Raw genomic sequence first — 144,179 nt, 5'->3', positions numbered from 1 at the left:
GTGGTTAGAGGCCTGGATTAATGGTCAAGAGAACTGGGCTTTGTTCCCAGCTATGCCTTCTGGATGACCACAGGCATCTCAGGGCACCTCTCAGTGCTACGCTTTCCTCATCCATGAAATAGCTTGTTTTCCTTTGAAAAGTCATTTGGGATGCTGCTGAAAAACAGTCACAAGAACAGATGAGCTCATTTATATTTATATTTTTTTTAATAGTAAGACTCAATATAAGAAAGAAAACGAAACATTTTTGAGACCCAGCAGGGAAGGGTACGCTGGATGGCTGCGATTTAGCTCAGAGGTTAGGGACATGATTCAGTTTCCCAACAGAAGTGCCCGGTGCCATATGTGAGGCTCTACTGTACCTCCCAACCTCCATCTGCCACTCCAAAAGGGAATAGGTTCCCTGAAAGTCTTATGTCTTATCTTAACATGCTTATTTTAAAACCATCTCTAAAAACACAAACTGGTCTGTGGTTTAGGGGTTGTGATTGACGTGGAATAAAGTTTCTACTCTGCTATGGGCATCCCTTAGGAGACCAGGCCAACCAAGTGACCTTAGTGGGTCTTGCCTTGAAAGCTTGATTTTAAGAGATGGGTTCTCCTGCGTCAGGTAACCCGGGCACCGATTTCTGTAATCAATCCTTCTTGCCACCAAGCTCCACTTTAGAAGAAACTAGGTTTCTGCTTTTCTGAACTAAGAAGGCTGAGTTTAGGTAGATCTTCTTGTAGGTTTTGAGACAAGTTGCTTCATCTCACTGTGCCTCAGAACGGGATGGCAATACTTCACTCCTTCCACCTCTTGTCTACAAAGAGGTAAAACTCCTTGATAAGAGGAACTATCTCTCAGGTAGATGATTTTTTCTGTATTTAGCATAGCTTTCTTGTATACCCTGAAGTCACCTCTGCTTGTACACATAGGACAACCTTGCTGTTACCAGAAAGGTATATTTTTAACAGCTTTGTTTATTTTTGTCCTGGGAGAAGGGACTGTCTCTTGCAATATTTGCAGGCGGCCCTTGCTAAAAGGAGATCTGATCTCAGGCACGGTCTCCAACCAGGACTGTAATTCCACTGGTGATAACAATAATAAACATGGCAATAACCATGCCCAAATATAGCACTTGGCACTGTTTTTCCTGTTCAAATATCAGTTCCTGTGACTGTCATTCTTTGCACGCTTCCAAATGCTGGCATTTGGAAATGGCAGTCGCTTCCAACAGTGCCTTTTGTCCAGAAGAGATTATTTCCAGTAGACTGCACTGCAAACTGCGATGCTGCACTTCGTCCCTCCAAGGTAGAGACGGGGACAGCGTGTGACTCATGTCTCTCATATGATCCTGAAAAGAGAATGCATAGTTGGTGCAGGCTTCAGCTGTGCGCACTGATTTTGCCTTATACTTTCTCCTTTTGTACAAAGAGAAATCCACTCTCATGGTTTCCTCTTTTGGCTTTAGAAGCTCTCCAAAGATCTTTCCCCATTTTTCTTGCAGTCCTTTCCTCAAGTACCTGTCTGCTCCATCTCTTGCACCCACCAGGACAGGAGCCAGACTCCGAAAAACCTGGGCATGGGGAAAATGCGTTTCTCATGAAAGATGTGGCTTGCTCCATTCCCAGAAGGTGTGGAGACTGCTGGATGCGGGGCTGCGTTACAGCTAGTCGAAACAAGAACTGTGGGCCCAGAGGAATGCCATTGTTTTCTTCCCAAATAAGTCAAAATCAGACTGAAATATTAGCATTTTCCAGAATAGCTATCCCTCCCCTAAAACATGCCTCTGTAAAGACCTCATATTGGCATTTCTAGTCCAAAGGAAATATTTTTAAATTCCTGAATTTAATAATTTTTCTGTAGGGGGTTGTGTTTCTTTTTTTTGGGGGGGTGAGGGGGTGGGAGAGGCGGGCATGTTTTTCCACAAGAGTTAACCTGAATCTTTATGAGCTGTCAAAGGCAGCCTGTGTTTGAGTTTAATTCTATCAGGCTCCTATCTCCCCCTGGCCAGGCACTGCACTCACTTCTCTCACTGGATGAACACAGGGATGATAGGAATCAAGGTCCAGGATGTAGGATGGAAAATTTTGTCCATACTGCGAGGTTACCTTACAGCTGAAGAAAAAGGTCCAAGATGCTGGAAAGCACTTTTATGAAGTCCCTGTGTAATGAAAATAGGCGGAGCACGAGGTCAGCATGACCCAAGCAAAATGCTTCCTTACTGCCTAACAAAACAAAACAAATGGATTCAAGTCAATTTAAGCAGAAATTAAGATTGTTTGTTTTCATTTTTTCCCAAGGGAAAAATGTTAAACTCTGCGTATGTGTGGGCATGCAAATTCATAGGCAAATTAAAGAAACCTTCGGTTACACAGAAACTGCATTTTCCATGAAGATAATGCACAGGAATGGATAGACAATCCTCAGGCTGATGGAGCGATGGGATTGCTCAGACATGCTAGATTTCGTGAGTGTTCAAGAGAAATTAATGAATATTACAGAGAAATTTCAGGAAAGCCTCTTTTTCCAGCAAGAAGAGCAGATTCTCAACTTCACTGGCAACCTGGAAGGCAATAAGGAGAAATAAACCAACAACATCAAAGACCTCCTAGATGGACAGGAAGGTGGGGGGCTGAGAACAGCAGTGAAGAGGGAGAGGAGAGTCTAAAAGAAGAGGTGGAAGGAAGAAATGGGAGGGGATTAACCCAAAGGCAGCACTTCTCTCACTGAATTGGTTCAGATAGAATTTACTGGAGAGATAAGGAGGACTAGACAATGCTTAGGGTGCTTTCACCTCTTCTCCCACTCCATGCTATGACTGTCTCATGCTGACAGCATGGTGTGATCACACAAACCCTGGAGATACACAGCAACTACCCTCTTCAGCCCTGGGACAGCCATCCACCTGCACCATCCAAGCCTGGTGCCTGAAGTCTCTCACCTGCCCAGATGTTCTCAGCAGCTGTCTGCTGGGAAGCATCCTGTCAGGATTTAGTCCTGGGCATGCTGCTGTTGAGGGAAGCCCAGAGCTCAAGCTAGACCCATGACCCTATACCCAAGACAGACCCAAGACAGGAGCTGCCTTGGCCAGACTTGAAGAAGCACCCAGAAGATGTTGTGCCTGGAGAAGCCCTGCACAGCCTGAAGTCACCTGTTCTGGGCTGGATGGAGGTGACCCATGTCCTCCCAGGAGTCACAGTCATGAGTTCTGCTTGGTGTTACAGTACTGGATTGCCTTGACCTTGCTGCAAGGCAAAAGGAAAGATCGATACTTTATCGGCCACATCCAATACACTTGTGACTGCCGGGATTTATAGACTCCCTTATCAATCAGAGCATTTCTCAGCACGTAAAACCAATGGGCAGGTTCTGGGCACAATGCTGTGATAACAATCACCCTGTCTTGCACTTAGTTCAAGGAAAGGCAGTATTTGGGGTTTTTTCGTTATTGTTGTAACTGCTATCCTGGATGACAGGCGGAACAGGTCAAGCTCGGACATGTCTTTGCACATCATCACTGAAAGTCAGACCCGTCAATTGACAAATAACAGTCAAAGGCATGTACCTGCTGGTCCCCTTTAGAGTGCTGTGTTTTAAATAATCACAGACAGCTTTGCAGGCCAGAGAGGAGCATCGTGATAATCTAGTCTGGCCTTCACGCCTATCAGAAGCCAAATGATTTCACCCTGTTTTTTTGCTACCGCAGCAAGGTCTTTGGGTCAGCTCTCCCTGGGCTTGCAGTTGAACCTATGCCCTAGAAGAGGAAAGCTCTTCTTTTTTTCCCAGGTGCAGAGGGATCAGGGAAGAGATTTGAAGTTATTCCCTGGCCCCTAACTTGTTATGTTCCCCTTCCCAGGAGGGGAGAAGGCTTTCTGGGCTATAAAAACTGCTTTGAAAAAGGATGCAAAGGGACAGAGCTTTGCTTTTCCTTCTCTAGTAATCCCACTGCATCCAAGGGGTTGTCCTTACCCATGACAAGGGATCTCCGCTGAAAAGCCAATGCTGACCACACCTGCCCTGTGGGTTGCACTCACGTGGGAAGGCTGTTTCCCTACGTGCTGTCCTTGATGAGGGAGGATGAGGGATGGTGGGGAGTTGCCTGGAGGCAAGGACAAACTGGACCTGCCTTCCAAAATCCGCAGAGCTGTGGGAATCCAACAGGTCAGTGTTTGACACCCAGCCATTCAGCTCCCAGCCTGTGTTTCCTTTCAGCTGTCCAGTGTCCCCAGCAAACACTTGACCCTCCTGCAATCCCCAGGAAACAGACACTTCTGGGAAATGGCATGTGAAACTGGGGGGACAGCATTTAGGTGACTTCTCTTCCTTAGACGACAGTGTTTAGACAGCTAAATTGCTCTCTTGATGTTTACTGTTCAGACGTCACCTCGGAGGTGACCACTGACAGTTCTCCTCTTAATCCCTGGAAAATATCAGGCACTTGAAAGTGTGATTCATTTTCTCTATTTAGGTTAAACAACCCACAATCTGGACATGGCTGTTTCTCTGCATTGACAACGGAAACAACTAGGTCGGATGCTGATAGAGCCGTCTGTGTTTGATCCGCTGCATCCCATCCCTACACCTTAAATCAAGGCAGATGTTTTCCTATAGAGTGGTCCAGCTCAATCAGAAAGCAGGACTGAGTCACAAGCAGGCTGATGAGATGGTCGCGATGACCCCCCTCGGGCTCCAACCTTTGAGCCTGCAAACAATCTCTGCTGAGAGGCAAAACCACGGTCCTAATGAGATTCAGGGCGGTTTGCTTGTCTCAGATCCCAAAGGCCAGCTGTCATCGTGCATTACATCCACCCTGAGTTGAAGTTAGACTTCGTAGTTGCCAAGCTGAGCAATACACACCAACGGCGGCAAGATCTCCTCCTCGTTTGTACCTGCCACGTCAGAGAGTGACTGTACATATTTGTACAGGGAGGGGGGGGAAACTTTGAATTCTAAGATTTTTACCTTGGCTTTTTTGCATGTGTATATAATGTTATTTTACTCCTGCTGTCAGCTTTTCTACATTGAGAAATCACTTTAAAAAGCCTCTTCTTGTTGTCTTAGATGTGCTGCGGGGTGTTCAATGATGCTGGCTGTGTCCATAATCATCGTCAGTGCAGGCTCCAGCAAAGACTGCTGGATTTATCTGCCCCTTGCATGATATCCCAGTTATGTCAGTTCCTGGTATTATTTACTTTAGCATATGATCAAATAAAAATCTGTCATCTCCTTTTCCCACTTATCCCTTTCTGTCCCCTTTCCTTGGCCACTCCAGGTGTGTTCAGGTCCCACATGCTGCCACAGGTGTGACTCTGTGCAAGCAGGTCAACTGTGTTGCCTTTCATTGCCCCTGTAAAATACAATAATTTAAATTATCCCAGCTCAAAACTTGTTTATCACCACCGCAGGCACGTTTCCAGTTACCACAGGGTACGATTTCCACTGTTTGTTGTATATATTTTTTCCCACAGCAACCTTATGAAGTGGGAATGATTATTCCTCCGCATAAGAAACAAGTGTCAGGAAGAACAAAATCTGAAAGCTCAAGAGGTATTCATGTGAATTGCTTCCCTCGATTTTAGCCAGGAAACCTGGAAGCTCTTCCTGGTAGCTGGAAGTGCTGGATGACTGGTTTGCAGATACTCAAAAAAAATCTCTGTTAGAGCAAGATGGGGAGCTGTTACAATGACAGGAGAGATGACAATGATAGAAAAAATGATATTTGAAGAGGCAGAAAAGAGAAGCAAGTTTATTTCGCACTAATTTTATTTTTCCAGGCGCTAAATCTCTGCTTTAAATTAAGTTTAACCTTTCCTTTCAGAGGCAGCTGAGGAAATACGTTTTCAGTTGAAAAACAGGAGGTTGCTCTCTGAGACAGACTTCCCCTTTGGGGCTGCCAAATCTCAATGCAGCTCTCAGCACTGTCCTCACTTAACCTCTCCCAGAGCCAAAAAATATCCAAATAAGTGACTGCTTCATGCACTGGCCATTAACTTGGCTAACACCGGTCAGGCAAATTAATTCCACTGAATTCAAATGAAACTCTCCTGCGGCTGTCAGGCAGCTGGTTAAGTCTTCCATTTTACTGGAAAGAAAGTGGAAAAGGTAAATAAGTCAAATCAAAAGTCCTCTCCAGGTGTGTGAGTGCAGCTGTCCTGGTAGTATTCCACAGCGTGGAGGTCTCACAAGCAGGAGGGATCTTGTTGCCCTTGAGGAACACACCCCAGAAGTATGTTCCCACCACGCTGACCGTGCCAGTGCCAAGATGTCACAGGACACACTTGGATTTCTGTGCTATGCCCGGGAGCTCTCTCCTGAGTGCCTTAGCCAAGCACCAGTGAAATAGCACAGTGAGGAAGGCCTTTTCTCCTCATCACGTCAAGGATGGCAAGGGAAGGAGCTGTAGATGTACTCCTCATGTAAGGTGGCTCCTTCTGGAGAAGAGCAGGCCAGGCTCTTCCATGGCATTTTAACAGAAATCTTAAATATCTCTTTGGGAACAGGAACTTGTGAAAGCAAATATAGCAGCTGCTTCAGGCCAGTTGATGGGGAAAGGCTCTGTCTTGTAGCGGGAGACTCAGTGTCTGGTGGTTCATTGGCTTTGAAGGCACAGTATGAAAGGCAGGGAGCTTGTCATCTTGTCCCCACACTGTGATCCCGATATCAGGCAGAAACAGGTTGGCTCCCTGATTTCAAGTACACTGATTGCAGATGTGCTTCTTCACATCCCTTCATCCTAAAAAAGGGGATAAGAGGATGACCTTCCTTGGAAGCACTTTCCAACCTGCTGAGGAATAGGGCTGTGCATAAGCTGAGCTAAGTCTTCTTATCATTGCAAATATCAATGCTAACATATGTGCGATCATGACGTGAGGTTTTCAGAAAGCTGCTTATCAGCACGTGGCATCTCTTTGGTAGATACAAGTGCTAAAAACCATTTTTATTGTACCTACATGTTGCGCAGGGAGTGGGAAGATAAATGCAGGCATCCTCCGAATCCCTTGCTTATAGGCAAGCACTAAGGCAGCGAATCCCAGTTAACCCTCATCTGCTTGATATAAATAATAAAACCTCCTGAAAAACACATAGGGGTACATGGACACATCCATATCCTTTTTTTTATATATATATATATATAAATTTATATATATACACACACAGACATCCCACATATATATGTATGAATATATAGATGATCGTGTAAGGGTAATATTTACCCATATTAATGGGCAATATATTTAACTTTTAAACTCTCTATAAGTTCAGATTCATCTTTTAAACCCTGGTACAGTAGATTTAGCTTCAGGGCACTGGATTCCTAATGAAACTCACATGTTGGGTAAATGCCTCCTGCAGACTGATGTCTGGTGTGACTCCAGGCAGCATCCAACACACACATCTCCTCAAGTGCCTTTTTAAGTAAGAGGAGGCACTGGACTGAGACTTAAAATGAGGACCTGCTGCAGAGAAACATCAGTTCTACATTTTTCAGCAGATGCTGCAACATAGACAGCTTCCTCAGTAGTGGACAGACAATGAGTACAGGATGGCATGTGTATGCTCTTAGTGGTCCCGTGGCAGAAAAAGATATTTTAGACATAATAAAATGGGAGAGATAAGCTATAACCAACACAGATATGGTGGAAGGACATTCCCAGACCTTTGGCACTGCTCCACGGAAATCCACGTGCAATTTAGGTTTGGGATCCTTCACAAGGACTGCGGTTATTACCGCAGCTGAGTAAAACAGGCGCTGTTGTCACCGACGAGCAAGGATATGTTGTTGCTGGTGGTCCAGCTCCTCCAACACCTCACCTCAAGCTGTGATTGTAGTGGCCAACTCCAGCACACTTCGCCCTTGGTTCTGCTTGGTTTGCTGTCTGCTTGGAGGTCACCACCTGCCCCTGGGGGCAAAAGCTCTGGCAGGGTTGGGCAAGATGCTGCACCAATCCAACATCCCTTAGTGAAATGACGCTGTGAAAAGGCATGGTGCCATCTGCAACAGATGGGCACAAACACATTATCGCTCCTACTGCAGGTCCACCTCCCTCCCAGGGATGCTCTATGGGAGTGTCAGGCTTTGTTTGGGATGTACCCTTCTGTCCATCCATCTGCTGGTCTAGCATTGACTGAGCTACCCCATCTTAGAATAAACTGTGGTGTGCTTTGTCCTCTTGAGAGCCAACATTTGCACCCATAGCACTGTGGTAGAAGTTAAAGCTCCAAGAAGATGGTCTTCAAGGCTAAAGGTAGCTCTGCCTCTTCCCTCAGTTCTGCTCTGATTTAATTTCCTACTGTCTTCTCCAATACTTCTGACTCACTGATGCCTACAACAGGAGCCACCCTGGCTCACAGTTTCGGGAGCTACCATGGCTCGGAGAGAAGAAGCAACACCGGATCTTATTCCCTGTGTTCTCCAATTTGCTGTATGCCCTGGGTAAGCCATAAGACCTCAGAGCCAAGGACATGTGCTAATCACCAGAGGGCCGGGAGTTCTGGGACAGCTTCTCGACAAGCTCAGGGAGTGGAGGAATTTCCCACTGCACGTACCAGCTTTTAATAGCGTGATATATAAACTTAAGGTGAGAACTGGATTATGGGGTGACTGTGGAATGGACCCTGGAAGTCCCCTTTCTAGCCCCATGTTTCTGTATTCATTCAATTTAGGGGTTTAACTGAGCGGCGGCAGGAGCTGAGTGGGTGTAAATTGGGAAAACGTGTTGTTTGGGAATGCTGGGGCCGGACTGCAGCCTGAACGGGTTAAATTTGTCCAACAGGAACTGGCGCTTACTGGATGTCTTTGCTTCTGTTTCCCAGCTGCTTTCATAAAGGGTTTGTTGCTGTCTGAGCCTGCCCCAGCCCGACTGTCTGCAGCAAAGTCAACAGTCCCAAGCGAGCTCCGGCCGGAGCGTCTCCGCGTAGAGGAGCGACAGGCTCTGCGATACCTGCCCTGGGCAACGCGGGATGAAATCCTCTTCTGCCTTCACACTCCAGCTCTGGACTCTGGCAAGTAACCCAGAGTGGCTGTCACATAGCTGTGCTAAAATCCCCTGACAGGGTCAGGCTGCAATGATAAATGTTTTAATGAATGAGGGTGCTTTGAATGATCCTACGGTGTTTGGTTCATTTTATTCCCCTTCTTGCTGGCTGTTAATACACACAGAAAAAAGGATGAATTGTGCATTGTTGCCTAATTCTGAATAAAACCATTGCAAATTTCACAAGATGTACATAACATAATCAGACTCAAGGGCTCCTTTCTAGCAGATGCCTGCAGCCAAAAGCAGATAAAAATTTTCAGCAGGGTCTGATTTATGGTCTGGCTTGACAAATATTCATACGGGTGTGAAAAGCTTCTGAAGATGCGCCACGGAGCATTGCATCCCCTGTCATCTTCCTCACTGCTTGCTCCCTCTCAAATTAGATTTGGTATTTCAAGTGGTTTCAGCTTCAGGCTGATTTTTCTTGCTTCAGTTCAATCTCAGGTCTCAAGCTGAAGATGTTTCACACATGGCAGATTGGCACCTGTTATCTAAGGGTCCAGCAACACTGACAGTGACTGAGTTTGGACCAAACTGTACGCTGGAATAAATCAGCATGATCGATTGAAAGGATTGCTGCTGGGCAGTTTTACACCAGACCAGTTTTACTCACAGCAGGATTAATAACAGGCAATTTTTTAATGAGCCCATAAAGTTCTGCCTTGGTGTAATATGAGATCTTTGCCCTTTGCTTCCTTTAAAACCTGCAGTACGTTTCTGTGGCGCCAAATGTCAGGGGCGACAGAAGACAATCTCACTTAGTTTTTATTGCCTAATGTGCATGAAGAAGCCATGCAGGAGGCTGGATGCAGAGCACAGGCATCCGAGGACAGGGGAAGAGGAAAAGGCAAAGGAGACGTACGCTTATACAGCAATAGGGAAGAAAGAAATGCAAAAGCAAACATTTTCATGCACACACAAAGCATCTTTGCTGCCGCACGTAACATCCAAAAGGATGTCAATTATTTCTGAGTATTTTCTGGAGTGGTTTGTTGTTTTGTTTTTGTTTGTTTTTTCTTTTTTTCTTTTTCCTGAAACAACAAGCATTGCACTATTTTTGAAAAAAATATGGAACAAGGCAGCACTCACAGTCTTTCACGCACTCATGTACTCCTATGTTTCTCTAGCAGTAGCAATAGCGGCTGAAAATGTTTGCCTAAGAGAAGGACACGAAACTTGGGTAGCAGGTGGAGGTAAAAGAAAAAGCGAAACTCTTGCCTGACAGCTTGTTTTCCTCATGTGACTAACACCGTGTCTGTGCAGAGACTGTTTTCCTGTAGTGCTGGGGGAATGACTTAAAGACAAATGCTGTCTTTGCAAGACCCGCTCCCTTGTTTGTGTAGGTAAATAATAATGCTGCCAAGGTTTTATTCAGCGTTTTCAGCCCTTGATCTCAAAGATCTTGACAAAGCAAGGGACCAAGGTGAGGAACCAGATTCTCATTTTGCAGATGGGGAAACAGATTAATAGAAGTAAAATGTCTTCTCAAATTCACCATGAAGTTCTCTGGCAGCTGATGAAACCTCAGTCTTGCTCCCGTGCTACCTGCTCTGCCTGTGCTGCTTCTAGCAAAGACATATTTTTGCAAAGCACTTGAAGACTACAAGAAAGATATGGACGTGCTGGAACGTGTCCAGAGAAGGGCCACGAGGATGATCAGAGGGCTGGAGCACCTCTCCTATGAGGACAGGCTGAGAGAGTTGGGGTTGTTCAGTCTGGAGAAAAGAAGGCTCCAAGGAGACCTTATAGTGGCCTACCAGTACCTTAAGGGGGCCTACAAGAAAGCTGGGGAGGGACTTTTTAGGATGTCGGGTAATGGTAGGACTAGAGGAAATGGATTAAAACTAGAGATGGGATGATTCAGACTGGATGTTAGGAAGAAGTTCTTCACCATGAGGGTGGTGAGACACTGGAACAGTGGGAGGTGTCCCTGCCCATGGCAGGGGGGTTGGAACTAGATGATCTTGAAGGTCCCTTGCAACTCTAACAATTCTATGATTCTATGATAGTGAGTTATTCAAATGCCTTTGACCTCACTGAAGTCCTGGTGTTTTGAATCTCACTTCCAGCCTAAATATCTGAGTTTGTTTAGGGGAGAAGAAATTTTATCCCTATTCTAGGCAGGTGTGGCTGAAGGAGCACTGAAAGATATAGACTCATTTGAAAGTTTCATCTTAATTCACACATTTTACCAGAAATGTCTGATGAAGATTTTTAGATGGACAATAGCCGTGAGCTTGTGATGGCTCACACAGTTGTTTTTGGAAACTAACACAAGCGACAAGCCAAGATGGACAGTCTGCAAGAGGGAAAGCCAAGAGTGGGTCACTGGGACGCCGGGTACTAGAGCTGTAGCACAAAATGGGTCAATGAATGACATCTCAGGACTTGGAGAAGGAGTGTGTAGATAAAACCTCTGTTTTCAGCCACTACTTTCCATGTCCTACCAGGGAAGACTGAGAGAAACAAAGAAACAAGCAAAAAACCCTCTGAGCACACAAACCTTCACAGAAGCTATTGCCACCTATTTTTGTCTCTGTTTAGTTGTATTATGACATGGCCTGAATTTCCTGAGGAATACTGGCTTTCTTTGAGTTTGTCTCCAGGCAAAGTAACCAATCCCCTTTGTGGTTTGGGATAGGAAGTGCTTAAAATGGACAAGGTGAAGTCTCTGTGGAGCATCCACTGGCTTTGGAAATCTGACTTCCTCAAACACACCTGTTTGGTGCAGGAAACAAGGAAATGAGAAAGAAAAAGAGAAGTAAGAGAAATAAGGGGCAGAAGCACAGCCAGAATACGCATTGTGCGGTTTCCCCCTGTTGATATTTGCTCCTGTGCCTGCTGAATCAGCATTTATCTTCTGCCAGCGTATAAAGAAGAGACTAAAGAGGTTGGTGACATTGGCCAAATAAGCCCATTCCACTCTCCTGGAACTCCTTGGATCAAGTAGAAAGTCTTTGTCCATCTTCGGGCACAAAGCCCAGACAGTCCTCCTGGAGTGCCTAGCTATTGGAAAAATGCTTTTCAAGCATGCAGAGCTAAGCCCTCTGAGTCCCCCAAGAAGGAGAGTCAAGCCAGAATTTCAACAGAAGCCACCATCCTCAGCTGTCATAGCCATCATGGCAGTAAAGATTGTATCTCAATACAAAAGAGAAAAGAACAGGCGAAAGAGAAAACGGTGTTTCTAGGCAAAAGAAGGTCTCGGAGGAAAAGTTGCTTCTAACTTGACCCCGAAGTAAAATGTACCAACTTGCAGAGCTGAGATTTCTTGGTCCTCTGCCACTGAGGGCTGAAAACAGCTTGTCTTCTCTGAATTCAGATGCTAAGTAGACCTGGACCTGCTCAATGCTTGCACATGAAGACACCGCAAGCATAACTGAAGAAGTCAGTGTCAGGCATTAGACTCCAGAAAATGCTGAGCTGAAAAAAAACCCAACCACCCAACAACAACAACAACATCTTTTCAGCAGCTTTGGGCTGGCAGAGGGGAAATGAGGAGAACTTTGCTGTGCTGACTCACGAGGAACAGACTGTCAGACTGTGTGTCGTTGACTTTCCTCTCTGTTAGCAGGGATTTCCCTTCTATCAGTGAAGGAGCAGCTGGGCCTTAGCAAAAAGGAGAAACAGATATTTTTGTCACATGCCAGTGGTAAAGAGAGGCTTCACAATGAGCTATTTTCTTCTTGCATTGAACAAGGAACTTCAGTCACAGAGAGAAAACAGTATCATCTGAAAAACTCTGTTTCCTCGGCTGGCAGAGGCTATCAAGGGTCAGGCTGGCTGGGAGATGTCTGCACAGAATTAAGAATTACTTGCAACTCTAAAATTTCAGATCAAATGTTCCTAGACCGTGGTGACCACAAGGTGCTGGAGGATGAAAAGCGATGTGGATTTATTATAACCTCTGTGTGACATACAATCTTGCCGTATACCACTAAATTCCCAGAGGTTTTCAAAGTGCATGGCACCGATTCTCATGCCTCAGGGCAGAGGCAAAACTTGCCAGACCAATGTTGCTCAGCTGGGACACAAGAAATGATGGTCATCTTTCTATTTTGGGGGTGAGAAAAGTCATTTCAGGAGACAGGCTGGCTGTGTGATCTCTGCGCCAAGGGCTCCTGGAAAAACTGACTTTCTGCAAAAAATATGACCAGCCTCAGGCACACAAGGAGGGAAGCTGCTCTCCACTGTCTTGCCCCGCCATGGGATCAGGGAGCCAAGTGGGCCCCAACGCAGCTTCACTGGCTCCTTCGTAACTCGCAGGATGGGTATGAAGTGGCGCCTGCTCATGGAGCCTTTCCATGGGTACATCATCAGGACTGTACATTAGCCAAAGCTTCTTCCCTTGTAAAATTTGCCCCTGTTTAATTGATGACACATCATTAGCAGAATCTGTTTAGGTCTCTATATGTTTCTGCAAAACTGGTAACACTAAGAAGGGCTTAGCATTCCCAGTAAGAGGCCAAATCCCTCTCCCTGCCTGGCTACTTCTGGAGCAGGGAATATATCCATGTGTGTATAAAAAGCAGCTCATGACAGATTTGCAGAGCCTATTCAGCCCATCGCTCGGGCTCCAGGGCTGATGTGTTTGGCAGCCTCTTGAACTTCCTCTTTCACCAAGAGGGCACGTGGGATATGTTGGGGTCACGACAAGCTTTCACACACTCTGGTCCCTCCAGGCTCCATGAAAGCAGCTCTGCGTTCAGTCAGAGCCAATTTGTGGGACATGTTGTCAAGAGGCAGACAGCAGAGAGCACCCCTCAGGCTGTTTCTAGGGATGGTTTTGAAGAGCTGAGATCTCAAGAGAAGTGGGCAGACGCTTTTTTATAGTCTGAGAGATAATCGCCTGGCTGGCAGTATCGAGCAAAACAATCTTTTGGAGCAGATCTCAAGAGCAAAGCTCTGTGGCTCAGTAATGATCTCACGTGGTAGTCACATGGGGTCTCCTACTGAAGTTCCTGATGTTCATGGTCTAGCCTAAGCCCCCAAAAGCCATAACGCAGTCAAGTCTTGTCCCAGTGGAGAGACTGTGAATACCCTGATATCTCGGTCATGGATGCATGCATGGCTGCACTCTGATGAACTTGCTGGAGGGCTGACAGATCCATTTCCCTGGAGAGGCCTGGGCCATGCCAAGGGGCAGAGGTCAGCGATGTGTCACCTCCTGGTGTTCACGCTCCTGGGGTCCAGCTGGGGCCCTATGGACGTGTGTGCTCGTGCCCCCATCTAGTGGCTGTCCCCAAGCCTGCAACATGTCCCCTCCTCTTCCTCAGGTGCCATTCAGCTCAGTGGGGAACACTGTGACTCTGCTGTTGATGTTCTTGGGGTGCTACCTGGCTTGGGACTGTACCCTTTTGCAAATGGATTTTCTGGCATATTCCCTCGTGGTAAATTACTTGTGCCCAAAATTCCTGTGGGACAGAGAATCAAAATCTGATAGCAGTCATGCAAGTGCGACAGGACTGTGTCTCTTACTCCTGTCCAGGTTCCCAACACATGATCTGGCACTGAGGAATGTGTCCCTGCATGGAACCCATCACGTCGGCTAAAGCTGCAAAGAGGAAGAAGAACATTTTGGTAATGATAAATCATGTTTTTTCTCACCCTCATGCTTATGGATTGGTTTTGTGCAAGCAAAATTTGTTTTGCAATACGATTTAAAAAAAAATAAAAATGTCCCCCAAAACCAGCACCAGCAACAACAAAAAAGGATGATGGGTTCAGATATGAGCTGTTCCCCAGGCACGAGATGAGTTTTCAGGCAAAGATGACATTGTCTGAAGGCAAAGTGGAAGCTGTGTATAAACATTTGGCTGCTCTGTCAAAGGCTGGGAAATGAGATGATGTGATTTTGGTGTGGCGTGTAACTGGAATACCCCGGTGAACCTGAGACACTCCAACAATCATCTGCCTTTTAGACAAGCATGCATTACTCATCAACTCCAATGGTAATATAAAGGGCTCTCTATTTTCTGTAGGTGTTTTTATAGCTCCTGTTACAGCATTATCTCGACCCTTTACAACCTTTGTTGTATTTTCCCCACAACTCTTGAGGCAAGATGTCAGAGTTATTCCTGTTCAACCACTGGGAAAACTGAAGTGCATAGAGAGACGTACTGAAGATCCCAGAAGAAATAACCAGCAAAGAAAGTAGGGAATTGAATTTAGATCTCTGCTTATCACTGAGTTGCCTCATCTTAGATAAATCCTAATCAAAAGCCACAGTACCTCTTGAATTCAACAAGACATAAATGTCACTGCAGGACTCCAAGAAGCATCTCCAGCACCGCTCAGATGCTTCCTTGAGGCTGGGGGTAACTATGAGAGCAAAGCACTGTGACTGCACCACTCACTTGGCACTTCAAAGATACCTGTTGCACTGGCTGGAAATCACCTCCCCAAAACATGGTGGTAGCTACTGGGAAGAGAGAGCAGAAAGTCCCCTCTGAGCATTACCCGAACTGAGCTGCTCCAGGCAGATTTCCTCAAGCAGTTGCAGAAATGGCTTCTGATAGTGACTTAAACCTGCTTCAGGGTGACATAAATGAAAAGAAAAATATGAGTTTGCCCTCTGCCCTTTTCTCCTTTGGTCACCAGCCCAATCTGGCTGAGCTGGACTTCCCATGCTATAGCAAGAGCAAGTTCCTAAAGATCTTAATTTTGCTTAGTGAATAGATGTCCTTTAGGTACATCCCTAGGGCTTTCTGGTTGCTTTTGCATAGCATGCCTTGGCTATTCTTGCAGGCATAAAATGATTTTTGACAGAAAAACTATTATTTTTCTGCTATAAGCCTGCTTGTATTAACAAGTGTAATCCCTTGTGAAAAAAGACCACTTGTCAGGACACACTGATATGAGAGTACCAGCTCTGTCAGTCAAATATGGCGGGAGGGCCAAGGCTCAGGAGCTGAAGATGGCATTGATGATCCCCCTGAATTTTGGTCTAACAGCTGGTGGCAAAGCAAGCTATCAGTGATCACCTGTGCTTTCCCAAAGCACTGCTTTTAGCAACCTGATGTGTTCTTTTGGGCTGGTTTGAAAAAATCTGCTGGGTTTTTCCAGGAATTTCTCCGATAGCTCCTCTGCTTTCTCTGTGTAGAAGTTGGTGGACTTTCTGTATCGAGATTGCTCCATGCAATGCCTAACACACATCACATCATACTACAGAAGTGACTATGGTATGGAGGGCCAAAGGGCTGTCTGGTACCCCATCCTTTCTCCGTTAATAACAGGGCTGGAGCACCAGTGATCAGTCACTCCCTATTCACCTCTTTCAGGCCACTCATGATCTTCCTGACATCTTACTCCACTTGTAACACCCCATTTCTAGCGGAAACGCTTAATTTCTTGACATGCAGGGTCAGATGTCTCAGCCCTCCTTACTGCTCTTCCAGTTTTGCTTGTCTTTTTTGGAGAACAAGAGAATTGTGCTTCATATTCAAGATGTGGAGAAGGGCCCGGGTGTCTATGGTACTCTGGCCTTTCTGGTTACATGCTGACTTTCATTCCTGTTCTTCCAACATCCTTCTTCACCACCCACCTTGAGTTCTCCCCAGGTTGGTCCCCTGTCTCTTCAGGCTCTCACATGGGGAAATGGAGAGGTGGGTGATTTCTGGTAACCACCCTTCTTGGGCCTTTTTCTCACAGAAAGAGCAGCAGCATTGGGTAAAGTCTCCCAGAGTTAAGTCATCCAGGCAACACCTTTCTGTGGGCACGGTGGGGAGCAGCATGATGCCATGAATCTCTTTCACTGTTCTCTCAACCGAAGGTCACAGGCTGGGGAGCTGTCTTGGCAAAAACTGTCCATTTAAAAGATTAATAAACAAGCACTCTTGGATTACAGTTGGGCTGGAAGAGAGAAGAAGAAAGATTGCTTTCCAAGCCCTGCAGCAATCCCAGATTTGATAAACCCAGTCTTTTCCTTTCCTCTCCTTCCCTCACCTCCCAGGGGTAGGACTAAGTATTTATGAATGCAAATACTTCTTGGGTCAAAAGCAGGTCAGAAAATGCTGTGCAGGCAGGATAACACGTCCTCTGTTCCACCAGGGCACATACTGCCACACAAAAAAATGCTGCCCATGCCCCTTAAGTGCTCTGTTCTCACCCTCCCTCCTCCTCTGACTTCAGCCCTGTCCCGCCCTGCGGAGAGTTTGGCTTTCTGAAGTCATGAGGGTTGAAATGATCAATGTCAGACTAATCTGCTGAGCAGCCCTTGGTCTGCGTTTCTAAAAATGGATGGTGTTATATAACTTTTTTTTTTGGGGGGGAGTAAAGGATGGAAAAACACCATCGAAAACTAAGGCTGTGCTCATTGGCTGTGGCTCGCAGCGAAGGCAAAGAGGTTTCTCAGGAAATACACAAACTTGAGACCTCTGTGATAACATGCACTTGGTGCCAATGGCTTTTGGAAGAGAAAACATGATCCTTGGCTTCCAAAGACACAGTGCCTCATGCAGACTGTGGGCCAGGCTGAGACCTTGCTTTGCCTCCTTGTTCACCTGACTAAAACCCTCTTGAAACCACTGAGGATTGTTTTGACCTTTATTCCCTGCCTTTGTCAACGGAGTATAGATCACAAAGGTCTGTAGCTCCTTGGCAGGGAGCAGCCTGAGCCTCCCCTTTCTGTCCCCCTTGGTTGCCGCAGTAGTCCCGGTGATTAAATGAGGTCCCTTTGCTGTGTGAATGCACTGTGGGCTCTAGAAGACACGCTGGCTTGGCTTTTGTTGAAGTGTGAACCCAGAGAAAAGTCCTCCAGATCCATGCCAGCATCCCTGCCTTCCCAGCACAGCTCGAGCGCATCCCTGCATCGTTTCATGTTTCTGCCTGCCTGGGGGATGACGGTATCTTATGAACTAATCGGTCCTCATGACAGTCCTGTGCTGTTCCACGTCAGGGGGACGGAAAAGCCGATTTCCATCATCACCCAGGGAGTCAGTGGTGAATGGGGAGCGCAGATCCACCCTCCTCAGCTGGTAGGCATCCAGCCCTCTCCTGGCTGTCCCTGGTGCCTTCAGAGATCTCCTGATGCTGGTGACAAGGTCATTTATGAATGCTCGTTATGCTCAACCCTCTGCACAGATTCTCCAGGAAATACAAGCAGACTATGAGCATGATCGTAGTATATTTATACATTAGTTATTCTTTTAACCTTGGTCACCAGCAGTCTCCTGATCTGTAAGCACTGATCCTATTTATACACTGGCCCTCATGCTAATCGGTGCTGTACTGACCCAGCTGCCCTCCTTACTGGAGATAATGATTAGATAATCTAACTTGTCATCTTGCTTCCTGCTTTTAAGACTCAGAAAAGTATTTAAACACTGGCAGCTGGAAGGGCAGGCATAGTTGTCACCCTCACTGATGCTTTAAGAACCAGTTTTCTAGGAAACCCAAGAAATCCAAATCATTTCTTCCCTATTTGTTTTCTGCTGAGCAATAGCTGACATGGATTACGCTCAGTGGAGAAGAAAGGTAACTCCTGAGACTGTAAAGTCACCTCTGGACCAAATTCAATTCTTGATGTCCATGGAAAAACATTTCCAGCCTGGACTGCACATGACCCTGCCCTGCACTAAAGTGACCCATGTGTAAAGGAGCCTGGGATTGCACTGGTTGCTTAGAAAAAGCTGATATGGAAATAATATAGAAAACCTTGTGGAACTGATTGAAATCATCCTCTTTGGAGGTAAGGCTATCTTCCCTGCTAGGGAAAAATTATCTTCCATAACAAGTAGTTACTCCTGTCATTTTTTGCACCATTCACAGTTCTCCTTCCTTCCCCAGCAAAACATTGACCCACCCTTGAAGAGTAGCTCATCCTGTGCATGGAGAAGGAAGAGGTTCTGAGGCAAAAAGAAGCGGAAGACCTAGTCCTGGTGTTTGAGGAAGCCAAATTACAGCTCCCCAAACATCAGTCATCTGTCAGTTTCCAACACTTTGCCATCACAGCCTGAAAGTTCACTTATCTGATGGAAAACATAAGAATGTAATCTGTACCTAGCTGCGTAGGCACAGATTAATTTAGAGCACACATGGCCTTTATAAAGAAAAGGATAGCCAAATGCAATTCAGTGGATGTATTTCTATTAAAACTCATGTGCCTGCAACTGTCTGGGTTAGAACATGCACAGGCTGACTGTCATTCCACTCCAAATGAGGTCATTTGAAATGGTACAACAAACATTACTAATGCTGCTGCATCATGCTGGGCTGTCAGACAGATCCCAGGGCTTTAATGCAACGCTATATATATATTTATACAGTTGCCCATGCTTCTTTAATTAAGAGATGCAAATGCTAGTCAGAGACAAAGCAGAAAATGCCAACACAGGCAGATCATGCTTCTGTTCACATTGAGGCGTTCACTGCTGACAAGATACAGCTGCATCAGCTGTTTCTTTCGGGGTTGTGTTTGGCTCTGTTAAATCCGATTGATTAACAGTAAATTGTCTGGAGTGATGTCATTTTCCAGGGGAGACAGAGGGGTAAGGTTGTAGGCTTGGGGCTATACCTGTGCTGCTGGACCTGGGTGGGGGGCTGTACTTAAGGCATGAATCCACTGCCTGGACTGGAAAAACTCACCATCACAGACAGAGGTTTGGAAAAGCCGCCTGGCATGGGACAGTCTGGAGGCAGCTGTCCCTGCTTGGGTCAAAAATTCCTGGCCCTGCAGCTGGGGGGAGATGAGGGTATGAGGGGCGTGAATGTAATATCCTTTCCAAAGCACAGCGTGGACATGCAGGATGGGGATACAACAAGCAGCCTGGATGAAACATGCTTCAGAGTGGCTGACCCTGATCTCCCTGCCTTCTCTTGGCTGGGTATGCGTGGTCATCTGCAGCATGTAGCAATGGGAAATGTCCAAGTTTTGGATGGCAAGGGGCTCGTATTTTCACTGCATGCTGTGAAAATGGGAAATAAAGGAAGAACTGAACTGCAACACCTTGGCAGGACATCCAGAAGCCTACCTGCAGGAAGGCTCGACCCTGATGCTGATGCTGAGCATCTCTGAGCCTGAAGAGGATTGGGAGCCACCATAGCTCTCTGGAAAAATCCCTGTTTCAGAGGCAATTAGGCTAGCAGTGCTTGTGTTGGCCCCGTTCAGATCATTGTAAAGAGGTGGCAGAATTACCTCAGCAACTAAAAAACCTTTGTCAGCGTACGCTGCCTCTACAGGTCTGCGTTTCCTGGGAGGGTGGAAGGTGAGGGTGGGGTAATGGGTGGTCAGCAGCCCTCGCTCCCGCCCCTCCACTGCAGAGTGGCCATCTGGGTCCCTCTCTGCAGCCCCTCGCTGTGGCTCAGACCATGGCACACCGTGTCCCTGTCCACAGCAGGTCATATCTCTCCCAGTCTGTGCTGGGAGGCATTGCTCTCCCAGCAATGGCAGTGTCCTCTGGTGTAGGCAGATCCTGCAGGTGCGCTGCCCCGATGTGCAGCAGTGGCTTGATGGACAAGTTGGAGGTTGATGTAAGATGACCTGGTTAACCTTTAGGAGATTCCCAGTGCTCCCATTTACTAGAACTTTCCCCAGAAAAATGCCTTCATGCCATTAGGAGCAGAATCACTGAGGAGCAGAGTGGCCAAGGGCAGCGACCGATTGCAAGACTGTGCACATACTTCACAGTACAGAAGTACATCATAGGGAAAAAAAACCCCACATGTAAACAACCTGAAAGCTCAGAGGAGTCTACTTTAATCCTCGACAAAAAATAAAACTATTGCCTATCACAATCCTCCTTTGGCTCTGAAGTAGGATCTGGAGTGAGACCTTCACTATTAAAAACACCATCCCCCCATCCCTTGGCCTAGAAGGTTCACCTCTCTCACCGCTGCAGGATGCTCATATTCTTCTGTATGACACAGTTTAAAACCGAAAGACTAAATAGTCATGCTTCTACTTTCTCAGGGCCGTGTCTTTGTGGTAGTTAAAATAAATGTTGCTGATTACCTACAGAAGCGCTTCTTCTACCAAAACCACAGTGCAAGAGAATGGTGTTTTAACCAGAAGTCTAGTGTAGACAAGCCCTCGGTGTGAAGGCTTAAACCAGGATTCAACCCTGGTTGAATTTCCAGCCAGACTGAGATTTTTCACTCCTTTATTTTTCTTGTCAAATGTGTAAACCCTGGAGTTAATAAGCTTGCTTCTCCAGTCTCAGAGAACTCAGTGTTATCCTCTTGAAAGAGTCAAATCCTGAAGTGTTCATTTGTACTAAAACCCCTGTCAGTTTTACTTTGAAGCAATAGCGCTGGGATAACATTTGGTACCCAGGAGAAGACTAGGAGAAGAGACATTCTTCTGCCAAATTTAAAGTTTATCAGAATTGCTACGATACAGATTTAGAACAGAATGAAACTTTTTGGAAGATTCTGATATATTTAGCTTTGGCAAACAGTGCTGTTTTGAGCTGCCTGTTATTCCCCAAAGAATCCTGAAAGTAAAAGAGAAAATTGTTTCCAAATAAGAATAATTATAGCTTGCATAACACAGTCTTGCATTCAGTTACAAAGTCAAAGAAACCAATCAGGGCATCTCACTTGTACAAACAAGGTCTTAAATTGCAGAGAGGAATGTTTCACGATACCCCGAGTTTCACAAAATACCCGGCTTCATTTTGTTCTAAGTTTGAAAGTTCAAAAGATTCACAAAACCTAAACAATTCTTATACTTTTCCCCAGTCCCTTTTGCCAAAGCTCTGCCTGAAAGTGAATTGTGAAAGTTTTGGATAGAGAAAATACAGGTAAAATCATCAGAGTTTTGTCCTTGCATTTATCTGTGTTTACTACAAAGTCTTTAATAAGTAAATAGTTTTGTACTTTTTCTGCACTTGTTTCTTTCCTCTCTTTATTTATCTCATCTTTTTTTAGGCTCCACATGCTTTGGGGCATGGGTGCCCATGCTCTAAGCTTTTTTTTTCCTGAATAGCATCTGGTGAGATGGGGATCTCCGATTCTCTTGGTGCAACTGCAACACCCTGAATAAACAATAAAATAATAACCAATTCAGCAGTAGTTAGCTCTTTAGGGCAGGACACTAGAATACAGCCCATCCTAAATAACTCTGTCTAGACATGTTTTGTGAATAGGGCCTAATATGATAATTCTGGGGAATTTTCTTTCTCAAAGCAAAGGCTTGCGGAGCAATGCCCTCCTACTCTAAAGCGTATCTGCCAACACCCTGGGACGCTGTACTGCAGTGGCAATTATTGAAAAGACAGAATAGACTTGCAGTAGAGCCAGCAAATTCCATCCTGTTGAGAAGGAGGAGTGGCAGTCTTGGTAAGAGCCGGATCCAGATAAGCAGAACGGTTGCTTTTCAATAGCTGGCACCCGTGGACTGGTGCACTGTTACTCTACACTGGCACATATTAAACCCCAGCTGCCTGCAAAGGTTTTTCTAATGATGGCGATCAAAGACGTCCTTGCCTGAAGTTTTGCAGTCAGGCCGGCCAGGAGCCCGGGGCAGTGTGTGCGGTTAGGGGTGAAATGCATTGCAGGTCCTTCTTCTGCAGATCTGAGGTATGGTGTGATGTGACGACAGATCTGACAGCAGTTTCTGTGCTTATCCACACTCTGGGATACCTGGAGGATCTGCCTATTTAGAAACCAATTCACCATTTTTAGGTAACTGAACATCCCTGGGGAAAAACGTAGTTTCACCTCTCCAGACCTCACCTCCAGTTATTTTCAAGTAGGAGAATATCAAGATAGTTTCTCAGGTGCTGCCATTTCAAGGAAGGAGAAACGTTGGGTTCTTGCATAGTCTTGTTGGAATCCTGTAACGCAACCTACCATAAAGATAATCTGATCTCGTTTAAAAACAACTTCTATTTTTGCAGTGGTGATGAACCCACCTGTTGTGTCCACGGAACAAGGACTGAGTGACCTGCAAATCCCAGAGTCATTTGCAAGGCAGGAGAAATTTCCATTTACCTTTTTTTCTTCCTTTCTGCAAAGGTCAGAGACCGCAAGGGGTCACGACCATGCTATTCCTTCCACATTGGAAAGCCAACATAGGGATCAGATTCATCTTACTGATGCAGATACCCAGCATAGGTGTCTGGACAGAGGTGTCTCCACGTGATTTGGGAGCCCAATGGAGATTTAGTTAAAATAGCTAACAGAATCTAGGCAGGGATCCAGCTAGTCATATGTAGGTGCCTGATATAGAGTGAGTTGTGTCACTTTCCAGACTACTGACCACGTTGACTAGATGTTTGATACAGATATCTAAATACAGATGTGTAGCGGATAAATTGCGTGCTAGAAGTGTTGGCTTCACTGGCTGTGGAAGGAACCTAACCCTGGTGTTTTTTATGCAGAAGACATGTAGGGGTGGTTGGTTTGATGAGCTCCATCACAGTGAGAAGGGTGACAGCTCAGTCTCTATAGAGCAAGCAGCCACTACTGCATTATTTTGACAAACATACAGAAGGACAGACAGAGAGATGTTTGTCCCTCTCTTCAGATTATGATAGCAAGAGGTTAATCTTCATTCTGAGTCATTCTCTGCCAGCCTTGTGTTTCTGTGTGCAACTTAGATAATTAGGGATAAATACCTCAGTTTTCTTGCCTATTCCCTCTTCCTCCAAATGCAAGAAAAAAAATGCGTTTTGAACATCCCCATGGAATGTTTTCAAGAGACAAAGTGAGTTTGGGCAGGGAACTCTTCACTGCCAGTGTTGTCATTTTCTGATAGTTTTATGAATTCCTGCAGTTTGCGTTTATTTCTGGAGGAAGGTGTTAAGGCACTGATCTGTTCCAACATGAGTAAGACCCAGGCCCTGTAGACACAGGTGACACAGTGTGCAGTACTCTTCATGATTTTCCCTGAAGCTCTGGTCACCACCAACACATCTCTGCTGCCTGCTGGGACGTGGGGGTCCCATGCATCCACGCAGCTTCAGTGTGACACCAACAGCATGAGACCATGGCCCGGGCAACTGAAGGACCAGGACTGTGGAGCATACAGCACCTCCCTACAGGATCTTAAACCATCCACAGTCCTTCCCAGACAGAAGGAGCTTTCTGGGCACAAGCTGAATAGGTGGGGAAACCCAAAAGAGAGGAGGACCCCTTGGAAGCGAATGCCTTGCTGTCCCACTGGCCACATTTTTGGCTTTTGTATTTACAAGCTGTCTTAAAACTGAAAGCAAAACAACAGTGTGAACCCTACAGAAAACCCTCCTAACAGGGAGTGTATTGGTGAAGACCACTTAAAGGCAGAATCACAGAATCTTCATGGTTGGAAAGGACCTTTAATATCATCGAGTCCAACCAAACAACCTACAACTAGGCCTTGGCTACAGCCAGGAGTGCCAATAAGGAATAATGTGAGACAAGCCCTAGGCAATCATTTTCCATTACCATTTTCTGCCCTGGAAGCATTTTACACTAAAAGTTTCCTTAATTGCAATGTACTCTGTGTTTGGAGCTGAAAACGGGAATTTATTTTGTTTGGGGGCCATGGCTCAGTTTGAGAATAAATTGCCTTTGAGTGGACACAGGAAAGGAGCAGGGTACATCGTATCCTTCTGAGTTACCCCTCGGCTTCCAGGCCAGACTCAGGCAAGAACAATAAACAAGACCAAGCCCTGGTGCCCCTCCTGCACAAATTCCCATGGCATGTGATGCTCTCACGCGGTTCCTACCTGAGACCGGAGAGCTTCGGAGTGAGTTACAATGGCTTTAGTCAGTGCCTCCCTTCTGCCCTGCGCTGCTTGATCTTATCTGACTACACGAACGATGACGAAAAATCTTTTCTTGCAGAGGGGAAAGCATCAGAGATGTTAGGAAATGTGTTCCTGGCACTTCCGCCACTCCGTGGTGGGTGGAATGATTTAAAAACACAAGTGCTTTCCCTCTCTTACCTGGCTCCTCTCTTCACAAGGAACATAAACCTTGCTGGAGGGGATCAAAAAGTCTCTCAGCTGGAAATGCCTGAGTGTTTTGCAGACTCGTGGTTCCTTCGAAATTGTCTCCATGCTTGGGCCCTGGCCCTACTCATCTGTCAGCAGGACAAAACACATGTCTGCCGGCTTTTCCCACAAGTGCAGTGAAGGTCGCTTCCCTCTCCCTGGCCTCAACTTGTTTCGGGTCAGATGAAAAGCTACTTAAGCTTGATGCTGCCTTTTTAATGCATAGGTGTGGGTTGGTTCCCAGGGAGCAATCACTTTGCCTCTGCGTTCTTGGCAGGGGATAAGGAAAGAGAGGGAGGCACACACTGGAGAGGGGCAACCAGCTCTGCAGGCATCTCTCTATTTACAAATTAGGAACATCTCAGCTAGGCAGGGTGAATCAGAGACTAAGGCAAGAGCTGCAATTATTTCACAGTAAATCTAACTTTCTCTTGGACTTTGTAAGGCCCGTGACACAGACACATTAATGGAAACAGCCTCATTTTTGAAGCATGCCAAAATCCCAGGTTTTGCCAGCTCCATCTCCAGTTTCTGTCTGTCAGGATGCTGGACGGCTGAGGTGAATCCTTCCATCCCAATGGCTTTGGGATGCTGCAGACTGTTTAAACTAAACTTGGCAGGGAGGTAAAGGCTGCAAAAGTACTAAACCCAAGGATTTTAATGAAAATAGGTAGCCAGAACGAAGACAGAGAACCTAATAATGTTCCCATTGAGGGAAGACCTGTGCCGTGAACTCAGTCCTTACAAGGCACTAAAGAATTTAAATTAAAACCTGAGGTAGAGGAAAAGCCGTACTAGAGCTCACAGACACTGAAAGTCCAACCACCAGCTTAAAATCAACAAATCCAGGCAGGTTCTGTCATCCAGGAAGAGCTTGTTTAGTCCTGATTAGAAAAAAAGGGATTTAGAAATAATAAATAAACTTTCTGTTCTTACCCCACCCATCTTAGGATCTACTAGAGGCTGAGATGTTCTTGTGTTTTCATAGATGCCTTTCACAATAACCTAAAGGCTTTGGGCTGCAGCTGCTCAGTCTTGCGGAAACATTGCTGGCGCATTTGTGATGATAAACACGGTATTATTAAAATGACTTTCTGTGGTTTGCCTACCCATAAATAATAAGAAGGTGTTGTGCTTACACAATGATTAATTTTTAGACCCCTTCGAGGAAGAAATATGCAACCTTATGGCTTCTACAAGTTTGGGGAAATGAAGAAGTCTGTATCTGTTCTTCTTTTGGAGAGAATGCATGAAAACTTGCTAGAAACACGTCTGGAAGAGTATGCTGAAGGAATTTATGGAGTCCTGAAGATGAAGCAAGATCACTTTACAGAGGAGGTTTTAGCCCATCTAAACTAAAAAGATCTGCAGGACTTCACCAGTGGATGGAAAGGAGAAGAAGCAAAACAGCACAGGGACCATGGTAGGAGAAAAGGTGGTCTTCTAGATCTAGACACTGAAGCTGCAGGCTAGTAAAGTCATTTAACAGGCAGTTTTACAAGGCATATCTGGGATTTAATGAAGAGCCTCAGCTTTCCCATCGAAAAGGAGAAAGTAAAACAACTTTTGGAGAAGACTGGTGGTCTTAGGGCTGGATGCAACAATGCTATGGAAAGGTGCAAACATTTCTATGTTCAACTATGTTACATCATGCGGTGTGAAAGGGGATTACAGCTCCCTTGGTAAATGTCTGGTAAATGAAGTCTTTGGAGAAGTGGGCAATGCTCCCAGTCCTGGCATTTATTTCATTCTTTCCACCCCTGCTGATTCATCTCCTTTGTCCACCTAGCAGTCCCCTTCTGGTGAGGCTGCTGTGAGAAGGGACCAGCACAACGATCAAACCTCTTCTCTGGGCCCGCCTGTCTGGAAGGGGACATTGCTGAGGGTGTAGCTCCATCTACTGCCATAAAGGGAAATGTCAGTCCTCCACTACCATCTGTTTTGGGCCTTTCTGCTGATGTGTTAACTAAACAAATTGAATTCAGCATTGAAATGACTCGTTCACCTTTTTTTTCTTAAAAAAAAAAATATAAAAAAAATCAAAAAACAACAACAACAAAAAAAAACCACACCAAAAATAATACTGAGCCAATTATCATTTCTGGACATTCAAAATGCCAGTGAAAAGGTTTCTGGGAAAGAAGAAAATAACCATACACAAACTCTTTTTGGTGCCCACATCTCCAACTCACCCTAGAAAAGCCATTTTACCTGTCGTATTTATCCAAAAATTGAAGAAAGTTCTGGAAAATCTGGCCCAAAGCACTGTAGCCTAACCTTACAGAAGAAATTTAAGATGGTTTGGTCATGGTCAGTGGGATGGGTTAGCTTTCAGTGGGTTAGTTTTCACCTGGTTTCTATCACTGAAAAGGTAAGGACTTAGTATAAAATACCATTTTGGTTCTTCTTGTAGACAGTATGGAGAAGATGACAACTCCAGAGGGCATTTTGTCCTCCTACTCTTGGATGCCTGGCTTAGGGTTTCATGGCTGTCCCTCTCTCCAAAGAGACATAGTGGTGGAAGCAGGAGCAAGAGATATCCAGAGATGGAAACAAGACCTTTTCTTTTTAACTGTGATAGTGGAAACAACTCACGAAGGACAATGCCATTGGAAAGCAAATATGGATTGGGTCTCTTCCCCTTAGACACAGTCTTTTGGACCCGGGTGTGAGAAAAGAGCTCTTGGGTTACCCAAGTAGAGCTGTGAGGGTCTGGAGAAGGGCAAAAGCTACAGGCAGTGGGTCATGAGCAATGGGGCAGTGCTGGCGGGCAGAGTGTGCTGGATATAGATTGTCACAGCATTAATCTTGCCAAGAAAGCCAGCTGCATCTCTAAAGGCCCAAAACCCCCTATGACATGTCCCTGGTAGCATGATGCTGCCCTACATCTTGGTGCAAGTTCTCCATCATTTGACGTACTCCAGGAAGGGATCAGCAGAGATGGATCAGTTGCAGGGTGAAGTTCTTTGACTTGTTTTTTGGTTTGTTTTTTTTTTGGTTGTTTCCTTTTCTTTATTTTCTTTTCAAATCTGAGAATCATTCTAATCTTTATCAAGGGCTAATTAATATCAGAGCTGTTATTAGTGACGCAAAGCCAGTGAGAGCAGGGGAGCTTCCAACAGTCCAGGAGAAAAATCTTGCCCAAGGATGTAACGCGGGGGATTTTGCTTCTAACACTGAAACAGGTTCTTGTCTGATTAAAAAAAACCTAGCTGGTATTTATTTGGCTGGCCCCTCATTTTCCAGCTCCTTTTTGCACTAGAAAAGGTGTTGCTGTACCCCAATAGTGGTTTCATATCGCACCTGGAGCAACTTCCAGGAGATGCAAGCAAGCTTTGAAAAAGGATTATTCAGAGGTAGGACAAGGAGCATGTGATCCAGGTGTGGCTGTAAGAAGTTCTTCTGAGGGTAAAATACTAAAGACCTGATGGAAATCTAAGCCTTTATCCTGCATCCTCTAAAATATGTGGAAAAAGAAGACCACAGATTTCAGCATCACTGGGACTCCTGAGGGACACATGCTATGGTCCCATTTGGATTCAGCGGTGGTCACTGGTAATACTTGTATTGATTACAACAAAAGCAGAAGCCAGTCTAATTTTGCAGAATCCAGGGACAGTCCATTGGTCACCAGAGACAATGACAGCCTTTCTGTTGACTTCACTGGGCTCAGGGTATGGCTATGAAAGCTGGTCTTGTGTTGCACAGAAAGGGAAGGGCTTTGGGACTGCATAGCTCCAGGGATTAGTAATAAACAAAGAGCCTTTAACTTCTAGGTCATTGCTCTGAACCCCTGCCAAGCTGCTGGTGAGTGAATGCTATTACCTTTTGTACAGCAGCAGCTGATGAATGAGTTGGTCAGTTCTCGGTGTGGTCCTGGACAGAAAATATCCGTATCATTGCAGAGTCAGTCTTCTGTGCCTTCCTTTAAGAATCAAGAGGACTTGTGAGATAGACCATTTTGCTGCTGGCAGTATTCCCAGATGTACGGTATCTGCTGACAGGGAACACAGCAGTGCTTGACCTTTGAGGAAAGATGCCTCAACTTATTTGGCTGGCCGTTGATGTGGCTGGGACAACATATTCTTGCTTAGCAACCGGCCCACAGGTTTCAATTGGTGATAAAGCAGATTAAATGAGCAGCTGTAAGGACCTGAATTTCTGATCAATCCGTGCTGACAGCCGTGTCTCCTCCTGGATGATCCCTGTTGCTCTCTGTCTCTACACCAGCAAGTCTTGATCAACCAGAGCTGTGTGTCCGTCCTTGCAGGGCTAGGTGAGTCCTGGCTCCGTAGGACGCTAGGGAGAAGGCCAGCTCTATAGCTGATGGCCTTTGGGCTGGTAGTCATTTTTCCCTGCTCAGAGACATTGTGTACCTCCATGCTTTAGCCCTGTTTCATAGGATCATCAGATAATTCCTTCTGGCTTGTAGCCCAGTCATTGGATAATTCAGGCTTGTAGCCCACTCAGCCTCTTCACTGGGAAGGATTGGACATAGTGGTAGGACATGAAGTGCAATCATGCTATCGAGATGAATCACAGCCAGGCAGTTAGGCTGCTAATGAATTACTTTTTGGCAAGTGGAAGTTCAAATGTGTGCTTTTGCCACCTCTTTTCTACTGGTTTCAATCCCATCGAGGGTTTGCCCTTGCTAGTATCATCTGATCTGTGGCACTAATAGGTGAGCAAGATGGGGCACGCATAGAAAGGAGGCATGACCATCACAACTTGGGACTCAAACACCCAGTGCCTTATCTGCAGCACTATATGGCTTGAGGGTCTCACCCTTCAGCATCAGCTTTCCTGTAACGCCAGGACCTGACCCAAATGCCATGATATGGGAGACTTCCAAGCGTATTACGATCCTCCCCATCTGTCTCTGACAAGCTAAAGTGGTACAAGTAGGTAACCCAGAAAAGCAGATGCTCTCTCAGACACCAGAAGTTCTCAGATTTGGTGTGATTTGTACCCCAACAGCTTTCCTTGGCCTACTTTTTCCTTTCTAAAAGCCGGTCTCCTGCTTAACAATTTAAAAAAAAATCCAGAGCTTAGGACAAGTGAGCTGTGTGGGTCTCCCTGTGAAGGGCTTTTCTCACCACATCCCCACTCATGCTATATTGATTTTAAAAGTGTGGGATGTCACAGAAATAGGCACAGAAAGGAGGATGCTTGTGTGACAGTGGAAAAGTATCAAGTAATTGCAAGCAGCCTTTTCAGGAGGGGAAGGTCTCTCCAAACAAGCGACCATGAAGACAAACCAGCATAAAGAAGTAGACTGGCTATTACCAAAAGTCAAGGTAATTGCAGGGAAGGTGTAGCTAAGTAGAGGTATAAAGAAGGATGAGGATTAGACCATAGTATTCAAGGTCCATGCACTGAATTGGTGGACATCTAAGCCAAACTGCAATTTTCTGCTGCTTGGTTTATTCAGCTCCAAGCCCTGTTGGGGGTGACTTGATACACTGTCAAATTGCAAGCGATTCTCAGAGCCTAGCCTAAAATTATAGGCAATTCCAGAGAAGAACGGACTTTAGTAATGTGAGTCTGTGCCTTATAGGAGAAGACCCGGAGTGGAGACTTCCAGGAATGACATCAAGCCAGCTTGCGGGGACTGAGAGGAGAAGACTGGTTTGGTTCATGTTGCTGTGCAAATATCAATAACAGCTTGACAGTCTTCCCAGCATCACTGACACCTACCTGGACTGGAATTCAGATGCTACCAGGATGGCAACTAGAGGCACCTCTACTGACTCAATGGCATGGCCGTGTGAGAGGGAAAACATTCAGGTTTTAAAAGGCAAAAAACCCAACGCCTGAGAAAACATCAAAGCCACATGTCTGCAAGCAGCTCCCAGTCCTGCCACAGCAAAGCTCCCATGAGGGTGGGAAAGACGCAGATGTGAATGATCTACTCTGCACTGGGAAGACAAGAAATTCAAAGTGGGAAAGGCCTAATGCAGTGCTAGTCACTGCGACCCTCAGAGTCCAAAAACACAGATCAACCCTCTCCCTCCTGGTGAAAAGAGCATTTGCCTTACGCTTTTTAAATGTGTCCCCCAACGAGGAGAGAAATCTCCCCTTAGCCTCATTTTCTTCGGAAAGACGCTTACGCAATGCTGCACGTCCCACGAAGCACCATTGAACCATTTGGCTGTTTTTAATCGTACTCAGCAGAGAGGGAGACATCTCCTAGGAACTTACATTCCCATGGATTTTGCAAGCAAGTGGCTGGGTAGAAAGAAGAATCTCTAAGGGCTTGTAAGAGCCTATAATGAGGGGAAGGCAAAGTCACCAGACAGAAAGAAGCCCCGTGCAAGAGCAATGGACACAGTTCTGTGGTTCCGAAATCTCTCAGTCAGGAGCCCACGGGGTTTAGACACAGAAGTCAGGCAAGGAAGGTTTTCGAGTCTATGAGGAATCAGATTCCTGTATTTTCACTAAATTTTTTTAGTCTGGCACATCTTTTTCCTAGTCACTCTCACATAATCCCATGACTCTGGGAGCAGCAAGTGGCCTGCTCCATCTCCCTGGCAGGTCATATCTCCTTTCCCTGTGCTCTTTTTGATGTTGGTTCAGCTTTGTCCAGTGGCTCAAGTCTCACATACATCAGCCATTAGATTTTCCTTAGAGAGGGGCAAAGAGCTGGCCTGGGAATTTACCTGGGAATTTGCATTGCACCCACGGTGAATTGAGAAGACTTTCCCAGATGCTGACCGCTGTGGGAACACTGCAGACACAGCAGATCTGAATTTGGTTACAGTATAATCCCGGGCAGTGCATTTTTTGTTGCTAGTTTTTGCTCAGCTCATATTGCATTTGCCATCTGGCACTTTCTGCATGGACTAATGAGGACTTTGCTGGGCATCATGGCATTAACCCAGCTCATCTAGGCAAGGAATGGTAGGCATCGTTTCCTACGGAGGCTTATCACAGGAGATAACCGCAGCGGTCATTGTCCCCTGAGGAATTTTCTCCCCTGGATGAGATTAAAGACGAATCCTTGATAAATAAATCATGGCATTTTTGCTCACAGCTCTCATGCAACGTGGGTTTAATCCTGCTCATTTGAGCCAGGCTACCAGAAATACATCTTAACTTGTCCTTCTCAGTAACCCAGAGACTTCTTGGCAAGCTTCATCAAGACAGAATCCAAAGTGGGCTTGTTTTGAACACCCTAAGTAGGAACAGTGTAAGGCTACATGCAAGGCTGGCTATCGGTGGATGGCAGCACCATCTTGTGTTCATTTCTGGAGAAGGTACAGAGACTGTTTTCATCACTGAACAGACTACAGATTCTCAATCTCCTTGGCAGCTCTCTTGGGAAAAATGATAACTATTGGCAAACCCTGGACGGACACAAGGCAGAGGCATAAAGCCTAGGCCAGGCTCCAAGCCTCCATCACGCCCAGGGGCTCCAGCCAGCACTTTTCTTTTATTTGCACATCAGAATTGATTAAAGGTGTGTGCCGATCATATTCTGAGGGGTGCTTCAGTTTCATTCTCGTTCCTACCACATATGCTCTGGCAAGTCACTAGAACCACCCTTTAAAATCAGGTGTATGAGAATTTTTCCCACTTTGTAAAGTTCCAGTGCATAGAAACTTTGCATTATCTAGTCTGATGGGCTATAGCTGGACTTGATCATTACATGTTATTAAATCTAACCAGTAATTCCCTCCCAGAAACAGCTCTTGGAACAATAACAGACAGTTTCAGCCTGTTTTAAAAGGGACTTTGTACAAAAAAGCTTTTACTCCAGCCCACTGATATGGTACAATGGGGTTAATTAATGACTCCTAATATTTCACATTTCCATATTTGAATAGATCTCCCAAGCCTCTTCCCCCAAGTTTGTAACCTTTGTGTGTCTCCTGCCTCCAGGTTCCCCATAGGTAGGATCAAGTCTCGCTCATTTGCAGAACAGGACCAAGATGCATCACTTTTGCTGCACCAAATCGCATTGTAGGTATCTCTATATGATGATGGATTGGTGACAGAGAAACGGAGGGACTGAGATGTGTGCAGGAAAACAGGAGAACACAAGGAGGGAGCAGAGACCGAGCACCTCCTTGGTGTGTGAGATTTCACCTATCTATCTGGTCAAAGAGGTTCCCAATATCACCTAAGCGTTTTGATCACCAGGCTGTCAGAGAAAAGGACTTAGGAGAAATGGTAGTAGGAAAGATGAATTCACCTGAATCATGGAGAAAGAGTGCATCATTTTCTAGGTGCCTGGAAAAAGTCTGCAAGAGAGCAGTTTGCAAGGCTCTTTTGGGTATGTCCATGTAACACACTGTCTGCTGGTGTGAAGCGATGGGATCATGGCACAGCTCTACACCAGCTGGGCAGGGCTCACTACAAGGTCCTGAGCCTTTAGGCCCTGCTCAAAGGCACCTTCCCAGGTTCAGCCTAGCGCTGGGACTCTGTTTCCCCATCCCCTGGCCTCACAGACCAGTATCTTTTGCGTTGGAAAAGCACCTCCATGAGAAAGCCAAGGATGTACCAGCTGGTCAGAAATGTGGGGCACTGCCAGATAAAATCTTCTTCAGTGAACCTATATGTATGAAAAAATTACTCCTAGCAACTTTTGTACATGCTATGTAATTTGTGTACATTCTACATCATTCTACATAATTTCTACCATGCTGATGCCTGGGTTTGGACCTAGACCTGCACTAGACATTTACAAGAGAAACCAGGTGACGTTTGGCCAGATTTGAAGCAGTGACAGATTTTCTGCTGATTACAAAATACGTATGTCATAACTGTTGTTTGTGAAAACTGCAAGATTAGAGACCATGTTTTGAAACAGTGATAAGATTGACCACGTACTCTTATTTTGTTTGTTATGTGATCTGTTTTGAGGCATAACTAGGAATTCCCCCAGTGGACCAGGTTCGTCTGGACATACCTACACCAGTATATACGCTCCATGTATACCTATGTAGATAGAAACTGGTCAAGTGCGCTGGGAACGCTGCTGGATACTGTCCATGTTTGTGAAATGTTAGAACGTCCCCTGGCACAGATTTGGCCTTTTTCTACTAAGAGTGGCCCCCAAACCATTCCCACATTTGACAATTAGTCCAGTCCGGGGACCTTTCCCAGCTCGCAGTTTGCTCACAGCCTTGTTTTGGCGGCTGGCAGGTCAGTTACACGGAGCCAAGCCACGACATGTAGGGTGGTCCTCGTCCTCACGAGCATCCCCTGGCATACTTAGATCATTAGTGCGGATGGTTTTAACCCCAGTGCACTGGAAAGATGGGAAGTTTTACAATCCAGATGGAAAACAGGAGAGGATACATTGATGCAGGAACAGGGAAAATGCAAAAAGTAGCAGCCCTGTTTTGGGAGTGACCTTGTATCCACTCTCATTTCTTTGCATAATTTCAGACTTTCTAAACCGCCTCATTCGTTGTCCAGAAATATTATCCTATGAGAAACCTGTGATTCCTAATCAACCTTTTCTAATGCAATCTCATTTCACCACCGCATCTGTACAAGTGAAGTGTATGTATATAACAGACTCGGCCACCTTTAGTACTCAGGAATCATGATTCCAGGCATAAAAATACCCCAGATTTACTACATCATAGCAATTACTGTCAAATAAGTACTGTGAATATTCACTCTAATTTCCAGACACACTCACAACTGATATTCTTTTGTGTTTACCTGCCATGCATATTTTAGCAAATGAGCTTGCTGGCAGAAAATTCCACTCAAACAGGTAATTAAAACAAGTCATTAGGAAAGCAGGTTTCAAATTTGCAAGCCCAAAATACAGCTTGCTGGAAGTATGCTCTAAGTGTTAACAGTCACCCAGGTGAGCACAATAAAGAATGCTGTGACCTACCTCAATTGGGCTCACAGTCTCACAAGGATGGCCAGCCAGCAATCACAAATCACCAAGCTTGGTCACCCAGAGCAACTAAATATCCCCTTAACTTCCTTGTTTTCTCAGCAAAACACTTTGCTAAAAAGCTTTCGCAGAAGGTCACAAAATTAGAGCTATTTCCAACCAAATGGTACCAGATCACAATTCATGTGATCTACACCTACAGTCAGCCTGAGGTTGTGACAGCTGGGAAGTGTTCCTTGTGGAAGAACTACAAATGATTGAAGGGAATTAGGCCATAAATGACCACCAGCTGGGATTCAAGTTTGAAGAAAATTGCCCATCTGCTGATTCCAAGAACACAAAAGCAGGTAAAGAAACCATTTGAGAAGACCATTGGTCACAAGTTCTCTGTCCACATTAGAGCAATTTGGTAAGGACCAGCTTCTTTCACAAAAGCTCTCCTCTTCCCTTTTCAGTATTCTGTGAACCTTTGAGGCTCTCATTGGACAAAGGCAGGGATATGGAGTAATGTGGCAATAAAAATGTGCTTACCGACTTGGCAGCCCATATTTGCTAACCGTCCAGCTGGTTGCTGCAAAGCAAAACTTGGAATAGCTGAGCTCTTACTGACTTTATCATGAGTGGGCATGTTTTGGTGCGCTGTGTCCATACTAAGAAATTAAACTGCAAAAAACCTTCCTGGGCACTGGACTGCAATGGTTTGTTTACTAGAAAGATTTTTTTTTTTTTAGAATTTTTTAAACCCTTGCTGGCTGGTTTTCCTCCAGACAACTTCCATCATCCAAAACTTAACATGGGGCAAAGGACAATTCCAAAGTCAGTTTTGATGGAACCTTTCTTGAGGGTGGATGGGCTGAGCTTGATGAAGGTGGCCAGATTGTTGCATGGGAACTCAGGACCAAAGGAAGGGCCCTGATCATGGTGACTTTCCTTTTCCTTCTGTCTATTAATTTTGTTTTAAATAGCCCCAGAAGTTGAATAGAGCACAAAGAAAATTATAAGGTGAGAAGAAATTAGAAAACAGGATTGTACACCTTATTAAGCTAGAAAAGGAGGAGGAAAATGAAGACTGAAATCCTTCCTCTGCTCCAATTAGTTTCAATATGATATCTGGGGTTATCATATCTGGGGTTATGATATCAAGGGTATTCCCTTGTCTGTGCAGTCTGTCAGACTTGTGTTTTAGGTGGCCTTAATCACTTATCAGTGCTTTCACACTGGAGGTATAGTAGTCGTGTTGATAGAATTAGATCACAGTGTTTGACTTTAGGAGGTGTGTAATTACCCAAGTGAATGAAGTTAGGCTTGGGATCAGAGTGCTGTCCTGAACTGGAGTCATAGTCCCTGCAAGTCATCACGGCTTTAAGTCACGTGTCTAACTGGGATTTTCTTATTTCTCTCTGCCTTGCATGGGAGCTGCTACGGGTTGTGCTAGAAGGAGAGACAAAAAGCAATAAGTTGTTGAAGCTTCATCTTGCAGTTTTATTCTGATAAAGAAGAAAAATAGTTCTAGGAATAAACTGAAAAAAAAAAAATACTCCCTCCCCCTTGTGAATCAGAGAGAAACAGCCTTGAGGGAAAGGACATGACTTGTTTCCTTGGGGAGGTGCGACAGGAGCACAAGTGAAAGATGAGTCAAGACATGCTGGTTTCCTGTGGGTGCCTCCCTTGAACCACCAGGGTCTGCTGGACTTGGCCTGTCTCCTCACATCATTTTAAGCACACGTATTGCCTTCTCATCAAAGGACTCTATCTGGACATCCCAACCTTATGTGTCAGTTGTAACCACATCAATGACCAAGGAGCTCCTTCTTCCCCAAATAGATGGTTTTGTGAAACCCTCTGGGATAGGAAAAGTGCGATCACAATAGTGTTATACTGGAATTAGGCTAATTTGACATCACAGGCAAAGATCACTCCCCACCCCTGTCCCTGACACTATCTGTCGGCCCCTTCTTTCCTTTGTCAGGAAAGCACTGACACAGCAGTGTTTTGAGGAGATGAAGATGACTGTAGATGGGTATTTTCTATGCAAAGGGATTAAAGAAACAGCTATTTAGAGCCAGTGCAGCAGCACCAAATACGGTTGAGATTAAATTAGTGTCCTTGAAGGCTTTCTCTGAAATTGTGCTGGAAATGGATTGATTATGAGTCAGCTCTGTCTTGGAGAGCGTTCTTTCATGCCATTGTTTCATTTTGAACTTGTCTGTTCTTTTTGAGTCTGACTCAGCTATACACAAGGGTGATCTACTTGCAATGTGTTTTGTGTTTTTCTGTTTCAGAGAAAAAGTATCTCCATACTATAAAAAAAAAAAAAAAGGCTGGTGCCATTGCCATGTGAATAAGTAGTTGTAGTTACAAGGAAGAGGAGTTCTGAGAGGAGAGGACATTTCTCTGGCACACAAGAATTAGAAAGTTTGTAAGAAGTTTTGTGCAAGACCAGACTTCAGAGCTGCAGGAACCTTCCGCTGCCTACAAGCTCAGAGTGACAATGACAAATTCTCTGCAATTTTAGCTTGTTTAATACTTCTTTTGATTTCATTCTGGTCTCAATCTGAGGAGAACAACTTCAGGAGAAACAAAATCCATAGACAAAAGTACACCTGTACCAAGTCTCAAACCACCATCCACCAGAACACTATGGGGAAGCCTAAAGTGGACATGGACATGAGTCTTGGATTTAGGTTTACCTCTGTGCTCAGGCAGGGCTGTAAATAAAACAAAGTTTTTAATAGCTGAACCCTGGGAATTCATTATATGAAGATATAGCGCATCCACTACATCTAACTTTCACTTAAAGGAATACAAACATCTCAATATCCTAAAAAATCAAGGCCATGAGATACAGTCTGATACCTAAATTCTACCTAATTCCATGAAACTCATCTTTCTGACTGGATAGCATCTCTGAAGACTTTAAAACACCACTGTGAAACACTAGCCACATGGGCTGAGGAGGATTTTAAGCTAATTCTGGCTTGAGTGACTTTGATCCTGTTTTTACCTGGGAGCCTGGGTATTTAAATGATTCAGTGATGGGATTTTGTGGGTCACAGGCTCTTCCATTGTCTAAGCACTGCTGGAAACACAACTGCAACAAGCCAGCCATGCATGTGGAAGGCAAGAGACACATGAGAAGGAACGTGGTTCACAAGAAGTCAGATGGCAGTTTGAGCCCTCATTACATTTCCTTGATTGGGTTAAAATCTGGCTGTGCTCTTTTGTACATCCATAACGGGTCTGTCCTCTTGCTTTTCCATCACTGCACATGGCTTTTGCTGGTCTTTGATTTTCTCTGCATCTCCAGAATTTGTTTACAGACATCCACATTTAATGAGATTAATAGAAAATACTGAATAATTCATTTGAACAAATAATTGAACTGCAATGACCTTTATGTTAATAAAAGTGCCCCTTTCCTCTGTGCAAACACTTTAGCCTTCGCAAAGCAGGGAATTCACTGCATCTGTTGAATTCACAAGTGGTTTTTTTTTGTTTCTGTTTGCTTTGTTTTAAATAACTGCCCAATAGCTGGAACCAGCATTGTGTTCCTCCTGCTGACTCACTGGTTTCCAAAAGCTCTGCAACGAGTGTGACATCTTTAAACACCACAGAATATACTGTTTTATACTGTTTTCTTTCAACTGGACATAATCTGCAATGATTCAACTTACGCGAAAGAACCATGTGGATAGAAGTATCCCAACTGAACACGCCATCCTCCACACCTCCAGCCTCTGTGCCTTGCACCTGATGCACTGTGCCATTAAAATACTATTTACTATGGCAACCCATAAAAAGACTTTGTCTTTGTTTCAAAAATCATGTAAGGAATGCAGAATTTGTCTGAGGCAAAATAGTCCATGATCACTGAAGTGAGAAATTCCAATTCTTGACTCTACTAGGATATAAACCATATTGATACTAACTATAAAGTACTTATATAGGATACCCTGTACAGAATAGCACGTTGCTTGGAGTTATAAAGAGAGTAAGGCCAAAAATCCATACATTAAAAAGTTCCTAAATCACTGCTAGGTAAAAGGTATCGAGATCTGAACCTTGTGGAAGGATGGGAATTCAGAGAAAGTAGAGGTTAATTGTGTGATTCTGCCATTTACTCTCTAATTTAGGGCAAGCCTCTCCGTTGTGGTCAACATCAGTTCCTCGTCTGTAAAATGAGGACAGTATCATGTCATTTTTTTTATGCACTTAGACCAAGCTCTTCAGGAAAGAGGTAATTTTTCATCCATGCATCTAAAGAGTTGAACACAAGAGGGCTTTTCTTCTGGGTGAGATTTCTAGATAGTGCTGCAAAATAAATAATCTGTGAGTGTTGTGTTTATGTGCAAAACCTTTTTATTTGCTTTTTTGAGACTGTTTGAGTGTTTGCTTGTAAGAGTGTCTGCGGAAAGTTAAGTTGTCAGGAGAATTGTTGAGAATAAATATTCATGAGAATACTCTCACTGCAAACGCTTTTGTGGCCATCTGTAAAAGCTTTTTTATTATTCAAACAATGCTGAGCTTTTTGCAGATAATTTGCCAACAAAAAAAAAAGTAAAGGTTTTTTTTTTCTCCTTTTTTTTTTTTCTAAGAGACAGCTGATGCTGCAGTGGCACAGTCATCATCGCTGGTGTGTGATTTAATATCCAATATGTGGCACAAATAGCCAGGAAGGAATAATGAAAACACTACTGTCCTGCTATCAGAGAGACAAAAATATGTTTACACCAACTATTTTGAATAAAGAACAAATTAGTAAAACTACCACCTGTTTGCGAATAATTAAGGCAAACAAACAAACAAAAGATTCTCGGTTTATCAAATAACTTGTTTATAGTAGCAATTCCCTTTAATGTTGATGTGATGCCTTAATGATATTACACAGCATCCTTCTGCTCAAAAGGAAAATTTTTCGTTGTGGGGATTTCCTTCTTTTTTTTTTTTTGATGTGAATCAGGAGTAACATGACTTAAACAACTTTTCTTTTATTAGTCTTCTTTTCATCTAATATTTGCGGTTTTAATCCCCATATTTGCAGAGCTTGTCCAAAGTGCTATGACTCTATACTTACCACACCTCCTTTTTAAAAAAGGCTTGACATCTCTTTTTTTACAGGAAAGTAAGCGTGCAGAGGTAATATTTGCCCTTTGCTAAGATCACCCTGGAAATCTCTGGCAAATATGGGATGGGGAATTTTACCTAAATCCCTCCCATATTGTTATTGTCACAAACCCATCTTTTCTGTTATCATTATCTTCCTTCTTTAGAATCATAGAATCATAGAATCTTCATGGTTGGAAAGGACCTTTGAGATCATCGAGTCCAACCATACACACACAGGCAAAAAAACCAAAAAACAAAAAACAAAAAAAACAACCTACAACCTCTGTCACTAGAGCATGCCCTGAAGTGAGAAATCTAGACGTTTCTTAAATACCTCTAGGGATGGTGACTCAACCCCCTCCCTGGGCAGTCTGTTCCGGTGCCTGACCAGTAAAGTATTTCTTTACTGGTTTTTTTTACTTTACTAAATTTCAGTAAAGTAATTCTTCCTAGTACCTAATCTAAACCTCCTACTTTATGCTTGGAGCTGAAAGGGAGGAAAAATTGGGAGAATCCCTCTGTTCTTAGACTGTTTCCCTGCACAAGGACTTCTCACCATGGTTGGAGAGATGTTTGTGCATCATGAGGACTATCAAACTGACCCAGCTATGAGTTTTCTTATTTTATTTTTCCCTATCCCACAAGTTAAAAAAATGACTAAAACATTTGGTGTGCTGTTGAAGTCCATACTATCCTTCAGCAGTGAGTTCCACAAGTTAGTTATTCATTGCATGCAAAGTAATTTCAGAAAATGTAATTGTTTTTATCTTTTTTTCTTTTTTCTTTTTTTTTTTTTTTTGCTTATGAGAGCGTGTAGGAATTTTTGCTTCACTGCCCTGATCTGTATTCCAGCCTGTCCATATCTCACATTCCTAGGTTGTGGCTTCTTCTGAAAGTCCTGGTGTCAGATATTTACCTCTGCATTATAAATCTGCTTGAAAAGATAGTCTTTGGGATCTCTTACTTTTTCTTTCAATGGGGATTTTTCCAGAGCACCTTGAATCTGTAAGAAATTTCGGCTGAAAACATCTCAGCAGAATCTGTTTATGGTATTTCAGCTTCTTTGAAAGCAGTTGTTGAAAACTTTCAAAATGTCAGAGGAGAAAAAAGGGATTTTCCTCCCAGCTCATCGCATCAAGGTGGGAAGAAAACAGGGAGCTACCTCGTGGCGCCCAACCCCACATCGTGGATGAAAAGCAAGGCTCAGCACAAATGGCTCAGATAGATAGTTCACTAATTAGGGGAGTCCGGTACGCTTTGAATCCCTGCTCTGGTCAGGCAGTTGTCTCTGGGGTGATGAAGGCAGCATGATCCCAATGTATTTCCTTCTGCAGCAGCTGTGATGAACACTTGAGGGAAGCAATGTCCTTCTGGAGGTGGCATTTCCAGCATTTCAGGGGAAAGGGCCAGTCCTGCCTCAGTGTGGGTGCCCGGGTGCGTCTGCATGGGTGCGTGTCCTTGTCCACCTGCTTGAGAGTCTGTGGACGTGGCTGTGCTGATGAACCGACTCTTGGTTGTGGGTTGAGGTGGAGCTAAAACAGGTTAATGTGGAAACAACAGGGAATTGATCCCCAGGAAAACTTTGCCTTCTCCCACATGAATAGTTTGCAAGACGCCCTTTTAGTAAAAAGACCCTGTTCTCCAGCTTGAGCTATCCTTATAATTTTGAACACTCCTCACGGACTTACTCTGTCTCTGCTGCAGACCTTGTCCGGCTTCTGATTGATCGGCACAGACGTAAATCAGGAAAGCATTGCATTTACACCAGTGGTAATAGCCCAAACTCAATATAATTTTTCTTTCTCCAAATCTCCTCTTTGTTGCCTAACCTTAAAATTTTAATCTATCTTTTTACCTATCACGATCATTCAGAGTCATGACCATTTGGAGTAGCCAGGTACTGTGTGGTTAGTAGATGGAGGGACAGATGGGTTTTGAGCATGGACTTCACAATACTCTCAGTTCAGAAGGACTTTGTACGTCTCAAACCTGAGCCAAAATCAATAAGGGTACATTTCATCCATGGCTTTATACCATGCCCTGCTTTAGACCCCAATTTGAACGTCACACACAACAGAACGAGTTTGGGCCCAGGCTCTGAATTTATGACAAAAAATAAATTTCCCTCTCTACTCGGAACAAATCTGGCTTGCACTCTGCAGCTCCTGTCCTCCTGCTCACTCCCCCTCATCAATTCTCTTTTCCCTTTCACACATCATCTGCAAACATCTCATTTGGCTGGGATGTTGAAGGCAGGCTCATCTCTAGCAGTTCCAGACTGTTAATTCAATCAGCTCTTATATCAGCACTAACATAAGTAAGTGAAAAAGGCTTTTGAATTTCATCACCTTGTTAAAAACTCGGATAGATTTCTGGGAAGGATTATTTGATTTGCTTCACTAGGTTTTATAAAGGTTTGTACACAGCGTTTAAACTATTATTATTTACTTTTAACAAGCTATTTATGCCCTACTCTCAACTGCATAATCAATACTGCTCTCCCATCTGTTCAGAGATCCTGACATCAGCAAATTTCAATTCTCCGCTGACTGAGTAAAAAGGAAGGAATAATTTAAACACGGTGAGTGAATGAAAGAAAAAGAGCATGAGAGAGACCAATATGAACTAAATCTCCATGTCCAAAGATGGCCAGGCATTCAGGAATTGTGGATCCAACTCTTACACTTGCTGAGGACATTGCTGAGAGCATTGAAGGAAGATGCTGTGCCTTGGAATAGGTTAAAGTGACTTCTATACCTGACAAGAATAATATTTTGATAGCCATTAAAGCTGCTTGAATGAGTTTTCTTTCAAATTAATTTATTGAGACTTCTGGAGGTTTTTTGGCTTTTCCCTTGAGCAGTCCAAGGGGCTTCACCCGGGCATTTCCAGCTGCATGGCTGGCACAAAAGTAACTTCTGAAATCGTTTTGGCTAAATGAAGACACCCCTCTGTATGATGAAAGGTGAGAGGAGCATGAACACCTTCATGTGCAGAGGGATGCAGAAGCACAGATGGGTGATACAAAGGGAAGGGTCACAGTCCATTGCTGTCCCGCCATTGTCAAGGCCTCAGGAGATACCCAAAATGATGGGCACCAAAAGATTCTGGCTTAATTTAAAGTGGTGTAAATACAGAATAACAACACTGAGGTTTTCGGAGGAGGTCACTTGAGGATGGGCTGATTTCTCATTATTCAGAGATTGCAGGCCTAAGAAGCGAGAGATTGGGGTGATATCTTCAGCCTGTTGGCGTTATCACCAAAAACATAACCAGAGGTAGCACAGACATCACAGCAGCTGGGTTTACTTCACAGCATTTTCAGTGCTTGCTATCTAGCTAATAAATACTTAGCACTCCAGGGGGAGACTCAGTCAACCCACATAAGAAGGATGCGGACCCATTGGAGAAAGTCCAGAGGAGGCCATGAAGATAATCAGAGGGCTGGAGCACCTCTGCTATGAAGGCAGGCTGAGAGAGTTGGGGTTGTTCAGCTGGGAGAAGAGAAGGCTCCGGGGAGACCTTAGAGCCCCTTCCAGTACCTAAAGGGGGCTACAGGAAGGATGGGGAGGGACTCTTTATCAGGGAGTGGAGCAATAGGACGAGGCGTAATGGTTTTAAACTGAAAGAGGGGAGATTTAGATTAGATATTAGGAAGAAATTCTTTACTGTGAGGATGGTGAGACACCAAAATAGGTTGTCCGGAGAAGCTGTGGCTGCCCCATCCCTGGAGGTGTTCAAGGCCAGGCTTGATGGGGCTTTGAGCAACCTGGTCTAGTGGGAGGTGTCCCTGCCCATGGCAGGGAGGTTGGAACTAGATGATCTTTAAGGTTGCTTCCAACCTAAACCGTTCTGATTCTATGGACAGTAAAGTCCATGCAGACACTCTGCTGCCTCTACAGCTTACAGTTTCATTAGTGCAGGTTGTGATCTTCATGTTCTGATCTCACCTGGGAGGGGATTCTTCTCTCCTAACTCAGAGTAACTTGACTTTAGATGCTTACATGGGAGACAGCTCTCCTGGCCCTGTGATAGTCAATGGAGACCTCGTCAAAACAGCTGATGAGGTTTAGGGTACTAATTATGCGTGTATCTACTTAAAGATGAATTAACTTGTGTTATAAGTTTCTCTGAGAGTAATAATTAGTCCTTAGTGACTATGGAGGGAGCAGAGGTTGTACTTATTCAGGTACAAACATCATATATACTCTCTCATCTATATGCTCTTGTACATGTATAAATCACAAGTTTGATTTCTATGACACTTATTTTCATGTTACCTGGACTGCAAGCGTGTCACAGGCACAGACAGTATTGTTTGAGTCTTGGTGTTTGAAAGTTTTTTAGCATCTGTTAGTCTTGCAGGCATCTGGAGAGTGTTTTGTTCAACTTGTTTGTTAATCCCCCACTTGGGATGGGATGAACTTCCCTCTGCATTTGCCTCCACTTGCTAGACTAGACCCCAGCATTCCAATAACTTAAATCAGATGAGTCAGATGAGAGAAATATGGCTTGTGCTATCATGGAAAATAGATTCCAAGGACCTAACATTAAACTCAGGTCTACAGACCCGGAAGAAAAGGGATCTTCACCATATTAAGCAAGGTTTGCATTGCCTGCAGTCACGCTCAAATAAAACCTCTTTCCAGACGGCTCTTCCACCATTCTGTTTTGGTGTCTTGCCAAGGGCACTCAATATCAGCAGTCTCAATTGAAGAAGCACAAAATTAAGCCAAATCTCTAATAAAAGGAAGTGGCAGATGTTTGGGTCTGATTCCCCAGTGTAAATTGGACATCATACTATGGACACTAAGAGTTATACCCGTGGTAAGGCATGGTAGAAAGCTGCCTCCATCTGAATGCTTAGTTAGTTCTTCCAATACTGAAGAACTTGATCATAGTTTCACAGCTATTCAGAGTCAGTGTTTGGTTGAGCACTGACGGCAAAGAAGAAATGTATATTTCAGAGAGCTACACTATAGCAATCAGAATTTATTATTTCTTTATAGCAAGAACAAATGCATAATTTCTCTTTGCAGTCTCAGCCTGCATCTTGAACTTTCCTAGTCACCTCCTCAGCTATGTCTAGACCCAGATTTTTTGCAGACTTTGGGTGCAGGATTTCTTGTTCTCCCATGTGCTCTTGTGCTGTTAAAGAACCACGTCATAGTTCCCAAGGGGTCCATCAAAGACCCTCCATTTGGAATATGGAAGGTGCTTCAAGGTGGTTGCTGCTGCCAAAAATAGTGGCATGAGTTGATACAGCTGTCGCCCTTTAGTGGTTAGTCCACATAAGCCTGTGAAAGCGTTGCTGCTTTTCAGCTAAGGCATATAATTGAAATCTTAAGGCAAAGGCTCATATTAGCAAGTTAAAGCCCTGCTTTTGGCCCAAAGATGGCTGGTTTCCAGCCAAATCTGCTGTGGTCTTTTGTGGAGCCTTCCTATTTATTCCTTTCTTTTCAGTCCACCCAAAGAAGGAGAAGCAAGTGTATGACTTCGTGTGGAGACAGCCCAGCACAAAGAAACAGCTAACGTTCTTCTTCCCATCTGAATTCCAGTGTCACCGGATCTCCTGAAGAACTAAAATGCATTATTAAGTCTCAACACCATCTTTCCAAGCAAGGTCACTTTGTGTCACTGCTGACTGCTACCTCACTGTCTCAAAAATGCCACTGTGGTCTGGGAGTTATTATCCTTATGATAACAGCATGCTCCATTTTCCCCATTTATCAGGTTTTTTTACTCTTTTCATTGTGCCTAGTATGACCATAGGTGAGTTGATTTGCTAGGTGTATTATTGTTTCTTTTGAATGCAGGTTGCTATTTTGTCCCTTTTTCTCCACTAGTTTGGCCCCACGACATTTTTGGGGAAGGAGGGAGGCAATGAGTGGTTATATCTCGAAGAATTTCACCCTAGTGGAAAATACCAGTGATTTAAAATAAATATACTCTCTGAGATATCACATTACCCTGCCGAGCTCATGTACAGCAGAGATAAAATGAGGTTTTTTTTTCTTTCCCCACCAGCTGAATGGAATATCAAAGTACACAATTTAAAGTAACTGTTAGAAAAAAGGTTATACACAATCCTATCAACAGAAAGGAGCTGAAAATTAAATGGAAATGATTACTGGAGAACTCATTTCCTTTGCTACTGGGAGGCTAACAATAATAACAAAAAAGTATTCAGAAGTGAAAGCTGAGATTCTTCCTTTGATGTCTGAATATCTTCTGTTTATGTTCCTTTAAAATAAAGGGCCACATCATAAATTAAATGTGATGCTTAATTTTTATTTTCTCTCCACTCAAACAGCATGCTTTCCTCCAGGTGATTATTAAAATAATGATTCACCTCTCCAGCTGCTGTATACTGGCAGGTTTTTGTCCAGGCAGTGGATTAGCATGTGTTGAGTGATAGCTGGGTCCCAGACAGACAGAATCCAGTTGCCTCTTGGAACAGAGATTAAGGGGTTTTTAATTTAACATGTGAAAATGTAGAATGAGAAAGAGTCTGTGCCCTTAAGCATTCCTGTAGGATCGTCTTAACTGAGCATCTCCTGTGATACTCAACTTATGTAGCCAAGCTTTCAACCCGCTTGAGCTTTGGAGGCAACATCATTGCTTTGATGAGAAATCTCAGCCTAAGTGATTGACCATACTCCGGGGTGCTACATATCAGTTACAGTGGGGCTCTGGATGGCTTTAATGACCAGTGCATCACTCTACCCACCACCCTTGGGTACAGTTGCAGGTTGAGTTGCACTGAAGCTGGAGAGCCCAAGCACACCCACCATGTTAGGATGGACCCAGGCTCTGTTCTGGGAAGCCACATATGGGCAGAGCCTTGCTAGATCCCAACCCACCAGTGGCTGTCCCAGGACCTTACCAAATACTCCTAAAAGGTCTTCAGCTTCTTTACGGCAACAGACTGTGGGAAATGTCTGTGGTTTAGTAGCTGGGGCTTTCTAAGCTAAGCTGCAGGCAGACTACAACCGGGCTATATCCAGCCACACAGACAGATAGGCAGGAGCTTTTTGTTTTTGAAGTTATTAAGACCTATACCATGAGCCTGGTCTTCAACTGGAGTGCAGAATAGAAAAAAGCAAATGTCACCCGTATTTTCAAGGAGGGCAAGAAGGAGGCTAAGGGGTCTACAGGCTGGTAAGCCTCACCTCCATCCCTGAGAAGCTGATGGAGAAAATCCTCTGGGAAGCAATTTCCAAACTTGTTATGGGTAAGAAGGTGATTAGGAGTAGTCAGCACGGATTTATGGAGGGGTTATCACATCTGACCAACTTGCATAAAAGAGTTCTACAAAGAAATTATTAGCTCGGTGAAAGAAGGGAGAGCAGCTGATGCTGTTTATCTTGAGTTTAGCAAAGCTTTCAACATAGTCCATAATAGTCTTATAGACAAAGTGATGAAGTCTAGACTAGCTAGGTAGACAGTGAGGTGGACTGACCCCTTGACCGTTCCTAGCTCTAGTTACCAAGCCAGGATGCCACAACAGAGACCCAAGTACTGTGACACTCACAGCATAGTCATGCAGCACCAGTCCTGGGAGAACCAAGCCTCATTCACAGCCGGCTGAGGCAATTTTTACATTCTCCTTATTTATACAATGGCACTACTATATCTACATGAGAGTAAGGGCCCACGGAACCCCAAAGTGATGCACAAGGTGAGGCACAAACACACACAGGGCAGCACTTGCCTACTTTTCTAGAAAGTGGAGGGAGAGAAAGTTCAGTGGACAGCTCTGATTATGTGTCTTAGAATGGGATGAATCACTCTTAGACCCTTTCCACTGATAATAGAGGAAATATAGATGATCGCTTTGGATGCAGCTAGTTCAATTTTTATGAACTTTAAAGATTACATACTTTTAGACAATACTGGTTACTTGAGCTTGAATTCCATCCCATGAGCCTCTGTTCTGAACAACTTAGAGCAAAAGAGTATGAACTACATCCATTCACAGGAAGAAAAGTCAAAGCCTAGCAAGATAGCTTGCACCAGGCCACAGGAGGTATGTACAGTAGAACTTGGAAATGAATCTAGGTCAAAAAAGACTCAGTAGCACCTTAACCACAGGATCATCTTTCCCATAAGACATGTCTCTCTGCAAAGTTGTGTTGAATATTTATAGTTCAACCCCACTGAGAGATCAGCTCAGCCAGGCCTTGTTGACCATCTCAAAAGAAGTTAAGGGTTTGCAATGATCTTCTGCACCATTTTCATGGAGGTAGACAAAGATTTCTGGCAGAGCTTTGCTTTGGATTTTTGACTCACCAGATCCTCAGATTCAAAATTAAACTGAATGTCCTTGTGGAGACTGAGAGCAAAGACAGTTGTCAAAAGATGATAAATACTGTGCTTTGTGCCTCTCTGGTTATTGCTGCTTTAGTATGGGAGAATGAAAGATGCTTTTTCTTTGTTTCACTTTCCTTTTATTTTTCAATTATATCATATCCCTGTGTATATAAACATTAAGCTAATATAAAGGACAAAGGACTCCATCGCGCCTTTTACCAAACAGTAGAATAGACCCCATGATGTCAGGTACAGTCACCAGTGCCAGTTACAGAAGTGCCAGAAATACATTAATTCCTGCATTTCACCAGCTCGGCATGTGCTGTCTTGGCTGCTGTGATACAGCAAAGACAACAATTCTTAGTAAGGAAGGTAGAAAAGCTTCCTGTGGTCTGCGCTGAGACCTCTGCTGGCTTCAAAACACCGCAAGGCACGCTTTGGGGCACATATTGATTATGATCTTAGCTGCTGTAGGTGATACACTAGGCTAAGCTGCCATATCTTGGAGTGAGAGAGCAGTTTAGGTCCCGGCTGTGATCTCTTGCTTGGGTTTTAAGTGTCTAAGGTACAGATCCAATAGCAAAGGCAGGAGCAGACCTACTTGGAGGACACGCTATTTGGAACTGTACTGGCAGACAGGGATTTTTGGTGATACCTTTCCACTGCAAGACGTGCCTGGTAACCACTGGGCAAAGTTGCCTTTCCTTTCTGCATGGGCGGCAAAGACAATGTAGGGGTGCAGGATGGAGCTTGGTTTTCCCTGTGGGAGAGGGACTGGAACACCTCTCTTATGAAGCAAGACTGAGGGATTTGGGTCTCTTCAGTCTGGAAAAAAGACGGCTGAGGGGGGATCTTATCAACACTTATAAATACTTAAAGGGTGGGTGTCAGGAGGATGGGGCCAGGCTCTTTTCAGTGGTGCCCGGGGACAGGACAAGGGGTAACGGGCACAAACTTGAACATAGGAAGTTCCACCTAAACACGAGGAGGAACTTCTTTACCCTGAGGATGGCAGAGCATCAGCACAGGCTGCCCAGAGAGGTGGTGGAGTCTCTGTCTCTGGAGACATTCCAAACCCTCCTGGACGCGTTCCTGTGCAACCTGCTGTGGGTGACGCTGCTTTGGCAGAGGGGTTGGACTAGATGATCTCCAGAGGTCCCTTCCAACCCCTACCATTCCATGATTCTGTGATTCTGTGTTTCTGTGAGGCAACCATAACCCTGGGCTGCAGGCTGAGGAGCTGTGAGACCAACCAACCTCCTCTGGAAAGCAACTTGGGATGTTTTTGCAGGAGGGCTGAAATCAGGGCTGTCATTCACTGGTGACTCCCACTCATAAAATCATAGAATCATTTAGGTTGGAAAAGACCCTTGGGGTCATCGAGTCCAACCATCAACTCCACTCTACGAAGTTCCCCCTTACACCATATCCCTTAACACCACATCTAAACGAGTCTTAAACACATCCAGGGATGGTGACTCCACCACCTCCCTGGGCAGCCTATTCCAGTGTCTAACCACTCTTTCCGTGAAGAATTTTTTCCTAATGTCCAGCCTAAACCTACCCTGCTGCAGCTTGAAGCCATTCCCTCTTGTCCTATCACTAATTACCTGTGAGAAGAGACCAGCACCAACCTCTCTACAATGGCCTTTCAAGTAGTTGTAGAGAGTGATGAGGTCTCCCCTCAGCCTCCTCTTCCTCAAACTAAACAGTCCCAGCTCCTTCAATCGCTCCTCATAAGATTTATTCTCCAGGCCCTTCACCAGCTTCGTTGCCCTCCTCTGCGCTCGCTCCAGCACCTCGATATCTCTCTATCAAGGTTTGGTTTGGTGAATGCCAACGAGTAGGAATTTGTGCATTTGTTGAGTGAAGCAGCCAGACTGGAGAAAGAGCAGTTGGGTGGTGAGGACTCCCAAAACCTGAGCTGAAGCAGGTGGTGCTGCAGGTCAGACCCTGATGCTTGCAGATGCCATGCTCCTACAGCAGTGCTGTGATCCCACAGGGCTCCAGAACAGGATTGGGCCATCAGCGAATGAATAACCAAACCTGGCAAGCCCCATCTACTATGTCATAAAATGAACATTTTGTGGAGGAGGGTAAAAAAAGATGGGTATGGAGGCACCAGGTTTAGTCAAGGCAAATGGGCATCTCTGAGTACCTGGGCTGGTGCTCATTTCCGTGCGGGTGTTTGGCTTTCAGCCCTCACCAACTCCTATCTCTCAATCGCTGCCACCACAGGAAAACGTTTGCTGCTTACCACGTCACTCTTCACACACCACAGGCACAGCTGGGAGGGTTTTCAGGCTGTGGCATTCGTGAGACACACGGCGCACACGTTCATGGTGGCTCGTACCCACCTCTCCCTGGCTCCCTCCCCCCATCCTCAATGGGTTTCTTTGTTTTTTAAGCCGAAGATACCTTGCAGTGAGAAGCAGGCAATTCTTGTGGTTTGCATCAAAAGCCCAACAGTAAGCCTAACACCATCTCTGCTTTAGCAGTTACTCTTCCATTTGGCTGCTTTAGCTATACGGGACCACAACTGGAGTGCAGAGGGCCCTGCCTCTGGTCAGAGAGATGTTAAACCCTGTTGCTCTTCAGTTACTTAACCACAAGAGGTGATTCAGCACCCGACTTCCTTAGTCTACACTCTTCTTGTGTCCCTGCATTGGTGTCAAACACAAACCACTGTGCCGTTGCAAAGAAAACACCCCTTAACAGTCATTTAGAGTGGGATAATGCCAATCTTCAAATGATTAGAAATGCAGTCTCCAGTCTGGATGAGGCCATCCAGGCTCCATCCATAGCATGTGGAGAGTCGGGCCCTCCCAGGACTCATCTGCTCCAGCCCCATTCAGGTGTCAAAGGAAGGTGACCTCAATCGCCTTCTAATAGTAACGACCTCTGCACATCTGTCTCTGTTACCCCTTTGAGATAACAGACCCCATTTACAGCCATGTCAGCTCCTGGTGGTGAAAAGGAACATTTTACTTTCTTGGATACCTTTGCATAGCACCAAATCCTTTTCTTTAGATACTGGTCTGTGGAGTAGTTAGTTGTGCAAATGCTTGCTGATCCTGTGTATTTATGGGTTGAAATTCGCATGGGGAACATCCCCTAGAAAGCGCAAAGCCATTTTAATGGCTTTTTCTAAGCACCTCTGTTCTGTGCCCCCATTTAATCACTTCAATGCCCATTTTCCCATTGTACACAACATTTTATTAAACTGTACAAACAGCACTGGCATTTAAAAAAATTCATGCTAACCACTCCAATTAAACATGATGAGCAGCTGCACAAACTGTGAGCACAGATGCCCCCTGCGTTTCATACAGCACAAACAAGGATTTCATGAGAGTCACTGGACTGAAAACTTTTTCAGGGCGCTCCGCTTTTCTCATCGACATTAGGCACTTCTGCTCTTGGTCCTGCAGGATTCGGTGCCTGCAGTAACGGCCAGCGTTATCCCAGCACTGCATGCAAGGCTGCGCTCGTTCTGTTGGGAGGTCCCAGTTGACAACCTGGTCCAGCAGAGCCAGAAAGGCACCTCTGAAGGCAATCTAATTTTGGGATGACTCACCTTCTAGAGCTTCTTTTCTCTGGGGACTGGAGGGGTTGATGCAATGAAGCTCCAAATGTATACACTTCAATTAGAGCCTAACACCAACTTGGGTGACTGCCTAAGTCTAAGCTATTCCAGAATCCCCTATTTGGGCTTTGACTTAATTTTGAGCCAGCATTTAACTGGCATCTCAGTGACAAGCAGTAACCAGGAGGTTGTATCTCAGTAACAAGCAGTAACCAGGAGGTTGTACTTCTCTCCAACCTCGGAAAACAGTGCATCTTTATTTAAAATGATCTCACCACGAAAGGATCACAGAGAAGACTTTTTTTTAACCCATCTACATTTCCACAGACTGCAAAGGGATAGAACACACAGCAAAATGTCACGAGGTGAAGGAGACCTCACCTGATGTGCTGTCCTGCCCTGTGACTGTTGCGTGCAGCCTGTTGACCTATGTCCACCATGCATGCCAAAGAAAGTATATCAGCTTTTGCAAGGACTGATTACAACCTTTCAAGTAAAATATGACAATGCTGTGACTGGAAGGCCAGTTTTATGATGCTTAAACAATGGCTGGAGTAAACCTCTTCCACCTTTCTCGTGCAGTTTTAGGATAAAACTCCAGAGTTTCCTCTGAGCCTGGCGTGTGCGAGGACAGTTAAAGCTTTAGAACAGGGGTTCTTGAGGCTTTCTGCTGGTCTGCAACTTCCCATCCTTCCTGCTCAAGTGCTAAGTGTAAACCACTGGTTTTCTGTATTGATCTTGACACCGTGGCAACGATCCTCCTTCGGGTTTGAGTCCTTAGCTCCAGTGCCTGTGTTTGAGATGTACGAACACTGGAATGGGCACCTGCAAAGTCTCTTTGTCCCAGTTCCAAAATTGAATCCTACCTCCTGTGAACATTATTTTTAAAGTGTGTAGGGAGTTAAATTGCTTCTTCAAAACTCCTGAGCACACATGCGCAATTCTGCACATGAACGAGTGGAGGTCACCTAAGCATCCAGCCTGAAGTCTTCCCAGATGTCCCCAGGCCTTGAGCAAACCACTTGTCCTTCAGAAGGAGGTGGGCTAGGTGAAAATTGCAGAAATGGGCACTAACGTCACCAGAAGCTCAAATATACTTCTGTTTTTTCTTACATAGAAACCAGAGGCACGGTACAAACTTTCATCGAGGTGTTTTTCTGGAAGGTTCTTGATAACAATAACCATACATAGTCTTCAGTTGGCAAAGTGTTACTCAAACCATTACAGAGAATTCCTTCAGTAAGGCAGACCTCAGGAAAATATCTTCTCCATTTTAGGGTTCACGAAAGAAAAGTTGCTGAACATATTTTGGTCCATGCTGTTAATCAGTGCTCTGTCGGCACAGGACAGTCTAGGTTTTTCATTTAGAAATTCCTTGTCGAAGTTGCTACAGTCACTTGGAGATTTCTTCAAGAAAAGGAAAATAAATACATCAAACCACTAATAAATGCACTTAAATAAAACTTGTGAAGGACTGTAAAATGGAAGTATGATGCACTTACCAAATTAAATTATATTATTGTTATTAATAGGACTTTAATCATTTAATAGGACTGTTAGTAACAGTCAGGACTATCCTGACTTAGCCAACCACCCGGTTACCTGAACTGCTTGTCCTTCCTTATCTTCTGCAGTGCAATGAGAGATAATCACTACAGAATGGGTTGCACTTACGTGGTTAAGGGAATGTGTTTTAAGTTCCATCCAGACCCCTGCTATGGTAACTGGGAAAGTGATGAGTAATTTATGGTTTCTCAGGTGTGGGTATGCCAGACCTGGGCTTATAGCCATCAGAAAAGAGTAGTCATGATGACCAAGCCAGGCAGCCCAACTGATAGAGGTGCATAGTTCACAATTATCTTTACAATGACTGGATGCTGAGACAGATCCAGACTGTAGATGGTTCCAGCTGCTTGTATCTGGTGTACACAACATACCAAAGAGCCCGTGAACAATTTAATCTGCATTTGGACATTTAAGTAAGAGTAAACACTTTCCATTCTGACTGCCCAACACCAAAGTCCTCCATCTACTTTCAGACAGAGAAGTTGCATGTGCTGAGCAACTCCAGAAGATAACCCTAAAAGTTTGAGGCTGTTATGAAATCCTTAACTTGGTGCCTAAAACTGTTAGTTCCAACATGAAGTAGACGTTTATCCACCTTTAAAGTGCTGACTCTGTGAATCTAAACAGGCTTTGAGGTCTCTGACATTAAAGACCCATGTCTGAAGATTTTGGACAGTGCCCCTAAATAAATGGGTTTACAGCATTACTGTGGGTCCTGGCTTTGATTTATTGATAGCTGAAGGGTTTAAATAATTAGGGAATGAATGATTCAGGAACAGAAAGACATGAGATGGGTGGAAATGAAAGAAGATGCATCCTTACCACCCTTGGTTTGAAAGGAGGCTCCATCCTTCTTTCTTCTAAAGCCTCCCAGTTTATTTCTCTGAAAAAGGCATGCTGGCGGATGTTCCCTCTTGCTCCCAGTCTTCTTTCAGGTTCTCTCACAAAAAGCTAGAACGTTGAAGAAAGATAAATGCCTTAGTCTTTTATCAATAACAGCATATTCATTAGGTCAGTCCTGCCAGATATGGTCTCAGACTTCAAACTCAAGCGTGGTTGGTGAGAGTGTGAAGACTCTTCTAAATTACAACACTTCTGATTGGGGAACCAGTTTGCATTCTTAGCCTAATAGGCCAAAACTGAGAGACCTTGACCATGTTTTTCCTTTGCAGGACAGAGAGGACAAATTGATACAGCAGCAACACCATACGTGTCTGAGCATGCGAATATGCAACTACACGGGTGAAATATTTGGATCACACTTGGAAGCTTTTGTCTGGACAATTTCTTGTTACCAGGAGTTTTTTTACCATTGAAATATAAGCATAATTTATGAAAATACTAGCCTAGCCTATGAGGAGTTGCATTCGTCTCCTATACCTTTGGACAACTGCAGTGTCTGTATTTGACCCTTTGTAATTCATAGAATAATAGAATCATAGAATCATAGAATGGTTTGGGTTGGAAGGGACCTTAAAGATCATCTAGTTCCAATCCCTATGCCATGGGCAGGGACACCTCCCACTAGACCAGGTCGCTCAAAGCCTCATCCAGCCTGGTCTAATTAATAGATAAAAACAGACATCTTAGGTGCAAAGGCATAAAGATGATTACTATCTCTAATCCTGACAGAAGTACAGGCTGTTTGTGCAGAAAGATGGCAGCATATGTCCCAGAAATAGACATTCAAAATCTGTTTGTTATAGTATGTCTTCCCGAACAACTGCTTTTGATTGTTTTCATTATTATCATTTTATCATGATACCTAAATATCTGAGCACTGTTGCGCACAGCACACGTGCTAAAATAATCTCCTGTTCTCCATTGTTTTTGCAGAGGAATGCTGTATGCTGTCCTGTCGTTTTGTAAATGCAAAAGTCAAGGTAGGGACTGTCAGTCAAATATGACCAAAATCCTGTGATGAACAAGTTATGTTACATCAGCCTCTGTACGTGCTCCCTGACCATGCTTCATCTCGAGTTAACATGCTTAGTTCATGTTCAACATCAGTCCACAGCCCAACTAAGGGGAGGCAACTTGTCAGACTGGTTGTGACTTCATTGCATTTTTATCTTGCAATTCCAGAATAATTTGCATCCCAAACCAGAAATGCTACAATGCTAAATGACATGGGGCTGAGAAGGAGGCAATGATAAACTTGGTGTATTGATGGAAGGGAACCTAAAAGACAAGGAGGATGTCCATTAGAGGGAAACAGAAGAGTGCTCCACTCACAAAGGACACTGTGTAGGAGATTAAAAGGGCCAAAAAATCCAGATGATATGGTGTTACTGGTTTCAGTGGGCTCTGCCACTTCAGGACACAGCTCAGCCTTTGTTAACCTGCTCTTTAGCTTAGTGCAAAGATGTAAAATATACTCTCATGAAAATCAAGCTGAACACCAAAGCAGTCTACCTGATGTCCTCATACCTCGGAGGCACCAGAACTGCTTCAAACCCACAATTTCCAAGGAAGTCACTGTAACCCTTAGTTTGAAGCCTGGCAGAATATCTTTTTCAGGAGTTAACATGCCTTACACCTAAAAGACTGCTCTGCAAATAAACTGATCTCTGCTGGTATCTGATATCCTGTGATCCTATTTACTAGATGTGAGGAGCCATCATCGAAGCTCAGGAGAAAGAAGACACAAAGATGGCCTTATGACTTAGGTCAGGTGTTCTTTGGGGTCCACAGACAAGAAAGTGACTCTTTCTGGTCCTAACAGACTACATTTGTTTCTCTGAACAACATCTGAAATGTACAAATCAAAGATAACAGTTCTGGCAAAGAGACTTTCGTTTGATGCGTGGTAATTCTTACCTTCACCAAAATGTCCTTTGCATCCTTGTCAAGCCAGCGAGGGTAGAACGGGTTATCCATACGGATAGACTGGAAAAGCTCCTCTTCATCTTGGCCATGGAAAGGCGATTGGCCAATAAGCATCTCATACAGGAGGACACCAAAGGACCACCAGTCAACAGAGGTGTTGTACTTCTGCCCCAGCAATATCTGCCCAAAGGGAGGAGTGACAAAGACAGATGCAAAATGTCTGACGTGAGTATTTCAACTTCAGAAGGGTGGCCAGACCCTGACCTTTCAACTGCTGCTTTGCACTGAGAGGGATAGCAGAGGTGCTTGCCAAGGGCTCCAAGTCACAGCCACACCTGGATGCCCAAACAGCCCTTCACACTACAGCTAACAGGTTGCAAGTAACCCTTCAGTTATTTGAACAAATCTGTGGCTACCAGAGAGATCTCAAACATAAAAAGGGAGGCAAGTCATCTTTTGCCTCTTCTCCAAGTTATCCCAAGGGTTCAAATCAGGCTTGTGAAGTCCAGGAAGACAAATGGTTAAGCATTAGCATTTGGGGACTGATTTAACTCACACAAGCTGGATTTTAAAATTACAGGTGTTGCAGTGTAAGGGTACTTTAGGACTATCAGTCCATAGAAATTGTGTGAATGTCTCCCAGCAACATGAGAGAAGTGATTGCTGATCTGTCCTCTTGAGACCAACTGAGTTATAGACAGAGGAACAGGAATTTGTCTTGTGCCTTTCTGTGTCAACTATAAAGTGAAGGCTACATCCAATGTGTGGGGGCCAGGGCGGGGTGGCTGGTGTGACGACCTCCCCTAAGAAAGGATGTGGCCTTTTCTTCCCCTACAAACTTGGCCAGACACTATCAAGTTCTCACACATCCCCTCTGGGGAAGAAAAATTAATCTCCCTTGCCTTTAGATATCTGTCATAGAGATACCTAGAGCTGAACCAGTTATTGTTAGCTCCTTTTATAGTCAAGGAAGAGAAATAGTCCAATTTTAGACATCCAGCTAAATATCTACTTGCTGTAAAATACAACCTCCTATTTTTCTCCTTTGGTTATCAAGAAGCATAGACAACTTGCTCACATACAAATATTTACATTGCAGATGGTACATGTGATGACTATGATGTCTAGGATACTTATCAGGATTTTAGAGCTGGAGAGGGGAATCGTTCATTTTAAGGCACAATCTTTACTCTTGAGCCCACAGCTTGGTTGCAACATGATACCCTATACTATAGGTATGGTGTAGGTATCAATGACAAGCCCTGGAGAAAACAACTCCAGAAAAAGGGAAAACAACTATCCAGATCAGTACATGTGAAACTGCCAATAGTTGAAAAATTATGATTTAGAGAGGTGATCTTTACCACTGGCTCAGAGGTACAGTGGAAGTGGGTGAGTAATTTCTTGACTGTTTTCATACATTGTCTTCATTGCTTGGGCCCAGATTCATCTTATTGCCTAAAAGTTATGTGTCTTATTAATTTAGTTATCCAGAGTCTCTCTATAGTCAATGGATGGAAAACACTAATTTAACTGATTTAGATAGGAAGGGATGACTTATCTTCTGGAATGCTTGTCCTTCTACAACACTATAAAATGCCATCTAATGCTTCATTTTTAGGTTAATTTTCTCACATTAGGTGCGAAGTATCTCCCTCTGATGTACCTGTACCATCGAGCAACACAGAACCTTAATATCAGAAGTCTAAACCCAAGCTGATGTAGAGTCCTCATGACTAACACAGCTGTCTCCAAAATCATCGAAAGAGGAGACTCAAAAATTACAAAAAAAGCTATTTGAATATAAGATGCAATATATACAATGTGTTTCACTCAGAACAACAAAAAAAAAAAGAATCAGCAATGTCTTCTGGATCACTTATAAACAAAATCATCCCAACCTTTCCTCCTGAAAAGACACATTATTTTTACAAGGCTTTACCTTTTAAAGTATGAAATGCCTGGAAATTGAAATTAAATGTTTTGTGGCAGTCAAAGAAAAGATTTATTAGCTTTGCAATTCTCTGGAAAAAAATAAATAAACTCAGCAATTTCATTTCAGGTTAAGTCCTTTTTTTTTTTGGCAAATATTTTCTGAAATTAAAAAATTGCTTGTCTACTGACCCCAAGCCCCGTTATTTGCACGGTTGTAGCCAAGGTGCTGGGTCTGTAACAAATTACAGTGCTACCAGCTGCATTGAAATACTGACAAAAAGTCCAGTGCTTCTGCCTCTGGCGGGAGAGATGATCCATAAACTCTAGCAGTGCTTTCAATTTAGAGGTAAAATGTTTTATATGCACTCATTGAATCTCTAAAATAAATGACGGTGCAGAAATAAAACTCTGAGCTATTTCAGCCTTTCTCTTTTCTATGAAGTAAAATCACAGATAATGGATTATCACTTGGGTCTCTTTTTTTTTTAGGATCAGAAAATATCTTTTTTCGTTTTTGTTAAAATAAAAGCATATTGAAATGGAATAAAAGACAATTACAGCTTGATTGCAGAGCACACTTACACCTGCTCTTAGGCAATACAAATCCAACTGATTTGAAGAGACCAGCCTTTGTGTCAGCAGTGGTGTAACAGAGATCAGAATCGGGCCCTCGGTGCACAGTAAAAGATCAATGAATTATAGTGGAGGGGCAAAAACCAAAAGCTTTAAAAGCTATTTGGAAAGTACCAATATCCATCATGAAAACACTAAAATCAGGAAATGGGATCCTGAAAGGCAAATCAATGGATTTCAGAGTGATGTTGGACATGATGCATGGATGACTCGTAGTCTCTGCTCTGAGCTGTAAAATGTTTTCTTTGTCCCCAATTTGCCACCTAATTAGTCAAAATCTCTCCATAGTAAGATCTATCATTGCGTGAAGTCACCAGATTAAAGGAGCTTTCTCTTTTCTGGAGGGATCTAGTCCAAAATATCTAAATTTAGTAGAAAAAAAAAAGAAAAAAGGAAAAAGTTTCTGTCTGGAAAAAAAACCGTAAGAAATAAGGGGAAGGGCAAAAGCTCTTGCTATGGGCAAGCTGGAGTCTGGTGTCTGTGACCACCCAGTTTTATTGCATGGGTTCATGGAGGCCAGGTTCAGCTTTTCTCCATCAAGTATCAGTAGATATCGACTGCAGAAGGAGAAGAGGAACTGTTGGTATATTTTTGCATGGAGCTTGGAGACTATCTCCATGCATGCCCCAGCCTTCCTCAGTCAAGGGGACAGAACAGGACCTTAACATGAGCTATAAGCTCTGCTTTGCCCTTGTTAACTCAAGCACAGCCTCCCCCTATACAACTCCATCATCTCTAATTTCAAAGCCTCTCTCACCAGGAGGCAACTTGTGGAGGCATGTCCTCCAGGGATGGGTTCATGCAGTGACATGAGGTGCTCTCGCACTGTACACAGCCAAAGCAGAGAAGCAGGTTGTCCAGAGCCCACAGTTAGCAGGTCGGCTCCCAGTGGTCCTGCAGACAGCAACACCTCTCCTCTGACTGCTGGCATTTAGAGGGGAAAAATCGGGATGCATGACCACTCTCATGTTTATGTCTCCCAGCATCTCCATCCCTTTCACAAGCAGCTATTTGTTGTTTTTTACATCTAGACAGACCTTCATGCCTGTGCTCAGTTTTCAGGTTATGCCTCTGATGGCAGAGCCTTTTCAGAGCATATAGTGCCTTATACAGCTCTGGGAGGACGCTCGTGATGCAGGCTGCGTTTGCAGCCTGCTAAGAATCTATATGAGTAAGAGAGAAGTCAAAACTTATGGGTACCATCCCTATTCAAGCATCAGAGGACATCCCAAAGGGAAAGTGAACTCAAATTTCTGCTGTATTGTGGACCCAGCCTCTCTTCTCTATATAAAAGTCATCAATGAGGAGGGAGAATCAGCTCCACGTGGGCATTTGTCCCACCTGTCTCTGTTTTGTCTCTTAGGTTGTGTTGAACACCGTCCCTTAAAAGTGGCCATAGCTCCCCACTAGCTATTAAGGAGATCATTCAGACATGGAAGCCTACTTGTAATTATCTAGGGAACACGCTTCCCATTCCTCGTACTGTTTCTGTCCCTGAATTGCAGGACCTACCTCTCGGAGCTTCTTCTGACATGACTCAAACTGGATTAATGGTAAGCATTCTGTTTCTTGGTTAAGCCAAGCACCACTTGCGTCCCAGGCCCATTTGCACAAAAAATTAATTAGCCACAAAAATATGCAATGCCCAAATTAATTAGCCACAAAAATATGCAATGCCAGACAGGAACGTAGACTCCGAGTCAAACTGAAATCCAGTTTCTAGGCTGGAACTGCTCAAAGCAGGTTATTACTCTTTGCACCCTCCACCACTGACCAACAGTTATGTCTTAAGACATGTTCTCTGTCCCACAGCAGCTTGTTGTTCTCCCTGGATGCCACACCTACCTCAGGAGCAATATAGTCAGGAGTCCCACAGAAAGTGCTTGTCTTTGCATCTCCAAACATGTTTTCCTTGCACATCCCAAAGTCAGCAATTTTGATGTGCCCCTCATTGTCCAAGAGGACGTTGTCTAGCTTCAAGTCTCTGCGGAGGAAGAGAAGGAAACCCCTCCTTTAAAGTGTTACAGAGCCACACATGTTATTTTAACAGGTCATGCTTATTAACTTGCTATTTGCATCTATGCAGTGCCTACATGTGCCTACAAAGAAAGGCTGCGGGCTGAATGAGGAGCTGCTCTCTTGGACTTCAATATCGCTCTTCTTCATTCCTCCTGGTGCAGCACAGATTCATTTGCTGGAGAAGACTACGGAAGACATCTTCTAAAAGCTGCCTCCTTTGAGGCTGCAGAGTAGTGAAGCTAAAAAGGGCATTGTGCCAGCTGGTGCTTCTGCCCTAACACAGCTTGGAGAAGGTGAGCAAGACGGGACCAGCTAATGCTCACTTTCTCCTTCCCTGGGAGTCTCTGTACTTTCTCTGAAGCTGCTGCCAGATCTCCCTCCCAGTGCAGGTTCTACAAATGTTGGAAGAGGTAAGGACCCGCAAGCCCTGAATGGCTTGCAGAGGGTCAGAATAATCCCAGACATCAGCAGAACATCCACCACCTTCCACTGTTGGGCTGCGCTACCTGAGCCCTGGGGATTTACAAAGCCCTTCGCACACAGCTGCCAAGCTGTTGTCAGAGGTTTCAGGCTCTGAGATACTGTGGGATGAAAAAAAAGCCCGGAGAGAAAAAAAGAAAGAAATGCAGAGAGAAGGAAATAAAAGCGAGTGAGCTGGTGAATCACGGCCATTGACAGAGAACAAAGAGGTCGTCACGTGGGAACAACCTTTGAAAGAGGAGAAAAGCATGTAAAAAAAGAAAAAAAAGGCAGAAAGGAAGGAAAGCTGGCATGGCTTCTACGTTAATTTTTTTATATCTTACCTAAAAGTTTGGCTTTTCATTGAAATAATGACTCAAAGAGATGTTTGGAACAGTGATGTTACACTTCACCTGGGATGGAGGTAGAATTTGGGTTACCTGGTCTCAGAGCACCCACGTTCCTGCACGGCCTGTCCCGTGCTATCAACCCAGATGCAACATTTACTTGTGCCTACAGCTGAGGTTACAACTGGTCCTTTCCAGCCTCTGCTGATTCGCAGCCTACACACATTTTCCACATCTTAAGCAAGAGTCCTAACCAAGAGGCTGCTACAGAGCTACTGTCCCGGTGAGAACTGCTTTACAATGTGGGTTTTTTTTTTTTCAGAAATGGCTTTTGACTCCCTCAAAGAAGATAATTTCTAATGAGTGATGCTCCTGAGATGATCACCTACAATCGCAGGGAAGATGGCTGTTCAGCCTCCCTCTCTGTACAAAGCTCCTCATCTTTCTTCAGCCGGGTCCCAGTCAGGGTGGGAGACATCGTAGTGGCTACACAGAAAATTGTTGTCACGGGGCAACTGTTCATTGCTGCTAGAATATGGCCCAAGAAAAAGTGGGAGTCATCAATCAAAAAGAAATGTAGAGACAACCGAGACATTTGCCTTCCAAGCGGCAGACACTCATGTTGTCACAATTTCCAGCTGGAATGACTTATTTTAGTTACACCATTGAGATCAATCTCTGGCTGCCAACACTGCTTTTATTCATCTGGTAGATCGAAGCAAAACAAAAAACCCATCACCTACAGTTCACTTTCATTATTTTGATGAGTCTCAAACTCATTGGCTCCAGGAATTGGAGTTTCTGCCAAAAAAACGCCTCGGCTCATTCATTAGAATTTAAGCCAACATTTCCAAATGTGGCTGCATGAGACAGAACAGCTGGATTCATTATTCTTACGACATCGCAAGTGATGTAGTTTCAAAAATGATTCCTATTCACTTTCCTAAGTGCTTAGTTAGCTCTGACTGCAATACTGATGGCCGTGAGTTCTCAACTGACCTCGTTGTCATTGTCTCCAATGAAAAAAGGAAGAAGGAGTAGGACTGGTTAAATCTCTTCTCTCAAAACTTGATACCCAAAGCAATGCCACACTGATTCCTGGGAATGAGCTATTTTTCCCTATCACCATGCTACCCAGTGTCTAGTTATCCCACTATGCCCATGTTTCCCAAGGCTCCAGACTCCAAACACCTCTCTCCTTTCATGACGAAACAGGTCCCAAGCCCTGACATATCACTGGTGTAGCAATTCCAAATAAAAATGTGAATTATAAACAAAATGTCAGCATTAACAGTCTTGCCACAAACTCACGATGTCCTGCAGATATTTTTAATCAACTCTTCTGAGAAGCCTGAGTAAAAATGACAGACGTGGCTAAGTGCTTTGGGCACTTCAGAAAATGTTTCCTTTCAGTCATCCAGAACAATAATTAGAGCCAGAAACTTGCTGAGAGCCCAGAGATCATCTTAGCTTAATGCCGTTGATATTGATCTCATGTTTATGCAAACACCATCATTGGTCAATAAAGACTATAAATGGCTCCCACATGAGTACTGATAATGAATAATAAGGCGAGTTTATATGAATCAAAGCTTGAGTTTTAATGGGAGAGTGGATTGCAAACAAGCCATTCACTTTTAGCATTTGTTCTAATGTTCATACTACATGACAAACATTGAAATAAGCTCATTTTGGTTTCCGCAAACATCATTGCTTTAGTGAGCGTTCTCATTTGTTTGTGATAAGCTATTTGCTTCCTGCTTTTACAGAAGGCTGCAATGTAGTAACTCACTTCTGACATAAAGAGGAGCTGGACTAAAGTTCCTCAGAAATTCAGTTCCTCCTTTTGGCCATGGGAAAGCAGAATGTGGCGTGATTTTTGCAGCCCTTCTTGCTCCCAACTTGTTTCTGTCCTTTCATATAGGTCTGAAGCACATCACTTGTGCATTAGATCAAAGCATCCATGTATAACTTTGAAGCTCCTAGGGAAGTGAAGAGGAAGCTGCAGTGGGCAATTTTGCAGCAGAGGACTTCTCCTCAGGATTTCATAGATTGATGCATTGTGGACTAAGTAACTTTGGGAGAGGAGTCTTCTGTCTGAGTGCAGCTGCCTGCAGTGTCCCACCTATTCACCACCAGCTCCCTGTGGAGCCCACTGGTAGAAACGGGCACTTCTCATACACACTCTAACACAGGTTTGATGAATGTTAAAAAGCCCACTCCTCTCTACTTACTACAAGAAAATCTTGGGTGGCTAGCTCAGACTCATGGTGGTATGTGAGATGAATCACAGAATCATGAATGGTAGGGTTTAGAAGGGACCTTCGGAGATCATCTCGTCCAACCCCCCTGACGAAGCAGGGTCACCTGGAGAAGGTTGGACAGGAACGCGTCCCGGTGGGTTTTGAATGTCTCCAGAGATGGAGACTCGACAACTCTCTGGGCAGCCTGTGCCAGTGCTCTGGCACCCTCAATGTAAAGAAGTTTTTCCTTATGTTCAGATAGAATTTCCCTTTTTCCAGTTTGTGCCTGTTGCCCCTTGTCCTGTCACTGGCTACCACTGAAAAGAGTCTGGCCCCATCCTCTTCACACCCACCCTTTGATGAATCCCATCTAACCACACAGCTGTGCACAGCAGACCTGTTAATAACCCCAAAAATAAGGTATATCACTGTCTCCCTCCTGTTGTTTCTTGAGCTGAGCTTGTCACCACTGTCCCAGGGTAACCAGCACAGCAGATATACCAAATTTCTCATGGCTAGCTTGACCTTATACATGACAAGGAAAGCTTAAACTGGGTGCCTAAGCTGGGTGCTATATGAGTGACCCAGTGTAAATGCATCAACGGGCTTGTTTTAATGTTAACTGAAATAGTACTGGATTCTCAAAAAAGGCTCAAAACTGCCTTTTCTACACTATCTCTTTGAAATAAACCAGCCAGACTCTGTAAAAAGGAAATCTGCATAGAAATGTAATACCAGTAAGTACATCCAAGCAACAGTCTCTCAGTTACCGTCAATGCTTGCAGGGAAAGCAGAAAAGGTTTGGCATATTAGACATTAAAGAGTAAAATTACCTGTATATTATGCCCTTTGAATGGAGGAACTGGAGCCCACATATGATTTCAGCAGCGTAAAACCTGAGTGACAGAAAGCACAAGTTAGAACGGATGCTTCCCAACAGGCGCTTTCAACTAGATCCAAAACAATGGAAACTTTGTCTCCACAGGAGCCAAAATTTCATTAAGCTCCCAGAAGGCTTGGAGTGTCTCCAGGAGGCTTGGGGTAACAGGGTTTTACAGGTAACTGATGGATGATGTGAGATCCTCGAAAGCATGCCACGTGGCTAACAGCCCAACTCCCACTGAAACCACTTTGTGAAAACAGTAGGGATTTGGAGTCTAGTCATCTTCAGGGATTTAGAAGCCACACTGCGTGGCTAGCTGCCTTTTTTTTTATACATAACTGACTCTGAGGACATGTCCTTCAGTGCCTAAGGATGTCTCCAGATCAGCTGTGGAGCAAAAAAAACACCACCCAGCTCCTACTGCCTACCCTGCCTTACCTCAAGATATGGTCCCTGTTGCAAAGAAGGCAGACGGGGCGGTATCTATCCCTTATTTAGATATTTAAAGTAAATCAATGATTTAGAGTGATGAACGAGACTGCAAACTGCAAATTACTGCAAAAGAGCAGCTATAATTTGCCATGTTAATGTTAATGACAAGACCAGAGGAAATGGTCTGAAGTTGTGGCAGGGGAGGTTTAGATTAGATATTAGGAAGAATTACTTTACTGAAAGAGTGGTCAGGCACTGGAACAGCCTGCCCAGGGAGGTGGTTGAGACACCATCCCTAGAGGTTTTTAAGAAACGTCTAGATGTGGCACTTCAGGGCATGCTCTAGTGGCAGAGATTGTAGGGGTTTGGGTTTTTTTGGTTGGGTTTTTTTGGGGTTTTTTTTGTTTGTTTGTTTGTTGGGTTTTTTTTGGGTTTTTTGGGGTGTATGGTTGGACGCGATGATCTCAAAGGTCCTTTCCAACCATGAATATTCTATGATTCTATGTTCAGTAGCTGCTGCACACATGGTGGAGCGGTCCCAGCAATGGCACAGGCAGGTGGGCATCTGGGTTTGGGGAACACGGCCTGTCTCCTTGGCTTGTCAAACAGACCTCTTCACTGCTCACATTTATGACTTGCTTTTGAAAGACGTGAACTAGCTAGCGGCTGGAGTCTTTTCGAGTTTGAGATCTTTGTTCTCAACACAGCTGTGCCTAAAGGACACCTTCACCCTGCTGCAATGAAGCAGCATAAGGCTGAAGCCATTGCACGATGATAGTGCCCTCCCAGAAGGGAATGTAAGTATTGTACAGCTCTGCTGCCTCAGTCCTCAATGCGTTGCCCCTTAATTCTGAACATCCAAAGGCTTTTGAAAAAATCATCAAATTAAACACTGATTTAAAAGTGGGTTTGTTGTTTTTTTTTTATTTTTAAATTATTAAATAGAAATTAATTCCTATAGTGGCTTCAATATTGACTTTTAAATACCTTTTGCTTGCAGAAGGATTAAAAGCACCTTTCATTTATTCTAATTCTTCTATTTACTTTAATCAAAGCTTAAAATAATTTTTTAATTTTCTGTTGGTGTATTAATTTTTTGTTTAAATTTACATTTTTTACTTTTCATAGGTTTTAGCTCTTTTTTCCCCACCTTGAACCTTAAAGGGGAAAATCCCATTACTTCTAACAAACAACAGCTTCACCTTTGATCACTGGATTGGGAACCTCAGCTCAAGCAGGTCCTGCAGCTTGGCTACAGGCCACCCAGTGCTGTAAAGAACAAGATATTTGGTTTCACAGATGGCTGAAAATGCATCTATGGGATTTCTTTGATGGTGGTTAATCTGGGGTGGATGGGTTGGGTCCACAATGTCATTATTGATGCCTTCAATTATGGGCTGAGCAAGAACCCAATAGGTACAACAAAGAGAAACCCCAGGGCTGCTGTAATTCACAGCACACACCTATAGGTTGCTTTAAAAATGACCCTTATCCATGGGCCAGGTAAATAAGGTCTTAGGCATGCTTGGGGGTCTTGGATCTCAGGTGGATTGGATGGTCCTTCTGAAGCCCCTCTCTGTTTGAGGGTTTGCAGTCCTGGGAAAGGGACTGATAAAGCGAGCGGGGCAGCCTAAGGGACAGCTTCTACCTAGCTCAACTCTTGGCTCTGAACAAATGTTGGAGGGACTATGCTGAGTTCAGTGCAAAATACAGGAGCCAGGTCACAGGCTAGAAGGAGGTCCCCGGTTTGCAGGCTACAGGAAAAGCCTGCAAGCAGATGCAACGCTGCACAGGGTGTAGCAGCATCTGTAACACTTCCAGACAGAAATAACTTCCCTGGTTGACCAAGAATACAAAGCAAGGTCACGTCGGACTGAAATCAGATGTGTGGATGGGCTCTAAAAAGCCTTCTGTGAGACGGGAAAGAGGACAGGTAGAGGAAGTGACTTGCTCCAAGTCCATCATTGAGTCAGGGTGACGACCTGCCTGTTTTGTTCAGTTTGGAGAGAGCTGGGATAGAGAGTGATTCTGCTTCCAGCACAAGCACTATCCCCACTTTGCAGCTGGGTAAGCTGCAGACAGGTCAAATGATTTGCCCAAGGTTTCCTCTACAGGACAGTAGCAGAACTGGGAATAAAATCAGGACCCTTGGTGTCTACAGCTGCTGCTTTTGCTTTGACCATGTGTGCATCCTGCAAGCCAAAAGGTAATAGTAACTTCTTACGTTGCTCTGGGAAGGTCGAACTTATGACAACTCTGGATATGGAACATGAGGTCTCCTCCATTGAGGTATTCCATCACAAAAAAGAGGTTCTCCTAGAGAATGAGACAAGATGACAATAAGGGGTGGGTAAGGGTGAGATAAAAGTGAAAAAACCCAAAACCAACAAAAACCAAAGATCCCCAACCCACCCAGAAAACACTCAAAAAGAGGAAGGAAAAGATTACAGTGAGGGTTTTGGAAAGAAAGCAGTTTCTTTTTCAGATTCCTCATTTCTACTCTTTGTTCTCTAAGCCTGTACTCGCCCTCCCTGCTCTGATTTGTATAAACAGCATTAGCAAACATTGCAAATCCAGTTAATAACCAGCTGGTGCCATTGATTTTTACCAGCAGACCTCAAGGCTCACTTGAAGGGGATGAGTAACTCTACAGTGCCTGTACAACAGAAGCACAGATGGACAAGCTTCCTGGGGGAATAGTGGAAGAGGCGGAAGTAAATCCCAGGTCTCTTCTGGTTTCCAACACAGTGCATTATCCATCCAGTGGAGTCATCTCAAGCTGGTGTTACCTGCATTCCTCCACACCTTCTGTGGAGGCACGTGGGTCTGACTTTTTCAAGTTATCAGAGACACTGGTCAGAGGCAGCAATCCCTTTTGAGCACGTGCTTGATTTTAAGCCTGAAAGCTGCTCTATTAAACAAGGCAAGACAAAACTTCCTAGCAGGAAGATTCATGAATTAATCATCTTTCTGGTTGCCCGTTGCGTGCTTGCATATCAGAGAAGCCTGGAAGAAAGATGCAGTCCTTGACCCCAGTTGCATGCAACTGTCAGTGATTCGACCAGGTCAGGGGAAAACTCTCCTGCTGGTAGGGAGGAAGGATGGGGGGACTCTCTACTGAATAAAGGGCAGATCCAATGACCAACGTTTCTTTTCCAATCCTTGATGTACCCTTGCTGCTTCATGAGCCATAGCTTCCCCATCAGGCCCCCAACAGAAGCCGGAGGCTGATTCAGACCAATCCCTTCCACATTGAATTGCACCTACAAAGCAGGAGGAATGACTTTTTCTGGAAGAAGAGTATCTGTGCAATAAGTTATGCTCCCAGTTTAAACTTCCATTTCAGGGATCTCAGCTTTTGTGCATAAATGCATTGATAAAATGAAATGGATGTAGTATTATTTTTTTCTCAAAAGCCTCTCTCTGTTCTGTGTGCATCTGAAGTTAGTCATCCCTATTCTATGCTAAAATTTATTAATATCTTCCCTTTGTTGTGTATCGCTGATTTTTTTTTTTGGGGGGGGGGGGGAGGGGAAATAGAGTTCTTTTCACTTATATTTTTAACAGTTAAAGACGGTCTTTATCCATAAGATCTAATGTTAGCATCTCTGGCAGCAAGCCAAAAGCTGGCTATTTAAAAAAACCCAAGTGTTTGTTCCTTTCAAATAACAGCTGTCTGCTCTAATTTGTGCAATTTCTTTAGCCAGATCCTTTTAATTGCAGTACTCTTTTTTAAATGGATGTCTGTCTGGAAACCCCACCTGTCATCCGAGAAGCACAGGGCCAGATCTGGCCTCCCAGGGAACAAATACAAATTTTGCCAATAAACCAAACGGGTGCAGGTTTTCAGTTTGAAGGTCTTGCATCTGTAGAGGTCTGTGCATATAAGTCAGTTTAAGCAAGTAAAAAGGCCAAATAGAGATGGGCAATTTAGTACAGAAATGCATAAATCTTGGAAGCAATGGGAGCTCAGGAGCCTGTTCAAGAAAACACTTGAACAGATGCTCTTTGTAAAGTTACACGGGGCTACCAAGATGATGAGGGGGCTGGAACACCTCTCTTATGAAGAAAGACTGAAGGATTTGGGTCTCTTCAGTCTGCAAAAAAGACGGCTGAGGGGGGATCTTATCAACACTTATAAGTACTTAAAGGGTGGGTGTCAGGAGGATGGGGCCAGGCTCTTTTCAGGGGTGCCCAGTGACAGGACAAGGGGTAACGAGCACAAACTTGAACATAGGAAGTTCCACCTAAACATGAGAAGGAACTTCTTTCCTGTGAGGGTGGCAGAGCACTGGCACAGGCTGCCCAGAGAGGTGGTGGAGTCTCCGTCTCTGGAGACATTCAAAACCTGCCTGGATGCGCCTGGATGCCTTCCAACTCTGACGATTCTGTCATTCTGTGGAGGTGATGAGGTTTAGCCAACAACAGACCCGTAGCCACATGGATCACGCTGGGACAGAAGAAACCTCATGGGTCTTCAAATGGGCCAGATTCAGCTTCAGTGTTTCCTTCTCTCGGGAAGGAGAAAACCCCTGGGTTTCTCTGGGAAGTCCACTGAGTTTGGCTACACCTTATCACATTGGGGGCTTTGGCAGCACCCTTCTGCCATCTGAGGAAAGAAAAGCTGGGCTACCTCTCAGATTGATTGACATCCAAAGATCATTATATGAACTCTGTTACTTGACTGTCTAAAGCTATGAAGCTGATGGCTACAAACTTGACTTAGGCATGATTAACACTGAAGTTCATGGTCTACCATGTTCTATAGAGTGGTACATAAACACTACTGAAAAGAAAGATGGCATCACTTGGACTTTTCTGCTCTGAGACTTCGACATTCCCCTTGCTTCTTACGAAGGTCAGTTGTCTGGAATGGCTCATGGAGAAAAAATGCTTGAGATCGGCCCTAAGTATGTCATTATGAGCAGTGAGATATAATCGAGCAGTACAAGCTGCAACAAATTATTTGAGACAGCTTCCTAAACCTGAGATCTACAGAGCCATAGAACATGTTAAAAATGGGAAGTGGCAAAACCCATACTTGAAACCACCAAAAATTCAACAGTGTGCTTGAGGTTAAAGGGTTAGAACGGCACAGAGGACGTGTTTGCAGACAGGCTCCGACCTACACTTCCTCTTTTCCTGGGAAAGTTATTTGATGGCTCTTGTCTGCTACTGCCAGGCTCTGAAGTCTGTCAGCACCCGGAGCAGGTGAGAGTGCAGTAAGTGGGTATTTCTCAAGATGTGGCAGCTGGGATGGCATGACTTTATCATGCCCTTATCTCCTGCAATGGTCCTAGCTCAGGGATGCTAAGAAAACAATCAGGAACGCTGTTCCTCATTGCTGAGACCTACACATCTCTGAACAGGCTTGGGAAGAGCCCCTCACCTTCACTATGAGAGCATCCTTGGGTAGAAATGCTCAAGTCAGACTTCTGGTCATGGTTCCAGACTTGCACAAGAGAACAAAATCACACAGAACCACAGAATGGCAGGAGTTGGAAGGGACCTTCGGAAATCATTCAGTCCAACCCCACTGCTGAAGCAGGTTCACCTAGAGCAGGTTGGATAGGAACGCATCCAGGCGGGTATTGAATATCTCCAGAGAAGGAGATTCTACTACCTCTCTGGGCAGCCTGTTCCAGTGCTCTGGTCTTACAGCAGAGTTTGGGGCCATCTTTTACAACCACAGAGCTTAAGGACTGTAAAGGCATTTCCTGCACTCAGTGATGGACACTGCCCCAGGTCAGCTGGCACTAGTTGTCTTGAGGACATCCATATGTCAGCCATTCCCTAGTTCTAGGTCATCTTCCAGGGGCCGTCTCCATTGTAACAGAGGAAAAATGACAAACCCCTCTGCAGGAGGAAAAAACAATGCTTCTACGGGAGGCAGAACTGTGCAGCTTGATGTTGTACAACACGCAGTTAGACACACACGGGTGTGCATCCTGCACACAAAATAGCATGGTTCCCTAGTCAACTCAATCCTGCCAGGTGCTGAAAGACTTGGTTACTGCAAGAACTCCATTTCTTGCCCCATCAGTCCCTCTGTGGCTGTGCTGAGCTGAGCTCCCCTCTGCAGAGCCACCTGCTCTCTCTGCCTCTCCAGGATGTGGCAGGGATGGAGTTAAACCAACCTGCTTCTGTTCTGCATGCAACTGCTGTGAGAATGAATAGTCACTATCAGAGATGCTTTCAACTTTATAAACAATGAGTATAAAGCAGCCAGCATTTAAATTGATCTTTTGAAGGTACATCCTATAACAGGCTCTTAAAATCCTCAAACCAGCTGGAAGTCCTCCAGAACACTTTTCTGCAGAGATTTTCAGATTTTGTTTTCTTTGCATTTGAAAGCACTTGCATACATACAAATACATAATTTAACACCATTTACCGAATAGCAAAAATTCTTCTTCCAAGGGCTTCCAGGAGGATAAGTATCGGAATAATTAATGCTACAGGACAGTGTGGCTTTACCCTTATTTAGAGCAGTTGCCCGAGCAAATACCGGAACATCTCTCTTATGAAGAAAGGCTGAGGGATTTGAGTCTTTTTAGTCTGGAAAAAAGACGACTGAGGGGGGTCTTATCAATGCTTATAAATACTTAAAGGGTGGGTGTCAGGAGGATGGGGCCAGGCTCTTTTCAGTGGTGCCCAGTGACAGGACAAGGGGTAACGGGCACAAACTTGAACATAGGAAGTTCCACCTAAACATGAGGAGGAACTTCTTTCCTGTGAGGGTGGCAGAGCCCTGGCACAGGCTGCCCAGAGAGGTGGTGGAGTCTCCATCTCTGGAGACATTTCCAAACCCGCCTGGACGCGTTCCTGTGCCACCTGCTCTGGGTGACCCTGCTCTGGCAGGGGGTTGGACTAGATGATCTCCAGAGGTCCCTTCCAACCCCTGTCGTTCTGTGATTCTGTGAAATGGCTTCACTTGGAGAAGGCTCCTTAATACATATTAAGTGACCTAACCCCACTGCATGCCCATTGAACTACGTTGGCCCTTGCCAAGAGAAAGGTTTGACACCGTGCGATTCCTGCAGCTGATGCTTGCCTCACATTTTCACGCAGCTGAGCCCAGCCCAGTCTGGGTGCTCATGTGTGCTCATCATCCATCTATTTTATTTCATGGGATAGATGGGAGCCAAAGGCCTCAGCCCTTCTCCACCACATCACCGAGTGTTGCAGTCCTATCACAGCATCCCATCCAGTGGGAAAGAAAGCAATACACGGTCCCCTTCCCTGTGTCTACTCCCAATGAGAAACAGCTAATGGAGGCTCACTCCTTTCTAGTAGGTGACCATAGGAGGTACTAACATTGCTATTTGCACCACCTGGGGACTAGCAAAGACAATTTGTTACAGATTAAAGCAGCCTCAGGTTTAATTTAGTTCTCTGGTCTATCTTCTGGAGATGGCAGCATTTCTTACAGCTGTCAAATAATTCAGTCTGGTCCCTGATCTCATGATTTATTTTTTTGTTCTAATCTTTGCACTGTCAGCATTTTTGACTGCATGTTAAACTGCTCATTTAGGATGCTTACCTTTGTGTGCCCATCTACTTGGTACAAAGCATATGAATATATTTATACACATATATAAAAATACATATGTATACATAAAGGGGCAGACATGGCTGGCAATAGCTCCTTTCACTTGAGTTCTGGGATCCCAGGACCGTTGTTCACAGCTCACAGCAGACAAAGTACGTCACTCACAGAAGTAAAATGAGTTAATGTCAGCCCCGTCATGCGAGAGAAAGTGGCTTTCCCTATCACTACTGGGTGGGACCTCAGAAAGAAACTAATTTTCTCAAGGCTGGATAAAAATTTCTGTGAAAATTTGGAAATAAAAAAAATCACCAGACCAAAAACCAATCAAGAAGTAGTCAAATTTGTGAAACTTAAATATTTCATCAGCTGAAAAATAGGGGCAAAAAAGTAATGCATTTATTTGAAAAAGTCAGCTTTTTCAGGACAAAGAACTGAGCAGATACACTGCAGAGTTTTTAAAATCTCAGGCAAAGCTGAATGTGTTTTGGGCCAATTTTCCTCAGAGCTGGACAACAGGAAGGCAATTAGAACATGTGTATTTAACATGTCGATCACCTATCACTTAAAAAAACCCCACGCTTGTGAGCTGGGCCCCTCTTTTCCTTGCCAATACACTCCACCTGTTCACACCACATGGGCTGACACCACCTAGAAGTGTCTTGTAAAGACTTCATATTTTTGATGTTATAATTACAGCTGTTCACACCTTCTCTGGCAGAATCTTGTTGCAATCCCAAAGCTCTGCTGAGATGCTGCCGTTTCTAGTGAACCATGTTGAAATCTGGGCCAGGATTGAATGAGACCCTGCCAATTTTCCAGCCTGCTGGTTGCAAGAGGCAAAATCCTCAAAGCCTCCCTAAGCTTCCCAATTCTTCCTCAGCTTTCCTATCAGATGATTCACATATTTTTTGGCCAACTAGCTTTGAATCAGATGTTTCCAAGATGACCTATGCCCACAAAAATAGGCTAGGTTGGATGGGGCTTTGAGCAACCTGGTCTAATGGAAGGTGTCCCTGCCCATGGCAGGGGGGTTGGAACTAGATGACCTTTAAGGCCCCTTCCAACTCTAACCATTCTATGATTCTATGATCCTAGATTATGTCTCCCAAATGGCTGAACACCAAGGCATGGGATGGTTTGTACATGGGAAAAATCACCGTGATGCCTTGAACTCTCTTCCTTAGCCTTCCTTCCTGGTCAATCCCAAAAACAGGGTACTGGCTACAGAGATATCTGGTCTGACCTCATAGAACATCTCATCTTATGACAAGATTTTTATTGTGCTTTTAGTTTAGTCCACCCACAGTTTTCTTGAGCTTCAGTGGTTCAGCAGTGCTCGACGTCAAGGCTTGCAACCTCACCTCCCTGCAGGATGACTTCTCCTGCAATGCATCAGCATCCTGCAGCTGTGCTGTGGTCAGAGAGGGTTCTGCATTGCCTGGGGAGGACATGTGGGCCTGATCCAGGGCTGCTTAGAAGGTCCATGGCGCAGCTAAGAAATGGAGCTGAACATTGGACGTGTGTGAAACCCGCATGCGCCAACCCACACGCTGTGATTCAGGTCAAATAATGCCACCTTGTCCCTCTAATGGCAAGACAAAGACAGAAGAAAAGTGAAACTTCCTTTGGAAAATTTTGCAGGAATTGCAATTTCCTCCAAGGAGAAAATGTAATGAGAAATATCCCAAAAATACTCATGGAAAACAATTCAGAACCTAGGAATTTTTAAATTAGGGTCACACTTCTTATTTACAATCCTTTTCTCCCTCCTGCCAGTGTAAGAGATTTTAAAGTCAGTATTAAGCACGTTAAAGGAACAAAGCATGTGAAAATGGCTCACCACCAGGACTTTGAAAAGTTATAATATATTAGTAAAGCAGAAAAGAAACAGTTATGTAGCATTTGCTTTTAAATTGCAATAAAGATTACTTCTCTTTTGGGTTGAGGTAGTCTTCTGTGTTGCTATTTTGTGCTACAAACCAAAATGCCTCAAGACTTAATTTGCATTTAGGTAAAGGGTGTGAATAAAAACTTGGTCAATGAAGTAAAGAAACAGTTAGAATCAAAAGCCACTTTCAGAAAGGGAAAGCCTACTCTTATCACAGAACACCAGTGAAATGCAAAAAGAATAAAACATAAGCACTGGAATGCAATTCACTGTTTTAGCATTACTAATTTGGGGATTTCACAGAATTATGAACATGTTTTTCCTCCTCTTTAACATAACAGTGTCCCTTTAAATCTAATAAAACAGAATAGCTCTCTGAGCTTGTTGTTAAAATACACGCCATATAATTATCTCTGCTGAATATCTGGATACAAAGATTACTGCAGTAAAATAAAACAGTCAAGTTCAAAAACAGGTTGGGGAAAAAAACCCACTATGCATTTGAATTTATTCTCATGTAGCAAAACACGACGAGTTTTGAAAGCACAGATCATTCAGCCTCTGCAGGAATAAAAAGGAGCATTAGGTGCCTGGTGCCTACAAAAACCTGTCTGAAGGGCTGTCAAGCTTTATATATTTCAGCATTCACTGATTACCTGGGTTGAGGCCAAGAAGGAACTCATCCCAGAGCTCAGAGAACTGTCAACAAATTATATGACTTTTTTTTTCCCTCTGGAGACATGGGGACTAGTGAGGTTCTTGTTTTAGTGTAGGAATATTCCTGTTTTTACTGTCCTTTGCAGAGGCATTCAGTACCTGAAGCAGCTCAGAAATCTTGCAAGCCAAAGCATTAGAGATTCGGAAAGCCATTGACACACGCATTTCTGTTTGAAACTACTTATCTATCCAGCGATGCCTTAAAAAAAAAAAATGAAAAAAAATCAATTTTTCAATTGAAAATTCATGTTCGCAATATTAAAGTCCAAAGAGGGACTACACAGCAGTGCCCTGGCTTCTAACACGATTGCTCTAAAAGATATTACAACTGAACCACGCTGTCCTTTGAGCCGTGAAAGACTGTCCACAGCTTGTCACAGCTCTCCTGCTCTGAATGACTTTCACGCGTTGAGTGATTGCTGCTTGGCTTGCAAAGGTCAGAGGAGAAAACCATAAGCTCGAAATCAATCACAGCCCAGAGCGGCTTTGGCCTGGGCAGGCCCGTCCCAGCTTCTCTGTCTCTGCACTTGAGGGCAAAATGGAGAGATCAAATAACTTTAAAGTGGCAGTGCTGTCTTGGCATGAAGATGCTTTCTGTATGTCAAGAGGACAATAATCTGATGCTGCCCATAGGACAGTGTAGGAAAAGATCACTTGGGTTTTTGAGCCTGGCACCCATGTTTTTTTCATGCCTTTCCTCTCCAGGCAAGGATCCATTCCCAGGACATGTTGTCCTCACCAACAGTCCTGAAGGGGTTAAACGTGAATGCCTGGGCTTAGTGTCACACCACCTATGGCAGGTCCCAGACATTCCCTATTATAAATTTAATGTCTTTAAACAGGTGCCGCATCCCACGGGTGGCTGATATATACCTCAGAGGTTATATTTGTTTCTCCTGACCCTGAAGAAGCACCAAGCTTCTTGCTGAGCAGGTTCTAACCTCACACCGAGCTGTAGTTTGTACCACTAAATCATAGAATCATAGAATGGTTTCAGTTGGAAGGGACTTTAAAAAGCATTTAGTTCCAACCCCCCTGCCCTGGGCAGGGACACCTCCCACTAGACCAGGCTGCTCAAAGCCCCATCCAGCCTGGCCCTGAACACCTCCAGGGATGGGGCAGCCACAGCTTCTCTGGGCAGCCTGCTCCAGTGCCTCACCACCCTCAGAGTAAAGAATTCCTTCCTAATATCTAATCTAAATTGCTTAAAATGGTTACCCCTCATCCTATCACTACACTCCCTCATAAAGTCCCTCTCCAGCTTTCTTATAGGCCCCTGTCAGACACTGGAAAGCCACTATATGGTCTCCCCAGAGCATTCTCTTCTCCTGGCTGAACAACCCCAACTCTCTCAGCCTGTCCTCACAGCAGAGGTGCTCCAGACCTCTGATCACCTTTGTGGCCTCCTCTGGACGCACTCCAACAGGTCCATGTCCTTCTTACGCTGGGGGCCCCAGAGTTGGACTCAGCACTGCAGGTGGGGTCTCATGAGAGCAGAGTAGAGGGGGCAGAATCACCTCCCTTAACCTGTTGGCCACGCTGCTTTTGATGCAGCCCAGGATGCAGAGGACTGAGCAGGGATTGGGAGCATCTTAACAAACAGCCTTGAGAGAGCGATGTTCCTCTGAACTTGAGCTCTGGGATAGCAAACGTCTCTCAGGAGTGACTTGGGTAGGTTGGACAGACAAGACAATCTCTCAAATTTCCTTCCACCATTTTTTTCTATGCCTTGTGTGTGCTTTAGTGTTAAGATGATTGGTTGTGACTGGAGAAAAGGCTCTGGAAAGCTAATCAGTTAGTGGTTTGTTGCCATGTAGGACCATGAAGATATATACATTATTCAAATGTCACTTCAATTTTGGTTTGAAGTCCTAAGCGGATTTTGGGTAAAGATGCTTTGTGCTTCTCCTCTGAACAGCAGCCTTCACCACTAGTGGTCCTGAAAAAATCAGGAAGAGTCTGATGCAATTTAACAGTAACTGGGGGAAAGGAAGGTTTGTAAAGTGAGTGACATCATGTTTATTCTCTTTAAGCAGAATTTCTTGAGCCAGCTCTGATCCAGGCTAGTCACTGCAGCATACCCCTTCACGGTCCAAGAGGTTCAGATAACACCAGTGTGGGCAAATCTGCACCGTGACTTTTGCGCATCCTCAGCCCAGGGTACCAGGATGCAGATTTTAATAGTGGTGCATAGTCATCTCAATCAGTCTTGGATGCCGTAATCCTCAAATGCACCCTTATGTTAACGTGGGGAAGTCAGATGAAATTTCTGGAGCCACTTCCCAAGTGGTTAACCTGAAGATCCTATCCTTTAGCACCACCTCATGTCCAAGCTATTCCCTAACATCTAGCAGACTTAAACACTTCACCAAGTATCCGTATCTCAGCAAAGCATCCTCACCCTACGAAGGAAGATGACAGATCCTTGTCTTACCTTGGTCTGGAACGTACAGAAGACATGAGTCAGGAATGGGTGCTCCCAAGCTAAGGAGAGGACTCTCTTCTCCACCATCGTACATTCAACGTCATCATCCATCAGCACCACATCCTTCTTCAGGGCTTTCACAGCAAAATACTGGTCTGTGCTCTTCAGCTCTGCGAGGAACACCTAGGGTGGAAACAGCTGCTCAGAAAGAGCAATGATCTCCTCCCAGAGCTGGCCACACAGCCACACAAGGATGGGAGCTGAGCTCTGGGGAATTCACTAGGGTAAACCTTAAAAAAGCTGATGTTTAAGGCACAATTCTGCCACTTTGTAGACTTCTAGTTTGTTCCCCACACCTGAAATAGTTTTATGAAGCTGAACCTTGGGAAAGGACGAGAAGGTCCCGGTGGTTACAAGAGTATGTATGGCTGTATGGCTACATGCCATACAGACAGGACGTGTCAGAGACCCAAACATTTCTGACAACAGAAACCATCTTTATGCAAATGCTTACAAGATATATTTCCTGTTTTATGACTTTAAATAACAAAGCACAGAATATTGCTTTGTCAACATGTGAAATGCAAATGCCCTGCACCAGATCCTCAGCAGGTGTAAACTGATGTCCACCAGTAGTTAGACTGTTCTGTATCAGATGTGACTTTCTCCCCTTCCTCCCAGTTAACATGAGACCTGAGCAGACAGGCTGCTTCGGCAGAACTTCTTCTCTGAGAAGAGCAAAACACATCCGAGAGGAGTTAGGAACTCTGCCTGGTTTTACGGGCAGGGAAAACGAGACAGAGAGCAGCAGAGAAGCGTTTTTTAGAGACCGCAGAGCAAAGAATTCTCTGCTGGAAGGCAGTGCCAGTCCTGATCTTTACGCTAACAGCCTGTTGACACTGTTTCCCATAGACTGAATAAATATGTAAGATTCATCAAAGAGGTCTTTGAAGTTCTCTACCAGACACTATTTACTGAGTAAGCTCAGACATGTTTTAGCCTTGACAAAAGTTTTATTTACCCTTTTGGCTACTGCTGCATTTCACTTTGTAGCACTAGACAGAGAGTAGACTCCCTCTGTCTCTGCAGTGGATGACCAGAAATGCTAACAGTCCTGATGCTGCAGGCACCCTTTTTGACCTTGTTTTTGTGCAGGGCACTGCCCTCCTGGGAAAACTGGGGAACGCGGTATATCTGGGACTTGTGCTGTGACTTCCAAGGTGCAGGTAGGCAACGCTAGACCTCATGCAGAGGGGGCTTCCTCATGGGTCTGGCCCTCAAGCTCCCAGAGCCGGAGAGACACCTCAGGCACTGAGATCTGCACACCCTGTCCCCTTTATGGGGAAGTGAATCTTGCTCCAAGCAAATAAGGGCGTCAGGAGCAACACCTACACAGGAAACTTGTGGGCGAGGTTTGTTGCCGAAGGGCATGAAATAGCCCATCTTCTTCACACCCACATGGTGCACTGCAGAGAGATGTAGATGTTTGCAAGCTTGGAGAGTCCATGTTAACCCAGGGGGCTGAAGCAAGGTATAGAATCTGCTTCCATGGGGTACTGAAGACTTGAGTAGACAAGCCCCTGAGCAACCTTATCTGATTAGACCTGTTTTGAGCAGCAGTTTGGATTAGAATCATAGAGTCATAGAATTGCCTAGGTTGAAAGGGACCTTTCAGATCATCTAGTCCAACCATCAACCTAACTCTGACAAAAACCATCACTAAACCATATCTCTAAGCACTACATCTACCCGTCTTTTAAATACCTTCAGGGATGGTGCCTCAACCACTTCCCTGGGCAGCCTGTTCCAATGCTTAATAACCCTTTCAGCGTAAAAATTTTTCCTAATATCCAGTCTAAACCTCCCCTGGCACAACTTGAGGCCATTTCCTCTTGTTCTATCACCTGCTACTTGGGAGAAGAGACTGACCCCCATCCCTCTACACCCTCCTTTCAGGTAGTTGTAGAGAGCGAGAAGGTCCCCCCTCAGCCTCCTTTTCTCCAGGATGAACAATCCCAGCTCCCTCAGCTGTTCCTCATAAGACTTATTCTCCAGACCCCTCACCAGCTTCATTGCCCTAATGATTAGATGACCTCCAGAGATCTCCTCCTTCCTATGTAAATGTTTTTATGATATCTACGCTCTTGAGTCCAGGTTAGTCTGGGGTGTAGAGTTTGGGGTATTTTGGCTTAGCTCTAACTCGGATGTCTCAGCTGTGCTTCCCAGGCAAAGTGTAGACACGCCAAGTGTTTTCAAGTTTTGGAAAGCCAACACAGCAAATATTTCACCAGTTTAAGAATTGGCTGCAGCAATTGCTCCAGCTCACTTAGCAGGCAAAAAGCAGCCCTTTCTTTAAGGCACAGTTTCCACCTTGGAAAGGTTTGGGATCTGAGCAATGTGATACATAATGATAGTCATTCTCCTTCTTGGCTGTGAAAACACAATGGTGAGTTCCTCTGAAATTGCTTCATGCAGCTCTGCGCTGGCACTGAGTAACACGAATCCCCTTCCAGGGGACATCTGCAAGGAGGAGGAACAATCCACAATTCATCAAGATTAATGAATCCACTGAAAACAGGTGGTTCTTGTTTCAAAAGTACAAATTCTTGGCTGCTGCAAAATTTGCTTTACGCTCCAGCACAGATCGGAGCTGGGAAAGAGCAGTTAACGTTCCCAGCTGGGGACCCGCTGCTCTAGACAGGGGAGGTGATCCACACTCAACTTTTCAGCTAATGCTTCCGCCTCCCTCTGAGCTTGCTCAGGAGTAGCTGCATGAAGGGGGACAGCACAGAGATCTTTCCCACCAGCAGCTCTCTGTGGATGTCCAGGCCCTGTCAACCTGCCCAGAAGGTTTCACTCGGCTGCTTTCCTCTCTCGCCATGGGTGCTCATAAGACAGCAAACTCATGGGGCAGAGGGAAGGGCAAGGAGAATCTTCATCTTAAGCAAGGAGAATCTTCATCTTAAGCAAGGAGAAGACTGGATTCAAGACTCGGCCATGCCAGATCAAGGGTTCTTTGAGGGCTTGGAGATGTTTTTTCTGAAGTGGCCTTCAAACCACATGCTATATAGTGCCATGATAAGCAATATGCAGAGCTATGCAGTGGCATCTAGTCCCCTGATGCTTACCTTGCCAAAACTGCCCTTTCCCAGCATCTTGTGTAGGACAAAATCTTCAATGGTTAGTTTTAGATGCACTTGGTGCTCTTCCTGCTCCTGGGGCTGTTGTCCCAAGTCTGACTCTATTAGAGACTCCCCCTTCATTGTGCTCTCCACCGGAGTCTCCCAGGAGATGCCCTGTGGCTCTGCAACACACATCAAAGCATTCAAATAAACCCCTGGAAATGGTCAGAAAATCCCCAGAACACTTGCAGGTATTGTGTTTAGAGCTTTAAAAGGATATTTCAAATAAATGAAAATGTGGTGGCCACATCTACTAAGTAGTTTGCCTCTGCTCACACATTGTTTTCTCTCTGGAGGAAATTTTACTCCAGTGTAACTCCACCTCCTTCAGTAGCATTACTCCCACTTTACAAACTCCATCTGTCTTTCTGTTTTAAGGCAGAAAAACATGACTAAACCATTCATTTCTGGCCACCTGTGTTCCTCATTCCTACTTGCTGGTTGCTGTTATGATGTGGTCCCATTTCTTTGAGGCCCTTTCAAGACTCTTGCCAAAGCTAGCATGTGAAACAGATGGGACAGCATTTCCGTACTGGGTCCTTGCTCTGAATGTGAGGCTCTGATCAAGTACTCCAGCTGTCCTGGAGTGGAACTACTCAGAGTGGCTTCAATACTCCGTTCACTTGGATGCACATGAACTTCTAAGAGATCCTGTCCCTAGCTGGATTTATCCCATGCACTCAAGTGCATGTTTGCTGTACTGTCCTAAATTGATGAGCAGCAAAAACACTACTCAGCAGACAAAAAAACCCACAGCTAAACCAGATGTGAAACCATTTGGGGCTTTACAGATTCACATCAGCATGGCCAGTCCTACTTGTAGAAAAGAAAGAAAATAATCTCAGACGGGGACACCATTTATTTCCCCCTGGGGGCCAAAGAGCACTATGCCCTTAGCTCAGATGTTACCAAAACCAGCCTTTGAAGCTCGGTAGCATGGTGCTGCACAGTACCAAACCCATAGCACTGGTATAATGTGGCTCTGCCATGCTTTAATTGGTGCTTTAACTGGTGCCTTCTCACATTTTGCCCTAGGTCCAGTTTCCAGGATATTATCTCCACACAGGGCAGTATTGACTTGCATTGAGAAAGTGGATGATGGTGGAGCCTGGGGTCTCAGCTTGACTTTTGGTTAGGGTTGGAGCTGAGGATCCACTGTCCCAGTCCTTGCTAGGTTTAAATATTGATGCACTTGTGTTCCTTTTTCCCCTCCCCTTTCTGGTAGATGCATTTCAGAGCTTGTGGAAGGCAGAAAAGCATTGTGTCAGTGCCATGACAGGTCTGCTGCAGTTATGGTACACTTCTTGGAGGGGCATCATGAACCTTGAAGCTGGAGGGGTCCTGAAATGGCCTTTTACGTGGGCCACATGGGTCTAATGAAAGATGGTGACATTTTTGCTTCTAATATCCAGAATTCTGTGACTCAGGCACAATGCAGAGAAATAATGGATCTCCCCAGGAGACTGCAATTTTTGTTTAAGGTCACTTATCCCCCAGTAACTTTGTCTAAGGTCTGTTAACCAATGGTCTTCCCCAACCTCTCATTCACCCTCCTAAATGTCTTCTCTTGTAGGGCTGTAGATCATCTCCTGGGTGAATGAAGTGGGGACCTGCAAATGGTTTTCAAACCCCCACCCAAAAATATGAAATCAGAAAGAGAATTGGCCATGGTGATCAGAAGGACTCCCAATCTCCTGTTTAGAGCTTGGTTTCTCTTTAAAGTTCTCAGATTTTATAGTCTACGAGTCCCAAGAAGGGAATAAATAGATTATTGCCGGTGAAGGTATGAGGTGCTCAAGTAGTAGGTCAGAAAGAGAGTTTAAAGCTGAATGAGTGGTGGTTGGTGTCTCATGTCACCAGATGTTGGGATGGCATGGGTGGCATGGGGGAATTGCTGGTTTATAGAAAGGAAAGGAACCAGGTTGAGATCTAGGGTATCTGCCATGCCCAAGTGATGTGGCTGGGAAAAGCTCTGATATCCTGGGATGAGAAAGGGCTGAAAAGATGCATGAAAGATTCAATGGCTAATAAATTCACCATCCTTGTCACCTCCACCTAACCATGTACAAACAAAAAGATTAACAAAGCCTACTGCTCCATATCACTAGGGGAAACTACCTTTTTTTCCTGTTGTAGATGCTGGCAATGCCTGAAGCGGTGTTACCTCCTTCACAGGAACTGGGAAGCCAATTTCAAGAGGTCCATCCCTGGAGATATGTTCAGTGTCACGCTGACAGCGAGCCTGCATTCCAGAAAACAACAAATTACTTTTGAGCCAAATGTCATGTTCTGAGCTTACAGACACTGGCTTCTGGGGGTTGGAACAAGATAATCTCTAAGGTCCCTTGCAACCCAAACTGTTCTATGATTCTTGAGTGTGACTGTCACAGAAGCCAAGATCGAGAAGAGGTCTTTGCTTATGAGAAGAGCATCTCTGTACCTAATGTTTAAGGGTTTGGTAACTTAGAGGAAACCACAGTCTTCTGTGAGACGTGTGGGAGTGTTAACAGCTCTCTGTCCTGCCAGTATAGAGATCCCCTATTTTGGAAAGGGGTCTGAGTCCTTGGCTATCCACACAAAGGGCATTTTAATTAAAAACTTCCTTCCCAATAGTCCTCTGAAGAGAAATCTGGAAAAACACTAGAGGCTTGAGCATGCTGCAGCCTCATCCCTGCACAGAGTCTGGATGTCACCGTGTAGGACTCCTTGTACCAGGATGTTGCAGAAGGAAAGAGTTTGTCTGGATTCAAGGGTGATAAGACAAAAGCATGAAAGATAGTTCCTCTGAGGGCTACTAAACACTAAGACTCCACCTATGGCTCAAGAAGTCCCCGAAGTCTAAATCCCTGGAGATTAGAAGAGTATTCTGGGGAAAGTATCTAGTGTTCACCCTTTTCGCCTCTCAATGGTGACTCCAGGTATACAGTGCAAGGAACTGTAGGGAGGCAGCAAACAGGAAATAGAGAAGCAAGAGCAGAAAAAAATCCTCTTTGGAGGTTTGACAGCACTACCTATGACATAAAGGTGAGAAATATGCAGAGCTAAACCTGGTAGATAGCGCCTTAGGAACATACGGATGGAAAAGCACCTGCTGTATGGATGAAGGTGTTGCCTTGAGATAACCAAGTAACCTAAATATGGAGAACTAGGTACCTATGGATTTTGTCCCTCTCTGAGGTTACTGAGGAGCTGAGAGGCATCCTGACAATCCTGATTTTGAACTAGAATCTCTAAATTCTGATATGGTTTTGGGCTTACAACAAGCAAATTTTCCTTCTTTTAATGCAATTTTCTGTATTCATACAGTGTTGTTTATATGACTGTAGTATCTAGACCCTCTCCCCAAGGCCCAGGTCTCTTCATAAGAGTCCATGACCCTGGGAGTTTCATTCCAAACAGATCAGAGTCACAGGACACAACCTCAATTAGGAACATAATGTAACTACAACTGTACTGAATCAGAGCAAGCGTCCATCCAGGTCATGTTCCATCTGCAACAGGGGTCAAGCAGACACCAGTTAAACATATAAGAAGAGTGCAGGCATGCAAAGTCATCTCCTGAGAATATTCTCCCTATCTCCAGAGATTTGCAGCTCAGAGATTTCCCAATTCAAAGGAAGCACTTTTCTATTATCAGAATTAATAATTGTGTTATTCCTGAAAGGATTTCTCTTCTATGAACACTGGAGATTGTCACTTGAACCCATGAAAACTTTTGGCCTCCACAAAGTGCTGAGATGAGCTTAACTACCTATTCTATGAAGGATCCATTTCCTAGTTTTTTTCTTTCAACTTGCTACCCACAGTGACTTAATGCACTTATTTCTTGCACTGAAACAAACATTGAACAATTGATCCTCCTTTCTCCAAGTTACTCAAGACTTAAAGTATTTACCTGCTGGGTGCTCTCTATCATTGCCAGAGCTTCAGCCATTAGCTTCTGGTTAACTCCACAAAGGTTTGCTACTTTTGTCTGGCACTTGTGATGGACGTTCATGCTACATGCTGAAAGAAAGAACAAGAGGTGTCAGGACAGCAAAGGACATCTAGGCTGTAAAGGGTTTGGCATCAGGTTGGGCAGGAACATGTGCTGCTGTTGGCCAAGGGCAGAGATCGGCCACATAAACAGCTCAAAGCCTGGGCACCATTTATGTCTCACAGGATGGCACTCAGGTCGTTTTCTGGTTCTCTACAGAGATGAAATTTTTTTATATCTTCTAGGCAAAAGGTTGCATTAGCCTTTGCAGCTAAAGTTACCAAAACTCTACAGTTTATCAGCTCAGAGACAAACCATAACCACAGAATAGGCTCTCCCTGTTGGTATAGGATTATGAAGATGGTGAAGTGTCTTGGGTCCATCTGATAGTGGAAATAGAGCATGCAAGTTGATACTAGGAGTGATTTTGGAAGACCAGCAGTGTCACTGAGATGTTCTTTGCCTCTCCGGGAAGTGATTTTTCAGCCTCATGGACCACATATCTTTCTGTATCCTGACAGTTGTCGTCCTTGAAGAATGATCCTCCTTGAAGAATGGTTCTCTTGACCACTCCTTCACCACCCCGGATGCCATCTCATACAGGGCTTGTAGAGAAGTGTGCCAAATGAGATTTGGCTCTTCAGATCACACCCGTGTAAAGACAACAGCACATTCCCATGCTCAGCTTGTGCCACGTACATCAGGGACTCACCATCACACTTCAGTCCCTGCCGTGCAAGGCCCCAGAGGAGAGTGCCGCAGTGATCACAGAAAGTCGGGCTCTTGTAGTTGTAGACTTTGAAGCGGTGAGGCATGTCAATCTTGAAGCGCTCTTTATGGAACTGCAAGAGAAAAGCCGTGTTGGCAATTCACTCCTCTCCACCTCAGCTCTGCATGGAAAACCAACAGCCCCCAGGCTTGTACCACAGAAGATGGGATTTCTACTGACATGCTTGGGTATGACCATCAAGAAAAAACTACCTATAACTATCACTCAGATAAACAAAGGCAAATATTGATACATGATGTCTGTGGAATTCAGCGGGAACTGGGTAATTTAATACCTGGGCTTGATTTATCTGACCTGATAGCTGCTTGCATCTCAGCTATGCACCCAGAGTCCATTAATGCTCAATGGAAGAACAGGGGTACTTTTAAAAATTATTCATCCCATCCTGAAATGGATGTCAACATTAGTTTTCATGAATCGCGCTTTGGAAGACCCTATTTTTCTTCTTTTGGGATATAGGGAGTCAAAGGTGATGACAAAGTTGGATAATTCTACCCTGCAGATGTCAGAAGACAGGTGAGGTAAATCTCATGTCTAAACACTGTAAAAAGAGAGCGGGAGCCAGGATGGGACTGGAAGCAAACAGAAGCTATGGGACATAATTAAGAAAAAGGGAATAGTTCTATCAAGAGTTAAAGTTCCACTTTTGCCCTCCAAAAGAGGTTTATTATAAACTGATACGAGAAAAATAAAATAAACAATAGTGGAGATACTAGATTTTCCACTGACTGTTTGGAAATCTCAGATAAGAGAGAGTGGGATGTTAAAATACTGCTTTGAAAACTCAATGTGACATCCTCCCTAACATCGGATAGTGAAGAATTTCCTCCAGTAAATCTCCACCTCATGTTGCTCACTTCCCTCTGAGCTGTACTTCATCCATTAGAAAAATGTCAGTTCTGATTCAGCAACTGCTTATTCAGTGGCTGCATTTGGGTAGATCACAAGTAGGAGGTAATGAAACCACTGGGAACGTAAAAAACAAAGGGCACAGATCAGATCACACAGCTTTTAGTTCAGTAGCACCTTTTGCTTCATCAGAATTTGTTTTACAGTGATAGAGGAGAGATCTGAATGACACCCAAGTTTTTTTAAAAGCAGACAAGTAATAATACATACCATTGTTTCTCTGCTATTGATTGCTGATCCTGTACATTTGGCTATTACTTTATCAATGCACTTCTTATGAATGGCAGCATTACATTCTGAAAGAAAAAGTATGTCATGGTGTTAATAAAAAAATGCCTTAAGAAAAGATCAAGTAAAAAATGATAGTAACAAAAAAAAACAAAAAGGTTTCTTACGTCTGCATTGATAGCCTTGTTTATTCAGACCCCTGAAATAAACAGAGAAACGGTTAATTCTGAATTTTCTGAAAGCCTCCACAGAAGAAAGGGGAGCAACGTTTATGAAAGAAACAGAATAAAACACCTTTACTTTTTATCAGTCTTTATAATGCTTCTCTAATCTAAATATCTTCATTCAATCTAACTGTGGAGTGATTCTCAGCGGTTTTCACAGCCTTTTCAGCACATATTCACATTCTGAATTTCACAATAGCCAAACAGCAAACTGGGCTGATGAGAAATGTCTGTGCATTTGGCCAAAACCAAAAACATTTATAAAAAATAAACAAAAAATAAAGGGAATTTTCACAGTTGCAGTTACAAGTAATGCAATAACTCCACATGTAAGATGCCAAGGGTCCAGTCCGGCTGCCTTTGCCGACCGCAGGAGCACAGATATTCACTGGAAAAGCAGAACTGGTCTCTTAAAAGGGGAAAATGCATAGATCTGATTTCATTTACCATACAAACTCATGACAGACAGAGCAGAAAGTGGGTTGTGGAAAGAAGGTGGCCGTGAACTCGTGACACTTGACATTATGGATTTTGGCCTGTTTGATGGCTCCCCTGCGTTGGTGCAAGGAGAAAAAGCCTTCAGTCTCACAGTCAGCCAGGTCCTTTGCATCTGGGGGAAAGGAAACAGAAGATTTGTTAGGGTACCCTGTCCTGATTGGGCACCCTAAGAAAATGCAGCTGACAAAATACTAAGTGACTGAAGCCGATGATGCGCTCACAGGAAAGAATATTTTTAAGAAATACCATTTTCTGAAACCCACACAAGGCTTGTTTGGATTTTTTTTAATCTATCATTCCTACAGGGATACCAAAATTTCTTTAAATTTGGGACTCTGAGCTCCCTTGAATATTCATAATGCTGCTTTTGAAATGCAGACCAGAAATTTCCCAAGGAGAGATAATTTGCGGTTAAACATAAAATTCTAACTTTGTATAGCACTGAAGAATCATGCCCTAAAAAAGATCTAATTACATAAAAATTAATATTTATCTATATATGCACAAAACCACACATGTGTGTAGATATATATATAAGTGGGTATTCAACTGAATCCTTTATGTGCGCATGTACGTGTGCGTGTGAGTAAGCATGTATGTATGTTCCCCGGATTTTCTTTTTCTTGTTATTTTTCCATGCCAACAATTGCTTTGCGGTTTGCTGTGTCCACGCCATTATTCACAGTTCACATTCAAACCTTTCAGAAGAGCAAACAAACCCATTCTGACTACACATAGAATCACAGAATCTTCATGGTTGGAAAGGACCTTTGAGATCATCGAGTCCAACCATACACACACACAAAAAACCCCAAACCCCTACAATCTCTGCCACTAGAGCATGCCCTGAAGTGCCACATCTAGGCGTTTCTTAAACACCTCTAGGGATGGTGACTCCACCACCTCCCTGGGCAGGCTGTTCCAGTGCCTGACCACTCTTTCAGTAAAGTAATTCTTCCTAATATCTAATCTAAACCTCCCCTGCCACAACTTCAGACCATTTCCTCTGGTCCTGTCATTATTCACCTGGGAGAAGAGGCCAACACCCACCTCTCTGCACCCTCCTTTCAGGGAGTTGTAGAGGGCAATGAGGTCTCCCCTCAGCCTCCTCTTCTCCAAGCTAAACATGCCCAGCTCCCTCAGCCTCTCCTCATACCCCCACACATGTGCACTTATATATGTACTTGTGTCTAGAAACCTAGATAAGCACATAATATCTCACACTCAGTCTCTGTTTTGTTTTACTCATGCATTACACAGCAAGTTATATAGTTATTCTGTGGAAACTGCCCCCCTGTGTGATCTGATGCTGATCTCGTTATTTGTAATACAAACACAACTCACACTTTCTATACTTTGGCCTCTCTGATATCTTATAACATATAAGGAGGCAACAACAGCCTATACTATATTAAAGGCAGGAATGGATGAAGAAAATATCTGTATGGACATGCTATTAGCTGCTTACAATACTTCTGTATTTCTATAAATGGAAGGTTCTTCTAGATACCTACAGCATACAGCTTCACCCCACATCTGTGAAAGGCAGCAAGAATTTGGGCATCAAAGACAGGAGAGTAAGACTGAGCATTTGGATTGCAACCCACTGTCTTCAACAAAGCGAAATGCATTTCACGTGGACATTGAACTCTGCAGGTGGGATTTGGTTCCCAGTGATGACGTGTAAATGACGGTGTGTCCCTTGTCCAGGGTGACTAAACCACTGCCACATCCCTGGAGGTCGAGCTGGACCAGGCAGTGGAGCCCAGTGAATGACTCGGTTCGCCTTGCAGCAGAACTCTGAATTTGATCAGGTTCTTTTCCTGTTTTGCCTAGATTGCTCTTGATCTTAAAAGCCCAACTAAGACGTATACTTGGGTGTTGTCAATCGTAAATTATATCCCAGCCTTTACATCTGCCCTATAATGCACACCGTGGCACATGTTGCATGCATATATACAAGTAGAATGATTTCAGAGGAAACTGGCTCCTTATGTATCTATTCCATCTTACTCAGCGTAATGAGAAAAATCTACCAAAATCTGCCTTGCAAATCACAGAGGAACAGTCAATCTTCATCCCCACCATACAATAAAAATTGCTTTTCTGCCATGTTCATTTCCAACCATTATGATAGTTCCTATGAATAAATCAGTAATAACACAGGCACTGCTTTCAGTGAAGACACCATGTCTGCCCCACATAACCAGAAATCACATCTATCAATTAACAAACAAAATCACTTGCCGTTTATTTCCAGGAAGTATCTTGCATTCATCAGCATTCGGCCTTGAGGTTTCAGTTCTAGCTGATTGAGATAAGTGAAAAACAAGAAAAAAAGACCAGTGCAATCATAAAATAGTCATTCAAAGAAGCAACAATCATTTCAGATGACTCAAGCTATCTCCTTTTCCCAGTGGGAACTGACGAATGCCAATGAACGTTAATTTTTGGGTTACCCATACCCGCAAGGGACAACAAGGCAGGGTAGGAGCAACTATAGAGAGAGGAGGCTAGATCACCTCTTATCAAACTCTTGGAGCGGCATGACACAAGAGATAAATGTGACTAAACCACAGAAGCTGCACGCAGGTTTTTAGACGCCAGATTAGGACCAGCATTATCTATACAGACAACCTGTCATTCTCAGTGGATCTTGCAAGGGGGAAATGGGAGTACCCTGAAAAAAATCCAGCCAATTTAGGTACTTAAAAGATGCTGAAATCTTTTAGGATTTTGGTTCTGCAAATCTCACTTGCATTTCAGTCAATGTGAGTGATGCTACAAGCTTGCTCAGGCATTTTTTGGGCCTTCCCACTGGACCTGGAAATTCCCACCTATCTGAACCCCCATCCATAGGTGCCTTTGTAAATCTGGATCCGCTCCCCTAGGAATAGGGAGGCCTACATTCAAGGATTTCTTCAGCCTGAGAACAACTGTGCCTTCCCCCATCCACCTCCAGCACAGTCTGAACAAGGTTACCTCCCCCTTCCAGGTGAAGCACTTTCCAGGCACATAAAAGCAAGAAAAATGTTATTTTCTCCCCTCATGACCCTTGCAGGATGGGATATCTGGGACCACCCTCCCTAGGTTGTGACTTGTATCGGGCAGTAAGTGGACAGAAGATCTCGGGAGCTGCTACCAGGCTGGGACACAACAGGACCGGGATCTCCCAACTCCATTTGACCTTGGGTCTGTTACTCTTGCTAAAAGCAAGAAGCACCCCAGCCTATGTGTCCCCTCTCCTCCTCATCAGACTGCTGCCTCCCATTGCTTTGGAGCCTGGGGTTGGAGTGATGCTGAGCAGAGCCTTTTCGTTTTCAATTCCATCCCTAAGTATCTCAGTTCCTTCCAAGTTTTGTATTAAATGTGCAAATCTCTACCAAATCTTGCTCTTAGGTCTGTTAAGTGACCAAGGCCTTTTTGATTTTTCTACCCTCTGCATAACCCAAGCAGCATAGCCCGAGAACTGGCATGAGAAATAAAACAAAAAAGAAATTCTAGGAAATTAGTTTCTTTCCAAATGCCTTTCCACTTTATTTTTATTCATGACATGGCTACAGAATACTACATGTTAAAGACTATTATTAAGAACTTTCTTGCTTGGACTACCAGGGAACACAACCTTACATTTAGCATCCTTAAGAAGGCTGTTACTTCAAATTTACTCCACTATAACTCCAGTGATTTTAAAGGAGTTCCTCTGGCATAGCTCTTGAGTCAGGCAACTGTGCATCAAGTACTTGATATCAGATTAAATTTTTAAAGCTCTTTCCCCAGAGCAGATAAAATAATTCACATTTAGCCACTCATATTACCATCTGTTCCCAATGGGCTTCCTAAGCGAAGATGGATACTTGGGCACGTGAATCAGAATCCTTGCTAACAGAGGGCATATGTTTCAATATAACAGCACCAGGTAATACAAATGTGCCATGCTCTGTTTTTTTTTTTTTTTCTGATATTAAGTCTTTCCTTCAAGACATACCCAAATAGACTCAAAACGTTATTCTTTGGATGGCAGCCCATTCCTCCTGCCCTGCTGGTTCCAGTCACAGCCTGGCATGGACACAAGGTGTTCCCCTGCCCCACAGCAGCTCCCCATCACATCCTGCAAGAGGAGGTAACGATGCTCACCCATATCTCCGTCTTCCCATTGCTCTTTTTGCACCTCTCCGCCAGCACCTTGAGTTCCACTGTGGTCTCTGAAACCATTTCGGCACTTTTGTCCTTGACAACGATGTGCATGACCCTGCCGTTGTTGATATGGGCGTCAAAAGTGCTGTTCCAGGGTGGGTACATGGTGGGCTTCTTTTGCACGTACACTTGGCCATTTTCTGTCAACAAGAAGTGATTTGGATTGACTGGACTTGCTTCTTATCTGCGCTAAGGCCACCACTCTACAGTTCCTGAGACAGATCTGTGTTATTTACCCACTTTAAGGGCTCTCTCCTGGCATAGTGTGTAACGGACCACGTTAGAGTGTCTTAGGAGATTATGTGAAGTGAAACCTAGGATGGGATTCATCTTGCTTAACTTTAGGTGTCTACAATATGTATACCCATATCTGAGCTGTCTGAACATTGGCTCTGTTCGGAGCCAGTGAAGAGGATATATTCAATATAAATCAATGGAGTCAGGGTGTGTTCATTTGATCAAATAGGGACATCTACCTTAGAAAAGATAATTTCCATCCTTGACTCCATTAACTCTATTAAGTAGGTCTCAAACATAGACTCTGACACCAAAGATACTCACATCTGACCAAGGGAATCTCATCCCAGATAACCAGCTACATCTATCACCCGTCCCGCGACAATGCAAAATGAGACTGGTTTGCTTCAATCCCCACAAAACTTGGGTGCACTGAAGGTGCTGCTGGAGGTTCAGCTGGAGGACACATCCAGTCAGTTGCTACATCTCAGCTAACTCTGGGATGAACTTTCTTGCAGACCTGCAACCACATCCACAGTGATGTAGAGTTTTCAACCTACCAAACTTTTCCTGCACTTTTTCCTCATCCATTAATTCCTTTTCCTCCACAGCAGACACATCTTAAAGTGGTCATGGGTAAAAAATGGGCACCTCTGAGGCCTAGAATTAACTTGCAGAGAGTTATCTCTAGTTAAGTTCTCTTTGAAAAGAGTCTCAGCCGGTTTTATTTCACACAGCCTGTTTTAATTCATACAGCCCTGTAAAAGTCTCAGATGCTCACTCAAGGTAAACTCTATTTCCCAGTTGCCCTCTGCAAATTTTCAGCCCATCAAATGCTGAAGCTGGAGATATAAGAGAATAAAAAGCAGTCGTGTGAGCAGCAGACCTACAACTCCTGTCTCCTAAAGTCCCTGCTCTTATTTCCAATAATCCCAGCCTTTCCCTCATCCCATGCAGCTGGAAAAGCCCATGCAGCCGATACCCTGGAATGTGACACGTGCTGGAGAAAATCCTTCCCTAGATGGGAGGACTAATTCAGGTTTCTGTCCTCTGCTCAGCTTTGATTTACACAAGCTGGAATTCAGGGATTTCTGAAGCTTGTATCAAACCTCCAGGATGGATTAGAGTTGGTAAACAAGCTCCAAAGTTGTTGGAGGCAGGTGAGGAGAAAAAAGGAAACAGGGATTCCTGAGTGTGTAATATTCGTCTCGGGAAATGAGAGAATGTTTACTGGGGAGAGAACAAATATCAGGGCCGTGAGATTATAACAAAAATCTCCCTTCACCACTAGGTACACTGGTTTCCTATGAAAGGAGAAACAACTGCCAGAGCCACTGACGTAAACTATACTCACTGGATAAGTTTAGGTTGAGAAAGCAGCTTCCTGAGGAGAGCCATGCAGGATCCTGCAACCAATATTGACTCATTGAAATTTTACTCCACGAGCCAACACCTGGCTCTTGGGAAGTAGTTTTGCACTTGGGTCACAGAATCACAGACTGGTAGTGGTTGGAAGGGACCTCTGGAGGTCATCTAGTCCAACCCCCTGCCAGAGCAGGGTCACCCAGAGCAGGTGGCACAGGAACGTGTCCAGGCGGGTTTGGAACGTCTCCAGAGATGGAGACTCCACCACCTCTCTGGGCAGCCTGTGCCAGGGCTCTGCCACCCTCACAGGAAAGGAGTTCCTCCTCATGTTTAGGTGGAACTTCCTATGTTCAAGTTTGTGCCCATTCCCTCTTGTCCTGTCCCCAGGCACCACTGAAAAGAGCCTGGCCCCATCCTCCTGACACCCACCCTTTAAGTATTTATAAGTGTTGATAAGGTGCCCCCTCAGTCGAATTTTTTCCAGACTGAAGAGACCCAAATCCCTCAGTCTTTCTTCATAAGAGAGGTGTTCCAGTCCCCTCATCATCTTGGTAGCCCTTCACTGTACCCTCTCCAGCAGTTCCCCGTCCCTCTTGAACCGGGGAGCCCAGAACTGGACACAGGACTCCATCACATAACTTCCACTGGAGCTATGGTCCACTTGGACCATCATCACTGGTGACATAGTAGAACTGAGCAGAGATCATCCCTGTAAAATCACTTCTTATCCTTGTCCTGCCCTGTATGGCAAGTGCTTGAGCAGCTAAATCTTAGGTTCAAATTCAGTTTCCCCAAAGGTCAGAGCACCTCAAGCTAAGGTGAATCTGCCTCTATCAGTTAACTGTCTTTTCACGTACACAGATTTAGGCACTCACATACTGACCTCATTGTCTGCAGGCTTAGTTCATACCCATCAAGCTTGCAAATATACATACAACGTGCTCTTTCAACAAAAGCAGACAAAATCAGACATAAAAATCAGACATAAACTTCCCAGCATCACGGAGAACAGAAATCCCAGTAAGGACCGTTATTTCTTTGCTACATCCGTGAAACTCCATGGACATAAAACACAGCACTTGGAAAACAAGTGCTTGGTTTGCATCGCGCTCCAAAAAACATACAGCTTAAATAAACAAACCCTGGAATGTGAACGAACTGGCCAATATATGGGATCAGACAGTTACCCCCAGCACATCCCCGCTGACGTCTGTGGAATTCCGCCAGGGATTAATCTAACCCTGGGTTCCTGAAAAATAAAATAGCATCTGTCTTTGCTCGGGCAGCAGCTTCCACTGTGGCTGGGAGCACTTTTCCTGGAGGCTTGCTGAGTTCAACCATGGAGCAGAATCTTTCATAAAGCAAATGTCACCGAGACAGGTGGTGAAATGGCATCGGGCCAGTGGCTTGTGAAGGCAGAAGCCATTTTTAAAGGGCAGATTTTTTTATACCTCAGAGGTGCCTATGATCTCTGAAATTGCTATAACACTTGTAGCTGGATGGAGGTGTGGTGTGATTTTTTTTGTTTGTTTTGGGTTTTTTTTTTTTTTTTTTTTAGAGATTATATCATAAAATACCAGGGTCAAAAAATAAGCAAATGGAAAAAAACAAAAAGGCTGCCCCAAGATCTTTCCTGAGCTTCTGAAATTCTTTAGGGTGGCCTTATTGTGACACTCCTGTGTCCACAGATGATGTGCATTACTTCCAGACCCCTGGGGACCTCTGTCCCAATGACTTCTCACAGCTGGCTGACAAGGGACAGCCTTTAGCGTGAACCCAAAGCCAGAGTCAAACTCCCTTTTTTCGGCAACCGAACGCATTTATCATCTACCACTGTTCTGTTTGTAAAAAAACAAACAAACAAACAAAAAACCCCTCGCACTTTGCTGATGCTAAACAGGGCATATGTTCAACCCATAATAGGACATTGCAAAAGTTGGAGCAGAGTCATCTACCAAACCGGTTCCAGCAGAGAGCTTGCAGGAATTTGGGACTGGATCTATCCTGGATTCAGCTCTGGGTTTAGGCACGTCCTGCCCTGCATTCTGCACTCACTGCTTTATAGCAATCATTTGCCCTGAAGGAATCTTAATGGCCATATGTCAGAGCACAAGACTGAGAGTCAGGACCGTCTCCATCTCTTAAGAGCTTTGCAGCTGATTCACTCCTGCTCCTTGGCCATGCCACTTTAGACAAAATTTGCATATCAGGACATCAATATACATTTTTTTTTTTTTTTAAATCCTATTACCATTGAGTAGCATGGAACTCCTCCCACTAGACCAGGTTGCTCAAAGCCCCATCCAGCCTGGTCTTGAACATCTCCAGGGATGGGGCATCCACAGCTTCTCTGGGCAACCTGGGCCAGGGGCTCACCACTGTCAGAATGAAAAATTTCTTCCTGATATCTAATCTAAACGTCCCCTCTTCCAGCTTGAAGCCATTACCCCTCATCTTATGTCCTGAGATCTTCATTGCCTTTTGCCTTCTCTGAGGCTGTTTGAGCATGACAGCTTCTCGGGATGGTCACGTTGAAAGCATTTCTGGCATTTAGTGTTGGGCTTATCTCACTGAATGTCAGACGTGTAGCTCTGAGTGGGCTGTCTAAATTGCCCTCAGAGTCAGTGGAGAGCACTGGGCTTCCATAGGGTGTGATTCATCACGCCCATTATGGATGTCTTCCTCAAGATGAGATGAATCCCACCACAGAAATCCCTGTTTGTTCCTCTGGGCTGTGACACAAAGGTAGACAACTAGCTCAGATATTGCTATACTTGAAGTAGACTGGAGATATAGGGGAGATGGATCCCACCATGGCCTCACCTTGGCTTAGTCACCTTAAGGTAAGGTTAGCCATCTACACACCCTTAGACACCCTCTACCAGCAGCAGATTAACACCTCCCAAGGGTGATTCAACCTACCCTAAGAAGGGAGTCTGAGATGAATCAGTCTCGGGAGTTTCCTGCTGCTATCACTGACATGACGAGGAGTCCCTCTGGATGCCCTACCATGCTCTGAGCAATGGCTAGACGAGTGCTATTACACCTCAGGGAACAGAAATCTTCCAACAGAAGGATGTCATTTTTCCTATATTCAATCCCACTAATGGCAAAAAGTTCCCCCAAACACATTTTTTTATTTCTTGTTGGTAGAGGTATTTTTTATTATTATTATTATTATTGACTCTCAGGAGCACAAGAACTATATCCCTTAATTAGTACATTTTTGTTTGTAAGGTGCCAGAAAATGCTTTCAGCTCTGTGTAAGAGAAATAAATATAGCCCTGTGCTGACCAAATGTATTTTATTCACTTTTGAACTGACAAAAGACTTCAATTTGTGTTTTGGCTTTCAAAGGCCTCATGAAAACGAAGAGCCCAGCTCTGCACAAAGCTGAAATAGGACATATTTTCCGTAAAAAGGGAGATCTAAGGGATATCTTGTCATGCAGTATTTTCTTTCCTTTTGAATTTACCAGTCACCACAACTCCCAGAATCGTATAAAGTTTAATTTAAGACAAGACAAAGTTCAATACGATAAAAGCTGACTCTTTTTAAAAAAAAAACCAAACAGGCAAACAAAAAATGAAATAATGAATTGCTTTAAAAGTCTAAAATTTCTTTTTTTAAACTACTTTAACATCCTCTAGATGTTAGAGTAATGGGGTTTCTCAAGGTATAAAAAGGTATTTTTGGGTTGAATAAACTTAAAAGAATCACAGCAGTCAAGTTAGGAATTTATCAAAGATTTAAGATAAATAACAGCCAATATGAGGAATTCCCTAACACTGAAGGGCTTGATCTTCATGATTCTTGAAAAGCAGAACTGAAGAACTTTTCATCCTCTCGCTGGGACTATTTTAATGCATAAGACGTATAAGAAATGTTCTCCCAATGAGGACTCATCAGGGTTGTTCAATCAGAAAAAGTGCACAACAATCCGTATTCCCAGACACGAAAAACAGCTTAGCAGGAGGTTTCGCTTTCAAACATTTTACATAGTACAGCAATTACACGGAGAAATTAACTCTCTCTGCAAAGACTGAGGCTGTTTGAGAGCTATTACTTTTAAACGGTGAAAGTTGCTGGACCTGTCAGTTCCTCAAAAGATGTGACAAACAAAGACAGCCCCCCCAGGATATTTCTAGGACACCCAGATTTCATCCATCTGGTGTCTCACTGACAAACCAACAACTGCTCATAGAAAAGTGAAACCCTATACAGCTCAGCTCATCTGCTCTGTCACATGCTGGGACCTGTAATTCAGCTGATAATAACCCCAAATTGAAGACATAGATTTGTTGGGCATTACCTTAAAATCAGGTTGTCTTGCAGGCCATGCCAAACCCAAACTTGCACTGTGCTGAGACACAAAAAGCACTTCATGATCCATTATAAACATTTACCGATGTGCTTCCAACACACCAGAAATGACACAGTAAAGCGCACAGGTCTTATAAAAGCTCACATGCATATTGAACAACCCCCACTTACCTGACTCCACAGCTTCTTTAACCATCACTGCGCAGTAAGGGTTAATCACCTCCCCCTGGGATGGCAGGTAAGGGCCACTGTCATAGTTGGATAAACCAATACGCAGAAAAGGAGACATGACAAGTCCTGTGTCAAACAAAAGACAGGCGATATTTGGGAAGAGTCTAAAAATTCCCTTGGTTTTAACCAGCCTCTTATCTCCGTCGGACAGGGGTACGCCGGCCGTTAGTTATCCATCCAACTGGAGACTCTCTGGCTTCCTCCACTGTCTCGCAAGATGATGGACTGACCCAGCGCTGCTTAACGTGCATAAGGTAGCGTAACTCAGCTGCCGGCTCAACCACGTAGCTGAACTCATCGCAGGGCTGGAAAGACCCACAACAGCAGTTTTGACTACTACTGACTTGACGCCAGCTGTCGGGAACAAGAATGACAATACACAGAAGCCAAATCGGGACTTTCTTGGCTGGGATAACCTCTGCTGCAATTTATGTTGAGTCACGCGTTCAAGAACCCCAATGCTATGAGAATAGAAAGGGTTTCGGGAATACAAGGCTGTTGGAAGCCTGCAAGCTGAACATGAAACTGTGAAATAACTGCGTACTATTTATATACACCATGGAAATGATCTCGGGCATTCAACTGCCTGGGTGCTGACCCATATTCATAAGTGAAGCTATAAAGAGAAAGTTCAGCTCATATGAACCACACTGTGTAGAGAGTGGAGCCAAAAAAAAAAAAAAATGGATCTCAGGATAATTTTAAGCAGCTGAAAACAGAAACATATAAAATCAAGATGCCAGGAAACACAACAAAGCCTTTGGGTTGGTCTTCTCTGCAGGCTCTTTCAGAGCTTCCAGAGAGAAGATTTAGTGAAACCAGAAATTATTAACTGCTATGGGTGGTGCCCATCATTGTGCCATCTGGGACCAAGATTTACCACACAACTTTTATATCAACTTCTGAGCATGTCATTCCTGGCTCCCCTTTTAGCTAAAAGGTAGCAAGAGGCACTCTGAACTCAGCTGCAGATGTCTATGACTTGGACGACCAAAGTTAAAAGACATGAGTCCCGTCACCAGCTGTTACCTGCCAGGTATATTGACAACAATATATTGTTCAACTACAATGTCAAAAATGTGAATGACTTGTCGTGTGGGATGCAGCCAAAGTCTCTTCTCCTTTTTACACACAAAATGCTCTATCCCAAGGGCAGCTTCTCTAGCCTCACACAGACGAAGATCCAGATTCACTGCTGGGAATGGCATTTTCTTACCTGTAAATGGTATTTTCCTGATAGACAGGTTCAGTCTCTGGCTAGAGGGGCTTATCTTTTCATCACAGTTGTGTACAACATGGAAAGGATTTTCTCAGCCGAAAGAAAGAGGATAATTGCTCCACTGGCTGGGCTGACTTTAAAACTTGGTCTCTCTGTTCAAGGAGACAGGAGGCAAGACCATCAAAGAGAGAGGGAAACTTGAGAAATCAAGATGTTGCCCCTTGCTTGAATGTCTTCTCTCTTATCCAACAGTGTGGAGCAACAAGTTTCCATCAGTCCCCTGTGTCAAAGTCTAGGGCGACCGTAAAAGTCAGAAGACCTTTTTGTTAGTACATGGTGAGGTTGCAGCAGGTTCTTGTTTTGCTTGTATCCTGGATATGGTGAGAACTTCTGCTTCTTCCTGTTTTATAAAATGAAGACAAGCAGCTACAGTTAGCACAGGGACTGAAACAACGACTATTCTGGACTGAATATTCAGAAGCACTGAGCATTCACACTGTGATGCTTTCTGACACTTTGGCAAACCGATGGCCCATGCAACAACAGCAGCTATTCTCTGATAGAGATTTCAGTAGGGGAGGTTTCCCAGGAGGTTCCCCTAAATTTGTCACCCTACATAAGGCCAATCTATACAATGGAGAGCACAGGAAGACTCTCCTTCCCCTTTGAGCTCCTGGGGAAGTTAGCTAACAACCAGGCTGAATTTTCAGGAAAACAGTAAAGACTCATAAACCCTCTTGGACACTGCACTTCAAAGAGAAGAAAACCATCAGGTTTGTGGGGAAGACAGGCTAGGAAGGAAAGAGAGAAAAAAATCCTATGGCTCATGTCTACTATTTCTCCCTAGGAATGCAGAGATCATGGGCCACCAGCAGCTATCAGACCCGCTCTGAAGACTGTCCAAGGACCTCTTCATTTGGCATTGCCCTCAACTGGGAAAACACCAGCACTTCTGCAATTTTACAGAAGTCAGTGGCAAAGCACTTGAATGCAAGAGATTAGGACAATCCTGTTCTCCTCTGGATGAGAGCAGCATATCTCTGGAGGGTATTTCAGAAACCCATTAGCCAAGTGCCTGATGAACTTGCTCTGGAAAATGACTTGCATTTAGATATTCCAGCACAGGTAGCTCCGTAAGGACGGGAATTTGTGGCACTGCACAATAATACAGTGAATAGTTTATGAGTGGTCCGTGGCACGAAAAGGCTAAAATTTCTGCCTGGGCTAACGGAAGCAGAGAAATCTGATCAAATTAAGTAGGCAAAAATCTCTTTAACAGGAAGAAATATATCTGTATATATTTCCCTATTCTGTTTGATGCAACTGTTTAGCCATTTCCTTTGTTTCAAAAAATAAGAAGCCTACTTAGTCTAAAGACAAAACGAAAAACAAATCAAAGGGTCTCCGGCAGCAGAAACGGAAATCCAAGTAGTTTCATGTTCTGTCTGTGCAATGTAGCATCAGTGTGGAAAGCTAACAAGAGCCAAAGACTCGGGCCAGCAGTCAAAACATCTGCATCGTGCCTCTTTGTGTGAACAGAGATGTATTCTCTCCACCTCTACCATACTCCACTAATACTTCTGGTGACTGCTGGGCTAAAGAAGATTGTGTATCTTCTTCCAAATCCCCCATTCCCACACCCTTGGCTTTAAGAACTTATTGTTCAATGGATGGGAGCAAGAGAGAGAGCAGGGAGAGCTGTAAGCACTCCCTTACCGGGACTTTCAAAACCCCTCTTTAAAAACTCAGGGTGCTAGCCAGAATTACTAGTCAACATGCTGGGCATCTAAGAACAGGACTGTTACCAAAGGAAGTCAAAGGTTTTTTGATCACTCATCAGAATTAAAATCTACTAACACTATTGGCTCAAGTACTAAAGAAACAAAATTAGGGCTAAAAGTTTGAGCCTGGCATTCATTGCATTTCAATGAAATCAAGGTAGTTACAACATAGTTAAAAGCGTGAAAGCGTCTTGCTCTGCTAAATATTCACATCACTGCTCCAAAAATTACTGGTTGGATGTGCTACAAAATACCTGTTCAGATCTGTGGGTCCACTCCCTCAACAGTGGCATTTAAAACTTTTCTTAGTCTTAAATGCTGGACACCCCTTCCCTTCCCTCCAGTGCAATATTTCATTTTCACTCTGTGCAACCAAGCACTTCATGAACAGGTTTCACAGAGAGGTTGTGGAGTCTCCATCCTTGGAGGTATTCAAAAGCCATCTGGATATGGTCCTGGCTCCAGGTGGCCCTGTTGAGCAGGAAAGTTGGACAAGATGACCTCCAGAGGTCCCTTCCAAGCTCAACCAGCCTGTGATTCTGTGAAAACATGGGTGGGACAGATCTCACCTAATCCTACATGTCTACACCACCTCTGTCTCCATGTGAGGCAGTTACCTGGGCTCCTGAGAGAGGAACAGAGAGAAACTGGCACCCTCAGACCATGAACTGGACCCATTTTAGACGCCTCTGTTTGTTAGCATGTGATGAACTGGTTTCTCTCCTTTGAGAACAAAGGGGAATGCCTGGGGATCATCTGCTCGCACGGAGCACCTCCGCTGCAGAGATCTGGTTTTGGTCATATTCCTCAAGCCCTTACATTTCAAAAAATCCCTCGCATTGTATCAGATCGAAAAGATTTATGTTGGGACTTCACATAAACCAGTCCACTGCATGAGATGTTCTGCAGCCACCAGCAAACTGGCAAGAATTTTCTACCCAGCTGCAAAGCACGTAGGTTTGGCACACCTAGTGTTAGTGCTAGCAAATCAGCAGCTGCCCATATAAGTCTTGTAAAAGCTGGCTAAAAGCTAGCTAAAAACAGAGTTTACTGTTGTACCAGCCTCATGTGAGCACTCTGCCCTGGGGTGAATTTCTTCACCCTGTCCAATAAATCAGGCAGATAACTGGTTTCCTGCTTCTCCCTCGCTGTCTTTCCTGAAACCACCTTGGCTTTGGCCCAAACATCTGTTTTCCAGGTCATATCTCCAGCGTTTGCCACTACAGGACTGCTACTTGGCTCACATCCACAGCCATAAACAATTAAGGAACAACACAACTCGGCTCCAGCAACGGCTTACTGTAATAGCAGCAGTTTAATTTAACACTAGAAGCAGCTGCATTGGATATGGAGAGTCTCTGCTTAATTTCCCAGTGGAAAGGATACTATAAGGTATCTGAAAACTAAGGATGAAATGCATCTTCCTATTAAAGGGCCAGCTGGAACCTCTTCTCCAATAAAGCACCAAATACAGTGTAATTGGGGTTCAGCAACACTGCACCCTGCTTCGCAGGCACGGGGGAGCTTTGCCCGCTCCAGAGAATAATGCAACATATGTAAATCATTGCAGATTATATTAGGAAGTAATAAACTCCTTAATATCCTTAATCAGTTGTGGTTAAGGAGAGAGGAAGAAATGAGCTCCTGCTCCTAGTCAGTGGAAGAACTGGGTTGAGGACAGCTGCCTTTTGTGGGATTTATGCTTTTGTGTTTCGCCAAGTGAAAATAGATGCATGCATGATGGCAATTTACTGAATGAGGGCCAACTGAGAGAGGAGGGGAAGTATTTCTGGCTTTGAGATGCTGCTTTCTTAATGTCATCATACTCTCATTTTCTAGAGGGCAGAGGGAATATTTCCAGCTCTCTCCTCTTTTTGAGGCAAAACTGTGCATGCAAAATGAGTTCATAATCTAAGGATCACCATCACCAAGAGAAAAAGGAACCAGAAGTTATAGCTGAAGGGTATGAACTTTCCTTCACCCCCTGAAAGCCACCTCCCAGCCAAAAAGGCAGGTCCTGACCCTGCAAATATTTGCATAGATAGCTGGTGGAGACCTGCACATGAGCATTAGGCTCAACACACCTCAGGGTCTTTCTGTAGATTTCAAGAGCGACAGTGAATGCCAGCAGCGATGGCCGGGGTCCCTGTCTCTGCCTGCTCACTCCTCCTATCCCACAGACCGTACAGTAGGAAACAAGGATCTAAATAACTCCCTTGAGTGACTTTCATTTTGGGTGCCTGTACTGCCTGTTATTTCAAGGCCAGGTTGGATGGGGCTTTGAGCAACCTGGTTCAGTAGAAGGTGTGGTCCACCACAGGGTGGCTGGAACTAGATGATCTTTAAGGTCCCTTCCAACCTAAACCATTCCGTGATTCTATGATTCTCTGATTCAATGGAGATCAAAACAGACTGTTCATAAAGGAGGGAGTTCAGAAACCCTCTGAGTGCCATACAACATTCCTCACACTTTTCTTCTATAAGGGTGTGGATCAGGGGAGGAGGAGAAAAAGGAGGGGAGTTTGCACAGCCATTTAATTTCCCATCTCTACGTAGTCAGCCAACTCATCCACAGCATCTCACAAAGGTGGTTGGAGGGAGAGGGCGAGGAAAAGTGGGACCAGCAGTCTCTGATGGGATTGGTACAATACCAGACTCCAGGCGACTAAAGAGCCCCCCAAAACTTCATGGAATTACTTGATTTCAAGCATAGGTGATGCTCTCCGTGCAAATCCTTCCCCATGGCTTTCAGACACAGAGGAACCAGGCAAAGCATTTCTTCTGCCTTGTGGAAATGAAGCTTGCAGAATTTTCTGGGGCAAATGGCAGGGATGGGAATGGAGATTTCTCTTTAAAAGTCTCTGGGACACCTTTTGATGCTGTGTTTAGTGCAAGTCATGTGTATCAGTAACAGGACCTGATCTGTTATATAGAATCATAGAATGTGTTGGGTTGGAAGGGACCTTTAAAGGCCATCTAGTCCAACCCCCCTGCAGCAAACAGGGACATCTCCCACTAGATCAGGTTGCTCAGAGCCTCATCAAGCCTGGCCTTGAATGTCTCCAGGGATGGGACCTCCACCACCTCTCTGGGAAACCTGTGCCAGTGTCTCACCACCCTCATTGGAAAGAACTTCTTCCTAATGTCTGATCTAAACCTCGCCTGCTCTAGTTTAAAACGATTGCCCCTCGTCCTTTCGCTACCTGCCCTTGCAAACAGCCCCTCCCCAGCTTTCTTGTAGGCCCCCTTCAGGTACTGGAAGGCCACTATAAGGTCTCCCCAGAGCCTTCTCTTCTCCAGGCTGAACAATCCCAGCTCTCTCAGCCTGTCTTCGTAGGAGAGGTGCTCCAGCCCTTTGGTCATCTTCGTGGCCCTATATAGCATATATATAGCGTACAAACACGGCTGTTGGTACTCTGCTGAGTTCATGTGTTTTTTTTCCCATTACATTTGTTGTGCACAAGACAAGATTGGAGCCTGAGGTCTACTTTCAGATCTTATATGTGATTTAGCTACAGTGGAGTTAACCCAGATGAACAGATTTACAGCTGTGGAAGGGTTGGTATTCATCCCACTGGGGAAACTGCAAAAAATTGCTGCTGGGAATGCCAGTGGTCATTGCATACATCAACAGACTCTAGGAGACGTCATCTACAATCATTCCAGCAGATACATGCGTAGCTGGGTCTTAAAAACAGGGAATTTGTGATTTGCCATCCTTAGGTCTCCACATAACAATTGCTTTAAGTTGACCTAAATGCAGGCTGTGTCCAAAGACATGGTTCAGCTTTCCACCCCATCTCAAACTGCAGGTTTCCAACCTCTTCGAGGAGTCCAGTGCCTGTAAGTGGGATGGAAACAGAGTTCTCTAAAAGCAGCCCTTCTTCTTTTCTTTACTTGACAAGCGAGTTTGCAGCTGCATCCATTCCCAGATTTGACTGACCTGACATGGACGCAGGGGCCCACACTAAGCAGGAATGATGACATGGGGGATGGTATGCAGCAACTGCATTTGGTTGGGATAGAGAGACTGAGAAATCATGGTCTCACTGTCAGCGAAGAGAGATTAAGGGTGGATTCACATGAATATACGCAGACAACTGCAGCCCTCCTACGAGCTATCACCCCAGCTCCCATCATACACAGTAAAGAGATACAAGTACTTGTAGGGTTGCATCACTCATCCTAAAGGAGATATTTAATATAGGTTAAGTCAATCCCATCCTGGAATTTCTATTTCCCCACTATGATTATGTCTACCCCAAAGATGCCCAAAATCAGGTAAATTCTACGAATGATGTTCCGATGACCAGTGAAAAGGACCCAGATTGTAGGGTTTGATCGGGGAGCAGATGGATTCATGTCTAACAGTTATGATAGCTTGAAAAGACAGTGAAATACAACTGGGTGGGATCCCACACATCCTGCCTGTCCAAGGCCATCTGCTCTGAAAGTCACTCTAGAAATGGAAAGAGGGTCTAGTGCACAGGGACACTCCTAATTTGCTCATATACAAGGAGACAAAGTCTCCCATCAAAAAGAGAATCTTTCAGATATGCCTTTTGTTTTCCAGTAAACAAAGTGAATTTATCTCCCACTGGAGAGGCAAGATTTTTCAAGCTAAAATCCTTGTTATTTCTGTAAACTGGAAAGAGAGGCAGAGCAGACCCACCAAATCTCTATTGGGAATAAACCCCTCCAGGTCCTGTCCCCGAGGTTAGGTCATAACCGTTTTTTTCTCACATTTGATGAACATTTGTCATTTCCGGTCCCAAAACAAAGCAAACTTGCACCCTCACCTGTCCCATCTGAAACATGCACAACTATTCAGTTTGCTGTCCTTTGTAAATCCTTTCTTTTTTGTCCATTTTTTTCCCCTTTGGGTTCAGATTATTAAAAGCAACTTGTTGGTTTTGCTTTCTTATTTTCCTAGAGAGCTTCTGGATAATTTAATTTCCTGTATCACTCACTTTCTGAAACACTTGTGCCACACAAACTTAAAGGAAATGTTTTCAGGATAATTATCCCCATTGTATTTATTTATAATTTTTAATACTGACTTCTCTTTTCAGGTTTTAGTTGCCTTCTAACAAACACAGGACAAACTTGAAGCAACAGCACCGTTTTTTAAACACTGCAAAGAAAGTGTTTTCAATGAGCTTTTCAATGTAATGAGGGAGAAAAAATATCTTGAACTAAGGACCCAGGGAACTACAGGCCGGTCAGCCTCACCTCCATCCCTGGAAAGATGATGGAACAGCTCATTCTGGGCGTCATCTCAAGGCATATGGAGAAAAAGAAGGCTATCAGAAGTACTCAACATGGATTCACCAAGGGGAAATCATGTTTGACTAATCTGATAGCCTTCTATGATGACATGACTGGATGGATAGATGAGGGGAGGCCAGTAGATGTGGTCTACACAGTCTCCCCCAGCATCCTCATAGGGAAGCTTAGGAAGAGTGGGCTTGATGGATGGACAGTAAGGTGGATAGAAAACTGGTTGAAAGACAGAGCTCAGAGGGTAGTGATGAGGGGCACAGAGTCTAGTTGGAGGTCAGTGAGGAGTGGTGTTCCCCAGGGGTCAGTACTGGGCCCAGTCCTCTTCAGTATATTCATCAATGACCTGGATGAGGGGATAGAGTGCACCCTCAGCAAGTTTGCCGATGACACAAAGCTGGGGGGGTGGCTGACACACCAGAAGGCTGTGCCGCCATCCAGAGAGACCTGGACAGGCTGGAGCGCTGGGCAGAGAGGAACCTTATGAAATTCAACAAGGGCAAGTGTAGGGTGCTGCACCTGGGGAGGAATAACCCCATGCACCAGGACAGGTTGGGGGCTGACCTGCTGGAGAGCAGCTCAGCTGAAAGAGACCTTGGAGTCCTGGTGGACAACAGGGTGACCATGAGCCAGCAATGTGCCCTCGTGGCCAAGAAGGCCAATGGCATCCTGCGCTGCATCGAGAAGAGTGTGGCCAGCAGGTGGAGGGAGGTCATCCTCCCCCTCTGCTCTGCCTCAGTGAGGCCACACCTGGAGTGCTGTGTCCAGTTCTGGGCTCCCCGGTTCAAGAAGGACAGGGAACTGCTGGAGAGGGGACAGCAAAGGGCCACCAAGAGGATGAGGGGACTGAAGCACCTCTCTCATGAAGAAAAGCTGAGGGATTTGGGTCTCCTCAGTCTGGAAAAAAGACGATCTTATCAACACTTATAAATACTTAAAGGGTGGGTGTCAGGAGGATGGGGCCAGGCTCTTTTCAGTGGTGCCCAGTGACAGGACAAGGGGTAACGGGCACAAACTTGAACATAGGAAGTTCCACCTAAACATGAGGAGGAACTTCTTTCCTGTGAGGGTGGCAGAGCACTGGCACAGGCTGCCCAGAGAGATTGTGAAGTCTCTGTCTCTGGAGATGTTCAAAACCCTCCTGGACGCGTTCCTGTGCAACCTGCTCTAAGACAACCCTGCTCTGGCAGGGGGTTGGACTAGATGATCTCCAGAGGTCCCTTCCAACCCTACGATTCTGTGACTCTATGAGACATAGCTACAATTTCTCTTTCCCTTTGGCCTCTTGTTTATTAGCCCAGCAGTTCCTGTATTTCTGTAAGATTTTGGCACTGGTTCACATTTTTTGTTGGTTTGGGTTTTGTTTTTTTTTTTTTTAAATGACACAGGAGGAGTTTGCCTCAAATAATTCACCACCTTGTATCAGGATGGTTGTTAACGCACTGAACTTCCTGCCAGTGCCAGCATCTGCACCTATTTCTTACTTTCTCTCTCTTAAAAAAAAAGAAAAGTCCCAACATGGGGGACAGGACCATAATGGGACATATTAACATCCTTCCTTCTGCAGGCATAGTTTCATGCCTATGCCTAACCTTGTTCAGCAGTAGAGGTATTTCATGTCTATATTTAATCTGGAAATCTAAAGGTATTTGGACCCAGAATCATGGAAATGTTGGGCTGGAAAAGAGCGCTTTTCTCATCCCTCTGCCTCCTGTCAGACTAAGTCTACATCACCCTTGACGTATCTGTCTAGCCATCTGTCAGGAACGAAGCTTCTTGTGTGCTTGGTGTTACCACATACTCCTCAAAAACTTGGACAATTTTGTCACAGAGGAGCCTCGGACTGTAACTGCAGTCCACATTGGACACCCACACCTTACTTCTGTGTGACACAAAGGAATTTGGAGGTGTATTTTAGGAAGGCAATTTTGATCTAGAATTGCTCCATGTTTCTCCAGAGCTTGTCCTATTATTTAAAAGGAATTAGTGTTTTCTCCTCATTCCTCTCCAGCACTGTACATTTCCTATAAGGCACAGCAGATAGGAATTGCAAAAAGATATCTGACTGCTGGATAACTGCACTTTAGGCACACCAAGAGCACGGGCCCAGCTCTGGTCCACAGCCCTCAGCTGTCTTCTCCTTGCCCTGAGGTCATAGAATCATAGAGTTGTCTAGGTTGGAAGGGAGCTTTCAGATCATCGAGTCCAACCATCAACCTAACACTGACAAAAACCATCCTCCCAGTAAGTCTGCAGAAAGCTCTACCCCTGTAAGAGGCCCAGCTCACACTTTATGATGAACACTATCATGGATATTTCAGATAATTCAGTCTTCTTCACACCCTTGCAGTTTCATGTTTATCCTGCTAAATACCTTAAGAGCAGAAATACTTGTTTTGCACAGCAGACGCTGGCAGACCTGCAGCTTCTGCCTTCATTCTCTGCTCCATTAGTCTTTGCTGCCATGGCTTCACCAAAATCACCCCAATAAGGTTTGGGGTTTTTTTCTGTTTCCGTACATCTCAGGGCTCCCTTCTGCAGATGCCACATCTGTGCCCTCTCTTGTCAATACCATCGCAACACCAACCTCTATGTCTTTCCCACTCACAGTGCCCCTGGACTCCAGCCATCTCCGTAAATAAACTCTGACATATCATTCTCTCTTCCACAGTCAGGCCAGATCTCAATTTAAAACCACATTTGTATTTAAATAAGGAAGCTCTGTCTCCAGTTAGGCTGAAAGCCCTCTTCCCACTTGTAGTTTGGTGTCCTGTTCTCTGCGTCAGATGCTCAGGTGGGTTCCTAAGAGACCTTCCATCTCTATATTTTCATGTATTTCCACCTCATTTACCATTTAGCTCCCACCAGCTCCCTGAGAGGTCATTTGTCAACCACCTTCTTTCTGTGCTTCTGCCCTTAGGGATCCCCCTGACTGGGAGGATATAGGACACAGAGTAGGTGGAAGAATGAAATACAAAACACAGTCAAAATTCATTTTAGCCTAAAGTGCTGAGAATCCATTTTTTGGGGGGTTGGGTTTATTTTTTTTCCTTTTTTTAATATCACCCCCTGGCTGCATAAATAAACCTTCATACCATGTGAAGAGCTAAGTCATGATCATGGAGGCAATGTCTGCCTCCCTTCTCCCTAAAACTCACGCTGTTTTCCCTATTAATTAGTTCCTGCTGGCCCCTGAGCTCAGCCCAGAGGCTCACATAAAACAAACGAATGTTCGGTCCATCCTACACTAGCTATCTTGGTACTACTGTGGCTCACGATCCCCGGGAACCATGAAGAGTTCACCTCAGCATCACTCTCGCAGCTCAGTTAAGCAGCACGGGGTGCAGGAAGATGCCTGTCCCTCCTGCGCACACCACTGGCCAGAGAAAAGCTCAGTAACACAGTCATATATTCAGGTGCAACAGTACAGGTGGTCCCGGTGTGATCACAAAATCCTAAAGAGGGACCATCTCGAAAGCTGTGTCACCTCAGTACAAGGGTATGAGTTACGGCTGCAGCAGCGCTCACAAAGATGCAACAGATGATTGTTTATTTTAGACAAATGAGGTCCCTTTTACTATGATCAAAGCATTGACCAAAGAATTCAAGGCGGTGCTTTGCTCTAGAGACGACAAAAGTTTTAATCAGTTACCACCCTTCCTCACCACTCCCAAAAGGAAGAAAGTCCCTTTTTCTGAGGTGATAGCATAGCTGTTGTCTAACATAGAACCGCAGAGCCAGAGGGACTCTGCAAGTGGGAGCTGTACCATGAAGAGGCATATTGGTGGCTACTAGGACTTCACCAAGCACATCAGTACTGTGTTCCAAAGCTCATTCAATCAACACCACGTCCTCCTTGTCTACCATGCCCTCTGCTCACTCCTCATCCACCACCACGGCCTCCCTCTGTGTGACTAGCAAGAGAGGTCCATGAGCATATAGAATCATAGAATCACAGGATCATAGAAGTGTTTAGGTTGGAAGGGACCTTAAAGATCATATAGTTCCAACCCCCTGCCATGGGCAGGGACACCTCCCACTAGACCAGGTTGCTCAAAGCCTCATCCAGCCTGGCCTTGAACACCTCCAGGGATGGGGCAGCCACAGCTGCTCTGGTCAACCTGTTCCAGTGCGTCACCACCCTCACAATAAAGAATTTCTTCCTGATATCCAATCTAAATCTCCCCTCTTTCAGTTTAAAACTGTTACCCCTCTTCTATCGCTCCCCTCCCTCATAAAGAGTCCCTCCCCAGCTTTCCTGGAACCCCTTTAGGTACTGGAAGGGACTCTAAGATCTCCCTGAAGCCTTCTCTTCTCCAGGCTGAACAACTCCAACTCTCTCAGCCTGTCCTCGCAGCAGAGGTGCTCCTGCCCCCGATCATCTTTGTGGCCTCCTCTGGACTGACTGCAACAGCTCTGTGTCTTTCCTGTGCTGAGAACTCCAGAGAAGTACTCCAGGTGGGGTCTCACCAGAGTGGAGTAGAGGGGTAGAATCATCTCTCTCAACCTGCTGGCCATACTTTTTTTGATGCAGCCCAGAATGCGGTTGGCTTTCTGGGCTGCAAGCACGCATTGACAGCTCATGTTGGGGCCCCCTCATATGGGGCTGTAGCTGGTGTAACTGGCTTCTACTGCCGGGGTCCTCTGCCTGAAAAGGGACCACAGTGCCCAGGAACCACCCTATGGCAACTTCTCCCACAGAGATATGGGTCCGTCTATTGATCCTGACACGCTTGAGGTCTCCTTCCCTCCCTTCTTTGCCCAAACAAACCAATATACGGCTGGGATCCCTGACACCTAGTTTTAGAAATTTACTCTACTACCTACTTTGTATACACCTGCACATGGATTATTCACCCCCGGCTCCCTTCATAAATGACAGAAAGAAAGAGACCTGCTGGGTTTTCAATTTCCATTATCTCCATGTAGCTGACTAAAATGGGTCAAATGCCCGGTGACCTCAAATGCCTCTTTCTCCTCACAGCCAACAAACAGAGACCAGGCAGCTAGTTCAGGTGGAGATGTCTGTCTGGCATCTGGGCTTCTGGGACAAGAGGGCATGGCTCCCAGCCATGGTGTCTCACCAGCCAACAATTAAGCAAATTCAGAGATTGGCTTACAGGTCTTTGTCTGCATCAAACAAATTAACTTATACATGTATTGCAGCAGACGACGAATAAGCTGAGAACACAGTGATGGTCTACAGCTTTGCTTCAGTACAAGAGACTGAACCAAAAGTCACCAAAACCTTTATTTTGCTTTCTATGGGATTTGAATCTGGTCTATAAACAAGGCAGAAGTACAAAGCTAATAACTAGGAACTGGAAAAACTGACATAAGCCATACAACTGAATTTTCTAATGAAGAGATTTGGTAAAAGCACCTTTCTTTCCAAGTTCTCTAGAAAATACATTACAAAAAACCACCCTGCTTTGATGAAGGGGGGACAGGGAGAAACAGAATCATTTTCAAGAAACTTTTTCTATCTAATTTGCTCAACTGTTTTAATAACAACGGCTGTAGTTGCCCTGACAAACACCCTCCCCTTGTACGAGGGGGAGGAGGGGACAGAGGAGCTGAAAACGGAAGCTGGAGGATGCATGTTCTTTACTATTTCACCAGTGCTATAAATCAAAACATAAATAGCAAGCGTTACTGAAAGGGTGGGAGGGGAAAACCTGGGTAAATTCAGCTCTCAACACGCTCACAGTCCTTCAAGACAAAGAACAGAGACTCCCACATCAGCATTTGTCTCTCTGGTTTCCGTGGATAAGTAGGGTACGACCTTGTCTAAATCCCATTCACAAGCCAGAACAAAGCTCCGTAAGCTTCAGCTGCTCTTTCTGTTCTCGACGTATCAGGCACAATGTGCCTCCTCTTTCACCCAGACTGATTCTTCTCCCACTGCAGCAATTCCTGACTTGTACATGAGAAGAGGAGCAGGCTCGCCAGCACATAGAAACTCCGCAGCAAAATCAAATGACCACATCAAAAAGCTCCTCAGAAGAAAAGGCTTGAATCCAAGTGAAAAATTAATCATCTGCAAGTTTAGTTTTGAAACTAAATAGAAGTTAAATTTCTGCTCCCAATGCACTTGCAGAAGTCCGGAGTGAGGTTCATGGGGATTTACGGCGCTAGATGATCCCAAAGCTTGGCCACTGTCCTGGTGCTGTCTGTGAAGTCCCTGAGTATCCCTGTAGATTGTTATCTGCTATTTACAAAATCACTGGGTCATTAAAAAAGACCAAGCTGAATTAGTACTTCACTTGTGCCAATGCAAAGCTGCAACAAGCCCGCACGTTTCAGGAAAGTTTACTCCAGCTTTACACGTGTATGTTTGCAAATAATCCTACCACCACTACCATTTCTCTCTCTTATTTTTTTTTTTTAATTAAAAATAAAATTAAGACCACATACCTGGGCAGTTTATTTAGGCTACAGGTTAAATTTGGCCTCTCAGATAGAGATATTTAGCTCACAGTGAGGCTACTGCTGCTGCATGTTTAGTCCCAAGGACAGAGCTGGGTCCAAAATATTGAGTTACTGCATCAATGAGGACAGACAGAGACAAAGCATACACCTACCAAACTCAAGAAAAACCTTACTGTCAGTCCAAAGTTGTGAGTATATTTGTCAGAGAGGTTCTTCTCCCGCAAAACACCAGAATAACTTCACAAAACAACGAGTCAGGCGAAGCCCTACAGCCAGTCTGCTCCAAGAACACATCCTCTTTCACCCCTGATCCCTGCGTCCCCAAGATGAGCTACGTGAAATCCCCACTCTCAGCAAATGCCTGCGTTTACAGTGGTGCGACAGCCCTTCTGCTTCTTGGAATGGGCTGGGTTTATTTGCTTTTCCAGAAAACATGTGGTGCAATGGCATATGAGGGAGGGACTGTACTTCTTGGCCTGGTGGGGGGTAGCTGCTCTGCAATGACGTATCCAGATGTCACGACAGAAGAGGAATCTGTGTCTGACCTAGAGCTATTGTTTGGTTTTAAGTTGTCCGCTGTGCTGTTACTGGGTCTTTCAAATGCCTCAGAGGAGTCCAGAGGAATCTATGACCTCATAGATGACTTTTTAGGGCTGTGATTTAGTCCACAACACTTGGCCCAGGCATAGCAGTAAGCAGCACGTCCATGCTGGTGACCAGGGGGAGCCATTTCTTCTCACCTTCTCTGCTGAGGTCCAAAACTTGCTATATGCAGCACACAAGGACAATTCATTGGCTACAGGCCTTCCTGAGGACAAGGTCATATCTCCTTTCTGCCCTGTGACCGGCACATATGCTATAAGTGATTCTGGGTCATGAAGGTCCTACTAAACCCAAACTAGGCATTTTGATCTGTGGAGTGATCTGTTGGGATCAGCAGTGTGTGGACACCCACATCTCACACCGAGTAGACCAAGATATCTTCTCTGATCCCAAGAAGAAAAGCACATCCACCCCTTAGGTATATCTCCCTTCCTTGAAAGGCCCTCATCCATCCTGCCTACAGGGAACAGTCCCTATCATACGCTGTCGCTGCTCAAACAGGCCACAACCAGACATGGGACTGTACTGACACTTAAATGGTCTTGCTGACTGCAGCACAGTGCTCAGCCCTGTCATTTTATTAGCATACCCCGTAACTGCAGACACACAATAAAGAACAGGACACGCTTGCTCTCAGGAGCATATCCAGTGGCTCACACCAGCTATCAAGTGGAGCTGGAAAAAGCGGGCAGCAGGTCCCAACCCTTTGCTTTACACCAAAGATGGTCCAGCAAGGAAAAGAAATATCACTGGGGGAACGTGACCGGGCATCATTGCTGGGACTCGGTTTGAGCTACATAAGATGAACATTTGGGTTCACTAAGTTCACCTGGATCTCTAGAGACGTCACTTTCCACCCTGAAAATAAACACTGGCTCCGTATTGCCCATAGGTGGGAGTTTGAGGAAAAGGCATGCTTGCATTACTGCAGAATCTGAGTGGGTCCGCTCTGGTTCTGGGGCTACAAGGCCTCCTTTCCATGAAGAAGCAACAGGCAGAAAGCCTTATGCCTTGGATAACGCCTAACAGGAGATAATTAGCAATCTGTCCCAGGCACTTTTTCTGGAGGTGTCTCTTTCTTCCTTACAAGGAGCAAGGAACAAGGATACTCTTGTCTTAGCTGTTCTGGTGAGGTGTGTAAGCATGAATCCTCATGCCCAGGAATGATGCCAAGAGCCAAAGCTTCAAGAAAACTAAAGAGTACTTCTGTACAATATGCTAGACCTAAACACAGGTGAATCTCTAGCTTGAACCTTCACCCTTCTGCAGTAGGGAGGAATGTACTAGCTGCCCCCAGCCCCACACCCACCTCTCACCATATACCTATCTATCTTCTACCCACCTTGTTGTAACCAGCACCACCTTCTCAGCCTGTCTGTCTACACAGGGTTTTTCCCACCCCAGATTGCTGCGGTGAGGAGTCTGAGGTCTACCCTTCCTCCTCCACTCAGTGATCCACTTCTGCAGGCACGCTCACACCTTCTCCCATGTTACCACCAGAGCCTGGAACGACCTTTTCAAACCGGTTTCAACCATCATTTTCCTGCCTTTTTAAATGATAAAACCCTCCATGAGCTGCAGGTGGTGAGCCGGTGGGTTTTGTTGCCACAGAAAATTCTGTCAAACATATTTGATATAGAACCACTTTTTAAACTAAAAAAAAAATATAAAAATTAAATATTTTCTGAAGTTATGCTTTTTTTGCTCTAGGAAACTGAGGTGCAAAGTCTGAAATGTTTTGATTCAACCAACCTGTCATAATGCCTCATGAAAACTACAGATAAGGTTCCCCCATATCCTCATTCCTTTCTGTCAACCAGGTTTATCCACAGGACCACATCTTCCATGAACACTATTGCCAGGGACACTGGGGATAGAGTCTACACTTTTCTGCACCACATAAAGAGGTCATGATGCATCTTGGAAGCTCCAGGAAACCAACTCAATGGAAAAGCATGTTCCATCTCTCAACTGAACTCCTACGACACACAATAACAGCATTCAGAATCAAAACATTTTTGTTGTGGACCAAAATATTTCCACTACAGAACTAAACCAACCTGAACATCTTCTGTGTTTTGGAATGAAAAACACTTTTATTTCTCTATTCAAATATCTCTGTTTGAGCAACCTGGTCTGGTGGGAGGTGTCCCTACCCAGGGTAGGGGGGCTGGAACTGGATGATCTTTAAGGTCCCTTCCAACACAAACCATTCTATGATTCTGTGATTCTCTTGTCCTCTAAAACCAACTGATCTGTAACCCTGAAGCTTCCAGCTTAGACCCTGATCTAAAACCTTACCTGGGAGCATGTCACTAGGCTGATGAAGAGTTGTGATTTTGCAACACACAAGGTTGCAAGACTTCCTCCTTCCTTCCATCTCCTTCTTTCACCATTTCCATATGTACCATGCTTTTGCTACCTTTGCTACAAGTCATTCTTACATACACTGTAAAATCCTTAGGATGAACTTTTTTTACGCATTCATGCACTATCTCATCCTCAGCTCCTGGTCAGGGCAGTCGTAATTATGGACACAGTCCTCCTACTGTCATGTTTGCTGATAATTATAACGTGCTAAGTAAGAAATATTTTTATTGCCACCTTTGAATTCCTTTATATATCATGGAAGGTGCTCCAACCATCTCTTATAGGCACCTTTCTGAGGTCACATCAATTTTTTTCCTTTAACAGTTGATGGTCTGGCAACCCTGGATGAAAACGTCTTATAATTGCCTTTTCTGTTTTTCTAGTTCATAATCATTGGGGATAAGATACAGAGCTTTTTTCTTTTTCTAAACTCAGGTGTTCATCAGGCATTACTGATGAGCTGCAAATCAAAAAATTATGCCATGAAAAATACAGTTTCTCCGTAAAGAGTGTCTTCTGCCCCTGGAAAATTGGTGTCATCTTCTGATGGAGGGGCAAGAGTGATGGAGGGCCTTGAGCGACAGAATGGGGCAGAATGATCTTTTCTGCTCTGTTTCGTTTGAAGCCTACACACAGCCCCAGCACCACTGTTCAGTGAAGTCCATGGCCTGGTTTGTGGATATCCTGAGGTTTTTCACATTGTTCTGCTGGCTGAGATGCCTCTTTTTGTCCGTAAGCACCTCCCAGGCAGTTCAGAGCTACTTTCTTCACACTCTTTATTCAAAGCGTGGAGGTTTCACCCCTGTTTTATATCCAGGTCCAGACTGACATGCAGGTCAGGTCCGTGACAGCTTAGTGACAAAGTGTCAATCAAACACTTGTAGGTTAGAACACCCGGCCATGCAGGAAGAGCATTGCCGAGGACACAGCGCAAGGTGTTCACGCGATGAACTGTACCCACGAGCCCTTCTCTTCCCATTGACCTGGCAGGGCAAGGATGCCCTAAACTGGTCTCAGCATTAAGTCTCCCTTCACTTCCCTGAGGAAATGGCAAGTTCAGTAGGTGTAACAGAAGTCACAGAATCAGACTGAGCCCAATACACAGATGGCCACAGGATTCATAACGTCCCTGTTCTCTTATCAACTGGAAATTTTTTTATCTTTTAGGGTTGGTATTTCCTATGCGTACGCTCTGACTATATCATATCTCCCAGAGATAAGTGGGACATTTGTACTTGACAATGATAAGGCAAAGGCGATACACTTCTTTTGAATGAATGCCAAGCAAATTAAAAGACATAATAATTGAGGTAGCTAATAACAGAGGACCACGCCAGCCCAAACCAGGTTGAACGTGATGTGGAAAATGACCATTCACAAAAACCAGAATACTATTATGTAGAGCTTATCATCTGTCAATCTCAGGACTCTTTACGACTCAGATAAGTATCAAGAAATCCACTTTAGAGATAACGGAACCCTGCATCCGCACCCCACACATGGCACCGTGGCGAGAGAGATACCGTACGGTTACGTGAAAGCTGCACCATTTTCTTTTCATCCTGCCCTGGGTACATCCTATACAACCCTACACTTCTTCCCTGCAGTCTTTCTGCCCAAAAGGTCCAAACAAACACAGGAAAGGATTCTTACACATAGGTGGAACTAAAAATATCACCAAAACGAGATGGCAGAATTCAGCCCCAAAGCAATGGTGTTGCTCCAAGGTACGATGCAAACCAGAGGAATTATCCGTTGCCAAAACGGCTGTGCATAATTTGAAAAGCAATCTGGGCTCATTCCACACACATCATCAAAGTTAATAAACATTATCTTTACTGCTGGATGCAATCTGGTTGTCGGATGTGTCTGGTTGTCTCCAGCCCGCCTGATAAACCACAAAATTAATACAAACAAGCAACGATACAGAAAGCATTTTGCAATTGGCTACAGAGAAGGGTTTGCAGTTTACACTGCCTTTGCCAATGTTTTCCTTCCAGCCGGGCCTACAACCAGGAGTCAGATGCTCTGGTTCGGATGCAAGCGAAGGCAAAGAGAGAGCAACACCGCGGAATGGAAACAAACTGTCACGGAGAGCTCACAGGCCTTCTGATGCCAACCATGAACACGATCCGGTGAATATTTCTATGTAAGAACAGGCAGCACATGAGAAACCCTGCGAGGGAGCTGTGCATGAACACCGAGCTGTAGGTACCTGCGACTGCAGGACCAAGGCTCTGGTTGGTCCTATGGATGATTTCTCACATATAGGTTTTGGATGCTCATGCTACTGCATTGATTTTCTCTGCCTTTTCTATTTTGAGAATCACTTTTTTGAAGCTTAGGCAAGGAACAACACTCTGCTTACACAAATCCTGGCTTCAGCAAAAGTGTTATAACTTAGATCCATAAACACATACATAAAAAGCCAAAAGCAGCTCCTATGAAGCAGCCCTCCTGACAAAGCCTTGGAGGGTGCTTAGTGCTTCATCCATCCGAGGCTGCTGCAGAGCTCTTTGCGCTTCAACCCAGACAATAAGAGAAGAAACCAAAAAGTTGCCATCAGAAGTTATATTCACCACATCACCTTCTTCAGAACTAAGTGAGAGGATGTACAGAGACTAACCTGATTCCAAGGAGGAAAAATAAAAACTTGTCATGCTGGGAAGCTAAGCTGCTTTGGGGCTCTCCTTCCCTCCATCCCTGCTCCCTGGTCTCTCCCTCTCAGCCTTTCCTTTGAGCCCCTACACCTCTGATGTGATGATGAGGCACGCAGTGTATCCGTGAGAACCTCTGAGAGTCAACTGAGTGACTTTCTTTGAAAGGAAACAACACTTGAGGCAGAAAAAAAATAATTAGTTAGCTCCACCCTGGCAATGTAATAACTCTCTGTTTATAGCTGTCCTTGGTGTGAAAAAAAAAAAAAAAAAAAAGAAAAAAAAAAAAGAAAAATTTTAGCCAGTGTAGCAGCATGATTACAAAAACAGCCTGGGTACAGGGGGGCTGCTGAGATGCAGGACGGAGGTTCAGCAGAGGGATCTGCATCTTCGATAGGGCTTTAGAAAAAAAACCCTAAGGACACATAGAAGTGGGGAGAAAGTCTAACTAAACTCTGCATTGCCTACGGCAGTGCAACCGCGGCACCATCTTAAAGCAGGGAGTCTTTCAAGCCAGAGACCTCTGCAGAGGCTGAGCATTACTCGCTTCATCCATCATGTGTCCTCACAGGGGTTGGCCAAAAAGTCATGCGAGGAAAACGAGGGGTTCAGCGTGGCTCGGGGAGCTTTGGCAAGCGAAGGCTAGTGGACATCAAAGTCTGATGCCCAGCCTAGATACCAAAAAAAGAGACAAAGGCAACAATTCAGAGCCCATGCCGGGATCTAGACTCAACTCTGATGTCAGGCATTTGGGCAACGGCAGCTCGGTGGGACTGTGAGCTCCAGGGGAGCAGCTGCCTTAGGAGGCCATCAACCTCCAGCTGAATGCAGCCCTGCTCCACCACAGGTGGGACAGGGACCTCCCTGGAGCAGGTGCTCCTTGCTGGTCCCTCGTCTCAGCTCCTAAAGGATGTTCCCCAGAAACTCAAATATACCTGGCGGCCTCAAATGGCACGTGGAGTCCTTTCTTCAATCACAAAGAAGGGTAAAGTAAAAGAAATATAAAAAAAGCACAGGTCCAAGACTTCAAGAATTTGACTGTTCAAAAATGCAACAGTCAGAACGTTGCCCTATTCACCGCAAATCCACAAATAGTTCTGCTCCTCCCTCCCCCCTGCCTTTTTTTTTTTTTAATAACAAGTTCAGTGAAACTTTATCTCTTCCTGCCCTACTAACCCTACTAAATAATCTGCTATTAGCATGACTCAATTGAGTGGCTTTCAGCTGGTGAAGTAATTTTCTTTGCTACTGTTGTTTCATCGGTGGAAATTAAAAAAAAAAAAAAAAAAAAAAAAGCCCTTAAAAAGCCTTCCACGCCTGCAAAGTACCACAATACTGGAGATTACAGACAAGTACTGCCGAGAAGTTAGTTAGTTGCATTGTAGCAACAATTAAAAAAGAACTGATTGCACCCAAGGGTTTAACTTCATTAGCGTTCAACGTGCATACAGGGAACAGAACCCAGCTCTCAAGACAGAGCAGCCGGGCTGGGTTTTCGAGTCCCCTCCTTCAAAAGGAAATGCAGCTCGCAACACTCGGCAGCGGAGGAGGGATGGAGACAGTTCATTTCTCTTTACCGCTCAAATCTGCTTTCAAACTTACACAGCGCTACTTTGTAGAACATTACAAATTCGACCTGAAAATGATATACCCAGCTACTGAGATGCAACATCTCCTCTAAAACTAGACTTCTATCTGGCTGTCCTATTACATACTGCTGTAACCAAGAAACACCTACAAAACATCACAGAATCTAGCAGGGGAAAGTATTTTCCTTCTCTGTTTTCCCCAGTTTGTTTACTGTGTTGAATAACACTTCGGTTATAATCAGTTTTCATTGTTTTTCTCCTTTCCCCCTCTTCTTTGTATTGCATGAGGTCACACGGGAGACATAACAACACTTTTTTTAAAGACAGGAAAATGTGATTATGAAACCACAAACACTCGCACATCAGGTGTAGAACCTGAAAGTAATTTAAAATCTTCATATAAAAAAAAAAAAAAAGAAAAAAAAAATAACTGGCTGGGTTTCAAGTTGAAACCTTTACGATCCCTTAACGAGCGCAGACTGCGAGCTGGAGCGGAGTGTCCTGAACCCCAGGTAAAATGAGACGCCAACGGTACCAGAGTGCCCCAAACTTCCTCGCCGTTGCTGCCCCGCTGCGCATCTTCTGCCCGTACACAGCTTGCGCCCCCCGCGCTGCCCTGCGCGCTCCCTCCGCTCCGCGCACCGCCTGCGCGCCCCGAACAGCGCTTCCCTGCACACACCTTGCGCGCACCGCACCGTGCCCCGACCGGCGCTGCCCCGCGCACCCCTTGCGCGCCCCCTGCGCCCGCTCCGCCACATCCCCCCGCCGCGGGACTCCGCGCAACCCACTCCGCTCCCTTCCGCGGGCAGTACCTGCTAGCCGCGCAGCTTGGCTAGTTCGGCTGGTTTGGGATTAGCCCGGGGTGGTTCAACTCGGCTTCGGCACGGCTTGAGCGTCCCCCCGTTACCCTCCGCGCAAACTCGGCGCTGCTGGGCTCCGCCCGCGCAGCCCCGGCTCGGCGCAGCGCAGCGCTACCCGCTGCGGCCGCCCCCGCCCCGCCGGGGCTGCCCTCGCCGTCTCTTCCTCCTCCTCCTCGGCACCACACCGCCCTCCCCTCTTCGCCCTCGGCCCCCCCCAGCCTCCTCCCGTGTTTGCCTCCCCCACCCCCCACCCCCCCCAAAATAAAAAGGGCCCGATCTCGGGGGGCTTGGTGCTGGCTGGGGGATGAGCATCGTGTCCCACCATGCGAGGGACCCCGCTGCGAGGACCCTTTTGCCGGCAGTGCAACCGTGGCTGCAAAGAAATGCTCACCAAAAAGAATGAAATAATTAGAACAACCTGATTTTTTCATATTTTTTTTTTTCAAGTGGTTTTTTCAAGTTGAGGAGCCTTGTTGTTGTAACGAGCAGTAGGGGGTGAGATTGCTGAGGGGTGCAGAGGGGAAGTCAACAGGGAAGTCTTTCCTCTTTCATCTTAGAATCATACAGTCATAGAATGGTCTAGGTTGGAAGGGACCTTTAAGATCACCAAGTCCAACTATCAACCTAACACAGCCAAAATCACCACTAAACAAGGTCCCTGAGCACCACGGCTACCCGCCTTTTAAATACCTCCAGGGATGGAGATTCCACCACTTCCCTGGGCAGCCAGTTTGAATTTTTGACAACCCTTTCAGTGAAGAATTTTTTCCTAATATCCAATCTAAACCTCCCCTGGCGCAACTTGAGGACGTTTCCTCTTGTCCTATCGCCTGTTACTTGGGAGAAGAGACTGATCCCCCTCGGCTACACCCTCCTTTCAGGGAGCTGTAGAGAGCGAGAAGGTCTCCCCTCAGCCTCCTTTTCTCCAGGCTGAACCACCCCCAGCTCCTTCAGCCACTTCTCATCAGACTTGTGTTCCAGACCCCTCACCAGCTTCATTGTCCTTCTCCGGACACACTCCAGCACCTCAAATGTCTCCCTGTCCTATCGTGTTACATTCTTGTGCTTGAAACATCTCTCTTCCAGGCAGGTCCAAGCTCAGACCAGGTTGTTGTATGAAGCAAGACCAGGTGGTACCTATTCTGTGCATCTCTTTCAGGGTTTGAGGGTGTCAGAGGTGGGTTTTGCCTGGGACATTCCCTGGGAGACCTTCTCAGCTCCACCAGTCTTGTGGCTTCTTCCTGTGCTGTAAGATTAGTTGTGATGATGGGGCTTGTGGGATCTGGAGGAGGAAAATGGCCTAGGAACCTGGGACAGAAGGAACAAGAAGGAAAAGAAACCCCAGAAATTTGAGGTATAAAGGGTTTTGGAGAAGACCATGAGAAATCCTGCAGGAGCACACCCAGCCCTGTGAGTCTAGTGGGCTTCGCTGCCGCTAATGGTCAAACAAATATGATTACAGTTATAGCAGGGGAACCTGCAGATGTCCTTCACACCACTGAGGTACCCATAGAAGACATGAGTCTGTGTTCAGGTACCTTCTGTGGGTCCTAAAGCTCTGATGAAGAATCTCAAAAGTTGTTTGCCTAAAAGGTCAATACACCATTAGAGGTGCAGAACATGCCACCTGCCAGACCTGTGAAAGCGATGTTTTGTTTGAGATCATCCAAATGAGGTGTTGAGAAATTTTTAGGACTTGTAAGTGTTCACTTTGAACAGGCTGGGATGTTTTTTTGTGTACCATTGTGATTATTTTGCCCTTGCTGCTGGTCCCTAAAATGTAAAGTGTGCATTAAAATAAAGAAGGGAGGCAAGGCAAGGCAAAGGGAAAGGCTGCTGGGATTTTGGAAATCAGGGGAAATGAATTCCTTTCGAAGAGTGGTTCTCTCCTATTTTCTGGAACAATTTGAGATGGGTATAATGCCTATTCCTGTTACGAGCAGGAGAGAAAAAGGCATTTCATGAAGCAGATGATTTTGCATTTTAATTACTCACACACCATTAACTTACATACCCATCCTTCCTGTCTGCATCAGTGTGTGTTATACTGGGGAGGCACAGGGTGTGGTGCTGATACTACAAGCCTGCAGAAGATATTCTTTCATCCCAACTGAAGGTGAGCTGCAGATAATTAAAATCTCATGTATTTCATAGAATCACAGAATGGTTTAGGTTGGAAGGGACCTTAAAGATCATCTCGTTCCAACCTCCCTGCCATGGGCAGGGACACCTCCCACTAGACCAGGCTGCTCAAAGTCCCGTCCAACCTGGCCTTGAACACCTCCAGGGATGGGGCAGCCACAGCTTCTCTGGGCAACCTAGGACAGTGTGTCACCACCCTCACAGTGAAGAATTTCTTCCTAATATCTAAATCTACACTTTTCCAGTTTAAAGCCATTACCCCTCATCCTACCACTACATGCCCTTGTAAAAAGTCCCTCTTCGCCTTTCTTGCAGGCCCCCTTCAGATACTGGAAGGCCACTATATGGTCTCCCCAGAGCCTTCTCTTCTCCAGGCTGAACAGCCCCAACTCTCTCAGCCTGTCTTCATAGGAGAGGTGCTCCAGCCCTCTGAGCATCTTTGTGGCCTCCTCTGGACCTGCTCCAACAGGTCCATGTCCTTCTTGTGCTGAGGACTCCAAAGCTGGACGCAGTATTTCCGTCCCAAGCTTAGGTTTTCAGCTCCAGTGTTGCTGATGCTGTTGCTACGATTTGCACAGGAACGTGATAGTTGGAGGACCATCATGTCCACCTGCACAGATTGGCTGAGTGCAAGCTTCAGGCATTGTAGTGGTGTACCTCCAGCTGCAATGCAGCCCCATGGCCTGTCCCCCGTTCACCAACCCCATTGTCCCCTCTACGTACACCAGATTCCACCCAGGGAACAGAGCATGACACAGCAGCTGGTTACACGAGGGTCACTTCACCTATAGGAAATATTGCAGACCCACAAATAGTTTGGCTCAGGATTAGTTTCTGGATATCGCACACAAAACAACCCATTGGGCCACTTAGCTCCCAAAGCGCCACAGGAAACCAAAAGTCCTTAAAGCTGCATCTTTCTGGTGGAAAATATCACCACAAGCCATCGTGTTTTCTTTCCTGTATTTGAAAACCACCCACATTTTCAGTAAGAAAAAAAAAACAGCACAAAATCAAACTGATTGAGCGTTTTGCCTGGGCAATGGGCCTTTCTGAAGAGTTTCATTCTCAACATATTTGGCCTCTGTTGTTTGGGTTTTAGGGCTGATTATTTGCAATTTATTGTTAATTTAAAGAGGGTGTGGGGAAAAAATAACAAGGGAACACGTTTAATAACTTCCGTGAAAGAAGTTATTTGTCTTTGCTTTGAATTAATTGAAACTCAGTTAATGAGTCAATGTGTTTGAAAAATAAAGAAGAAAATATAGCGGGTTAGGTCATTTTCAATGTTAAGGTAGCACTAAAACTGGGCTTTTTTTTTCTTCTTTTCCTTCCTAAAGGTTTCCATTTCTGCTCAAAGCGTGCACAGCATGTAACATGAGGTTTATATTTCAGTCTTTTCTAGCATAAAAGAAAGGGCTTGGAAAGGACCAGAGAGGTCACGTCACTTCATCCCTTCTACTCCGTGGTGGGTCCGACACTCCCCAAACCACCCATTCCCGAGAGAGTTCTGTCCGCTTGGCTGTCACACACTTCCAGCTTGGGAGCTCCCTGTCCTCTGCAGAAGAGGACAGGAAATGCAGTGAGCAAATCAAGTCACTTGCAAAATACTGTGTGATGGTGCATATCTCCTAGGCTTCACCAGAAAAGCTTGAGTAATCATAGGAAAATCTTTCCACAGGGTCCAGTCTCATTTTACTTCCTTGGAACTCTTTGACTGGAGATATGTATGGTCCCTTTCTAGCTATAAAGAGAAATAAATCAACCAGGATAGTCCTATCACTGGTGTTGTTGCAGTACCCTCCAAGAGTTTTTTGTTTCATACCAAGGACCAACGGAACATATGATGCAAAATGCATTCCCAGTCCATAAAGTTTGCTCAACCATGATTTTGTAAAGTTTCAAAGCCTTTTCTCAGTCCCTCTTCACTCATTTTGGGCTCGATACTATGGTTTGTCAGCAGCTGTGAGCTGGTGGCGTTCAAAATAATCAATTTAAGCAGATGCATAAAATGCGTTTTAGGGCACAGGTTGAGGGAGGCAACGCCGCTGCCTGCCCTCACCTGCTGGTTCCCACGCTCTGCCTCCCTCCTGCCTGTGTCCTGCCTCCCCACCCTGCGTTATGGCTTCCTCGCTTTGCTGACTCAACTGATCCCCTCCCCGTGCTCTCAGCCAGAGCAGCAAAACGGTCTGGATTTAAAAAAAACAAGCAAAGCAAAACTGAAAAAGAAGAAAAAGAAAAAAAAGAAAAAGAAAAAGAGAAAGAAAAAGAGAAATAAAAATAAAAAGAAAAATAAAAAGAAAAAGAAAAAGAAAAAGAAAAAGAAAAAGAAAAAGAAAAAGAAAAAGAAAAAGAAAAAGAAAAAGGAAGGGTTGCCCTTTGCCTGTAACAGGCATCATTTTCGCAGGACAGGGCCACATGAAGGGCTAGGTGAACACAGCGGTGGTGGGGAAGAGGTGGGGTGGGTGGTGGAGGGGTGGGAGCGAGTGAAAACCTCACCTCCCCAAGCCAACACCATAGCCAAAAGGTTCATTGTGTGTGACCACATGCTCTAGTTGACACTGCGTGAGAGGTGCGGTGCTTTGAAACTGCTAGAAAAATACAAAGTAATTTGTGATTGAAAGCTCCTCTCCTTTCCTGAAGAACAGTCCCCCATGGCTTGTGTGAAAGCAATACCCCTTCCCTGGCTTCTGCAGAAAAACACCGTCTCTAGCAAGTCTCCCTGAAATGGGCATCATTGAAATGCTGTTGACCACCCTTGGAGACAAACTGCCCAGTTTGGGGGTTGCGGGAATGCTGGCACACATATTCTGCCATTCCTAGCTCCTTTAATATCATTAATTAATTGCATGGGGAAATCTGAAGCAAAACCAACAGCAATCATCTTCGCTTTCAGGAAGGACTCTTGATCAGGGAGGGGAGTGATAGAAAGTTAACGGTTTTAAACTGAAAGAGGGGAGATTTGGATTAGATATTAAGAAGAAATTCTTTACTGTGAGGGTGGTGAGGGCACTGGCCCAGGTTGCCCAGAGAAGCTGTGGCTGCCCCATCCCTGGAGGTGTTCAAGGCCAGGTTGGACCGGGCTTTGAGCAACCTGGTCTGGTGGGAGGTGTCCCTGCCCATGGCAGGGGGATTGGAACTAGGTGGTCCTTAAGGTGCCTTCCAACCTAAACCATTCTATGATTCCATGATTCTATGGCGTCCTTGGAGACATAGTCACCTTCTTCAAATTTATGGGCTCCAGCAGCCCAGCTGGTAAGGGCTCTTGCATTCTATCTAGTCATCGTGCACTCATAACAGGTTTGAACCCTCCTCCCAGGAATCCAGAATTTTATTATTCTATTTAATTATTATCTGTGCAGTTTCAGCAGTTAGACAGTCACATATTCCTATTTTTCAAATAAAATAATTTGTCAGAAAGAGCAATAAGACACCATGGTGTTACTACAAATTTGGATCTTAAATGAATGCTGTGTCATGTAATGGTGAGGAGTTGAGAAGTTTTGCATGATTCTGGGTTATACGCTGCAGTAACTCAAAGCAGTTTATCACTAGTATTTCAGAAGTGCCGAGTGTCCAACACAGAAACCCCTTGTGCCGGGTGCTGTAGAAACTCCTGAAAGGGACCAACTCCTAGCAGCAAACAGCCTCCTTTATGCAGGGCAGGCTGGAGAAGGAAAGCCCAACAGAACAGGTTGTCTAAGGCAGGACCGAAGTCTCTCATATCTATTGTATTAGCACCTCATTGTTTTTAATGTATGTATCCTTATTTTGCCCTAAAAAGGAACAGCTTTCCTTCTGTTATAGACGGGAGACTGAAGCCTAGGGACACAGAAGGGCAATATCTAGCTCTCGGGTAATCAATAACACATCCCCACACTATGAGTCCCCAGGCATCTTGTCTCAAGGTGTCTTTTGCACTTGGACCTGTGTGGAAGGCACGTGGTGAGAACCGACAGGTCAGGCCTGGCAGGGGAGAAGACGGATACTTGTCCCATTGGAGAGCCTTCCCTGAGGCATGACGTGAATTAATGCCAGAAGCAGCTCCAGCTGATGAAGACTTAGCCAAAGGAAGAACTGATTTAGCCTGGGAAAGACTCCAGCAGCTGTGGTATTGGGTAGATATGCACACAGCCGCTGGTGGAGATGTGAGCCCCAAGCGGACTCACCAAAAGCCATATGCAGATGCTCATTAGTGGTCTTCATGATCTCAGTAGTGCTTTTTCCAAGAAAGGCTTTGAGAGAAGTCAGCAGTGGTTTAGCAAACGGTGCTGTGAAACCAAGACATAGCTGGAAAGGTGTGGTGGGCTCAGCTCGCTAAACCCTGACTCATCCTGCTCTGCCTCCCTCCCAAGCCAACTTGGGGAAGCTGAGCACCCCCTCGCTCCGCTGCCATCCCACGACTCCACCATGTGCTGAGGCCACGCTGTCACCTTCTTGGTGCTACAAAATGAGTGCTGATCTACCCCCTGTGTTTGGTTTGCACCAGTGACACCTCCTAGCTGGGAGCAGCCAGCCAAGAACCATCCTCTTCTGTATTTTTTACCTCTCCTTTATAAGCTATTCATAAGCAGGCATGAGCCAAAGATGACTTGTGAAGGTCTTTCTTTTATTTCTGTGAATTCTGTCTGTTTTTCTCACATTAGCTCGCCTGATAATTCTTTTGAATTGGCCTATTCAAAAGCAACAAGAACGCCAGCAGACGGTGTTGTTTCCCAGTGAAGTTTTGCTAATAATGAATTATACAGTTGAGTGCTGTGGTGTGCACGCTCCTTCTAAATTTCCCAGAAAGCTGTCTTCATTGCAGAGTTAACGTAAGCTGGGGTAAAGAGAGGCTGCTGACGGTAACATTTCAGACCTGACCTCCTTGTGGTGAATATTTTGGGTGAGGAGTGGGTTTGCTGGCTTGCTTTCTTTTAGTGGTTAAGGTGAAAGGTCAAAACTTTTTCTTGTCGGCGCTATGAAAACGTCTGATGTGAGTGCATTTACCATCAGTGCGGGCTGATGGAAACATATCGGGCTCTGATTAAGGGAACCATTGTCACATCCTTTCTATTACGGCCACAAAAATCTCAAAATGGTGACTTGCCACAGTAGCCTCTGTTCACCAGAGGATTCTGGGTGTCCAGGATACTTTTTCCATCAATGACCTCAGCTTTGGGACACCCAGCAAGAGACTTGATGGACTCAATTTTCAGCAGCATGGAAAAGAATAAGATTAGATGGTGTTAAACTTGGTGGCCAGGAGAGCTGGTCCTCAAAGGCAGATGCTACAGAGAGCTCAGCTAGGATCAGGAAGAGGAACTCGGAGCACTGTCCTAAGCAATTGCAACGTTAGGAAGGCAGATGGACAGTAAGGTAAGCCATGATCCTCTCTCTTTATGTCACCGGCCACAGCTAATGGGATCATAACCCACTTAGGTACCCAAGTGTCTGCAGCATTACTAGCAGGAGTAGAAATGGGATTTCAGTGAGGGAAGAAATAAAAGGGAGATCCCCAAGCACCTCATGGCTGTGGCTTTCTATGCGCTCTCTGTTCATTATTACTCTCCTGGGAATGACTGAAGAAGACCCCATCAACCCCTTAGAAACAAAACTCTCTGCTTCATGTGATCCTCATGTTCACTGTGGTCAAGGAGTCTGGCAGGGTAGAGAGAGGCATCAAAAACTCCACACTCGAGTACTGAGACCAGAGGAGAAAAAAGAGAAAGAAACTAAGAACAGATTAGTGCTGTAGGTGACCTTCAGGAGCCTGTCTAAGCCATGGAACCTGGGAAGATGACAGGGCTGCCATAGAGGGGCAGGAAGAGCATGTGTACAGCATGGTGATGATTCGGGGCAGCACACAGTGAGGACACTTGCTTTGGGTAGGTGCGAACGAACACAGAGGATGTTGCCTCACTTGGGTTGGTTTCGGGGATGCCGGTGCTGCTGCCTGCCTTGCAGTACAGTGCGGAAATACCTGAGCACATTTGAAACAAGCTCTTGTAGCTATTTCAAGGAGTTGCTCTGTGACAGTAACAGATGTGGGGGAGGAAGCGCTGATTGATCATATCAAGAAGTCGATATCTGTGCATTAGATCACAGTCTTCGTAGATTGTCCTTGCCACTACAGCAGCAAACATGCAACTTTGAGATAACCTAACAACTGGCTGCAAGTCCTCTGGACCCCAGCATGCAATAAAGCCTGGGCTGATGCGTCTTCCATGCTCTTGTGTGTTGGTAAATGGAGGAAAGCCATGGTACTACTTCGTGATCTAGTAACATCTCTGTTTAGAGAAGGTCAAGATCTGAAGGGTGAAAAGACCCTGGAATATCCTTCCCTGTAGGACATCACGCTGTAGGGGCCTTTCACTTTTACCCCATCCACCCAGTTCTGGAGCATTCACTTATTATTAAAAGTCATCACGGTAGCAGTTCGGGCTATTTTGTCTCTGGAGGATTTGGTTTGAACACTTTGCTTTTCAGACAACGATAAACACGACCGTATATGAATAATTTTTTTACCTCCGGCTTCATTTGATTCATAGAGAGAGCTCTTAGAAAGGATTAGATGGCTGGAAGCCTTCTTGATAATGCCTGCTAATGAGAGGAAAACCAAAGGATGGAGAGGAAAAGCAAAACTACAATCACTTTTCTGCTCTCTGATCCAAAGCGGTTTATCCTGTGATTTCCTTCAGGTTATATAAGAAAAAGCTCAAATGTACCCTGAAATTAAATGACTGTATCATAGAAGGTCCCCCATGCAGGAGGCAAGTGCAGCACTCTAGTTGTACTTGAAGTCTATTTCGAAGTCTTAAGTGGGACTTCAGTGATAAGTAGGTTTTGTGTTTTATCTTTCAGTACAGCCTTGCAGATTTGGACTTAATCCAGGTGTTGTGTAAGGCATCAAGGTGCTATAACACAAAATGCCTCAGAAGTAACAATTGAAAATAGCAATTCTTTTCATTTGTGCTTCTGGTTTGTACTCAAATGCTCTTATAATTTCTGAGCACTCTTCCATATACAGTGGCATTAGTCAAAAGTCCTTTCCCAGGTGAGGGAATCCAGGGCTCCATTTATTAGAAACAAAAGAGACTTAATTCTCATGAAGTCCCAGAATGAATAAGGTTGAAGAACCAGAGGAATCGTGCAGTGACAAAAATTATTTTAAAATGTCACCGCACATAACCGAGACAGGAATGTCAGGCCCTATCCACCTACCCTAGGAAATGCAGGGGCTTGTTTAATATTCATTGTGGGCTTCCCCTAAAAGTCAGTGCATGTTTAAAAATGTCACTGCACAAACTATCAATTCCTGTTATTTCTTAGGCCATTGCATGTTCCGTAATGGGGAATCAGCTCCATGTTGCAATTGGAAGGTCAAGTGGTACACAGGGCCCTGACTTTTTGTAACATCGGTACACTTAGCGCTGAAGACTATGCATCTGGTTTTGTAATTTCATTCTAGTAGTGTCCCTCTCTTCCCCCACTGTTCTTTTTGATTTGAACCTTCAAGCTCTTTGAGACAACAATTGTCACTTCTACAGGTCTGGACACGTTCTAACACGGTATCTTTTCTTCACGGCCAGTATCAAGATGCTAGTGAAATATGAATGCTAAATAATATCTGTGATGATAAGGCTGTATATATTCCCTTTAGGAATTATATCTTTGGCTTCTGAAATGTATGCAGAATTTCACTTTCATAAAGAACTGCCAGTCTAATTCAGATCCAACTGGTCAAGATGGTAAAGTCAAAGAGACAGCTCCTCATAAATCAGAAAAAGTTCATTGACTTGAACAGGGTTGCACTCATTTAAACCACAGTAGGCACACCTCCAATCTTTTTAGAAGTCCGGATCAATAGAAACACTTGCATGATTTTAGTTCAGTGTCAGTGAAAGGGGTTGTTTTTTCTGAGTCTCTGGGGACAGGCGGAATGTGCTTGTGGGAGAAAGCAAGGTGGTGAAATGTCTGGAACCAGAAGTTATATGCACTGGTCTGTGTTTGGAGTTTGCTAAAATGCAGGCTAAAAGCTAGATTTAAGAGGAAAAAACATGCTAAACATGCTTTTTAAAAGCTAGAAAATTTTGAACAGTGAAAGCATTGTGCGTTAATCTAAAGGCAAACAAACAACAAAAGGCAAGGTATTAATACATACAAATCCATATTCATACATGAAATCATAGAATTATTTAGCTTGGAAAAGACCTTTAAGATCTTCGAGTCCAACCGTAAGCCTAACACTGCCAACTCATATCCACGTGTGATCTGCAGGCGTGTTTAGATGCAGAGCTGTAGTAAGGGCATCATCTACACAGGGTATCAAAAGAGCCTACGTATATATACAACACCCCCAGACACCCCAGGGTTTCGCCACAAGTGTCTGTATCTACGACCACAGAGAGGGCAACGAGATGCCCAGATGACAAAGAAGAGCTGCAGTAACAGAACGATCTTGTGTCCCATCTGCCTATGTGAGTATTTATACATGTGTATATTCGTATTGTCCACCAGACTCACTATCGGGTTTGCAAATATTCTGCACTTGTCCAGGCATTGGAAGAGGGGGGACAGGCTTTGCAATACCAATGACATGACTGAGCCAGGAAAGCTGTTTCAGGATGTTATATACCTGTACAGCCATTTTTCCCTCTCTAATGTGAAAGAAGCGTGGAAGCAGACAGACCGACTCTCCCATGCTTGAACCTTTAAGCCTTGCTTCAGTGCCTCAGTACTGTGTCTGAGACACCATCAGTCCCTCAGCTGAGAAGACTTATGGACACAAGGAAAATGAGAAAAATTGCAGAGATGGGCACAGAGCTAGAGACAAAGTAGCAGAGCTTTCAGAAAGTGCACGTCTGCATTTGTGGGAAAAATCTGGAAGACATGGAGCAGGAGGTGGAGAGGATTGAGAACTGCAGCACCATCCCAGGCTGATGTTTCACAGCCATTTGCTTACCACTTAAAGAGAGCTGATGCAATTTTGCTTTTGCTGTTCCTGCCAGGGACTTTGAGGCTGTGAAGGAGGTGACTGCTCCCGTCTGACCTGCCCAGGTGTCCCCAGACATCACATCTTGTTCTCCAGGTTCCTTGCAGTAGAGATGGCACTAGCTCTCCAGCTGACCAAGCAGAGGGCTGTCACCTGCGTGTTGGAGGAGTTGTACCACTGTCTAACTTCGCTGCCAATCCGCTCACTAGCCACAGCCTGGATCTGGCCTTCCTTATACCTAAACTTTGAGGTATCACTTTTATTCTTGCACAGGTCTCTTTGCCTGTTCTTCGCCAGGCTGCTCTGCTGAGCCCATGAGAGAGCATTTGTCCCCCTTGCTCAAATAACGTGCTTTCCCTCCCTGCGACCACTTTGTTCAGTTTGGGTAGGGAGTGGTTTTTCTCTGTTTGTGCAATACTCTGCCGCGTAAAGGGAGAAAGGGGAAGCGATCACTTGTGACCGAGCACAGGGCACTATAATAAGCAGAGGGTGACGATACATGCGAGGTTCAAAGGAAGGCAGGAAGCGCTCGTTCGTAGATGAGTAAGTTTTATTCTAATTCATGTGACATATGACTGCGTTAGTCTGGGGTCAGGTGGTGGCATCCTAGAGTGGTGAGCAGACTGAAGGCCACAGCAGAACAGAGATGGATAACGAGGGTATCTCTGTCCAACCTGACAAAGGTGCAGTCAGGCGTCAATCAGTCTTCCAAGGCAGTTTGGTGATCAAACTGTAGACCGCAGAAAAACCAAAAGGATCATTTTCCTACGTTTGTGTGTGTGACTTTTGCTTTGAGTGCTTCTGCGCTCAATATGACACACACAGAAGAATGGAGCAGCCGCTGCTCAACCCAGGGCGGGCAGTTGAAGTGAAAAGTCAAGGTCTTCAGCTGCAAATTAAAAGTGATTTGATGATTGCCTCCTAGTGGAGAGTGTATAAGCCAACAGTGTCATGGGTATTTCTGGAGTGCCATCCAACAGCATAATATGGGACATGCTTGCTTCTGGTGGGTGCCTCAGATTTTACAATAATTCAGGCAACATCCTTGACATTAGTAAGAACTAGTTATCATGCAGGCAGTTTCAGTTTCACTGTGATCGCCTTATCTGAATACAAATCTGAACCATCGTCAGGCATAGCTTAGGACACAAAAATATCTAACATGCTGTTTATTGCTGTACCACCTAATCGTGTTTTTCTAAGATATTTTTTCACTGGCAGGTTGTTGGTTTACTGCTTCCTAGGGTAGAAGGAAGGTTGTAGGTTTACTGCTTCCTGGATTTGCCCTTTGCTGTCATGGATTTGAGTGTCGTCAGGGTCACCGGGACACGTGAACAGTCCCCAGTACAGCTCCAAGGAGGAGTCTCAGACAACTCAAAAGAGCTTTTTCACGCTCTCAGCTGCTGTAAACAGAAAATAGCGATGCTATGCTTTGTCCTGGGTGAGGCTCCTCCTTTAGAGATTATATGTCTTTCATTAGTGATGAGTCCTTTTTGTGGATTAGGAACCCATTGTGCCTGATGCTGTGAGTTATGAGAGATTCCTGACTCCAGAATTTGAATGTCAGATGTCTAAGTCCAGCTAATCACCCAGGGTCAGTGGAGACACACAGGTGTGCTGTGAGTGGCCTCACATATAGTATGGGTTTGAAACTCAAAATCTTCTCTCTTTAGGTTAAAAAGACGTTCACGTCTTTCCATAGCTGTTGATCTGAAGTGTATAATTCAGAAGAGAGACCCTGCAAGGTGGATTTTAGCTGAACAACAGCTGGAAAGTGGCAGCTGCGTCACAACCTGGGAAACTGGCAGCTGTTGAGGCTGAACCTGCAAACCCACAAGTTTCCTGGACGTAGACTGGATCTGGAATTATTCATGCAATCACAGCACTAATAAGCTGGGCTTCATCGTTCCCAGCAGCAGGTTAGCCTGCTGATGGAAAGAAACCAGCAGCCGCAAACTCTTTCTACTGGATATAGTAGCAGATGAACAGTTCCAAAAGGAGGTCCCTGTTATAGGTGAAGTTAAGCTCCAGTTTGGAGTGAAATCATCCCAGTAGGTGCGTAGGTGCATTCAGATGATGGAAAATTTATCAGGAGATTTTTGACCAAAATTTTGATCAAACCCAGACACTCCCACCCTGTACAAACTGAGAGCAAATGTCTCTTCTTTGAGCATGGAAAAGCCAACATTTCCAATGGCAATTTGTTATTGGGGAGTTTGTGGGCAGTTTTTTATTTTTATTCCCCCAGGATGGAAAAAAAATAACAGTATAAAGCTATTGACTTTTCAAGTAATTCTCTTTGTCAATATAGGCCAAGCAGGTTTTGACTTCAAACAATTTATAGAGATTTGTGCACCTCATTTCAAGTGTCATGCCACGATCTTGACTCCACACTGCAAGTTGTTTAATTAGCCACATTAATCCACTAAGTGATGGCAAAATGTTTTGTAATGATGTCTAACTGGGGCATTGCAAAGGAACTTTGTTGTTTAATTAGGAGATAATTGATAGTGCAGGGAGTAGCGGGTTATAAAAGGCATTTGCATGTCAATTGGGCTTGCGCTGAGCTCAATACAATAGCTTTTAAACGGCCCGTTCAAATTAATTGCCATTATTATGGTACATAGATCTAAGAGGGGCCATTATTCATGAAAAATTTTATTTTAGCATTCCTTTAGATCTAGCTAATTAGATGTAGGGATAGTGAAAGGTACCTGGAAGGAATGGAGAGGTGGTGAATTAGCCATGGTGGTTGCACTGACTGAGGAATCAGTTCCATGAGGGAGCTCGGACATGGAACTTTTGAGCCTTCATCTTTCTACTGTTTTTAATGTAGCTGTCATTTAGGAGCCCAAATACTCATGTGGATCTGGGCTGTGGAATCCAGGTAGGTCCTTCGTGCTGAGGATGGTTGTGTCTTGGCTGAGACAGTGATGCCTGTCAAAGTCAAGGTCCTCTTTTAGTCATTTCCACCATTGAATAATTTTGGGTGAGCTAAACCCTCCCAAAGTCGGGTTTGCCTTGGCGTTTTTTTTGTTTTTTTTTTTGTTTTTTTTTTTTTTTTAATCTGTGCTGTTATTTCTAGACCCCAAAGTGCTGTTTCCTTCAGGTATAAATATCTCTCGTGAACAGACTCAGGCTGGTGTAAATCTATGGTATGCAAATCAATGTGATATAAGAACATCTGCTCTGCCAGCATGCTAATGGGGGAAGGAAACGGAGGGATCTGAAGTCCTGTGAACTTTCCAGGTAAACCCATTGCTGTGACGATGTGGCCACCCACCTCTAGTTGCCCTCACCATATCCCCATTGTTGGTAAATGTGGCAAATCTAGCGAACAGCTGGGACAGAAATGTCACTTGTACGGTTAAAGGAGCAGTGGGTGGTTATAGTATATCTGCATTTAATTCTTGTAGCTACTGGAGACTCGATGATCTTCTCCTGATCACTGAATTTATCTGATAGCTGTGTCTCCACACCTGACTTGCCCATTGGGCTCGGCGGAGACCCTGGGTGCTGGCAGATCTCTGTGCGGCTCTTAGTCTTATTTCTAATTTGTTTCGGATGTTTTATTCAGCAAGATCCCAAGCCTGGAGCTCTGGACACTTCATGAGGTGTAAGACCCAGACTCCAACTTTTAGGCTTGGGGCCATTTTCTAGTTATGAGACAGATGTTATTTGCATATACTTTCTTGCTTCTGAATGATATGATCCTCTGAATTAGCATAGGTCTAATGAAGAACATTTATTTCAGGGCATTTTCTAATAATTCCCAGCTACATTTTATAGCAGATATTATGTTCTAACAAATACCCTCTATAGAAACATTGCCTTCCAGTGCTTCTTAAATCCTTTAGTGGGTGGAATATGATTATAAGGAAAAAAAATATGTAAAATATGCAAAGGTTAAAGCAGACAGTTGTTTTGAGGTATTTTCAGATCTGAACATCTTGATCTTTGTGATAATTTGTATTCAGACATGCTGTTTGCTACAAAAAAAAGCTTAAAATAAAAGTTAGTAAAATCCTTTACTTTGGGGACTAGCTGGTTGGCTGTCAAGTGTCAGACTACTCTTTAGCTTTTCTTGGCATTTATGTTTACTCAGCTTATCACTGGCTGGATTGCACTTAAATGTCACATTCTCAGGAGAAAATGCAGCTGATTTTGTAGCAGGGTGCCTGGACTTTAAGGGTGCCAGACAGTTGCTCTGTCGTAGGTGTCTAGTGGAATTTTGGATGTGCCTGTCTATCATGCTATCACGCTCAGCTTCTAGCCACACATCCAGAAAGGCAGAGGTCCTATGTAGCCAGGCTTATCTGAATATCTCTGGTAGCCTGGGCATCTCAGATGGCTCCAGGCATCTAAGTTTAGGCAAGTGAAACAAGCTCCAACTCTCTCTCGTGAGAGTTCAATTGATTAATGATTGCTTTAGGAGCATTCCACTGAAATACAGGAATAAAGAAGGCAATTACATGATCCATGTTCTTCACTGAAATGTTCATCTCCAGGTGTTTCCCCACCCTTATTGATCATAGCCTGCAGTATCCTGTTATCATTAGTTTTCAGATTTCATAGAATCATAGAATGGTTTGGGATGGAAGGGACCTTAAAGATCATCCAGTTCCAACCCCCCTGCCATGGGCAGGGACATCTCCCACTAGACCAGGTTGCTCAAAGCCCCGTCCGGCCTGGCCTTGAACACCTCCAGGGATGGGGCATCCAAAACCTCCCTGGGCAACCTGGACCAGTGCCTCACCACCCTCACAGTAAAGAATTTCTTCCTGATATCCAATCTAAATCTCCTCTCCTTCAGTTTGAAACTGTTCCCCCTTGTCCTATCGCTCCACTCCCTGATCAAGAATCCCTCCCCAGCTTTCCTATAGCCACTTTAGGGACTGGAAGGGGTACTAAGGTCTTCCCAGGGCCTTCCCTTCTCCAGGCTGAACAACCCCAACTCTGGGGTTGTTCATTTGATGGTCTATGGAAGAGAATCATACCAACTCTCTCACTCAAAGTCTGTCTGATGCTCATTGAAAATGCAGATTATGGCTTGGGTTCATATGTCCTTCCTGCTTTCCAATCTTATACCTGCAGTTAGAAATAAGAATGTTTTCTCAGGTATAAACCAAAATCCTGCAGCACAATTCTCCTGGAAGGCAAAAAATTCATTGACCAATTCTCTGGCATCCAAACAATGCTCTTAATCACGTCTGGTGGAGATAACATCCTGTCTTCTTTTGGTTTTTCACTGATGATTTCTACCATGATATTTTATGATTAGCCACCTCCCACGTTCTAGTCAAGTACACTGGTTTCCTCCTCTCCCCAAAACATCGACTGCTCTGCCTCCCCCTCAAGGAAATGAATATTTGATGTTGGTGGGGGAATTGTTTTAAACTGAGGAAGCCGTGGGCTGCCCAGATGTTGGCAGACTATACAAGAGCTGTCAAAAGGGGTTTTCAGGGCTCCTTCTCTGTAACCACCCCCTGCAGCTACTGTCCCATGAAAGCAGAGCTGGAAATTGCACAAATTAATTTGTTGTGTGGCCGTGTGATGTGGAGAACAAAGCACCCAACTCAGGAAATCCGGGGTCTTCTTACCTTCGACAGCACAGAGCAAGTTCCCTGCCTCAGTTTCCCTCTTTCCCACAGGAGGAGAATGTTGCATTGGGGTGAGTTATTTCCAGACTCACATTTTAAGGAAGAAAGAAGTCATTCCATGAATTACCTGTGGATTTGCTGCAGGGGACTGGTTTCTTCCACCCATTTGCAGGGCCCAAGCAGCAGCACGGAGGTTTCTCTTGTGTGGATTCTCCAAGGTCTAATAAGGCTGGTGTTTACACTGCAGCCTTTGCAGGTAAAGATGGGTTTCCATTTTCTGCCGTCTGCCTCTTTCTGTGAAACGTGAAATACTCAGAGCTCTCAGTCTGATCTTCTTGAGGCTGTCCCAAAGGTATGGAGCAAGGGGCAGACACTAGGCATGGCTCCACAAGCCTTATTGCTTTGTGAAACAAGGGTGAGACATGGCACCAAGGACGTGCTCCAGAAGAAGTGTTATCCTGGAAGACTGGGAGGCAGCAAAGATGCCTCCCTCAGCAACGTGCAACACTGCAATAAATCTCAGAGGTGCCCTTGCAGACCAACAACCAGACAATACCGAGAAACTAAACACTGATTTAATTATTCTAATGATTTGTTTCCATTGTTGCAGGATTACAGGTCCCCTTATGGGACTGGGCACAGTGTGCTTGGGACTGATATTAAAATCAGCTACGCAGGTCGCTTGGCTTGTCTTGAGGAACCAAAGGGTTTGCATGGCCAAAATGTGTTATCATAGCCAGAGGTGGCTAGAAACCTGGGAGAATAACTTTGGAAGAATAGAAATGACTTGGAAGAAGGAACTGGGAGTCAGCTTCAGCATCTAAGGGGAGTCTTTGGACCACAGATGGGGCAAGGAATAAAAGGCAGCTTTCTGCTGTGGACTGCCCTTACCTGGGCCTCCAGGAAGATTGTTTCTTGACCAGAATCTGATCCTTTCCAGCCTTTGATCTCAACGAGGTTGTTGCTGTATGGAGAAACACCTAAAAATGTTAAAAACACCTATATTAATCCCTGATCCTGCACCAGTGACTATATCTAGACTGCTAAATCAAAAAGAGCACAAATCGCCTGCCCTGGGACTGGTTCCTGGCTATGTCCACACTACATTGCACTTGGCCCTGGCTCTTCTTCATGACGTATCTTATGTTCCTGTGATCCTGGGACAGGTTTGCTATCTGCATTGTCTTTATTATCTCCATACCTTTATTATATCAGTACCTTTATCTGGTTTTCAGGTCAAGGTCACAGGAATAAGGCTGCAGTGGAGCCTGCTGGAGTTGTGCTTCATAGCAGGAACCTGTCAGCAGATGTTTGATACCTTGGGATGCGGCATGAGGTCATACTGGTGGGCGTGAAGCCTGCAAGCAGCAGCCCACCCCTTGAGCTTATTCCCTGTCCCTCTTTCATTTTACAGCATCTGCGGAGCCAGGAGCCATTATGGGAATGCTCCTTGCAGCCCATCGGCTTGATGTCAAACAACAGAAAACCATTTAGGAGAGGGATAGACGTGTGATAGACCTTTCTCGTACTCCTTCAGCCACCTCTTCAGCCTGGAAATGAGTCCAAGGGGACTCATTTTGTTCCTCCTCGGGCTGCTGTTCCACACTTCTTTATCATCTTTCTCAACCTTCTCTGCACCTTCCTTTAGCTGTGAAGCAAAGCTCTCTCTTTCATGTTTTTATACAAGTAAGTAAACACAAGGCATGAAAGACGTGTTTACAGAGAAATCCTCCTTAATGTATTATTCATTTGACTTTTAATAGGAGTGTTTCTGTAGCACTGATGTCCTGAGGATGTAAGTAACGCAGGGTTTGTAGAGAAAGGTAATGTTTTTATTAGAGCAATGGATAGATTCAGGGAAGAAAAAAAATTACCAAGTTGTGGACATAGAAGCCCAGCTTAAAAGTCTTTTGGAAAAAGCTTTTTATAAACAGAAACTCACCTATGTTCCAGCTGCTATCTGGAGTCGTACAAGATTTGACATCTTTCCCCAACGCCTTTTTTCAAGAGAGAAAAGAACATAAATGAGAAGCTCAATGGAAAGGTTAAAAGATGTGCAATGCTGTTGACTACCGAGCTAATTAACCTAATACAATCTTGTCAATACAAATTGCTGGGAAGAGGCGTTTCTTTCATTGACAGGTTGATGTATTTTGGTTTCCCTTTAACCCGCTTTCATGGACTTACTCTACAAGAGAAGACTTCCTGCATCAAAATAAGACTGTCCATTTGTAAATTTATACTAGTTTTACTCTGTTGATTCCACTTTGCACCTTCAACAGGATCACAGTGGTGTCCTCATTCTGACAAACTTTAGGCCTGTGGATCTGAATTATAAACATTTCTGAAGTTAACAATTCTGGCTTGTTTTACCACTCTCACCCACAGCTGACCAGTGGCTTTCGCTACAGAGATTGCTAGAATAGTTTAAAGCAGTGCAGAGGACTGATTTCACAAAATCGGGACCAGTCTTGCCATTCATTCTACCAACTCTGCTCCAGGGATGGGAATATCTGGTAGAAACAGAGCAACAGGCAGGAAGAGATGGCAAGATCTGAAACACCGCACAACACACAGCTTGATGCTTTGTGCCGCTTCCAGGGCTGCTGCAGCAAATAAATCCCGGTGACTGCAATCCCCTTGGGCTCCTGTGAGTTTCTGAATCATCCGGAGATATTAAATTAAATGAAATAACACAGGGGGAGAGGAACTGAAGAGGAAACCAAAGTATTAGGGAAATGCTTTCAACAAAAGCTTAGTTTGTTGCTTGAACAGTGAAAATGCAGCCAGACTGGATGCAATGGACAAGTCCCACTGAGCACAGACTCCATGTGAAGGGAAAAGCTGCTGTTTTAATGCAGCCTGGGAATCCTGTTGGTCTCCAAGGTTTATTGAGGAGGAGGCCAGAGGATGGTAACAAGGATCAGGGTGTAGGGAACATGTCCATGGAAAAAGATGGAAGCCATTGAGGATGTTTAGATCAAGAGAAGTGAGCAGCAAAGCAGCACATGCCAACAGCTTTCAAATAAGCCAACAGTGGCAAAGGGAAAAGTGTGTCTTTTCTCTGCGTCTGCTGAGGACAAGACATCTTGGCCTGAAATTGTAGGAAGGGCTGTTTGCGTTAGACATTTGGGTGTACTTTCTAATGCCCCTCTGAATCATTGCTTTTTAAGAAAGATATCTCCAGTGGCTTCCTGTGCTGACCTTGCTTTTGGCTGTATAGGGTGTCCCAGGAAGATAAGATTGCTTCAGTTTGGCTGATGGCTGTGGTTTGACTGATAGCTTTGACTGATGGTTTGTACTGATGCCTTGCTTCAGTTTTGTCCTGACCCTAAGTGAGATCTTCAGATTGCACTGCAACTGAAATAATCCTAGTAACAATAATATTTAAAAAATGATACTTTGGTAAGAACGTTTACAGGGAGACTTCTGTAGAGTTTGTGACTGAGAAATCATGTTGAACTTTTCATCTCATATTATTAGTCTAGACATTGAAAAAGCTTTTTAATGCTAGGACTAGTGGTGCATTGGAAAAGCTTCATGGGGAAGGGAACTCCAATATTTATTTCTCTTTTCAAAATAGCTTAAACAAACACTTACTGAGAAGGTCTTGGGTAGGGCTGATCTTGTGATAGAGGGATGGAGAGGATAATCTATTAGTCTCCTGCCAACTCTGTCTCTTGTAAAGATACCTCCTCTTTCCAGCCTTTTGGATATTATACTTTTAATGAGAATCAGCAGCCTTTGGGGAGTGCTAAAATGAAACTAAAGATCCGTGTGTATTTTGGTTTGTGTTCTTGGGTAGAGATTTCCTGTGTCTGCTGTGCAATGTATCCGAACCAAAATCAGGTGGAAGAGTTGCAGCTGGCCAACCACATCTTCCCCATCCCTTTGGGTCAGCCTGGACACTTGTCCTGGGAGCGAGATCCTGAAGACCACCAAGTCTTGGATTCACAACTGCCAGACATATGTGTCACAAGGCTGTCAAAAGATTTTTTAAGTTTGTCCAACAGTTAAGCCTGACCTGCAGTTCTGAATGTGCTCAGGCCTCATTCCAGGTCCTCTTTCCACTTTCTTTTTGCAACTGCTATCAGCTGGTCCATGTATGTCAAGGTGATTACATTGATGTGGACCATGAGTGGAGTGTGATGCATAGTTAAGGATAGAGTTTTCACTCAACATGAGCTGGCAATGTGCAGTTGCAGCCCAGAAGACCAACCATATCCTGGGCTGCATCAAAAGAAACGTGGCCAGCAGGTTGAGGGAAGTGATTTTGCCCCTCTGCTTTGCTCTGGTGAGACCGCACCTGCACTACTGCGTCCAGCTCTGGGGCCCTCAACATAAGAAGGACATATACTTCTTGGAGTGGGTTCAGAGGAAGCCACGAAGATGATCAGAAGGCTGGAGCACTTCTGCTGTGAAGACAGGCTGTGAGAGTTGGGGGTGTTCAGACTGGAGAAGAGAAGGCTCTGAGGAGACGATATAGTGGCCTCCCAGTATCTGAAGGGGGCCTACAAGAAAGGCGTAGAGGGACTTTTTACAAGGGCATGTAGTGATATGACAAGGTTTACTGGCTTTAAACTGAAAGAGGGTAGGTTTAGATTAGGTATCGGAAGAAATTCTTTACTGTGAGGGTGGTGAGACACTGTCCCAGGCTGCCCAGGGAAGTTGTGGCTGCCCCATCCCTGAAGGTGTTGAAGGCCAAGTTGGACGGGGTTTTGAGCAGCCTGGTCTGGTCGGAGGTGTCCCTGCCCATGGCAGGGGAGTTGGAACTGGATGATCTTTAAGGTGTCTTCCAACACAAACCATTCTATGATTTTATGATTCTATGACAGAACCATCGTGACGCCAATAAAGCCAACACAATATGAGTGCTAGAACGGACTTTGCAGATACACAGCAAAGGTTTGTGCCATACCTGCCCTCCCTAAGTTTCCCTTATGTGGTGCTGCATATGGTCCGCACACTGGGCATATCTCAGCCACATAAGAAAAGCCTTAAACGGTGCAGGGATGTAACCGGAGGAAGGTGACAGTGGTCATTTTGGGGATTGCTAATGTACAACATAACAACACAGTGCTCAGAGTGAGCTGAGCTCTGCATATCTGTTGGCAGCTTGGGCTGCCGTGGAACCCAGGAGGCTGGATAACGCAGAGCTGAGCTTATGCAAAAGCCGTGTAGATGTCGCTCCCAGATCCTGCAGGACGTAGGGCCAATGAGTCCATAAAATTAATCTTATAGGCAAACAGCCATGAATGCTTGCCGCAAATGCAAATCACTCACTTCAATTTATTTGTTTTTTCATGCCTCAGGTGATAAGATTAGGTCAATGTTGCTTATATTTCCTGTCACACAAAATGCAATCAAGTTGAAAACCAACCTCGAATCAATCAGTCTTGTGAGAAAGCTTTGAGGAATGCATTTTCGGTGAGACAGTCAAGGGTTACAGATGCTACAAAGGAAGAAGGAAGCCTGACTTTCAAAAGAGTAGAGGAGTTTTTATAGCAGCCTCAAGTTACACCATATGAAGTTAAAAAAAAATATAAAAATGCATTCCCAGCTGAAAAGTCTGGGAATAAATGAAACTAAAATAAACCTCTTCAGCTTCACGCACAGAGGAAGGTTATTCTTCTCTCAGTTGCTCTACTTTCATGCTGGTGTAACTCCAACTAATTCATGTGGGTTACTTCTGTTTGTGCCAGCTTTGGGGAGGAGAGATTCGGGCCCAAGCACTGGGTTACTGATTGACTCATCTTTTCCATTATGAAGAGAAAAACAGTGAATACCGTTTTTAAAGCAGAATCTGGCTTTCAAAGGCAAAATTTATCTATCTATATATACACACATATATGTGTATGTGCTTGTGTATGCATATATATGTATGTGTACATTCTTTTGAACTTCACTAGAACACAGTAGACCCTGGTGGGTTTTTTTGACAGGCTCCTGAAATGCGCCACGTAAAGAGAATTTATGTTTGAGGCAGATCTCAAATGTGAAATTTCTGAAGACTGTTTGACAGCATGACATGCCAAAACAAAACTGATGATGCAATCTCTAAAATTACCCGGACAATGGCACATTCTGGTAACTTATTACTCATGTAGGTTTTTGAGTATGTATGAATATTCTTCTTATTTTTTTTAATGCAATAATTCAAGGGAAGGCTGTTTTCCAGCATATTTATACAGATATATGAGGATCAATTCAGACTTCAACTGTTTGGGCTTATAAATCAGGCCTGGAGACCATGAACGGCCCATAATCTTTAAAAAGCAAGAAAGATGTTTCTGTGAATGAATGTTGCCAATATTTATGTGTCCACAAGCTTACTGGAATAAAATTGCTCAAGTGTTTGCACGATGGAGCTATTAATTAAATAAGAAGTAGTATGGGGTAGCGTATAGTACACTGCCTTGCTATCTTTCAGTGTTCTAGCATTCTTGGAGTATCACTTTATCTTTCCTTCCTTTCCTTCTTTGACAGTAAACACTTATGGGGAAAAAGTGGTGCATTATTATATGTTCTTCCTTTGCAAAAACGATCCACACTGAAGGCAATTATAACCCTAAAATACTGAAGGGCATTTGCTGTGACGTGTTCACTGGCTCCAATGATAGGAACGGGACTGGGAATAATGGGTTTAAACTGCAACAAGGGGGAATTAGGGCAGACACTGGAGATAATGCTTCATCATCTGAGACTGAGAAGCTCTGAACAGGTTGCTGCAGGCACGTTGCAGAGGCTTTGTCACTTGAGGTTTTAAGAAAACATCAGGC

The 144,179-nt window shown here is 44.6% G+C and overlaps 1 protein-coding gene across 1 annotated transcript; it reads right to left on the bottom strand.

Moving 5' to 3' along the window:
- Window positions 1–52,031: 52,031 nt before the first annotated feature.
- PRKCQ (protein kinase C theta) lies at window positions 52,032–120,784 on the bottom strand. Its single transcript, XM_054224461.1, has 19 exons — window positions 120,637–120,784; window positions 99,110–99,512; window positions 97,834–97,959; window positions 91,678–91,877; window positions 89,788–89,848; window positions 87,490–87,652; window positions 86,986–87,017; window positions 86,801–86,886; window positions 85,604–85,733; window positions 84,811–84,920; window positions 83,034–83,157; window positions 80,862–81,037; window positions 77,743–77,916; window positions 67,376–67,467; window positions 64,670–64,732; window positions 60,614–60,752; window positions 56,192–56,380; window positions 54,194–54,322; window positions 52,032–53,212 (listed from the first exon to the last, which is right to left on the bottom strand). The coding sequence occupies exons 3-19, from the start codon at window positions 97,949–97,951 to the stop codon at window positions 53,057–53,059; spliced, it is 2,142 nt and encodes a 713-aa protein (XP_054080436.1). The 5' UTR covers window positions 97,952–97,959; window positions 99,110–99,512; window positions 120,637–120,784; the 3' UTR covers window positions 52,032–53,056.
- Between the last annotated feature and the right edge of the window lie 23,395 nt (window positions 120,785–144,179).

This window comes from Rissa tridactyla, chromosome 1, assembly GCF_028500815.1.
Source record: "Rissa tridactyla isolate bRisTri1 chromosome 1, bRisTri1.patW.cur.20221130, whole genome shotgun sequence".
Taxonomy (NCBI): domain Eukaryota; kingdom Metazoa; phylum Chordata; class Aves; order Charadriiformes; family Laridae; genus Rissa; species Rissa tridactyla.
This window is presented reverse-complemented; position numbering and strand designations above follow the sequence as displayed.

Excerpts from the sequence above, each read along its gene's own strand:
- PRKCQ (XM_054224461.1), bottom strand. The coding sequence starts at position 97,951 with ATGTCTCCTTTTCTGCGTATTGGTTTATCCAACTATGACAGTGGCCCT. Across the intron at positions 91,878-97,833 it reads TAAAGAAGCTGTGGAGTCAG|AAAATGGCCAAGTGTACGTG; the intron begins GTAAGTGGGGGT and ends TCTTGTTGACAG. Across the intron at positions 89,849-91,677 it reads ATGGGAAGACGGAGATATGG|CTAGAACTGAAACCTCAAGG; the intron begins GTGAGCATCGTT and ends TATCTCAATCAG.